This window comes from Necator americanus, chromosome III (genome assembly GCF_031761385.1).
Source record: "Necator americanus strain Aroian chromosome III, whole genome shotgun sequence".
Classification (NCBI taxonomy): domain Eukaryota; kingdom Metazoa; phylum Nematoda; class Chromadorea; order Rhabditida; family Ancylostomatidae; genus Necator; species Necator americanus.
The window spans coordinates 37,719,100-37,842,014 of NC_087373.1; the positions used below are offsets into that span (position 1 = coordinate 37,719,100).

At 36.0% G+C, this 122,915-nt stretch overlaps 5 protein-coding genes across 8 annotated transcripts; 3 read left to right on the forward strand and 2 right to left on the reverse strand.

Annotated features, from left to right (window-relative positions):
- Nucleotides 1-5,768: 5,768 nt before the first annotated feature.
- Nucleotides 5,769-12,077, forward strand: RB195_012223 (uncharacterized protein; the record flags this gene model as incomplete). Its single annotated transcript, XM_064193984.1, has 9 exons — nucleotides 5,769-5,855; nucleotides 6,807-6,907; nucleotides 7,147-7,268; nucleotides 7,928-8,073; nucleotides 8,141-8,280; nucleotides 8,352-8,590; nucleotides 11,542-11,660; nucleotides 11,742-11,942; nucleotides 12,033-12,077. 9 exons carry the CDS (start codon nucleotides 5,769-5,771, stop codon nucleotides 12,075-12,077), a joined length of 1,200 nt encoding a protein of 399 aa, XP_064051567.1.
- A 1,147-nt stretch (nucleotides 12,078-13,224) lies between these two features.
- Nucleotides 13,225-31,199, reverse strand: RB195_012224 (uncharacterized protein; the record flags this gene model as incomplete). Of its 3 annotated transcripts, XM_064193987.1 has the most annotated exons (18): nucleotides 13,225-13,283; nucleotides 14,540-14,804; nucleotides 14,905-15,015; nucleotides 18,016-18,063; nucleotides 18,125-18,187; nucleotides 18,299-19,111; nucleotides 19,174-19,261; nucleotides 19,312-19,362; nucleotides 20,113-20,116; nucleotides 20,165-20,169; nucleotides 22,846-22,960; nucleotides 26,106-26,193; nucleotides 28,519-28,652; nucleotides 28,759-28,830; nucleotides 28,949-29,052; nucleotides 29,115-29,235; nucleotides 29,298-29,388; nucleotides 31,017-31,199. In XM_064193987.1, the coding sequence occupies 18 exons, from the start codon at nucleotides 31,197-31,199 to the stop codon at nucleotides 13,225-13,227; spliced, it is 2,415 nt and encodes an 804-aa protein (XP_064051568.1). The 3 variants fall into 3 exon arrangements, with proteins under 3 accessions (XP_064051568.1, XP_064051569.1, XP_064051570.1); XM_064193985.1 differs by lacking the exons at nucleotides 19,312-19,362; nucleotides 20,113-20,116; nucleotides 20,165-20,169; ... (6 more) ...; nucleotides 29,298-29,388; nucleotides 31,017-31,199 and having other exon boundaries at nucleotides 19,174-19,209; XM_064193986.1 differs by lacking the exons at nucleotides 13,225-13,283; nucleotides 14,540-14,804; nucleotides 14,905-15,015; ... (6 more) ...; nucleotides 20,165-20,169; nucleotides 22,846-22,960 and having other exon boundaries at nucleotides 26,083-26,193.
- A 16,447-nt stretch (nucleotides 31,200-47,646) lies between these two features.
- Nucleotides 47,647-49,254, forward strand: RB195_012225 (uncharacterized protein; the record flags this gene model as incomplete). Its single annotated transcript, XM_013451908.1, has 3 exons — nucleotides 47,647-47,800; nucleotides 47,982-48,047; nucleotides 49,064-49,254. 3 exons carry the CDS (start codon nucleotides 47,647-47,649, stop codon nucleotides 49,252-49,254), a joined length of 411 nt encoding a protein of 136 aa, XP_013307362.1.
- A 2,930-nt stretch (nucleotides 49,255-52,184) lies between these two features.
- RB195_012226 (uncharacterized protein) lies at nucleotides 52,185-97,131 on the reverse strand (the record flags this gene model as incomplete). 2 transcript variants are annotated; one of them, XM_064193989.1, is made up of 13 exons in its annotated part: nucleotides 52,185-52,238; nucleotides 53,146-53,287; nucleotides 53,367-53,485; nucleotides 53,956-54,110; nucleotides 54,180-54,303; nucleotides 55,433-55,568; nucleotides 56,102-56,192; nucleotides 56,287-56,456; nucleotides 56,587-56,652; nucleotides 56,815-56,942; nucleotides 62,321-62,396; nucleotides 67,897-67,994; nucleotides 97,099-97,131. In XM_064193989.1, 13 exons carry the CDS (start codon nucleotides 97,129-97,131, stop codon nucleotides 52,185-52,187), a joined length of 1,392 nt encoding a protein of 463 aa, XP_064051571.1. The 2 variants fall into 2 exon arrangements, with proteins under 2 accessions (XP_064051571.1, XP_064051572.1); XM_064193988.1 differs by having other exon boundaries at nucleotides 56,587-56,676.
- A 15,649-nt stretch (nucleotides 97,132-112,780) lies between these two features.
- On the forward strand, nucleotides 112,781-113,120 carry RB195_012227 (uncharacterized protein; the record flags this gene model as incomplete). The annotated part of the gene is made up of 2 exons (XM_064193990.1): nucleotides 112,781-112,889; nucleotides 112,969-113,120. The coding sequence occupies 2 exons, from the start codon at nucleotides 112,781-112,783 to the stop codon at nucleotides 113,118-113,120; spliced, it is 261 nt and encodes an 86-aa protein (XP_064051573.1).
- Between the last annotated feature and the right edge of the window lie 9,795 nt (nucleotides 113,121-122,915).

Sequence of the window (122,915 nt, forward strand, 5' to 3'; positions counted from 1 at the left end):
GCGTAACGTTGCGCAACTGAAATCTCGCGTGAAAAACGGAACACCCTCTTTCACGCCATTTTTTTGCTACGATTAGGGAGAAAGGAGCAGAACCACCCCTAATCCCGGAATCCACGACCCCGTCTAGAGTTTGTCGATCGGAAATCCATACCACCTTGGATTCGTGAGGTGATCCTTTAATGCCTTTAATGGCAATATGGCAGTGTTATCGTTTCTCCTCCAGTGCACATCCATTTTGCATGAGAAAATGACGTAAGGAAATTTATAGTTCATGTGAATTTTTTTTTTCAAAATCGCATTTATGGCTGCGATGGCTTTTCTTTTTCGCGACATGCTCGGATTACATTTGTGGAAGATACAATTTTCGCCTTCATGGCTTTTTTTCTCTCGAAAACTAATTGATTGGCTAATTTTTTTTATGGAAATCCACCTTTCGTCGATGGTTTCTCGTTGATTAAAAGCGATTAGAGCCGAGCGTTGAGGTTTTCGGGCTAATTTCAGTCGATCAACTGCCGTGGTTGGTCAAAAGCGGGATTTCTCCAATAAATCCTTGCCCTGCGTGCGGCGTTATCAGTTCTTCCGAGCATCCGGAGACGTCTGGATTTTTTTTTGTTCACACAAACTTCATTCAAGGTCTGTGCGCGTTTTTTCCGCGTACGTGTAAATCAAATTTGACGGCGTCTTAACTGCGAAGCTTGCTGCTGGTGCGGAGGAATATTAGTCGAATTCCAACGAGGTCCTCTCGAAACGCTTGAGCTGTACGAGTTTTCCTTTTTGCTGTGCAGTTTTAAGGTTATTTTGTACTTCTTGTCATGTATTGTATAAAACATTTGTATTCTTAAGTATAAATACTTCTTAAGCAAACAAAGTCAGCCTCTGGAATCCACAGTAGTATTGTAGCTTACAGCATCCGCTTAATTTTAGCGGTTTTTCCGCACTTTATGGACTAAGGCCACTTCATGGAAATTCCATTAATTTTACAATCTATTTTCAAATTAGATGGTTCCATTAATTTTTTTTTCAAAAATGTGAATTAAACAAGTTGTTAATTAAGTTAAATAATTGTGTGCTATTACGTAACTATTGCAATTTAAATAATTTAAATAATTACGATTATTTTAAACAAGAAAGAGGGAAAAGAAAGAAAAGTTTTTCAGGTAACAAACAGAATAAACAGACTGAAATTTTTAATTAGAACCAAATAAAAGAGTGCATAACTTTTGTTCACGTTCAAATTTTACATTTTGATTAATTTGATAAGTTAATATTTAAATTTAACTTCTAATAATTGAAGCAATATAAGAAAATACAAAGATTGGCCTCGTATTTCATGGAAGTCTTTATTGAATCTCGAAATTTCACAAGAATATTTTAATTTAGAATTTAGGAAGAAGTATTTTTTTTAGTAATGAACAGTTTCAGGAGAATGTTTTATTTGAGAATTTAAAGAAGATGCATTTTAATATTTATTTAATATTATTTTTATTCCCTATTTTTCGTTATCTATTCTATGCTATTTATTTTATTTTCTATTACATATCACTCGGAAATGAAGTAATTAATTGCATGAATCGATTTTTTTTTTCAAGCCATACATAAATTATTCCAACAATTCTTATTTCATTTCAGTTTGATTTGGTTTTTGTGCACTGCTTCTCAACATGCTGAAATCTGTTTACGATTCCCATGAAAAACATATTCTCCTGGTTTTTGATGGCTTTAATTGACGAATGTATCATTTATGCGTCGTGCATTATTTTCAAAAAAAAAAATCAATAAAAATGGCAAGAAATTCAATTTTTTTCTAGTCTATAGGGGGAATTTTTTGAGCAGCATTATTATTTGTTTCTTTTTTCTGAATGAACCACAGTTTCTAAAATCTTACCTCTCTCTTTCCGTTCTTTTTTTCTCTGCAATTTATTAGCGATGCCCCCAAAATTTGTTCAAATTTCATTTTTTCACGATCATGGATTGGATCTTCATTGGATTCGACTGTGGAATTTTGAGTCGTGTTCCTCAGCGCATATGGTTACGTTTTCGGTGTTGAATTTTTAAATTCTTTTAAGGAACAAAAGAAAAAAAGGAAAAAAAAACATGCTCTTAAATATGTTTTTATTGGATGAATTCTCATTTTTTTCTTTTTTTCGGAAAATTTTAAGATCTAAATTTTGTTAATATGTTTCATAGTTAAAGTAGTGCAATCAATAAATAAATAGTTAAAATAAAATGAAAAATAATCAGCTAAATAATTAGAATAAAAATATTAAACAATAACGCGCATCTTTGCATACCACCAATCACCACGTGTCCGCGGTGTCCGTAAATGTTGTGGGCGGAGCAATTCAGTGCAGTCACGCACATTACTTCTACTTCTAAAGGGTTGTAAGCGGAAATTGGACCTGAATTCCTTTCCCTTAAAACTTTTTTATTTTTTTCTTCTTTTTTTTTAATATTCTCTACGAAATATTTCCGTACACTGTAAAAATCTTGTCTTTTTTTCGTCAATTTTTCACAAAAAAAAATTCAATTGCATAAAACTTTTATTACATGGTAGGGATCAGAGCCGTGGAAGGTAGTGCGAGCACCAAGTAAAGAAAAACTGTGATCTACAGAGTCAGAGTCATTTTTTAAAAGTAAGGAAAAATCTAATTTTATTTTTCTATGTAAGCCTTATCCGTATTCTGAAAATGTTGTTGACATCGTTTCTGTTCCATTTACGACCACCACCTCCTCTCCGGTGGACTCCGGTGCCTCAGATGTTTTCCTTCGTGATGTTTATGCGCGTCCGCACGCAGTCTCACAACTCACATTTCCTCGAATCCTCAAAATCCACCACCACCTCCTCCTCTAAATCTCGGTCGCATCGATTCACGCGAGTTCAACAACTTCCGGTGTTTGTGCTGTTCTTGACGGTTTCAGCGGTGATGGTGGCGATGATCCGCCGCCGGTGGTTCCACCACTGAATCATGCCATCCATCCGCGGTTATGTGCTTAGTAACGTTCGTAGACGGCGACGCTACCCGGTCCGCACGAGCGGAACACTTCAAGATTTTCGCCTCGGGTCGAGAACGGCGAATCCTCACATCTCACATGTTTGTGGTAACTGGGGCAGAGTTGCCGTTCATCCTCATAGCGGAGGTGTTTTTCTTGTGCTGAATGGCACACTCAGTTTTTTCTTTATTCTTCCTTTCTCCCTTCTCCCCTCATCTTCCTTTCCCTTCCTTTCCTCTTCCCTTTCATCCTCCCTTACTTTCTTCGTTTTTTTTCCATCTTCCACCGACGAAATAAGGGCAGAGGTGGAAATTTGCTGAAACAGATAGATAAAATCGCCGAAAACTTTCTGATTAATTTACAACTGGAAATTTTTGTGAAAATTTCACATTGGTAATCTTGAAGAATTTCTGCGCATCTTATTTTTTCCACTTTAACAAATTTTACCCTTCTTTGATTTATTTTTGTGCTCTAAAGTCTAGAAAGCATACTTTTTGTTGAATTTTTGCATATCCGATCGCCACAGACTTTTGAAAGTTTTAAAGCTTGCCTCATACCTAGAAGTGTACTCTACGAATATTTAGGAATAAGAAACATTTTTTTCTTCCGAAAAAAAAAACTGTAGAATTCACACTTATGAATAAAAGGGTTTTCAAATTTGATGGGAAAAAAGGAAAAGGTATTTTTCCTCCGTAATTTTATTTTATTTTTTATTTTATTTTTATTTTTATAGATAATTTTATTTCAATATTCTTATAGTTTAGACACGTAAAATGAAGATGGTTGGCAAATTTTAGGATACAAAATAAAGAAGAAAAATAAGTAGGAGGATCATTTTTCGATATTGATTTTTGACCATACTTTGCAAATTTCCAGTAAAATCCGTGTATCGTGGTTATTATTTTTTACTAGTTATTATTTATAACATTGATTCATATTACTATTATTATAGATGTCATCACTATTATTTTATTTATTATTGGTTTATATTTCTAATTTATGCAGAATTCTTCTGGTAAACGAAATGCTCCGCCAGCTTCACTTCATCGTTTTTTTCTATCCTGTTTCATTTTTCTTCTGGAGTGAGAGAATCGCTTTCTAATGCTATTTCTGGATGGATTCCTGCCACTTACTGAATTCCTTGCTGAGTTTCTTGTTTTGTTTCCGCTCATATTTCAATGAGGTTGTTTTCTACTATGTTTGTTTAGTGTGTAATGTCAATACTCAATGTTATGGATCCTTTTTTGAGACGAAAATAGGGAAAGGAAAGAAAATCCACAATGCTATTCCGTAAGGATTAAAATTTTCCTATTTAAGGTACTACAACTATCAGATGCTTGCGTTTATTTAGGCTAATCCAGACTTTTCGACAGATAATCTCTTTGACGAGTTACGGTAGTCCATATAACACCCCCCCCCCCAACTTCCGCTCCTCCTCCTTTAGCTTTTCCGGTCAAACTGACCTCCATAAAATACTTTTCATCCCTTCTCTTGCTGCCCGGAAAATTCAGGCAACTTCTTTTATAAAAATTTCGCGAAGAAAACCTAAAAATTATCCAAAGAGAAAAAATCAGTTAGCCCAAAGGAAAAGAAATTATTCAGAATTCTACGAATCCATTAAGCTTCAAAGTCCATCAAAATTTCACTGTAATTTGCTTTACTTTACTTTAATTTAATCTAATTTTTTAACATTTACCGTCGCATAAGTGTAGAAACATGCCCTGTGGTTCTGGAAAATCCTTCAACCCACTTTTTTTCGACTGTCAAACTCTTTCGCGTGTTGTTAGCAAAATTCCAATTTCCGTTTCGTTTTCCTTTTTCCTTCTGATAGATACATCAATCTTTTCTTTTCTCAACTATTTTTTATTAAGCCCTTTAATATTTTTCTTTTTCTGCACATGTGGTTCTTAGGTAATTTTCTCCTCCAATCTCCTCCGTCATCCATGAAAGAAGTAGAAGAAGAAGTAGTAAATCTGGAATAGAGACGACACTTCCGTCACACTCTTCTCCTGTTTCACTTTTTCTTCGGGAACGCGAGTGAAGCGCGAAAGAGATTCTCTAAGGTTCTTCTGGAGCGCTTTTTTCCGGAACTTTCCACTTCATTAATGGATCATTTAGCATCGTTTCTGTAGAGTGTTTTATATAAGGGTTTAAGTGTTCCAAGCCCGGGTGTGACGGGAAATGATCACTTATCCTTTGTCGGCGGCGGCGGCAGCAGCACATAGGGGTCGACGTGTTTGCCGACACATTAGAGTAGCGGCGGCGGCGGTGGCGGAGGCGGTGGCGGTCCCCGTTTGGCTGAACTCATCTAATACTCGGCGGCGGAAACGGTAATCTCGTGCCCGCCGTTAATGATACCCCCATTATATGTGTCGTTTTTTTCCGCCGCCTCACCGGGTTCTACTTTGACGAGGTGCTTAAGTTGTATTATCTGTATGTATGTATGTATGTATGTATGAACCAGTTTTATTGCCAAACAATGATGAAGTCATTCGTCATACCTACCTCTATCCGCCTCTCATTTGTGTCATTCGTTCGTTCACTTTTCCCATCGTGTCGTGTCGTTGATGGGGTCCAGTTCCCCCCGAAGTTCGCAAGCGATTTTTTTCCCCAGAACCACGAACAAAAATAGCCTACTTTCAGGACACTGAATTATTCGCCATACGTAAATTCCGCGTCATCATCGTTGCCTGAAATGATCGCGTTGATGCGACGTGAGTGAGACGACGTCGTTGCGTTGCGTTCCGTCACGTTTCGCTGCGTTGCGAAGTTTGCGGATGCGGCCGACGAACTCGAAGTTGAACATCGACGGCGTCGATGTTCACCTCGATCTTAATCGACTACCGAATGAACTATTGCTTAGGGTTTGTTTCCGTTCGAATTATTCCTGTTTTCTTTTTCTTTTCTTGCTCTGGAAATTTCCTCGGAGATTAATTTCCGTCTAGAAAGGTTAGGATTTCTTCGAACATCTGAAGTTCGTCAACTAGATCAGTTTCACTTTTCTTTTCCAATGGTGAGCTGCTTAACGAAAACGAACAGGTCCTGCGAAGACAAGTTCCTAGCGATTAGGGAATTTTCTTCTAAGCTAATTCTTTTTTCTGTTGCTACCAGGGAACGTTTCCACAAATAAATACACTTAATATGACGTAAAACATCTACTAATATGGTCATACAGTACCAGTAAACACGTATTAGACCAATTACGATCCAGATGTATGATTATCCTGAAGTTTCCTAGTTTCCTGTAGGTGAACAGGTTTTAGTCGGCTCCAATTTATTACAGTGCATACAAGGAAAACCTGGGGAAAATTCTAGGATTTTTTTTTCTGATTTCGAGAGTTTAGATTCTAAGATTCTAGGATTTCCCTGGATTCAGAGATTCCATGATTCTTAGATTTTCCTCGTGATTTTTTTTTTCGGAAAAGCTTCTTTCTAACTGTGTTCAACCACCCAATACTTTTATTTAACCTTCTTTTTCTGATTTTTTCTTTCTCTCTCACTCTACTTTTTTCCCCTTGGCTCTTTTTTTTCCTCGTTAGGATCTCTGATAAACTTATTCCATGGATAAAAAATGCCTTTTTCGAATAGAAGGGAAATAAAGGAATTCTACATGAAAATAGAAAAACTCTCGTCAATTTTTTTCTCTGCTGAGGCGTCGTTGAATCAGTGCTTTTCCAGAATTTTCTCTCCAGATTTCCTCTCAGATTTCACGTTTCTTACCATCCTCTTCAGATGATTTAATAATAAAAGAAAATTGAAGAAGAGGAAATAAAAAATTGACTGAGAAAAATAAAAGAATAATGGATAATTTTCAGATAATCCAATTTTTACCACCGCGAGATGTTGCGCTTGGCGCTGCACAAGTCTCGACGAGGTGGCGATCTCTTATTAAGCACAATCTTGCCAGAGTACCTAGGTAAGTGACGGTTAATTAGAGATTATCCATTAATTCCATTTAGGTCCGTATTCCGTATGTGCATTTTCTGTCTAGAACCGCACTATTTAATTATCTTCTCTTAATTAATCACTCAATTAACTGATTAACTAATCAGCCGCTATTGATTAATTAAAAAGTTCTTCCTGAAAATCTGCACTTTTCACTTCGGAACTACACGAATCGTAGACCTTGAAGACTACTCGCACAGATTCTTCCAGAATCCCAGCTCACTGTCATGTATATGTGATGGATATCGATCTACAACCGGGCGATGATCGAACGGATGGCCGAAGTCCAATTATGCAATATCATTTCACCACTTTCAACACGTCACAGCCAGGTACTTAATTTCTCAAAAAAAAACTTTAAAGGAAGTGATTTTTTAGCACCAAATATTAAATAATAGCAATAAATTCTTTGACGGGGTAATCATAATCGGGAGAGCGCACTCGGATAGAACATAGAAATTGTTAAAATGTGGTCTAAAACTAAGAGAAAATCTTTTTTTTTTGAAGAAATTAATGTAGAATCGAAATTTTCGATTGTAATGTCTGTTATGGATATATTTAAATTTTCGGATTGTTAAAAACCCATCTGTTCCATTGCTTTTTTTTAATCAAAATCACTTCATTTTTGAGCATTCAAGCAGACAAGAGTTTAGAGTAGAAATATGTCTGAAAAATTGAGTTTTTTTGTCTAAATTTTGTCGCCTTTGAGCGTAATAAATAAATAAATAAATAAATAAATTTGGAAGAAAACTTGCGATTGATTGACCCAAATTTGTCTGTAGCGATTGATTTACTCAAATTCCTTTCAGAAATTCCTGCTGATAGAAAAATTTCGTTAGAGTGTATAAAGTAGCATTGAATTAGCTTATTCCTTCAGGTTTCAGTCATAACTAGGAAGGGTTCGGTAGCAGAAACGATTCTACTCTCGTGCGCTTTCAGTTTGTTAAACTCCCTTGTTTGTGGACTTTTCCACTCAGGACCCGTAATTCAGATTATCGTGCTAAACGTCGTGCATGTCTTCGTGGGAATGATTCCGAACTTCGAGCGATCTACGTCCAACACAAACGATGCGGGATGATGGCCGAATGGGATTCACGTGGTGGTGTTCAGAAACTTGACTCGTGCACCGCTAATTCGGTATTTTTCTAGGACAATTAGCACAAATTCAAAATTCGCTGGAAAAGAGGCAACTTCGTTTTTCCAGCTGCTCTCCTTCCTCGACATTGTTGCGCTCAGGATTGATGTGTTGAAACGTGGGCGTCGTTTAATGGCGCGAAGAGTTGACGAGAGGTTTGCGCATGCGGTTGCGTTCTGTGAGGATATTTGTGGGACCTTAGATCCGAAGTGAGAGATCCTTACTCCCCAGGGTTTACTAGGCGATTTTTTTTTCTGATTTTTCTGAGCTCCTCATTCAGATCCTTACTACTCTGCTCTCAAAACCCCTATTTCTCATGGTGTTTGGGAGAAGAATCGCTGCGACGATTATCCTCATTTCGAAATTTGGACTCATTAATTCTGGAAAATATGACTGGTGCCGAAGTTTTTGGAGGAATCAAAGCATCGTTGTATCTGGGGAAACTCAAAGAGATTCGAATGCGATTGGATGCTAAACATCAAAATGAAGTCGAAAATATTCTCTGGGTAGATGTTCAAGGTTTGTTAACGTTTTCTGGGGCCGGGATTCCATAGGATTCAAATCTGATGAAGTTGTGAATTCTCTCCAAAGTCATTTACCGGAGAAAAACCTTGGTTTAAAAAGTTTACCAGAAAATTTCCGTTCCATTAAAGTTATATAAGAAGGAGGGCCCCACCTGACATTGATAGATTCGCAAGGCTTTTCCAGGGAAATGAAAGCGGGGTTTTTCAATAAATAATAGTAGTAATTCTCCAAAGCCATTTAACAAAAAAAACTACTTGTATTTAATCCGATTCTCTTGCCGACATCCATAATTTTCGACTAGAAATCTATCACGAGTTTAAAGAAAACCCCTTATAGTTGCTTTCCCTAGAAAAATCAAATCCTGAAAATCTACTTTCAAATTTGGCCTCATAATTTCCTCAAATATTTGATCTAAGGTAATTTCCTTTTACTAAATAACATTTAAAACGCTTCCTTGTTCATAGCAGGGGTAAATTTCTTAGCATTTCCCGGATACCGAGCAAAAATAGACCACATGGCCATACGCATCTTTTCTCAAAACTTCTTTTGATTTTTTTTAGAAAATTCTCTTTTAAATTTCAAAATCTCGCCTCAATTTATCCTATCCTGAAGATCCTCTGTATCCAATCCAGAAAAACCCTTGCGAACCTATCAACAACGGTTGGGAATTTCCTTTTGTATTTTATATAAATTGAATGAAACGGAGATTTTATCCTAATTTCCACAATCCGTACAGATTGTCAGAATAAAAACATTTACGAAGATTTGTTTTTACATTATAAATGATATATTATAATTATTTACTTACAATATTTTCTCTAATATATATATATATATTATTATATCGATCTACTTAAGTATGTATAATAAGTCAAAATTAATGCAAGTGTGTGTAAGATGAGTGAAAATTTGACTGCATGCACTCGAATTTCCCTTTTAGGGGTATTTTCTCGGGGAAAGAAGAAAAATAAAGAAAAAAAGAACGATGGAATTATTTTTGATTATGACTATTCTCGATCCCAGATCTGTTTTTTTTTTTCATTGCACTGACCTAGTTTCTTCACGTTTTTTTTTCGGACAAACTTTTCTCATTTCTCTCTCAACTTTATCTCATTCCAAACTCTAACTAGATATATACAATCACAACCATTTTTACTATTTTCTTATTGAATATTTTTGAAATGTCCTTCAGAAAAAAAAGAGAAAAGGTTCACATATAAAAATTCAGTTGACAGGGACACTGCTTCGAATGTTATGAGACATTAAAATTCTAAAATTTCTATTATTTTTTCTATTATTTCTATAAATTTCTATTTTCTTTACTAAGGACGCGCTTAACGTGGAAACATCTCTGCTGAACATAGAAAAAGGAATAATCCCCTTTAATACAGAATATATTGAAATAGTCTTGAAATCTCTGTCAACTACAGTATACCCGGTGAAGTCTATATAAGCTTCAACGGTGCTACTGTAGTGGATAGTAGAATTCAACTTAGTCGTAGACGTATTAGCGTCATAGTAAGACAGAATAAATGCACTACAAAATAGTCTAGAAATCACTGTCAACTACAGTATACCCGGTGAAGTCTCCAGAAGCTTCAACGGTGTTACTGTAGCGAACAGTCGAAGTCAACTTGTTCTTGACACATTAGAATCGACGGAAATATGAATACTACAGAATAATCCCCATCCAGATAGAAATCCCTGTCTACTACAGTATTCCCGGTGAAGTCTCTTAAAGCTTCACCCGGGGTACTGTAGCGGATAGCAAAAATCAGCCTGGTAGGAAGAGTATTAGAATCGGAATGGATTAAAATGATAGAGAATGGTCTAGAAATCCCTGTCCACTACAGTATACCCGGTGAAGTCTCTAAAAGCTTCAGCGGTGCTACTGTAGCGGATAGCAGAAATCCACTCATTCGCAAAAAAAAATCTCCGTCTACTACAGTACACCCATGTTACTGTGCGCAGAAGAACTCAGGATATTCGTAGAATTATCAGAATTATCAGCTCAAGGAATATAAGCAGTAAAGTCCAGAAATAACTGTCTACTACAGTACACCCGGTGAAGTCGCTAGCGGCCTCAACGGCGATACTGTAGCGGATAGTCGAAGTCTGTGAATCAAAATCAGGGATCGGGTGGAATATAAATAGAACAAAATAAATTAATACGATAGCTGAGAAATCAATATCTGCCACAGTATACCCGGTGAAGTCCCGAGAAGCTTCAACGGCGATACTGTAGCAGATAATAGAAGTTCACTTTTTCTTATACATATCAGGATCGTCGGAAGGAACACAAATGATCTGTACACATCAGGTTAGCTCATATATAGGGACTACATAAAGCTACAGGCAATATCACACTCCACCGCCGGCCCTTCCTACCCTCAGGCGGTTCTCCGGCTGATAACTTATGTGGTGAGAACTGCGATGCGATTTGTTTGTGGGTCACATTGATTGTGATCCTCGTCACATGACCCGTCAGTTCATAATTGAGGTCAGGATATTGCTCCGGGAAATGTAGGCGATCACAAATTATTACGAGTAGTTTTCTAACATTTTCCAGAATTTGATCTGCAGTAATCTTTAGTGAAGGTTTCTGAAAGTTCCTGAAAGGTTCCTGAAACGTGTTTTCATTCTTATCTTACCTTTTATAACGGTTAATTCACTTTTTCGTTTTTACTTATTAATTATTCTACTTTTTTTCGTTCAGAAAAATGCAAACGATACAACTTTTCTGATTTTTAGTCTCTGCATTTGTTTTTATTTATTTATTTTATTTAACCTTTATGATAGTGTTCCTGAGAAGGTTTTTGGTCATTTTCCACGGATCATTATTTCCAATCCGATATTTTCATTGTGAATTAATTTTACTATAGCAAACGTCAAATTAAAAACAATGTCATGGGAAAATTTCCCCACTTCCAACATTTTCCGTTCAGGATCCTTGCTAAAATCACTAGCAGAGGCGCACGTACGCTGTTTGGACTTCTCCGCGTTCTCCGAGTCTCCGGCCGCTATTACTGCCATCACAGCGGCGGATATGTGCCAATTCATCAGCGTTAGTTCTTCCCGTTCCACGGGATTTTGTCCGTGTTTTCCGGTGTCTGTCCGGACGAGTTTCACCGCCTTACTCGTCTAGGCTTGGCGTGCTTTGACATGTCCGTGGATGATAAAATCGATAATGTTCAATTCGACGGTGACAATCAGCGAATTTCGAACGGTTGCCGCTCGTGCTGGACTTTTCGCCAGTGCGCTAACCGATATACCGTATTGCCGATTCCGTACCTACCATCCGTCGGATCCGAACGCGAAATTGGAGCTGTCCTGTTACGGTAATGGGGTGAGTGTTGTGAATTCTGGGCACTACTTGGTGTCCAGAAACTATGTAACTGTACACATGCATACGTACAGTACATCCAATACGTTGCAGATCGCTACACAATGGTGTATTCGTTCGGGATATTTGACTTCGTAATCCGGAACCGGATCTCATCTCATCGTAGTCGTTTTAACTCGTAGTTTTTCGCTAGTTAACTGCTAGTTTTAGTTCTTATTGCTAGTTTGTTTGTTATTGCTTTTGATAGTTCTTTCGCTATGTTGGCATTTTTTCCCCTACAGAGTCAGAGTTGATCATTCTATTTTTTTTCTCTTCTTTTCTTTTAATCGCTGATCTTTTTACCAAATGGATTCGAGAGATTCTATATTCGATGTTGTACATATTTTTCCATGATTTTGTACAATACAGAGGGTATTATTCGAGTTTTTGAATTTATGATTTGTGAAAAAAAAAATGGAAATAAAAATATATACTGTTTCGGATGAGGATCTGTTAGTGCTGTAGTCTGTAAACTCAGAATATCGTGAACTACCATAAAGCAGAAAAATGTTTCATTAGATAGCGGCCCCAGGTGAATTCTGTGCGAAAAGGGGCGGGGTTCAGCTGGTTAGCATCCAATCACAGCACGTGCTGGGTGTGGGGCTCCGATCAATATTTACACTCACCCTATTTTTACGTGTTTCTTCTTGAGGAAACTATGTAAATCAGGCATCTGAGAAGAAATCCATGCAGGACCACGCAGAACAGTCAACGCTACCGTTTAGTATCCCATTGTTAGTTCAGGAATTTTTCTACATTTTGCAAATCCATGTTGGTTATACGGTGTCTTCGCCGTATCATTCGTTTTATGTAAGAATAAGATCTTAATGGGACCTATGATCAAGACGGGACCTAAGCTCCTCTAAAGGGTTTATGCGATATAGAAATGGTCCACACTTCCGAATATCAATCTGTATTCGACATCTTCGAATTCAAAAGCTTGAAATTCTCGGATTATTGATTTTTTTGACGGGACTGATCTGAACTTTCGGGTAATTTTCCGTTTTTGCGACCATCGCGCAACCTCTGCTGTGCTCCAAACTCAGCGAATAGAGGAATTTTCACATTCGGGATGGGTGCAACTGGATAAGGTGAAGAAATTCGTCTTAGAATTGTTTCTGCACCTTATCCCCTTATTGATTGTTGCATTTTTTTACACTTAAAAATTGTTGAAATATGTAGAATATGAGATACCACATATATGTCCATAAAAAAAGACATCATAAATTTCATTCCTGAGATAAAATCATTGTTTAACCTTCTCCACACTTGCCGATTTTCCTCTGGTCTTCTTTCTATTCTTATCTGTAATATGTATACTACAAATGATATATAGTAGAATGTTTTTGATTTACTATGCAACAGTGATTATTTTTTCTGGAGTGGCTGTAGCGCAGCCGGCAAGAGGTTTTGCGGTGATTACTGATTTGAAGTGATCGATAGATGGGTTCGGAACCATCGAGCTAGGGCCAGCTGAGGCGTTCTTCCCTTCGGGGTCACATCAGATTTTTCGCAGGAGGATAAAAGCAGTGGCTTGATAGATCGACTAGACTCCGCAATGGCATTGTGTAGGCGAAAACTCGTCCCAAAAACCCCAGCGATTACGAAACCCGTTAACGCATCCCAAGTGGATTGATACTCCAAAGATTTTATTCTAAGAGCAGTTAAAGCATGCCAGTGTGGTGCCTGAACGTTGGTTCGAAATCGCCCTAGCGCCAACCAAGCCCTTCATCCCTCAGGAGTCAATAAACCGGTGTCAGACTTGGACTACGGAGTTTCTTAAAGGCACCACCCCACGAATCTGGGGTGGTACGGATTTCAGGTGGAGTATTCATGTTCGGGATAGTAGATTATGGAGAGGGGTGATTCCGTTCATTTCTTCCTAATTGCCGTAAAAAACGAAGATGCGGCGCAGCACAGGGCTGGTGCGCTCCAATCGAACTCGTTGTAGAAAATAGCGCTCCCGGATCGCTCGAAGCCGTATCGTCCACCTCAGATTCGTGGAGTGATGCCTTTAAGATTTGCAATATACGCGCTATTGTGCATAATTTTACCACTTAATACTGTTTTCTTTGTACTGTACGAGTGATGGTTCGAAACCGTGCTAGCGCCAACCAAGCCTTTCATCCCTTCAAGATTTATAAATTGGTCCCGGATTCTTCTGGAAGGATACCAAAACACCGGGACGCATACATAAACCTCAAATGATTCTAAATTGAACTATTTCCTTTCTTCTACTTCCTATTTCCTATTTTTCGATCAATAAATAAGAAGAGAAGCCAAAATCTCCTCACTATTCACCTTATTTGTAAGCTCTATCTCAAAACTACGGTAGGTTTAGGAAATAATTTACCCAATATTGATTGTTTATCATTAACTACGCATAAATAAATCTGTCCCGAAACTTAATGCATAGCGTTCCAATGTGGAGCGATTGGGACACAAAAAACCGACAAGGGTCCCGCCCTGATTGCAATCGCTACACCCACCGCTTCGCAGTACTTCAACTTTTTGAGGTCATTTTGACTCGGGGATAATACGGGAAAGAACTCGTGACTCACCATGCGATGAACCATGAAAAAGCGATGCCAACACCTTTGTCGTATTCTTTTTTGGCTTCTTTTTCTCCTTCTCTTTCCTGTTGGTGTCATGCAATTTGGCGATTTTGTCTGCTTTTCGACCTGATACTTGTGAAACCTGTGGTGATTTAGTGGCAGATGACACATTGGCGGGTGATTTTTTTGGTGTATCGTTCTGTTTTTTTGGCGTTATAGAGAAGAAATCTTCCAGTTTCTTCATATCCATTCGTGATTTCTCTTGTAACGTCTGGAAATTTGAAGATTTCGGTGTATACAACAACATATGTGGCATAATCCTTTGAATCCGGAAGCAAACGCATCTACTTTGTGTGAATATAAACACTTACAAATAGGTCAGAATCTACGCAACCAGTCATCACAGAATCTTCGCATCGTGCTTGATTTGTAGCTGCTGCAGTCTTTTTCTTCCTAGTTAGGAAGGAATATTTGGCCGCTTCCTGAAATCTACATGATTAGGCAACGAGGATTATTATATTTGTACGTGTAGCTGAGAACCAGCGACTGGCTTCATTTATTTACTTCACTGTTACTTATATTTTTGATATCAAGAGGAGAGACGTGTAGTCCACGTAAACACACGTTGTTCGAAAAAAAAGGCGAAGGAGAGTGGAATTTTGCTCAAGATTTCACTTAAAAAAAATACTCAAAAGATGGGAAAGGATAAAAATACAAAACGAGAATCAAAGACAGCGCATCACAAAACTGATGATGTTCGGATCTCTGTGGGCGAATATCAAGTAAGAGGCGTGGGACCCGGTCAATTCCCCCATATCGTAAAGAAAAACGGCGTGGGAACCGCTTTAGTTCCTACGAGACATAGTAGAACGCACAACTCTTATACACGCTCCGGTTTCCTCAGCGGCCTATTGATTGGTTTATTTGAATGGGCAAATGAGGAGACCTCATTGATTTTTGACCGCTCGCTTGCGCATGCAGCGCGTGCGTAAGGATGGAGTGTCTACGTTCGTACCTTGTGGAAAAAAAATCGCCGTTTTTCGCGTCATTTTCTAGGACAATCTGGAAGAATTGAGCAAGACCACGCTCACGCTCATAGTCGTAGTCCACTCTCCGAAATCTATATTTGCCCACAGAGACTCCGACATCATCAATATCGATCTGTTACGCTGCTTTCAAGAGTTCGCTATTCTCGATTAGCTTAGTTAGCTCGATTAGTCTCAAAAAGTAAGTCCTAAGTTGTTTATCTTGTCGGACGACTCAATATCTTACAGAAAACATCCAAACAATTTGCATACTATACCAACAGCATATCGATTGGAACTTACTTTATGCGAAAAAATGGTAAATGGCAGACCTCCTCGTAAGACAACCCTTAATCCCAAAGGTTTTTATAGAGACCATAACGGCCCCTATAGAACGCGGAATAGCCAGCATCGAGTAATCAAAAAAAACAGTTCCTATTAGAAACTGTGCTCTTTTTGAAATGCACGAATCCCCTTTCGAAGACACAACCTCGAAGACGGCTCAGAAGTGACTGTGTTCTGTCTACCTTACATTTCCAATGATGAGAGCGCAGCTATACAAAGCTGTCTACGGAAAGCGGATCTACAAAATGACGTGAAGTGACTTAATTGGCTCGATTGGTAGGCTTTATCATCTGAAGCGAATCGAATTCGCCGAGATGTGTCGTTCTGGAGCACACCTCTGCCCTACTTACCAATCCACAAGTCACTATTCCTAGCGAAACTTACGTCTCGTCTGAACTACTTTTCTACGCCAAGCGTCTTCAAGTCTTCTTTCACCACATCAGTCCAGTATTTTCGGTTCCGCCCATGAGACTTTGTTCAACTCAAATGCGGGAAAATCCTCAGAGTACGTTGAACAAGCCGATCTCCTCGTCTCCTTGTAATGTGAACAAACGAAGACGATTTTCTGTAGCCACTTTCGACGGCTGCGTCAGATCTTGATACTGTGCACGTGTCATCACACATCAAAATACGTACACAACATCGACTTCTGCATAAGGATCTTTATTAAGGTACACCGTAAGCCAAAACTAGCCAAGCAGCCGTCTAACCAGTCTCCTACCCACGCAATCGATTTTCGCCTTCCGAGTTCGATCGGCTTCCCCTCTACCTTGATGTCATTTGAAGGTCCCGAAGAGGTCCACACCTGCCTATCTGCCTTATCAGGGCGCAGGCGTAATCCATAGGCTAAAGATGACTTTAATAGTCGTTAAAGCACTTGAGATCGGTCAAGGGACGTCTTGATGGTGATAGGACGACATTAGCAGGACAGTGATCGCCGATCGCATGTGAGTGATGTCGCCGATTGTGAAATTGATCAGAAAGGGTCCTGCCACTGCCCCTTGTTTTACTCCAGTTACCCTTTCAAACGATGTTGTACATCCGGGGGTGTTCGAACTGCAGCAGGTGTTGCCTAATTCTATCATTTCTATTCTATTATCAAGTAAGAGAATAAACGTTCTTGGTAGTTCATTGGTCCGAAGCGCGTTAAGAATACGGCTTCGATAAGGAGAGCCGAAAGCGGTTTCAAAGTTCAGAAAGCCCAATTTCATTGGCCTTGAATACCGCTGCCAGATTTCAATCATCCTCCTGACGATGAACACCTGATCAGTCGTAGATTGACCAGGACGAAAGTCGCTTTGCTCTTGTCGCGTTGTTTCTTCGCGATGAACCCGGTTGGGAGAAGTTTATACATGACCCGCAGCAATAAGATTTGGGTCCGTGACGGATAACTACCTGTCGAGGGGAATTATGATTGTTTGTCTCCACGACTCAGGTAGCCTTCCGTCTATCCATATCAAGCGGATGATCTTTGTTACCCCACGAATCCGAAACGGAGGAAGATATTTCGTCCTGAATGCACTACGATAAAGAATCTACATCGCAAAGCTTCTTCCTGGTCCGTACTACAACATACTCTTTCGCGGAATTTCTTGCTGCTTTCTTCGTCTTTCAGGCCTGCTGCGCCTTCGATCTTCTACTGTGGAACTGTATTCCACGATTGAGAAGAGGTAGACGGTGGTCAGAGTCGAATACGACGTCCCGAACAGATGTTCAACTCTAGATTTTTGGATTCCTGACTTATGAACGTTCCTCTGCAGAACGTAGTTGAGCTCTACTTGAGTTCTCATCTTTTGCTTGCGCAGCTCTTCAAACGTCGAAAGGGTTGATCCTTTTTACGTAAACTGATGACGACAATCCTAAATGTGGAAGGCATGATGACGCCCGTACGTTCACATAAGTCAACCAGACGGTTAACGTTATCCGACGTGCGCAACGCTGGGTAATAACGCATTTTTAACATGACAGCATTTTTGTAACACATAGTATTGTTGTAATTAATTTACTGGTGCTTTCTTCACATCAATCTAGCAATATTTGCTTTGTTGCTAATATGTGTGATATTTTTGTGAACGTAAATGAATTTGATAGTATTTCTGCACATCTCGGTACCTTTGGATCTATAGTTGATATGTCCATTGCGGTTTCTGTACTGCCTGACTGAAACAAACGAAAAAATATCATTTTACAAGGATTGCTTTAGATGTGATATTGAACTAACATTTGAAGACCCTTCGTTTAGCTCCACCGATACTTCTTTTTCGATAATATATTTCGATTTGGACTAAAGTACATAATAATAGAGAGTTCATATTTTACGAAAGTATCAAAAAAAAGTAAGAAAAGAAAATGTCGTTTAGGCAGCAATGCACGGAATAAAAAAGTGAAAACTCACCTTTCTGTTCGTATGTGTGACGTGTTTAGGTTTCTTTTTATTTGTGTCTTTTACTTCCGGAGTGGGTTTTACAGGAATGACAGCAGTGTTCACCGTATCTCCCACTTCCGAAGTGGATTTTACAGGAAATACAGCAGTGTTCACCGTGTCTCCTACTTCCGAAGTAGATTTTGAAGTAACAGTACCAGCGCTCGCCGTGTCTCTTAGTTTCGGAGAGGGTTTCGAAGGAAGGATAGCAGTGTTCGTTTTGGTTTTCATTTTTGTAGTAGGTTTTGAGGGTGTGGATCCAGTTTTTACTACAGTGTTTTTCCTCGGAGTTTTAGGTTTTGAAGGAGTACAGGGAGCGCTCACTGTTGCGTTAATTTTTGAAGTGTTTTTCGAAGGTGTGACGACATTTTTTTGAAGTACGAGGGATTTTGGACGAGGACTACACGGCGATGATTTAGGTGTAGCCGTTTTTAGAAAAGAATATCTACTTTTAAAAGCTGATAAGGCCCATTCGAATAAACCTCTGGTTTGTGTTGGTTGTTCTTCCGAGGTTTTTGCTTCTTCTTTTAATAATACAGGCTTTGAAGTTGCCAAACTCTCTTGTGAGATACTCTTTGCGGTGCAAGTATTAGTCGCTTTTGACGGAGTGATCTGTGAGGTGTCCGTTGATTGTGGCTTTAGTGCTCCGCTCGTAGTGGCAGTTGATATTGATGTACTCGTTGTACACTCTTTCGGATGCTTACAAGGTAATTGGGCTTTGTTCTCACTTCCAACGGGTAACACGTTAGCTTCTTTTTTCTTTTCATTTACGATGTCTTTTTTAATCTAGAAATAACTTAAAATAGAAAAGAACCAGGGATTCCAGAAAGTTAATTAGTTTCTCTTACAGTTTTTGTTTTGATGTTTTCTTTGGCATCTGTCATATTGTTTCCTGTTATTGCAAAACTTTTAAGTTCCTTTCTTCTTGGAAATATACTAAATAAACATTAGCAGTTACCATGGGACTAAAAAAACGATTACAGTACCTTTGTACAACTTCTTGGGATAGTCGATTAAAAAAAAACTGAAGTTGCTTTCTGAAAGAGAAACTTTTTATCTGTTACTCTAGTGATTCTCTTTCACTCCCTTACTCTATCTGCATATCTATCTGTCTATCTATATTTCTATCTCTCCCTATCTCTTATCTCAATCTCTACATTGCTATCTCTCTATCTCTATCCATGTCTCTATCCCCATCTCTACCCCTATCTCTCTATCTCTATATTCGTCTCCTCTGTGTCTATCCCTATCTCTATCCCCTTCTCTGTCCCTATCTCTATCCCTCCTATCTCTATCTTTATCTCTATCTCTACCCCTATCATCTCTATTTCTAACTCTACCCCTATCTCTATGTCTATATACATCGCTATTTCTATCTCTATCGCCATATTCGTTTCCTCTGTGTCTATCCGTACTCTGTCTCTATCTCTAACTCTGTCTATATCTCCATCTCTACCCCAATCTCTTTCTATCTATATCTCTATCTCTACCTCTTCCTCTATCTCTAGTTCTATGTCCATTTCCTCTGGGTCTATCTTTATCTCTACCTCTATCTCTAGACCTACCTCTCTCTATCTCTATCTCTTACCTTATCTTTATCTATAGCTCTCCCTCTTTGTCTATCTCTATCTCTAGCTTCTATCATCCTCAGCTTCTATCTCTATCTCCATATCCATCTCCTCTTACTATGTCTATCTCCTCTATCTCTCTTCCTATATCTCTCTACCTGTGTCCACTTCTGTCTCCCTCTGGGTATTTTCCCTTGAAGCAATTCTTCAAATACTTACTTTTCTAGCTTTCAGTGGTGGTTCCGATATATCATTAAATAACACTTCAAACGCTTCCTTAAAAACCATTAATTATTATAAACTCAAGCCGCTTGAAGTATGAATGCGGAAAGTTTGTAGTTTGAGTTCACAGAGTGCAAAGCATTATTATCGAAACCTGTGCTCTGTTCCAATGCGGTGCGCTAAAGTAGATTCTGAACAACACTTAGATTGTCATTTTTCTATATTACACTTCAGATTCTAGGAGAATACGTCTACTCCTCACCACTGTTCCACCGCAGGTTGATAAGCTTCCAGCTCCGACTTAAAGGCAGCAGGAATCTGGGGTGGTACGGATTTCAGGTGGAGTATCCGTATACATGGTCGCAGATTATGGAGACCGGGGTCGCACCGCTCATCTCTCCCTGAATCACTGCAAGCAGCCTGCCCCTGAATGCTGTTTTGTACGATGCCTTCTATTGCAGCGCGCCACACTTGCACACGTATCGCCCCTTACTGCCTATCGGGGCAGTCCGAATTGATTTTCGACGAATCACAGGGCGGAGGCGGCGCAAGGGGTGGAGCGTTACAATAGATGGCGTCGTACAAAGCAGTATTCTGGAGGCGGCTGTTTGCAGTGATGCAGGGAGAGATGAGCGGAACTACTCCCGTCTCCATAATCTACGACCCCGTATGCGGATACTCCACCTGAAATCCGCACCACCTCAGATTCAGGCAGTGGTATGCTGCCTTTAAGAGAAAGGTTCCGTCTTCCGAATATATGCCGAAAGCCAAGTATATTAGGTAAATGCATAAGTTCTCCGCCACCACTCTTGTGCAAATATTTTAGAAGGGAGCCCGTTTGAGTATTAAAGGGATGCAGAGGGACTCGACGCCAACTCTCCGGCGTCATATCGATTCCCTCCTTTAATAAGGAACATTTGAAGTAGTGTGGGCACATGCAGAGGTAAACTACTGCATCAAACTTATAGATAGGATGGTCACATTGTGAGAAGAATCGACAATAGATAGGCGGTACTTTTGACCGTACGCCAAGAGATGCAAAACGCTTTTGCAGGACATTGCCGATGGCCGATGCGTTTACAGCACAGATGGATCAGAGCACAACTGGATGTGGCTCAACTGCAGCACGGCTGGAGCTCGTCAACGTCACCCACAAAACCTCCGAACATCTTTCATGAGGACTGCGATATAAAATGATGGATAGAAACAATGCAAAGCAACACGGAGCGATCAAATAGCACAGATCAATCAATTAAGTGAATGTTGTCGTTGTCAGAACTAACGTAAGATACGTCGAGAAAAGGAAAGTCCTGATGCCAAGAGTATGAGTAGAACTAAGTGCTCGTTTTCGAACATCATACGTGGAATGGTGGAGTGTGGCCAAATTGGGAACGTCTCGACTTCGGGCTAATGTATCCGAGGTCATATGTTAGGAACTCAACGTTGTCACAGTTACATGCGCACACTTCGAGTTGCACCAGTTTCGAATTAGTACGGTACGTAGGAAGATTTCATCCTTTCGTCCAGCAAGTTGTCTTTTTTTTCAAAGATGAAGTATTAGGTTGTTTGGGAAGCAACTGCTGTTCGTTGAAGGATTCGGTATCACAGGACGTCATGTTACCAACCTAAGGCAAATGTGCAGGGAAACACAGACGCGAAGAAGTCATAGAGGTGAAAAAGGTGAGCAGGCACGGCTATGAAACGGTTGCAATACCCCACTTACCTTTTGCGACATGAACACGAAGTTACTGCGCGATGCTAGTGCAGTTTGGGGCAGCAATTCCACGCCAGTGGACCGGTCGCACCCGTTTTAAGAATTCCGTTTCACAAACACACACAAACACACGTGCATGACAGACATAGCCCATTATTATATAGCATGACATTGATAAGTGTTCGCTGAACCACCGAACCAACGAGCATCAACTCAAAATAATGCCATTTATAGCCGCTGATGATTTGAGGGTCTTGAACTCATATCAAACTAGTTAATCGCGTTATCTGCCAATATTCGAAGTTAATTGTTGGAGAGATGGAGGAGTGGACCGGCAACACTACTATGTTTGCTACAAGTTGTAGATTACAGGATGAAAAGCGAAAAATGAATCGATGGAGACAGTAGAACTTGTGGACGAACAGCGTCTGGCAAAGTCATATGGCCTAAGCGTAGGCGGAACTGACACAGGAAGGAATTACGGCGGTATTTTGGTGTCTGTTATCCAGGTAACATCCCCAATGGACACATTCAGAAGGGTGAAAGGGATTACATATCACCATGGGCATCGCGATGGGACCTAGACGATGCAGGTCGAAAGAGCGAGAGGCGTTCACCTCTACAACTGCTATAACAAAGGTTTCCGTATTCGCAATTTACACTGCAGTACTCCACCGTCTTCATAGCAACCGCATAGGCCTGCTACGTTTGCATTGCGACAATGAAACGTAGGAGAAAGTGTTGTAAATCTACTAGTTAAAGTGGTCCCTGAAGAAAATTTGCACGGAGAAGCAAAACCTCCCACACATATGAAGACTTGTAGTCATGCTCTTGAATGTGCCGACAGTAAAAGACAGCTAAAGTTGGTTTGACGACAAGGATCAATTCCACCCTTTCTAAGAGGGAAACGCTGTAAGACGACAACACGACAAAAACAACCTGTGAAATTATTTAGAACTCCCTTCTTTGTTTTGTCAATTCTTCTAAAAGAAAGTCTTAACTGACACAACACTAACCTGATGGACAGGGGAAGGATATAACTGTCCGACTTGTGTGAGTGGTCAAAAGTGAGCGAATGAACAATACTCGCTCTTCGCGCGAATGATATAACAGCAGATTTCTTTGATTTCACTTAATTTACGACTATCGCGACGGGGTGGAAGGTTTAAATGGTTAGACAGACGGATAGATGCAAGAGTAGTGGGGAGTCTAAAGAGCTGCCTTTACGTATAAACGTGTCGTATAGTGCATGTACTCCTCCTACTCTTGAGGCCGCGTACACGTTTTGGATTAGTATCTGACCCTGCTTACACCAAACGCAATCAGGCATTTGAGGGTACGTTCTGAACACGTACCAGCTGTATACCTTGCAAAGCTATTTGGCCAAGGTTACCCAGATGTTGCAAAAAGATGTTGTTGTTTAGCCAAAGTCTAACACAAAAAGGTCAAGTACCTAGAGGAAGCGTGGAACGTTTGCTGACAACTCTCTGTTTCGTTACGCTGAACTTCTGGACATTGTCGAGCTGAGGTATTCGGGTAACTAAAAGTCGATAGGCAGTTCACGCGAGAATAAATGGATTCAGTGCGGAGCAACTGATCGAGAAGGTTGAGCAGAGCTATTCCCAACGGACGAAACGCCTCGGCGAAGATGTGGGCAACTGCGTTAGGCGATAATACCAGTGCGCCGATTAATTAAGTTCAGCCTTAGAAACACAGACTTTCCTTTGGCAGATAATTTAGAAGTTGCAGTTTCATAACGAATGCAACTCTACGTTGCCAATTCTTAACTGATAAATAAATTTTTGGCTAAATTTTTGAAGCCATTTGGCTGACTTGACTGGTCAAAATCAAGCAACTAAGGCTAATTGGCAATATATCCGAATCGATCACTCGTGCAGTCACGTAGTGGTTCAAATGTCCTCATACCCTGGAACTGCGGTATTTTTCTACCTACGTTTCTCTTAGTGTGCCCACGATGTTTTTAGGAATAACCTTTATCACCCTCACGTTTCGGCTTCTTTTACCTTCTTCAGAGATCTAGATAGAGGTTGAATGGATCAGTCCTATGTTTATTCCATAAAGCCCCACACTATCCTGAGTCAGTTTTTCGATATTTGTTCAAGGTAATGAAAGCAGAAGCCATATACATTGAAAATACTGCTAGTTATTGCTCCACCCAATGATGTGCGACTGGTAGCACGCACCTGTCACTACTTAGTGCACCACCGAATGAGTATTGCTGTGTGTGGATCACCAGGGACGGCAAGGACGAGGGTAGACGATTTGATCTACACATTCAATATCAGGCAGTCATAGGTCACACAGCTGTGTAAGTGGCAAAGGTTCATTCGTTACTAACAAGCATTCATTTCTACTATTTATTGAGGGATATCTTTTAGGATCGAAAACGCCTCTAACGTCTTCCTTACCGATATTTCTGTTTTGTGACACAGTATAATGCATTTCCAATCTTTATGGTTTCCGCTGTAGGCCTCGTGCCTATGCCATCCAAGGCAAACACAGACGACTGGGCACAAATAGGGATAATATATGGGATTAAGTCCTTGATGTGCACTGCAACTTAGATTCGAGAAACCGGTAGGAATCTTGCGGTTAGGATTATTGAACATGTGTCAGAAAACGGCTTGAAAGTTTGACAACACCACTTGGAAGGCATAGAAATGAGGCTGCCAACGGAAACCATCATATTTCATTGATTTGCTTGAGGTATGGCCAAGATTGGTATTGATATTTATTGACCGCTAACGTTTCGGCGTTTTTGCATTTGTCAGAGCTTGAAAAAATCAAAGCCATTAGTGATTTATTCTCTCAAGCGCCTTATCACCTGCAGAAAGCATCCAAACGGTAAACTATTTTGACGTAAAATGCTTCATAGTGACTCACGAAGCAAAAATCAGAAAGGAAGATGTTGAGGGCGTTCTAGATTCTTAAAAGCAACCCCTCAAAAATAATGGGGATGAATGTTTGTTGATAACGAATGAGCTCTTGTCACTTTTAGCACTCTGTGATCTATCTAATACTATCTACTACCTAGTACTGTGTGTGTAGATCAAGTTAGCTATATTGTCACTGGTGGTCCCTAACGACAATGAGTATTCGTTGGTACTCTGAGCAGCCTCCTGCAGCCGCAGATCCGGTGCTAGCCAGTTGAGCACTACGTACGATTACTTTTAATGGGCATGGGGTTTCCACTACTTTGAACGATTATCGAAACATTGATCTAGGTTAGTGTGCCACTTTCTGGAATAAACATAAGGAGTTTTCAACCTAGTGTGGGCCTCTGAACATCGAAAAAGGCGAAACGTCAGGCTAAAGAAAAAAGTCCCATCTAAAAACCTCGTACTCACACTAATAGAAAATTAATGCAATCACTTGGGATTTAGGAGTACCTTGGAAATATGAGAAACTTTGTGGTTGCTCCCATTTTTTACATTTTGACTGAATTTCGATTACGTTTTCCGCTTTGATATTTCAAGGTTAAGATTGAAAAAATGGAGATCAATAATGATTTGAAGGCTGTTATTTATGATAACTGTAGCAGTTGAATATTTTCCTTTTCACAGCGGTTTTTTTCCCATTGAATAAGATTTACATAGATGAAATTTTGCACAAGTATTAGACACCTTAAAGGCATCACCCCATGAATCTGAGCTGATGCAGATTTCAGGTGGAGTGTTCTTATAAGGGATAGTAGATTATGGAGAGGGGGGTGATTCCGTGCATTTCTTCCTAATTGCCGTAAAAAACGGCCCGAAGATGCGGCGTACGCACAAGGCTGGCGCGCTCCAATCGAACTCTTTATAGAAAATAGTGCGCCAGAATGCCCGAAGCCGTGTCTTCCGGTCCGTTTTTTACGGCAATTAGGAAGAAATGGACGGAATCACTCTCCTCCCCAGAATCTACTATGCCGTATACGCATACTCCCCCTGAAATCCGTACCACCTCAGATTCGTGGAGTGATTTAATGACCTTAATGACATGCACAACAAAATATATACAAACAAAACTCAATACCATTTAGGTTATCAGCAAATCAAGCAGAACGAGAGAACACCGAGGCATATTGCTCCAACCGGTATCAACAACGACTAGGAAGCGACGAGGATCAGGTGAATCAATAAGATTTCGAATCATTATTAAACATATACTCAAGTCAGATCCATGCCTAACTTGCGTTATCATGGCGGTTTTGTGGGATGTTGTCCGAGAAAAATCCAGAATGATCGATGAGATCAGCCGTTGCGATTCATGTAACCCCAGCACGAATAGGCTCGATTCACCCGTTTAAGATCCGACATTGAGAAATCGGTGCTTTTTCCCATTAGAGGTGTGAATCGAGCATCCTAAATGATGCAAAGATTATGTGATGGAATAGTGAAGAAAACTTGAATGGCTTTGATTTTTTTTCAGGCTCTGATGAAGGCGAAAACGCCGAAACGTTAGCTGTTAATAAATATCAATAATAATCTCGGCCATAGCTCAAGCAAATCAATAAAAAGTGAAGAAAATTTTTTAAAAGCAATAAATAAATGGCAAACAATAAACAAAAAAAATGTAGAACAACAGAACCCCAGGGTCCGCGTCCAGTGTTATTTATCCAACCTCGTAAACTCGTTCTTGCAAGCAAATAATTCTGGGTTAGTTATATTGTTATCCAATAAAAATTCCAGTCCATGAATAAACGCGTCTCATGGCGGATAAATATATCCAGCCGTGTTAACACTAGAAATGTTCATTTGAGAAGCAGTTGCCTCCCAAATTGATCTACCGTGGCGCTGAGATTGCGCCAAAATAAAAAGAATTATATTGCATTGTATGTCACGGTTGGAAAAAGGAGGTTTGATGGTTATATTTGTCCTTTAAAGGATAAATCTGCTGGATAACGAGACTGAGAATGGTTAGATTTGTCCTCTCAAGGATAAATATACTGGAGAAATTTACACAGCAAATACATCTCCCCCTACTATGTATCTTTAGGTATTGTGATTTCCTAGATTGCTGCTGTTCATTTATGCTTATATGTTTATATTGTTTATTTGTTTATATGTGTTTTATGTTTATATATTTATTTTTTTATGTCTTTCATGGGATTTCATGAATTTTTCTCATGCTTAATGTTCTATGTTCGTCTTCTATAACTATCCTCGAAAGAAAAAAAAACACTGAAATAATTAGAAGAATACGAATAAATAGAAAATAAATAGAATCATTGTGCCATAAAAATTTTACCTTTTTCGGTTGGAATACCCTATTTTTTGAAGAATTTGATTTTATTGTATAGAAACTGAATATTTATTTTATTTCTTCATAAAAAGTCAGAGCATCTCTGAAATTATTGGGCGAAATTATGGGCTAACTACAATTTTTTCCTTCAAATCCGACTTAGGTTCGACTAGCAGGGAATCACGAATCAAATTACTCATTATGATTCATTCGATAAATAAATCAGCGTCATTCTCGAGAGAAATCGCATCTCGTAAATATTTGTTCGTTCTTGGATCTTCCCAACAACTGGATAGATTGAAATTATAGTTTACATGTAATAAAATCGTTGATGTCTAGTTGACTAAGACGAAAAAAATTGCTTAAAAAAAGAAGATTAGGAGGCTGAGGTTTTTCCCACATGAAACGTTCACCAGTATTCGAGTACCTACTGATCTTCCTGATTTTTGCGCGTTATTTTTATTATTTAAGATGGACGTTTTAAAAATTAACAAAAGAAGTGAATAAAAATGGTACATAGAATAGCCTCAAGATATTCTTTTCATTTTTTATCCAATATTTTTTGTCTCTGGAAGCACTGGATCTAACCACTCCCGTGTCCCTTTCGTCCGAATATTTACGTTATTAAATAAAATTATAACGCTGTTAAATGAAAATAAAAATAGTAATTAAAAGAAGTTAAATAAATTAAATAGAATAGTGAGTAACACATTATATTATTATTAAATAAAATGAATATTTCTGTAACTAACTGGCACCTATGTATGTATATGCTTAATTTGAAATCATAAAGGGAAAAAGGTTCTAACTGACAGTTTCGTTTAGTTTATATTTTTACAAGTATTATTTACACAATAAGTCAGTGAGTGAATGTTTCGCATCATCCTTCTGGAGATTTTTCCCGAAATTTCCATCCTTTAATCTTTTAAGCGATGCTGAATTAAGGAGGATTACCAGGCTAAATCCTATATTTGATCTAGGATTCCTTATTAGGGCAGAGAAGTAATATGTGATGTTTTTTTAAAGCAGCAGTTATTCTGATGTGGTACCAAATATTTATTTACTTTTTTTGTACACGAATGTGAATAAGTTTGAAACTACATTACATCCATAAATCCCTTAAAATTTGGATTTTTTAGTGCTTTTTCAACGTTCCCCCAAAAAATGTGCACCCGTTCTGTTTTGCAACTAATGTTTGGATGTCCGGAAAGTTTCAGTAAACAAATACATTCAGCACTAGACCGGCGTATTTTTTTTTCTCGAGAGTGTGAAGTCACTAAGACGACAATTGAACGCATATTTACCTCTTTTACTCATCCAAGAACAAAGTTCATAAGCCGGATGATTCAGAGGTTTATCACATAGTTAAATAAAATCCGAAATAATTTTTCTTTTTTTTTCTTGTAAAATCATAGTTTAGAATGAGTAACTCTCTTGTACTGTACCTTTGCTTCGATTGTATTTCTTCCATTTTTGCTGCCCTCGTTGCTTTCGTAGTGCATTATGGAAAGATAATCGTATCCTTCACCGTAATACGAAAGATCCAGTTGCGATAATTTGTCAAAATCTGAGTTAGCGCCTGAAAAAATTAAATTAAAATTAAATTATTAAATTAAAGATTTAAACGGGTTAAAATTATAGTAGCAAGAGGTTTTAAATTCCGCTCAGGAACAACATGACCGTACCTGGAATAATATTCTGGTAGAGGATATTCACATAACTGTCACGATCCTCTCGTTGATGTTCATGAATGAATCCTTTAATAACGAAATGATATAGTATTTTTCAGATTTTTTGACAACAACTATTTACGATTTTTCAATTATTTATTATTTTATTATTTTTTCCCACAGTATTTTGTAGCAACAAACAAACCGATAACATGCATAAATTCATGTATAATTGTCGCGTAGTCGATACATTCATCCGCTAACGAAACCTGTTGTCGACCGCCTACCCGTGAAAAATCCGCATAACACCTGAAAAAATCCGAAGAAAATTTCACGAGTCACCTATTTTTCTGGAATTTTAATCAGCTAACCCGTCAAGTTTAGAAATTACGATGTAATCACGGTCGAGTGGTGTTTTCGGCACAAATCGGATGCAGGTTTTTGCCTGATAACCCGCAATCGCTCTAGCGATCACCGCACGCTGATTTTCATCTGAAATCGATGTGATTTTTCGACGGAATTTTTTTTTTCGCTCAGAATCGGAAATGTCATACTGTAAGCGGCTGAGAGAACGTAGGGAACTCGTCCGTTAGGCCATTTATCGTCTTGTGATGCTACGCCAACTCCACCACCGCGTTTAGCTCTCTGAAACGGGAAAATCAGGAAAAATTCTGGTTTTTGTAATTCATTGGCAGCTTCTTACTTTCTTTCTTACGAAGAAAATTCAAAAATGTTCTACTTAATGGTTCGTTAATGCAGTTTTCCACTACCCAACGTATATTAGCAAGCTGAACCGTGGATGAAAACAGATGAATGCCTCAACACCTCTGTTACCCTCATTTTGTCTAGCATCACCTATTTATATAGAATTTATATTTATTTATATTTATTTACACTAACATTACTTTTATTTATATTCATTATATTTGTTTTTTTTTATTTATATCAAAAATTTGCATTTATTTATACTAAATTATATTTATTTATATTAAAACATATTATACTTTGCAAACGTAAGAAAATTTCCCAGGCAAAGGTGGTGTGTTATAAAATTGACGACACTAGATTCTATCCAAGAAGATAGGGGGTGTAGTTTACTAGTATAAGTGTAAATACGCTCAATTCTCTTTGTTAATCCTGAAAAAAACATGAAACAGCTTTGTGTGATCCAGTCTACCCAACAATGCAACTTCTTACGAATCGAACTGTCGTCGATGCGTAGCGGACTGCTCTTGATCCATTACCCGTAAGAAGTTGCGTTGTTAGGGAGATGGGATCACACAGGCTTGTTTCAAGCGTGGTTGTTCTGGCTTTTCAAGTAAGTAAGTTAAGAAACGAGAAGAACGGTACGTGAAACAGTCTTCTGTGATCCCGTCTACCCAACGATGCAACTTTTTGCGGATAACGGAATGAGAGGGATCCGCTACGCATCGACGATAGTTTGGGCGATGTGGTGCTTCTAGTGTTGAGTTACATACATGCCATTGCGGGATTACGGACGTTAAACGTCGACAAAGCTGCTTGCATTCTATCGCGTAACAAGTAGTATCGTTGGAGAGACCAGATCACACAAGGCAGTTTCACACGCTATATTTTCTTTACATAATTCGGGGAACCTGAGCATTATAACTCTCACATCCGTGCACTACACCTCTACCCTTATCTATCCTTGAAAAGTTCCCATCATCGTAATTTTCTTGATATCCTGCCTTCAATGGTGAGCAAAAAAAGTAAGAAAAAGTCAAGAATCTCTATAGAATTTAGCAGTTTTGAACATGAAAACCTATGGAAAATTTGAAAAAAAGATGAGTGGTGGATTTCTTACAATTTTGTAGATTTCTGTGAGTCGAGAATCAGTTTTCAGGAAATGTAGAAGGCATGGATGTGATCGTGATGGTCACAAGTAAAGGAATAAGAATGATTTAAACAAATTCATGTGATCGGAAACACTTTTTTGCCCACAAAAGCATTTTTTTGAACTGAAGTTCACTTATTACACTAAACTCTAAATTTACAAATATTTCTACTTTTTTCACGGTTAGAAGCTTCCTATAACATAAGAGAACTTTTACGAGGAAAAATTACCTCAATGGTTTCACTGCTGATTTAAACTCGAAGAATTTAAGCAGCCCAAATTCAAACTACTTTAGCTGAATTAAGGTTTATAGGTAAAAATTATGTAAAAATGCAAATTATGGATCTAACGTTCGCGAGGCTGAGGCAATCCCTTAACCAAAATCTGCAAAATCCATGAAAATCACACAAACACTAACCCTGATCGGAAAGTGAACATCATTGTAGAGCGGTTTCATTCGTTGACCGGTAGACGGTAATTTTGCGGCATTAATGAAATCCTGTTCGGTGAGGTAGTTCGGCTGAGCCCATGTGAACGAGACGACGACGACGACGGCGACGACAACGACGGTCAGCAAGCGGCACCAAATCGCCGACGTCATACGGCCTAAGTGGGGGTTTTTTTCGCCCTAAGAATCACCGTACGCTTCAAAATACACCAGGAGCGATACAGAACAGGTACCGAACGGATCAGTTAAGATGAGATGAACTGATCCTTTCGGAAAATACTTCCGTACTTACCGTTAGGCCTAGGACTCCAGTTTTTAACTGTAGAAATACCAAAAATTCCCTTATTTCCTATTTAACCAAAACTATACATTTGCTGAAAAAAGTGGTGGTTACTTTTCCAGAAATTTCCCTTGTGTTACTAAATTATTAAGTTAAATAAACAGATCAACGACAAACATAACGTTACATAGGACTCCAGTTTTGAATGTAAAAATACGAAAAATTCCCTTATTTCCTATGTAACCAAAACTATATATCTATTCAAAAAATAGTGGTGATCAATTTTCCAGAAATTTCCCTCATTTCACTAAATTATCAAGTTAAATTAACAGATCAACGACAAACACAACGTTACAAAATATAACATATACAGGCTAACAAGGCGCAAATTGTAATTTTTCCCTATAACTATTCGAGTGATAGCGGAACAGGTTTTAAGAATTCAGTATGATGAAAATTTTTTCATTATCAAGCAATAGTTCCCGTTGAACTATAGGTTTTTATATGCGATTAGTGTGGAACCGAATATTGAACGGCAAAGTTGCTGTGCAACATTTCGCAAACTCTTTACATATAACAAAATTTAAACTAAATTAAATTATTTAAACTAGAAATTATTCAAATTTTTCTGTGCACAAAACTACAAACGTGTTCCATTCACGACTTTTGGTTATATTTTGTAAAATAATTTAAATTTTAGCGGTTTCTGGACGTATTTTTTGTTTGTTTCAAAAATGACAGGGTAATTTTTTTGAACGATAAATTTCAGTGCTCACATTTACATATCGAGCAGTTCTTATGTGAATTCTCAGCCTTTTTCTTTTGGAAATTGCTTCATAAATTATTGTACTTATTTATTTATGTTTACACTTTTTTTAAAACTATAACTTTAACTAGGAGTACTTTAATCTACATCTACATATTTTTTAAAACTTAAGCATACATATTTTTCTGATTTTTTCTGAGAAAAACATGTTTCACTTAACTAAAAACAAGTTCCTAAAATTTTATTTTCGGGCAGTTTTTGAAATTTAAATTTTTTAAATCTTATCTTTTAATCCCTTCAATTTTTATATTTGTGATGCACGTTATTTCTGAACGTTGTAAGTACGTAAGTGGAAACACATAAATCGTCTATATATAGAAACTTCAAGTATGAAGTTAATTTAATAAAACAACGTGAAAAAAGCGAGTAGACATTGATGTTTGCGTAAAATTTCCCGTTTTCAGGATAATTTTCCGAGAAATCTAGTGTAGCGAAGACGCTCACTTTTTAAAACCGTCAAATCTATCTTTTTCAAGGGTTAGTAGTTTAATTGTAGGATCACAGCTCTGTTGTCTTCAAAGACGAAAAGGGAATATACGGGACCGCAAATAAACTCTTAAAACTCCACAGTTAGGTTTTTATAAATTTAAATCTAATTCCAAATTAATTCTGAAGTATTGGGGTTACATAAGCAATTCTGATTGTTACCCACTAGTTCTGGCCCTGCTTTTACTAAACGCATAGGAGTATACGCATTGGGAACGTACGAGCTACATAACCCGCACGTTCAAAAGGCATCATCGATGCTATCAGCTTACGTAACAAGGATCAATCGTTTTGACGCCTGAAGAGTAGCGCAAGCGGAAGATGAGAACTTCAGCTCGACTACGTTCTGACGAGGAACATTCCGCAGTCGGATATCCGGAAATCTAGAGCTGTTTTGGGATTCACATTCGTGATTCACACTTCACATTGATTCTGATTACCGTCCAATTCTTCTTAGCTTCACGATGCGGTCTCATAAGAGAAACCAAAGAGTTCTTCTTCTACCGAAATCGGCATGCCAAGTCTGAAAAACCCAGAACGGAACTCCGCTAACGTGCGTCTATTTATGTTGGAGTACAGAACAGGAAGAAGTTTTGCGATGCGGATTCCTTCAGTTCGCTCAGGACGGTGCAAGGGAAACGCTCTCGGTTCTAATGCCGCGGAAGAAGTTCGTCTTTTCATCTCCGGAAACAAAACGCGCATTTAACTCTGTATGTACCGTCCGCAGCACTTGCAATTTTAGCCAAGAAAAAGCGTCTGAAAGGAAATTCGTTTTCACGATGTTCTTGCGTCGCTAACTGCAAAAACATCGCGAAAACGAATTGACGTCAAGAGTGCAGGAGTTTGAGAAGGCGTGGGAGGACATAACCCGCTAAAAGCATATACTTTTCCAAAACAGGGAAAATAAAAAGATGTTCTCCAAACTGGCAACGGAGTGGCTGTAGGTGAAGCAGCTGTGCCAATTTGGCAGAATCACTCCAAAACCTTACTGGATCGGCTCCTGAACTCGAGCTATGTTTATAGACCGACATATGCAATTAAACCAACCTATTCAGTTCTGTTCTCTATCCAAAAGGACAAAAGTGGAAAATCTGGTGGAGTCGACGGAATTTGCCCAGAAATGCTGTGTTTTCATCCTGCGTTTGGGATTCGAGAGATGACAAAGATCATCCGCTCAATATCAATGGACAAAAGGATATCTGGCTCGTGCATACACGCCATTATAATTCCCCTCCACAAGAAGTTATACGTCACGGACCCTAGGAATTATCAAGGAATTATTTGCTGCGTGTTATGTACAAGGTATTGGAGCACTTTATACTAGACCGACTCATTAAACATCGCGAAGAAACAACGCGCGACGAGCAAGTTGGATTTTTCCCTGGCCGATCTGCGATTGAACAGGTCTTCATCGTCAGAAAAGTGATCGAAATCTGGCAACGGTATTCGAAGCCAATGCAATTAGCGTTTCTGGACTTTGAAGCCGCTTTCTACTCTCCTTCAACATCGAGGCCGTCTTCTTAACGAGCTCCGCGCCTATGGAGTACCAGAAAAGTTCGTTCTCCTACTTGATAACATGAATCAACGAACAACGGCTGCAGTTCAAATGTTGTACACCGGTCGGTTGTACAACATCGTTTAAAGTGGTAACTGGAGTAAGACAAGGGCAGTGGCAGGATCCTTCCTGTTCAACGTCGCTATCGATAGCATCAGTCGAAGAACAGTCTGTCAGTGTCCCATCGACATAGTCTCAGCACCATCAGGGTGCCCCTTGACTGATCTCGAGTACGCGGACGATGTTGTTATATTCGCGGGAAGCAGCGCAAGAACTTCAGCATGTTGTCAACCTTGCATCGAAGCTTGCAGCAGCCTAAGGACTTTGTCTGTGCTCTGATAAGTCCAAACAGATGTGGTCTCTTCGAGACCTCAAACGAGAACCAGTGCAAATAGAAACCTATTGAACTCGACGATGAGTCATGTTACCTGAGCGGTACCCTGAAGAAGGATGGCAGCTACGGGAAAAATATTTTAGCATAGATGCGCTACGGTCAATTCTGCATTTTAGTCCTTAACGAAGTGCCAGTGGTCGACCCCCGCCCGTCACCAACGAAGTCAAGCTGTGAGTCTACCTATCCAGTTTCTGTGTAGTTTGCCCCATCATAATGCACGGCTTGAAGACTTGAACAACACTGCCTACGATGACGGAGAATCTTGACTGCACAGAAAAGAAGTTACTTAGACGGCTGCCTGACTACTTTTGGTCTAGGGTTTATTATAACAAGGATCTTCACACGATGTCGATGTGGTGTACCGGCGGATGACGGAAGATATCAGCATCTTGCACCGCCATCGAAAGTGGCTGCAGAAAATCGTTTTCGCTTCTTTGGTCATATGATAAGGAGGACAGCAGATTGCCTTTTTCAACGGGTTTTGAGGAGTTTGTCGGGTTCAAGCTGGAAGAGGCCACCTGGTTGAAAACGGAAGTTCCGGATCTTGAGGTGGTGAGAGAGGACCTGAGGGCGCTTAGCGTGAATAGGTAGTTCAGACGACACGCTCGCAGAAGATCGAGAAGGCTGTGCAGAGATACACTCAAGGTGGACACACCTCAGCGACTTAGGCACCCCGCCAATTAAGTCAAGTAAGTGATTTGGTCGAACAACAACTATAGGGAAAAATTCCATTACTGTGATCTATGACTTGCATACATTCCAAAATCATGATTTGAATTTCACTAAATAGTAATAATAATATAATGTTAGTAATATTTTCCAGTAATAATTGGCTCCCACGGATCAGTCACTATTTTCCATCCTCTACGCACTCTACAACTCTACTCTATGAAGCCAAAAGACAAATTTTCTAAAATGATGGACTGTTTTTGTTTTTCGTTAAACTCTTTTCGGCAGCATACTTCCATCCTAGCCTATTTTGAGCAATAAAATATTACACAGTCACATATTTCCGAATTATAATTCTTCGCCAGGAAACAAAAATTAAGAGAGAACAATTAATTTTTCTTGCAAATGTCTTAACATCACATTTTAAAGCGATGACCGGGCAAATTTTCTCCAGAATTGTTTCGATTGGGCTGCGAAAATGTAGTGACTTGCTTGATTACTCACATTTTTATGTCAGAGTAAAATTGAAGAATAAAACATTGGAATAAAACATTGTGAATTGCCAAGAAATTAAATGTGAGAACAAAAAATCGATTTGAAAATGATGACGTCGAGATTTGATCTCTTTCTTGATGATCACGTTGATTTTTTTCTTTTCCTTTTTGCATTCGGAATAATTTTCGCGGAAATTCCCGAAGCAAATTCAAATGAAAAATTGGAACCTTATATGTTTCTACAATCATACAACTGGTTTTTGAATTTTTGCATGGCAATTTTTTTTACTAGGACGATATTTTGAGTGAATTTTAAATCTATTTTTTTTTCCAAAAGTTGGTACTAAAGGAATAGAATTGGTGGTATCATGTTCAAGTCCAAATCCATGTCAATCGATCTCTCAAGATCTCATGGCACCGTTCCATTAGATTCAGGATTTTTGGAATGTGGGTCTTACCACATAATTACGATTTTCAGTCAAATTTTTAAATTTAAATTAAATAAAAAGTTGAAAAAAGTTAAATGTTTAGATCAATATATAAATAGATATATAATATAGATAAATATAGATAGATATATAATATAGATTAATATATTAATTAGAAATTAGAGAGAGGTGTACAGACATACAAACAAACAAACAAACAGAAATCAATATGCTCCGAGCATATTTTTCCTTTTTAGAAATTTAAATTATTGCATGAACATACAGACAGATATAACTAAATATACGGAGACAGACAAGCACACAAGCGTATAAATAGACAGATAAACAGACAGACGTGCACACATTCACAGCTACATACATGGGTGCATTTAAACGTATACATAAAGGAACATTCACCTATTCATCCATGCATACATATATACATACATACATGCACACATACATACGTATATATACATATACATGCATATATGGATACACACATATGGACATATGGACATGCATACATGAATACAAACATGTGTACATGCATAGAGACAGGTAGACAGACAGGTGGACAGACAGGCAGACACATACGTACATATACAGATACATCCACACATCCATTCATCCTTACATACATACATACATACATACATACATACATACATACATACATACATACATACATACATACATACATACATACATACATACATACATACATACATACATACATACATACATACATACATACATACATACATACATACATACATACATACATACATACATACATACATACATACATACATACATACATACATACATACATACATACATACATACATACATACATACATACATACATACATACATACATACATACATACATACATACATACATACATACATACATACATACATACATACATACATACATACATACATACATACATACATACATACATACATACATACATACATACATACATACATACATACATACATACATACATACATACATACATACATACATACATACATACATACATACATACATACATACATACATACATACATACATACATACATACATACATACATACATACATACATACATACATACATACATACATACATACATACATACATACATACATACATACATACATACATACATACATACATACATACATACATACATACATACATACATACATACATACATACATACATACATACATACATACATACATACATACATACATACATACATACATACATACATACATACATACATACATACATACATACATACATACATACATACATACATACATACATACATACATACATACATACATACATACATACATACATACATACATACATACATACATACATACATACATACATACATACATACATACATACATACATACATACATACATACATACATACATACATACATACATACATACATACATACATACATACATACATACATACATACATACATACATACATACATACATACATACATACATACATACATACATACATACATACATACATACATACATACATACATACATACATACATACATACATACATACATACATACATACATACATACATACATACATACATACATACATACATACATACATACATACATACATACATACATACATACATACATACATACATACATACATACATACATACATACATACATACATACATACATACATCCTTACATAGATACATTCATACATCCTTACATGGATACATTCATACATCCTTACATGGATACATACGCTCATGCATGCTCACATGTGTACATGGATGGAGACAGACAGACAGGTGGACAGGCATACATACACATATCCATACCCACATGCACACACACACACACACACACACACAAACATGCACATACATACACACATTCAACATGACATATATACATACACACAGATAGATAGACAGACAAATGGACAGACAGAGAGGCAGACAGACAGACAAACAAACTAAGATACAAATATATCAAGAAAAATGAATGTATGAACAGACAGACAAAGAGACAGATATGCATGCAAAATGAATGTATACACACACCCAAAGTAAGTAAATTTATATATACATGCTCCCGTACGCACATCTGTGTATACTTATCTAACGTATACGTAAAAGTTTGATCACCTTCGCTTAAATCTCTCCGAGTCTGTTTTCCAAGCTACTGAAACTTGCTAATCCTTAGAAAAATGTTATCTTACTGTAATGGATTTGTTCGGGATTTAAAGAAGAGTTTTCTGAAGAGTTTGCAAAGAATTGCTGCTCATTTACTCTGAAAACTTTTTTCTAAGGGGAAAATTCTCACTAATACTAATACTCGGATTGTCGGAAAGGATTAAGTAGTAAGAGTTTGTGCAGGAAATGGTTTTTTTTTTCTTCCCCTTGCTCAGAACTAACTAAGTATAAGTTTTTCTATTTGCCTGGGGTTGCAGGATGAATGAAGGTCGAATGCTGATTGTCAGGAAATTTTCAGCTTTTATGAAGCGAGTGATATTATTTCTGATTTATTAATTATTCAAGAGGAATTTCTTCATCATAAGGGGGCGCTTATTACTGTAATTAGCTACTGTAACAGGATACGATTTATTTTTTATTTTATTTATTAATATTTATTTTATTTTATTTTAATATTTTATTTTTTATTAATATTTTCAATTTTTAATATTTTCATTTGAGGTTAAAAAAATGCTCTGCTTAAGGTAAAGAGGTAAAGATTGAGGTAAAGGGAATTCTGCTAAAAATATGCCAAGCTGAAGGATGAATTCGGAACACTTTGATTTTCCAGAAAATACTTTGGTTTTTCAGGATACTTGATATTTTATGAAAATTCCCGATATGTATTCGTTTATTGTTTGATATTTCTCTTGGATATTGTTTATTTGACATTCCGAAACAGAAAATGGCAAAAAATCCACTAAGGATCAGATGAATAGATGTTTGTGTACATTCATACGTATATTTGCGTACATACTACATCTGTTCTTATACGACCGAGTATATTTTGATATTTGAGGACGGGAATAAACAATTTTCACCGAGATAAATAATATTCATAAAATATATGACATGAAATTGGGTGGGAACCACTATGAAACGTTTTTAAATCCACTTCAAAGAAGAAGAAAAAAGGGATCTTGTTCCAGAAATTTCATAATCTTAATAATGAAATTCCATTACTAATAATGTAAATAATAATAATGTATTTACTAATGTTGGGGTTTGTAATGGAATTTTAACAATTTTATAATCTAATTCAACCTAATGTGATTTAATTTAATTTTAATATTTAACTTAATTTGATTTAATTTTAGTTTTAGTAATCGAGCCTATCTCCTGTAGAGTTGATGTGTAGGTCCCATTGGAAGCAGTCAAGTAACTCTTTCTTCTATGTAAAGGTCTTAGGTTTCTGAGGACGAAAAAAATCAATTATATAATTGATTGATTTCAAAATCCTCTTCTAACATATCTATAATATGTAGGTTTTTAGCAGTCAAATACAAATCAGACGAGAGACAGCACACATTATCGATTTAGGCGAAAGCTGAAACGTGATGTCGCATATTTTTTGATAGATCAAAAATTTAAAAAGTGTTTTTCAAGTCATAAAACACAAATATGAATTCCCCAAATATAATACTGAATTCGACTATGAATTTTATGAATTAATATGAGGAAAAAACATTTCGTGGTAGATCAAAAAATTAAAAAGCGTCCCAAGCACTGCGACACAAAATTACCCTCCCCTTCTCATAACTAAGACCTTTACATGTAAGAAAAATACCTTAGTCCCCTTCAAAGAAAAAAGAACAAGGATTTCTTATAGATTCTAGGACAAGACGGGAATAGATTACAAATAATCACGAATAAATTTGTACTACGGGGTCATTTGAAAAAAAAAAATTGCTCGGAGGAAATCAACAGCGCACTTGGCCGACAGGCAAAAATGATTCAGATCTGTTTCAGTGCGTATGGCACCTGAAAGAACTCGTACAAACAAACTGTTGCTCGTCGACGCGCAGTCGATGTCGCATTATTTACGTAACGGATTCAAAACGTGAGCTGATGCCCCGTCCGGAACTGATTCGAGTATGGTGAAACTCGTACGAAAAGGAGTAGGATTTAGTACTTGGAGCGAATCTCAAAGCCACATGGTCGACCGAGACTCAAGCATGAGGAAATAAAATTACTCTATACCTGGGCACTACGCAATAAAATTTTGATGGCGAATATTTGTACGCCGTCAAAAAAAAACCGCAACGATAAAACTATGGAAACGAGAAAACTCGTCCCAGACAGAAAAAAAGCCAGGAAAAGAGGACCCTGAAGCCATAGTGAACTCGGAAAAAAAAAGAAATGGATTTAGAACAGAGAGTAAATCTGGATGTAATCCTCCAGTCAACGCCATAGGAGGAGGTGGTGTTCAAGGATACAGAACTAAGATTAATTTACCTATCATAAATAAGATTAAAAAATTAGAATAAAATAAGACAAAATAATTTAATTGCTAGGAATAATAGCAATACACTTTCAATACTAAATATTTATTTAAAAATATTTTTATTTGAGAAAATAAAACAATTTATTAAAAATATTTTTGTTAAAAAAATCGTTGAATATTTAAATTTCATTTAAAATAAAATTTAAAACTTAAAATACTTAAACAAAACCGTTCATCTCGTTAAAAAAAATTGCCAATAACACTTCAAAAACGGGAAAACTCGTCCTGGAACGAAAAGAGAGAAAACTCGTCCTGGAACGAAAAAAAAGAGAAAACTATGCGAGAAGAGCTTGTTAATGTGTGTCGGTGTGTGTCGGTTGGTGGCTTCACGTCGAGGTGACGGTAACTGTTTGTGTGTGTGTGGATATAGGCGCCTAGCGTCAACGGCACAGCAGACAGGCCCGGAAACGACGACGACGGTGACGACGAGACCGGAACCGGTCTCGTCTCGTCGTCATGGCCAGGCAACGACAGTAGATCATACCAGCTCCGATCATTTCATCGAATATGATTTGGCGGACGAGGAAAAAGAAGGAAAAAAAAGCAATACGCAAATATTTCATTTTTAAACATATCCGTCTATGTTCCTGTTATTGATTGAGCACACTTTTAAATCCCAGAAAAATACTAAAATAAAATACAAGTACTTAAAGTAATAAAAAGAAGTTATATCATAGAAAAAATACAATATGAATTGAATGTTAAATTATATTAAAATTTTAATGAAATTCCACATAGAAAACAAAAATATACCCGGATGAAAAATCTTGTCACATGCATTTTTACAATACTTAAGTACGTCTAAAAAACAAAAAGAATTTTTTAGCAAGACTATCAATGATATTAATACAATCAATAAATATGACAATGAATTGATTAACGATTTTTTTTAAATGTTTAAAATGTGCTCACTTGAAAGAAAAGTGTTGCATAAACGTTTTGTTTCTTTTTCCTTTTTTTTTCTGGAGGGGGGGGGGGGGGGGAGAAGAAAAGGTGAGTAAGACCAAAAAACAAGGGTGCTTTTACTTTTTCTTTTTTTTTTTGACGCTTTATTGATATGCACATTTAATTGGATAAATGATAAATAACCAACTAAATAAATGAATAAATAAATAAATACTGAATATATTGATTTCCCCTTCCTTCTGAGTGTACTTTTACTGTTTTTTAAAAATTAGTACCTCTGTACTAACCTTTTGATTTTGCACGAATGTTCCTTTTTTTCTTCTTTTTTTGGGATGGGGAGTGAGTTCAAAAGATGTGTTAAAACAAAAAAAAAAAGAGTTTCTCAGCGCGGTATACGAGCATCCAAAAAAAATCCACATTGAACCTCATTGAACCTCACGGACGCCTACGAAAAAAAAAAACTTGTTAAATGATTATTAGTGACGTAAGTTAGCGTTCATAGTAACTTTACTAAAATATCAACTAATTAGGGGTGTCACATGGATGTTATGTACATACGTGATCAAATTGCTATTTTAGGGGTGTGTGGGCGTAAAGAAGGACACATGGAGAAAAATAGAATTTTTCTTTTTGAACTCTTGAAAATAAAATTCCTACAAAGAATTAAGTTAAACGAAATAGATTTCAAAATCGAAGATAAGAACTGTATAGTATGAGGATGATGTGATTGAGTGGAAACATCCAGAAAAACGTCCCATTTACATCACTGAGTCACACTGTAAACCTCTGTGATTCAGGATAAAAGATCGAGATAACTGGAGATCAGCAAGGAGATCCTACGACGAATTGTTCATCCTCATTCATCCTCATTTACCGCTTCCTACATTCTTCTAATAAACTTTTTTTTTCAAAGTCGAAATGCAAACCTTCACTTGTAAAAAAAAAATCACCTGAGGTTCAAGATAAATTCTCAAAAAAATTGCGGAGGTTTCTCCGGAGAAGAAACCTTTAGGTCTGCGGTTTGCCCGCCCCTAGGTCAGTTAACTGAAACATATCTCATCAATTCTATTATAATCAAACATGATCTGTCGATAAAATCACGGCTAGCTGGCGAATTTTCACCGACCAATTTCTCAACCCAATTTCTCATTAAGGTCCCATTTTTATGACGGAACAGGTGACCGGTAACAATTATTTCCAGAAAAATCAATAACAGAAATTTTAGTGTATTTTTTTTCGTGTTGATCTGCTAGATAGGTACATAGTTTCTAGCGTTAGAATGATTTTTTTTCTATTTTTATGCAAATATTTCTTTTTTTGAAGAAAAGCAATTTTTTCGGCCATGAATTCTATATTTCTAATTTATTATTATTTTGCCATTGATTTTGAGATATTCCCTTTATTTAATTCTTTATTTTCTTCTTTTTTTTTGATGTCTAGGAAGAGAACAAACCAACAGGTCTCCAAACACAAGAGATCAGACAAAAAAGAACTCAAATAAATAATAAAATCGTGGTAGAATTAGAAGAAATAAATTTTCTTTACAACATTTCAATTTACACATTACATGCACAGCCTAAACTGTTTTAGTTGTAAAAATAAAGTGTCGCAATTTTTTAAAGCATTTGTTGTGAGCCATAACAAAGCCAGGGACTGGTGTTTACGAAATGAACGTGAAAAAAAATGCACGTGAATGAATTTCTCTCAAAATATTAGTAGTAATATAATAATATAATATAATATAATAATATTATTATAATAATTCATTCATTAATTTATTTTCAACAACTAATAATCATCATTTATAATAGTAATTATAATTCACAAATAGAAATTTATTCTTTGTGCGGTGTAGCGCAATCGGTATGAGGTTCGACAGTGAACGCACGATGGTCGATGGTTCGAAGCCGCCTCAATGACAACCACGTTTTTCATCCATGCGGGATCAGGTCGAATTATGCCGACGAGGCTTTTCTCGACCAGACTTGTCCGAAAGGATAAAATTCGACCAACTTGACACATTGGTAGTTCGCCCCCTTAGGTTATTATATGGGCTAGATACCAATGATCGTAAGCCCCGTAAACCCAAAACGAATTCAAGTGAACGCCTATGCGGCGCATCCGGAGGAGGAAATTGATTAGCGCCGTCCATTTTATCCATTTCTCCCATTTCTTATGTTTGTTTGCGATAGTTTATGTTTCGTAAAAATCAATAAACATCTCTGAGGGGGAATAATTTGTCTTCATCTCATTCATTTTTGCTTTTAACGGCCAAAACTTTTAGTTTATTGCTCGGAGCTTAGTTCATCCTCAACTACGGATTTTTTTCAAATGATTCTAGCCTTTTCGTGCTGTTATTTATTTATTTATTTAGTAATTTATTCATTTGGAAATATCCAAAGGTGCGTCATAAAATGGAAATAAAAGAAGGTGCAAAACTTGCTTGAATTTTTCAAAATTCACGTTCTTTTTTTTCAAATGATTCTAGCGTTTTCGTGCTGTTATGTATTTATTTATTTATTTACTTGCAAATATCAATAGTTGCGTCATAAAACAGAAATAAAAGAAGGTGCAACGCTCGCTAGAATTTCGCTAAAGTTGCATATAGCTTCGGTTCAAGTTTATCTACTTTTATTTTTATTTTTAATTTTATTTTAATATTATTTTATATTATATTTATATATTTATTTAACATTATTTTTCTATTATGTAATATTATCGTCATATTATTATTATTATCATCATTATTATGTAATATTATTATCATATTTTTATTAGTTGTTTTCTTTAATTGAGCCGGACACTTGAATATATTTTTATTCATATTTTTCTTTAAAATTTTGTTCCGGAGCAATTTCGGATCACGACGAGGAACATTCATGGTTTTCTATTCGTTGACCTGTGTCAGTTGTCCTATTGAGCAGCACAAATCTGCTCCCGAAGAGCACATTAAACTGGTTATGAAAACGTTTTTCCGCATCAGAATTGTGGATTTTCGTTGTTTGTTGTGCTGTGTGTGTGTGTTGTGTGCATATTTACGTGGTACGTGTGTATGTGTACGTAATGAACAGGCTCAATGATTGTGCAGATATATATATGTGTGTGTGCGCACTCTTTCGCAATCCTCAGCCGCCGGCGATCGCCGGGAACCGGAAGCGCGAGCGCGCGCGCGATTGCGCAATCGACGCTCGCTCGCACGTACGTGCAAACACGCGCGACGTCGGTCAAAAAAACTCGTCCGTTGTGTGCCGCGCGCTGGCTGGTGAATAGTGAAAGCGAAGTGCTTGACAATTATAACTTGAGAACGAAGAAAGAAAAAAAAAGTGAAATTCGTTCTATGACCTTCTAGAACTTTCCAGACTAGTCGACGAAAGAAAACATGTTCTTCACAGTCCCTCAATGCGAAAATTTCATTTATCGGAGGAATTTTTTTCGATGAGAAAAAGACGTAGAATCTAAAATCTAAAAAATAGAATACTTCAAAACGAAGAAAAAAAATTTTATCAAGATACTTTTAGATTTCCAAATAGACGAAGAAAGGTGTTTTTGATATTTGTTACAGGGGAAAATTTTCATTTAACAACGAATTATTTTTTTTTTTGCACTGGAAAAAATAGTGGTAAGGGAAGTGAAGAAGATTTAATTTGGAGGTAACGATTATTCTTGCAATTTAGAGATAGAAACATGCCATTTCACTACGTATTTACCGTATTTATTTTTGCGTTTATCCTTCCCACATTTTTTTTTGGAAATGACATTGAGCGTTTAATTAGTAGTTAATTGACATTTGATAAAGAAATAAATAATATAAATTCCAAAAGAAATGGGTTTTTCCAGGAGAAAAGAGGAACCCTTGGAGAAAAGTGGAACGTTGGGAAAAATTCTATCCCTCAAAAATTCCTTTCACCTGATAGCGTTATTTTCACATGCTTATTGATATTCTTTTAAATTTATTTTTGATTTCTGGATCCCAGCAAAAAAAAGTTTGCTACAACGGCTGATTTTCAGCACGCGATAAGTGACCTGAAGGCACTAGATTATCGATTTCTTGTTCTCAGAATCAATAATTTCTTGTGAAGTATTACGGACAGATATTTTTTGTTATGTTGTTGAAGAATTCAGTAAAACGTAATTTCTTTGCAGCTTATAACAATCATTTTATTATTTATTAATTAAATTATATTATTTTTAGATTATTTATATTTTTGGCAGAACTATTTTAGACCCGATAAGATATGGTTGGGATAATTTGGTACTTAAGAGTTTCTCTAAGAACGTCTCTAAAGGAGCATGGCATAAGTCGCTTGAAAGATCGAATTTTTGAAACTCGTCCACAAATCCTGATTTTTTAAATTTTTATCTTTATTATATTAATTATTACTATTATTATTACTAGTTACCTTACTGAAAATAATGATATTATTGTACATTTACATTACTGAATAACCCTTTGGCACGTTTTTCTTTCTACGGAGATGAGCTCGACTAAAAAAAAGAAACAATAACAACAAAAATGATATCCTTAGGAAAAACTAAGTATGTATGTAGTATGTGGTCCTGAACAGAACGCAGGCAGGTCTTAATACAAATTTAATAGAGAGCAACCGGTCGACATAAATGAGTGAATGTAGACTGAAATACATACATATTTCAGAGTGAATTATGCATGTTTAGAACTCTAATAACTCCGAAAATGATGCCAGTGGAAAATTTGAGCCGGTTCCACAGGTCAAATTTCCTGAAACCCTCAAAGAATCGCCGTGAAAAACGTCAACAAACAGGTGATCATCCGCGTTGAAAATAACGATGTGAAGTTTTGAGGTTTCGAAGAGTCAAATTTAACTCGAATTGAGTTAATGACGAAAGTTTCACTCTCGGTTTACATTACACATATCTCAATATTCATTACTTGATATTTTTTTACACTGTTTCCTAGCTTAGAAAGGTTTCAAAGTTCGAATATCGTGCAGTTTTCACATTTTCAATGTTCAAAATCTAGAACTAGGATGTCACGTGACGAAATTTCCAGAAACTTCCTGAAAAAAGCGACATTAATTCCTGAAACAATACCCATTTCATCGATTTGACGAGACATTCAATTATATCCGAGCGGGAATTCTGGATGTTAAGCACGGAAGAATTTTCTTTTCAACAATTTATTTCACTGTTTTTTCAAACTTTTCCGCAAATTCCGCTGCGTGACCTCTTTCTTCTTCCAGATTTTGAACAATGGAAATAAAAACTCTACAACATTTCAGAGTTTCAAGCATTTTTGAGCTAAGAAAAGCAAAAAAAAAATAAAGTAAGCACCTTGCAAAGAATATCAAAATATGATATAAAGCATATCGATGAAGGATTTGTCATTTTCAGAAGAGATTTCTTTTTCGAGGAAATTCAAAATTTTCGAGGATTTCCTGTCAAATTTCACTGGTTCACGCTCTTCTTCATCATGTTAAGAGCATTTTTCAGTGCTCTATTACTCTTTCGATTCCTTAAAATTTTAGGACCCGCCACATTTACCAAAAAAATAATAATGGGAAATTTGCTCTAAAAAAAATGTTCGAATACTTATAATACAAGAACTAAAAATAAATCACTATTGTTAGTTTTTTGATTCATTTTTAATTATTGTTGTCACTATTATTATTTAAATTATAACTAGTTTATTTCAAAAGAAAAAAAGTATCTAATAAAAAAAAAGAAATCTAATAGTAAATCTAGTAAATCTAAGCAAATTAGATAATATTAGTAAATATAATCTCTACAAAAAAATCATCCTATAGAGGAGTTTTTTGCAGACCATATTTACCCCTTATTGATCTCCGGAACCTCATAAAAATCCACTGAACTTAAATTATGCATTGATCACCTAGAATTTGACCTAACTACGGTAGTGTGACGTCACCTCGCCGCGTCTGCGCAAACACGAGCTTGACCTCTCCAGGGACGGAAGCGGGCCCCGGCTCGACGGCTTGCGCTAAATGACTCCTCCTCTGCTGCTCGGAGTTCTCCTCCTGAACCTCCTGTCGACCGCTGAAGCACGTACCGAATGTTTTCTGGTGACCGGACGGCTGCGATGTCCCACGGAGCCGAGGAAGGCCGTCGGCGCTCAAATCGATCTCCTGGACGAGGATCGTGAGTTCGTTTCAGGACCATTAAATGCCTATTTTTGAAATTTTCCATATTTATTTTATTTTTTCATTTTTCTTTTTTCCTTCTCCATAGTTAGCTGCCTATTCTGTAAATTTTACAATAGTTTATAATTAATTTACTTGTGAAGGGAACGCAGGATAATATTTTTATTCAGAAATTTCAGCTCTTCCACTGGAATCGGATGATTTAATGGGAAGAACATGGTCGATTTATAATGGCTCATTTGCAGGTATCTCGTTGGAGTAATTTTTACATCAAGAAAATTTTTAAAAACTTTTTACAGCAACGAAAGCATGTTCTTAAAATTTAAGTGATTCATTTTCGATCTCCAGAACATATTTCTTTATGGAATTCTAGGATTTTCTATCGATTTGTAGTGAAATCTTCCGCAGATTAAGTATATTTCTCAGTTTTTTTTATTATTATTCTAGCTCCCGTACATTCTTTGATATTTGCAGAATGCAGAATGCAGAATTTGCAGAATTTTCGAAGATTTTCTATTCATTTTTTCCTTTTTTTCTCTATTTTTTAAAATGTAAACAAAAACAAAGTTAAAGAGGTGTTCTTCTTTGCAACGCGTGAATAAAATAATTTGTTTGGAGGAAAATAATTAGCTTTACCTTATAGTTCTTTCCATTTAGCTAGTACCTATTCCCTCAATGTTTGCCCTCCCAAATTCTTATATTTTTAGTCAAATATTACTTGAAGGTACACAGGTACAACAGTCAAAAATAAAGTGCCTCAAATTTACGCGTTTTCTTCTCTTCGTCCAATTGTTTTGTAGCGGTTTTTAAAATTTTTTATGCGCGACTATAGTGCAGTGGTAAGAGGTTAGCATTACGTGGGCGTGGTCGATGGTTCGGCACCGCCCAGTGGCGATAAATCATCTTTCGTCTCTCCAGCTTCGATCCGCTGGCGCTGAGTTTCCCTGGGGGAGTATCGATATTGGTGTGATGAAGTTTTGGATCACTTATGTCAGTGTATAAAACTTTTAGAAATTTTTCATCCTTCATGCCTTCTGTTTTTTTTTTTTACTTTTTCCCTTTAGTCCTTTTTTAGTTTTTAGGTATACCTTCACCGATACCAACTGAAAATTGTACACATTTTTGTGAGATATGAGATTTTTATGGGGATAAACTTTAAATAATTAGGGCCAACATAGGTTCGAAAGTACTGTAGCGTATTGATTGCCTATTTCTGTTGACTGGGAAAAAAATTAAATGTAAAAATTATTTGATTTTACAGTTTCTGGTTGCGGATCCGACTTCGGCCCATTCAACACACCGGATGCATATATTCGAATCGAACATTCATGTCCACATCGACACGGCGGCGAATTCAAAACGATCGAATTGGATGTGTTGCCGATCTTTCTGCCCAGGGTGATCAGTCTTGGATCGATCTATCTGGATCGATATTTGGACGATCCTATCTGAGCTCTAAGTGCTCATATGCGGAACTGATTCCTGCCTTCCGGGTGGTTGTGAAAAATTCCAAGAATTTCTCCGAATTATTTATTTATTTATTCCTTGAGGTGTAGTCAAAATTTTGGCTTGCTAATATCTTGATCTAATATTCCATGCTAATCCATTCATATTGTTGCCTTCTGATACTTATTTGTTTGTTTATTCACATAAACAATGAAGAAGTCGAACAAATAAAGAGAAACTACATTTACAAAATTTACATCACATTGTAAGAAGAAAAAAAAAAGAGAAGGAGGGAAAAACAACGAAGAAATAGGAGAAAACTTGCGCTGTCCTTCTCGCGGAAGGTTATCAGGTCGTTCTCTTCCTGCAGAAGGCAAAAGTTCTTCTTACGGGAAGTGTTCCTAAAAACCAGAACACTTCCGGCTAGGGTTTTGGATAATAAATTTATCCCAAAATGATAGGAGCTGTAATAACCGCGCAGTAGATGTTATTTTTGTTGCTGATTTTTTTTTTGAAATTTAATCCAAGAACATGAAAGTGTTCCCAGAATATTCTAATGAAAATTCTGTAACAAAAACCCTGTATATGTATAATTCTGTATATTCGAAGTATTGGAGGAGAAGAAGGAAGAAAGAGATAGATAAGGTCTAAAAAGAGCATAAAAATCAGCTAACGCCACAGTGCTCTCTTCTTTTTCTTTGAGAATTTTTTTTATTATCAGCGAATAATCAAAGGATTCATGTTTTAAAGGTCGATTTCTCAGTCTGAGCTCCTTTATTGGGTGAAAAATAGTGGGATCTAGTCATTGGACATCGTGTCGTGATCTATGATACAGTAACTTTTCTCAAGTATTCATTTTTTAAGAAATTTTCATATGGATACAATATTTGAGGAGAAATCACTCTTTTTCTTACAGTTGAAGTGCGACCAAGTTGCTGTTTCCAAGAAATTGCCTTTCAATCTTTTTTTCTTCAAAAATTCCCTAACCTTTTTGTTCATTAAAGCTTAGATAAATGATAAACAAAGTGTCTGCGGTTAATCGATCCGCTTGGGATGCGCTTGGTGAGCACTAGGGCAGATTCGAACCTCCGATCGATCGTGCAAGCAGGGGAGCCTCTAACCGCTAAACTACACTACACCTAAATACAAACAAATAAATAAATAATTCTAAATACAAACAGTTTTTAGAACAAATAGTAATTGTTTCTCAGCCGTTATGAAGAAAAAAAATACTTCCAGAAATGTGAGTTTTAGAGGTTCTTCACACCTTTAGCTAGCTACATACAACTGTAATATACTTTCGAGTTAGGAAAAGGATTTTTTTTTGTCATCGCTTTTTCTTTCTTCTCTTCAACCAATGGGTGATTGTATCCTGGAGGCTCTGTTGCCGTCTCGGTGGGATATGTGCTCCGTTTTATATTCGTGTTCTAGGTCTAGCGGTTTCCTTATCGCCTTTATATCTTAAAATCCGTAAAATTCACAACTTTAAATGATCAGACAAAACGACCGAATCTTTACGTTCAAAGTGTAAAAATGTTGCCTCCCCGGAGAACCAAATAGTAAACAAAAACAACAAAACAAAACAGGAGAAGCAGAGGACGCAGACACGGACTACAGGATGGGACAAATAAAAGTGGCACGGGGGAAAGATTTCCAGGTTACAAAGTAGGACATCAAAGAAAATGAGATACTCCGCTAATCTGCTTGTAGGAACCGTTGAAAACGACCACCATTCATCTCTTGGCTCCTTTAAGCCTTGGTCAGCAAGTTGCGGAAGGCGCATTGAAGCTGGACTGCTTAAATGGGTCCAGTCTCATCTCAAAAATGTTCTGCTGCAGTTGTTGAAGACTATGAGGGTTGTTTCGATGAACCTTACTCCTGTGACAGAAATTTGTAGAGCATTACTTAATTGAAAATGCCGAAATTTTGTAGTGCTCTGATTGGTTGGCAACTCGTGAAGAGTACACGATTGGCCGATTTTAGCAGAGACCCCGCCCACTTCCCACATTGTTCACTAACTTTCGGGAAGAGGAGATGATCATCAATCTACTTGCAAGTTATTTTGGCTAGGAAAAGTATTTTTTTATAAGCTATAGGAAATGATGGGGGGAAAATTCTACCATTACTCTTATAGCGCTCTTTTTGAGAGGAAGAAGAACGAACAATTATTGGACTAGGGATTTTTTTTTCTGACCAGAGTTTCAAGAAAACAAATTCTTTTGGCTAAAAAAAACGATTTTTTTTTTCATAAGCTATATAAGCTGACTGCAAAAACTCCCAGAATTCACATTCCCACTTCACTATTGAATGAAGAAGAGGTCGTCGAGTTCTGATATATTAATATATTCATTCATGGATACAAGTTTATTATCCAGAGTAGAGGTTGTTGTTCGAAGGAAATCGATAAATCGATCCAAACTCTTTTGGAAATCCTCAAGAAAAAAAAAACTTCATTCATTAAGTAGCATTCTTCTCTTAAAAGTTCTTTAATCCCAAAGAAAAACATGAAACACATAGAAAAATTCACATTCAGTGTTTTTTGTTTACGATTAAAAGAATATTACATATTTACAAGTATTTGTTCAAGAAAAAGAAAAAACATAGTGAAACTGCTCTGAGGAAAACAAAACAAGAGGACATGATCACTACCACGCATAAAAATAAACACAATAAAAATAAAACACGTGTTGACTTCACATGAAAAAAGGAAAAATTAAAGAAAAAATACAGTACATCAGCAGGCTAAAATGACATGAATCTACACTTAAGTATCTAATGGGGACATCACAACGACCTTAAGGAAGACTTTTCTAGTTGGGTGCGTAGCGATGATTGTATGAGAACGAGACCCGCACGTATCGTTGTCGTCTGAATTGACTGGTGGTGTTCCTGCTTCTCACCGTTGGAGAAGCCCGTTCTTTTCTTTCTTTTCATTTTCATTCGCTTGGACTTCGTGGTGAGGACGACACACCACTGCTCGACGTCTCGTTCTGGAATTGACACTTCCATTGGAAAAAGACAATTCAAATTTCCAGAAAAAAAGAGCTCTGGAGGTGCCTCAGATATTCGAAGAACAACGACAGAGATTTGATATGCACTACTCAATTGAAAAAGCTGAAATTTCGCCGACATTTCTTTTAGGGTGTTCTGATTGGTTGACAACTCGCAGGAAGTACATGATTGGCCGGTTTCAGCAAAGGCCACGCCCACTCTCGGAATTGTTCACTAACTTTCGGAAAAAGGTTTTTGTAGGTGATTAAATGCATGCAACACCAAAATTAGAAAATTTTCTCAACGACGCAATTCTGCTACCTTTTCACAATATGGTAAGTCCGCAGAAAATTCAAAATTCCTATTTTTGATGGCACTGCACACAACTTGAACTATTCTCATTTTCAAGAAGATTATTGGATCGGTGATAAGGATAGCGGAAGCGAAAAAAAGCTTAAAATCAAGAATTTGGAATGATTCAACAGTTTTCATTGAAATGTTGCGTGTGACTGCAGGTTTACAAAAATAAGCAATTTTCGCAAACCCGTGTAGAAGCTCTAGTGAGCCGTGTAGAAATTTTTTGAGCAGAGGACCAGGATTCCCAAGGGTTGTTAATTATCAAAAGGAGGCTAGGACTCCAAAATAAAGAAGATCTAAAGTAAAGGACAAAATAAAGAAACTTCTTTCTCTTTTTTCCGGCTTGAAAAATCCAAGGATACAGAATGATTCAATAATTTCAATGAATAGCTACGTCCCATTGCAGCTGGATGTTTTTTTTTCTGTTTTTTGGACTCACAAAAACCACCATTGTGTCAATTCTACGGCTCCAAAGTTTAAAGGAACTGGACCTTATCAATAAAAACCTATTGTATTACTAGGTGATATTGAAATATGCTGAGAACTCACAGAACTGTCATCCGCTCGATCCTGAATCTTCATACGAAGCACGACGAAACGAATCGGCGCCCCGTTCGAATCGCTAATCAATTTTGTCAACATCAACGCAGATTTGAACTGTTCGCCGGGACAATCATTAATTTCCAGAAGACTAAATAAATCCAGAGAATAAATATTGAGGATACGATAGATGATCGAGTCCGCAGTGCACACACAAAAGACCGACGAACCAGTCATTCTCCCTTAACGGCAGATTCACGCCGTTCACTTTTGTGATCTGTAGGCAACCGAGACGTCCATGGGTGACAATGATATCGCGGGTGGTTAATGGTGTTTCCACGGCTAGCACCTGAAATTCAGGGGAATAAATGTATTTCGGGGATTCGCACAAGACCAAAGGGGGGGGGGGGGGTTGTCCCACTTCAGTCCCACTTATAATGTTTATTAAGCTGAAAATCACGTTATGATAAGGTTTCCTAATCCTAGGGCTATTATTTATTAAAAAAAAAAGCAAACGAAACTTCTACCTCGTTCCTCAATTCGTTTTTCTCCTCTTATTTGACAGCCCTGCCGCACTACGGACTTATGAAATTACCGTAGCCAGGATCGTAGTGTCATGGAATTTTGTTTTAATTATTTTAAACTCTAGCTTTTAGCGCTATTAATTTTTTGATTCTTTTCTAAGTCAATTTAGAAAACAATTATACGGTACCAACATGTTATAAAGGCGAATTTAGTTTTTCCTGTCACGGTAATTTCCCAAATGTGCAATTGCGGAATACGATTATGTAGACTGTCACCGTTACAGTAAACTCGTACCTGATCATAACTACTTTGCTTAACAATATCAAACAGTGCTCGATGACTGTTTTTCTTCTCCGACTCCTTCGGTTCTTCCGGTCCTCGTTCTCGTATGGCCGCTAACTCGTCCAAAATCTTACTCCGAACGGAAGCGCTTGTTACTCCAAGTTGTGCTGGAGCGAACGCGAAATGTTGCTCAACGTGAAAACTCGTCCAAAAAAAACTAGAAGTACTTTTCTTACTTAGACAATTGTGGTCCCATGTTAGTAGATCGGTCCCTCGGAGGTCGTAGCCGATAAGGAGTGAGGCGACTTCATCTAAGCTACACGCTTGCAACCAGAGTAGAACGTCATCCAGGGCCCAATCCTGGAAGAGAGGAAAATAATCGGATGCAGAAATTGGCGGAAAAAGGTAATTTAGAAAAAGGCGAAAAAAGGTAATTCAAAAAGGACTTCTTCAGATTTAGGATTTGAATTTCGCCGGAAAAAATAACTGAAAACATTAACCTAGCTAATTTTATCTGATTATCGATTTTTTTTTTCTAAAAGAACCCTATACTGTATGTCTATGTGTGGGTATCTATATAGGACCATCATTATGCCGTCCAATAAAAATTCCACATCTTATAGGTCTATCTTTTTTCAGAATCGAGATAAGCAAAACTTTTTTGCACAGTCCTACTTCTACCTTTCAGTAAAATTTCAATGCTTCTCTAGGAAAAACAATTCTACCTCATCCTATAATTTATATAACCGAAAAATGCGCCTTGTTTACGGAATGACTTAAAAGATCGAGGGAATTCTACCCATTGTACCTATGCCATTAAATCTTTGTGAACGCTTACATAATCGGAATACAACTGCTGCTATCAACTCTAAGCTCCACCCATTTGTTTTTCAAAATATAGCGTTCCCATATGTAAATGACGATTACACGTTTTATAAAAGATCCCAATAGTTCCCCTCTATTCCGACCATTTGCGGCGGCCGCTAACCCATCCTCATCGTCACAAAAGTGTTGTGTTTGCCCGGACGATTTGAAGATTCCAATACAGAGACATAAAAGCTGTTTGCTTTGCGTACATACGCGGGTGGCGGGGTGCAATTCGCGTTTCGCACCGTCATTGCAAAGTTGAGAGCATCACGATGATGATCAAACGATGAAAAAATCACATAATAGTACTGTAGTGGTACGGTAACGTATTTTATTCAACGTTAATAAATGAATAATAAGTGGAAGTTATCTACATCTAATCAGTTTCTGGACGCCGAGAAAAGATTTAGAGGATTCCCGTTGGCCATATCCTACTAAAAATATTCTTAGTCAAAGTAGCAAGCACTTAATAAAGGAATTTTCGGTAAGCTTAGATAAAAAAAATCCTAGAAAAGACTGTAAATCCCAGGAGATCCCGATTTAATCAAGTTGTGAAGAGATTATATGTACAAATTCAATTTCAATTCAATTTTCAAAATTTTTTCAATTTTTTTTCGCTTACCTCAACAGGCTTCCTCCTCCAACAAGCATCCCTCATCTTCTCCTTCGCTCGTCGATTTCTTCGCCGAGGTCCACGCTCTTCCGCCGGAGTTGATGTTGCCGTTTCAAGATCGGGGCAACTTTTCCGTAGTTGATTGCTGGAAATCGTTCCCGCTGGGGATTTTAAGAGAAATGTTTTTTGTTAATTAATTAAATTAATTTTAAGAGAAATGTTCTGTTTTATGAAATGCTCTGTTTTTTTTATGTTTTAAGAGAAATGTTAAAACTAATTTTAAGAGAAATGTTAGAAAAATCGAATTCTAAGACTGTTTATTGACAATGTCATTGAAAAAAAAACAGAGAAAGGAATTTAGAAAAATATTCAAGTTCAACATCGCTACCGGAAGATGTCAAAAAATGTTTTCTTTTCAAATTTTTATTGTTCAACACACTATGGATTTTTATTTCTATCATATTATTTTATTTTTATTTTTTATTCATATCACTATATTTTCATTTTTGACATATTAAAGAAAAAAGGATATTATATACTTTTATATTTTAATAACCAGTCAGATAACCACATAATGTTTGAGGAAAGGAACGAATAAAAACACATTTCAACCCCGCGACCACTCAAAGTCAAATAGTAGAAAAAAAAAGAAAAAAGGATGAAATAATGACTACTAACCTTGATGTATAGTTATAGCGGTTGTTATTCGTTTCGACTGAATCCTTTTTCGGACGTAATACCGCTGCCGCATCATCCACAGTAATGTTTGCTGAAGTTCTCAGAAAATCCGTTAAAAAAATTCTCCTAATTTTCTAGGAAAAAAATTCAACATGGATTTTTTTCGCAAAACCACAAGGACTCACTTTTATACAATGCGGATGTCTCCGAATTCTGCCTGGTCCGCCTCACCTCATCGTCCGCAGATCGCTGGATTTTCATTGGAATTCGTACCTCAACCTGTCTGGCCGAATTCTCACTTTTACTACGTGCTGAACGTTGCTCGGATAGATTCATGCTCACTGGTCGATCGTCCCTGAATCAGGGGAGATTGTAGAACGAAGAAGAAAATCTATCATATGTGCTATTCGAAGGAAAGAAAACGGATTTAAAGAGAAACCATCTGCCATAGATACACATAATCTACAGTAAACCAAGTTCCATACCTACGCATTCCATCTGGGACCACACCGGGACGTGATTGCTTTCGATCGCGAAATGTCCAATTTCCACTGAAGAACGATGGCTTTTTTGAACTGTAAATAGAACGTACCTAGGTGTCCTCAACCTACTTCTAATGAGTTCTCTGTAAATTACGGTAGAAGTACTTTTACTGAAGTGTTTGTAACCACTTAAAGCGAGAAAGAGAGGAGAAACGAATGAAGCGAATGAACCTCTTCGAGAAAGCGGCTGTGGGCGGCGGAGCGGCCGCTACTAGCGCCGGCGCATCCATCATTCCGTGATTATAGCGTGTGAATCGTCTCAGCGCCGGCTGCTCTTCGCATCCGTAAATACCAGCGATCTGAAAGCCACCATGCTACCGTAACCATCATAGAAATGAATAGAAAATCCTAAAATCAGCGTAAATTAACTGAATGAATGGCAACAAACAATAAATAAATAAATTGCAGAAACCTCTCTTAATTTCCTTGTTGGAAAATTCTCCACAAAATCTCTTTTTCTTGTTTAGAAAATGTTTTCCAGAACCCAGGAATTTTAAATTTACAATATTTGGTACTAAAAAATTCTCTCATCTCTCTCCACAAACAACGAAAGATAATTTCTAACAATATTTACCATTTTTTAGGAACATTTTTCTGAGGTCATTAGGTTTTATCTGAAAGATTTTCCTCTTCTCATCTAATCTAGTAAATCATCATTGAGGCAAAGTTGTTAGGTAGCAGTTGTTCCAGAAATAATTTTCCTTAATTACTAAGAAATTGCTCCAGAAACTCTTCTACTCCTACTCTCGTTATTTTCCATACAAGCCCTTTTTCAGAGGAATTTCTTAGAATTACACAGCCGGAGGATTTCACAATATCACCTATTTTATTGAATTTTATATTATTAGTTTTATATTGCTGTTTTATTACTTTAATAAATTTTATATTATTAGAATATTTTATTGATTCATTTCATTGAATAACTCTGCGAATTAAAACATAATTAACTGTTCTATTTGCCTCATAATTGGATTGGATCAGAATTGGATAATTTTGTGAAGTTCAGTAACTCTAACTAAAGCAAAAAGTAAAAAAAGTAAAAGTAAACAAGTAACTGGAAAAATTCCTTGGTATTTAAGAGTAACAGTAAAGATTTTCCAGATTGTATACTGGCAACTGTAACAGACGTCTCATACCAGAGTATGTCCAAAAAAAAAATGATGCAAACATATTAATCTAATCCATGTTTTATAAAAAAAAAATCAACAAAAATGAATATATGAAGTCGCTACTAACTAAGGGAACTGGAAATAATCTAAAAGACACATATAATAAGAATAATGAAGCCATAACACGGAGAATAAGATTTTTCTCCAAGAAAAAAAAAACTCGCTCAAAATATATTTGTGGATTTTGGTTCTCTGCTCTAAAGCAAAATAATTAGTTTGTATATTTTTGGTTAGGATTGATTTTTAAGAAAAAAAATCGCAATTGTAAAGTCCGCAGCGGAAAAAAAAACGAAAAGGAAAAAATAGAGAAAAAGAAAACAGAAAAAAACGCATATACCAAGAAGAAGATTTATGAAAACTATGCAGTACGAATAATTTTATAATTATTGATTGACTTGGTATTCACTGTAATTTCAAGTTTGATATACTACCAGCATATATTTATAATAAAATTATAATTACAGTATGAAAAGGAGAAGATGAAAAATGAATTCGAACATACAGGAGGTTTAGTGAGGAATTATGATGAGAAGCAATGCATGGAAGCAGGAGAAAAATGACTGGATCCATCTACGCCCGTACATTTCCTAATGTGAGCAGACAATGAGGGACGATGAGGGCTGGAATTCCTATCGCACATAGTTTTTCGCTATTAGTTTCGGCAACCAGTTTTAAAACTAAGCATAAAAACCAAATTGCAGTCTACAATGTTCCTGAATACTTGAATAATTGGTGGTTGGTTTTATTATTCGAAATATAATTTGAAATGAATGAAACCGAATGAAGTGCGGAGAAAAATGCTGTAAAACTGGAATATTAGAGACTAAAATGCGAGTGATAGCAAGAAAAGACAGGAAGAAAAATGAGGAGAAAAATGAGGAGAAACTCCTGAAAATAAATTTTCCTACTTCTTTTTCATTCCTGAAAATAATTCCGAAGCTTGGCAAAAACAAAGAGCAAGAATATCTCTAACGGAAAGCAAATGATGAGGAATAGAGAAAGTTTTATTAGATTATGAGGAAGTAACCGACAGGAAATTATATGAAAACAGAGAAATTTCCTTGGGAAAGCTCTGGGAACTCCGATCTATAGACAGTTTATACTTCGAAACGAAGCCGCAGCAACAGGCGATCGCGTGAAAATTGTCCAGTTTCCTTTCGCTAAAGTGAAATTTATTCGTACAATAGTAGAGTGAACCGCCGAGCGCCGAGCCGAGCCCAGTGACTGATTTCGAAGAGGTCATCGGTGAAACCGGTTCCGTAACTATACGCCGAAGTAGCTACATAATCCATCCTACCATCCGCGCCGACCGTACACTGCGTCTGCTTAGCAACATCGTGGCGGCGCTAATTGCTGGGAAACACGAAGACGTCGAGGATGAATGGAGCCGTCGTGTGCGCGAGGAAGCAGCAACCGACAAGAAAAAAAAAACGGCGGCTAGGACGAGTTTTTGCAGCTGATCCGGGCACATTCGGAGGTGGACGGCCGTGGTGGTGGTGGTGGTGGCAAATGATCCGTGCAGAATTGGATGGACGGACCATGGTTATTGGAATTTGGGGTCGAAGAGGAGAGGAAATAAGGGAAGAGAAAGGAGGAGAAGAGGAGGGTGAGGGAGGTTCGTGAACTTACTCCAAGAAAAAATAGGAAGAATAAAAAAATTCCATGCAGAGTCGGACGGACGGACCATGGTTGTTGGAATTTGGGGTCAAAGAGGGGTGGAAATAAAGGAAGAGAAAGGAGAAGGAGAAGAGGGTGAGAGAGGCTCGTAAACTAATTCCAAGGAAAAATTTAAAAAAAAAATAAAGAAAATTCTATGCAGAGTCTGATGGACGGACCATGGAGGTTAGAATTTGGGGCCGAAGAGGAGAGAAAAGAAAAGAAGAAAAGACAGAGCGAAGAGGAGAGAAAAAGAGAGTAAGAGAGAGTTGTGAACTTATTCCAGAAAAAAGAATGAAGGCGGATTTAACAGAATTAGCATATTATTTATAAAAATATAATAAAAATATGATTACAATTATTACATTATTTATATCCTAAATTTATGCGTATTATATTATATATATATAAATTTATATTTGAATGGTTAAGAAGAAAATGGAAAGAAGAAAAAAGAGAGATAAAGAAGGAAAATAAGAAAAGGTGGAGAGAAAATTAGAAAGAACACGCCGAGGGGAAATGAAGAAGATTTTCCACACCACACAAACTCGTCCAATGTCATCGAATGCGAGCAGTAAATAGAGTAAAACACTACAAAACAAACTCAACTGTTGGATAGGCGCACACTTGAACGAATCCAAGGTGAACGATAGGACAAGTGTGAAGGAACAATGTGAGGAAAATTCTCTTCAAGTGAACTTTTCACAAACTGGGTCATCAAAGAACGGGGAGAGGAGAAAAATCGAGACGAACGAACAACGAAACGCTGGAGAACTCTTCAAACATTGATGAGGAAAACTACTGGAGGAAAACGGTGTGATTGGCTGAAATTTCTTCCCGAGTTGTTGTGAACGAAGGTTTTCAACAGAGCAACAAGTATTTCCCTTTTTTCCCCCCTCAGCGCTCAATTCCCCTCTAAAAATTCCTCTTCAGGTTTTTTTGCTCAATTATTTGATCTTCGAAATTTTCCTCCAATAAAAAAAGTACTCGGAATTAGCTCGTATTACTGTTATTTTATGTTATTTTGTAAATTTTTAGATCCTATGGAGAGTAATTCAACTAATGAGTTGAAAAAACTCCAAGTTTTTTTCTTAGCAAAGGAAAACTCGAGAGTAAAGTGGAATTTCCGAGAAATTTCTCGCTGTTTAGTAAATAAATACATAATTAAACGGATAAAAATGAATGGAAAGGGTAGAAGAAGGAAAGAATAGAAGAAGAAAAAGAAAAAAGAAGTGAAATGAGTGACAAACATGCGTAGATCAAGAACTGACGGGTCATCGAAGGTGAGGACATCTTTGGGGAAATAGAAAATATTCCACTGAAAGCACGTAGGAAATTTTAAATTCTTTCAAATTTACTTTTTATGATTTCATAATACCGTAAGAAATCGTATGCATACTTGAAAATGAGAACATTATACGGAAAGAAGAAAAAGAGTTAAAATCTGTCCTAATTATCCCGATAGTAACAATCGAATTATTTTAATAAATAGTGAAAAATAAATATAAAATAGCGCAGTACTGCTATTAATTACCTTCCATTTCTAATTTCGTACTAATTATTTTTATTACTTATTCTTACTAATTACTTTTACTGCAGTGGCTTTTACTTTAATGATTTATGATCTAGAAAGAGTTTTGAATTTGTTTTTGTACGTTTATTGTTTGTTTTTGGTTTTATTGTGCTCGATGTTCACATTCAAAGGATGTGATTTTGCTCAATATTTCTTTAAAAAAACCTGAATACAGTAAACTGGAGAAAAACAAGAAAAAAAATTAAATCTACACATTAATTTCGCATTCTATGAATTGAAGACAGAAAAAAATAGTTTAAAATTAACTTAATATATTATTTGACTAAGCGGCAAACTCGAATGGATCGAGGGTTCCGACTCCGCCGGAGTCTCAGCACAAAAACACTTGACGCGATATCGACACTCCTAGTCCCAGTCAGTATTCGAGTGTTTTTCAGGTTTAGTAAGATTCCATAATTTTTTTCCCATTTTTCTTCGTGAAACTGTCCCTGAATCTGAAACTGTCCCTTGAAATCTTTGAAAAAATCTGTTCGTATTATAACCCATTAAAATTTGCGGGAAAAAAATTCTTAACTTTTGTATGAAATTTGTTGGCACAAAAAATTAGCAGCCAGTAATTTCAGTAGAGATAAAAGGGTGAACCGTTGTGAATCTAAAGTTCTGGATATCGGGCGCGAAATTCTCGTCCGAATGCATCCTGAGGGAGTGGAAATTTAAAGAGAATAGAGATTTACCGTTTAAGTTAAGGTCCCATTCCTGTATTGACACAAAAATATTTGTGAGGTAGCCATGAATATTGCATAAAAAATTAAAATATGCTCGGAATTGTGTGCGCTAATGACTAGACGAATGAACTGATTATTGATCGGATGGATATTTCGATGATATTTTTTGCTTTTGATTTTTTTTATTTTGATGTTATGACCGATCATTCTTGAATTCGTTTCACTTTGGTGACAAAATTAAAAGTCATAATTGATCTGGAAGCTGATCTGGAAGGTACTAAAGAAAACGGGGGGAAAACGGGTCTGTCACCATTTATTTTCTGGGAAAATCCCCAGAAAATAAATGGTGACAGACGATTGATGGATTGATCAAATGATTGATTGATCGAATGAATAGACCTGTGAATTATTATATATCCCCTCTCCCCCCAGTTTTTCAAATCGATGACGTTCGCTATCGTTCATTCACAATCGTTTAGATGAATTCGTTTCAATTTTCACAATAAAACCAAATAATAATTGATTTGATTGAAAATAAACGGAAAAAAAGGAAAAAAACAAACAAACAAAACCACAACGAATGATCAGTTCACCTCTGGAAATTGCCTTGTTCTCAGCATCATATGAGGTGAGTGTTGGCAAAGTGGATGGCCTGGCGGCAAGCGGTACCTGGAAAAATGAAATGGTAAAATTGAACGGTAATAAAATGGAACAGAACTTAAATGACACCATACAAAAGGGAAATTTTCAGAAAATTTAAGAAAAAAATTATATTTATCATAGGCTCATCTGAAACTTATAGAAATTGCGCAGAAAACGCAAATAAAACTTCGTTTGAACACCTTTGATAAATCCCTCCAAAAACCTATTAAATTATTGATTTATTGAGGGGTGAGCTTATGAAAGAATCACGTGAATAAATTCCTGGATTCAGCAGAAGGAAAAAGGGAAGAAATTAAAAAAAGAAACGCGAACATAAATCCCCGAATGAAAGATTTTTTTTAGATTTAGAAGATAAGATTTAAGATCTTTAGATTTTTTTAGAATTGCCCACAACTCTACTAACTTGAGATCAAGTGGTAAGCTTGTAAAAGAATTAGTCGACATCTAAAGAAAATCCAGAAAATTCTGGACCCAGCAAGAAGAAAAGATGGAAAAGAAACGGAAGAAAAAGTCGTTTCAACCCCAAAAAAGGCCTCTGGAACCTAGTAACTTATTGAGAATTGAATGTATAAAAGAATCAGTCGACATTTAAAGAAAATCCTGGATGAAAAAAGGAAAAAAAACTAAGGGGAAACAGAAACAGGAAACAGAAGATGTTGAAACGGGAAGAAATACCCCCGAAATCGTAAAAACTAATTGAGAAGTGGGCTTATAAAAGAATCACTCAAAATCTAGCGGAAAATTGCTTTGGGAAAGATATCAAAATCTACTAGGACCTAGGAGGAAAAATTCTAAGGTTTTCTAAGATGAACAAAGCCTCAGAGTCGAAGACTAAGACTCGTCACCTCGTCGTCACAACACATGTAAGCCAATAGAAAGTGTCAACAAAACGGACGGGACCGGTGTTTCCGCGGGGGGACGCGGCGCGCCGTCAGTCGTGAGGCAGCCTGAAGAATATCAGGAAAACGTCAGCAAACGTCAACGTGCGAACGACAAAACCTCGTCTCCCTCTTTTTCCTCACGCCCCTAATTTTCCTCGACTTTTCTTTCACTTTCACATGTAGATCGTGTTGCATCACTGGTTCTCTAACTGAACACTGTAGAAAACCTCAGGAACCTTTGCGTTTCAGAAATTTCAGGAAAATCGAAAGAAGAGATATTCAGCGTGTAGCGAAAAAAAAGTGTTACGTATGGCGCAAACAAACAGAAATTGAGGGAAATTAGCTAGAAATTTCAAAAAAAAACACAAAAGAGACATTTGAGTTCTTTTTTTTTTGAAGGAAAGTATTACGTATTTGTATACGCGAAAAAAAAGGAATCCAGAAGAAAATTTATAGGAAAAAATTCTAATTAAATTCTAAAATAACATAAAATAACAGTAACACTAGCTAACTTTGAGCACTTTTTTTTGGGAAGTTTTTGGGAAGGTGGGAAGTTTTCAGAGGTATAAAATTTCCTGAAAAAAAACGCTGCAACGGAGACAAGAATACCGTTTCCTGCACAACGTATCTAAACGAATAATCCTGCAAACGCTGCAAAATCCGCCCCCGTACAATGCAAATATAAATGGTAAGTGCAGTATTTTTGCCCTTTGACATGAAATGAATACATTTCATTGCAGTTACGTTTACACAAAATGATGTTTCGTCAAATATTTGAAGGAATTTTATTTGGAAAATATTTAGGAAGAGTGAGGTAAATAGTGTAGAAAAATAGAGATATTTTATACAAAATCTTTCACAGCAAGACGAACCCAGCCGTGCGTTGCGATCGATTCTTTTTTTTTTCGAATTTTTTCTACAAATAGCAAACAAAAAATGTGCAGCAACATGATAGAAATCGTCGCTTTCCTGTAATCCGAATTGAATTATTTCAGTTTAAATTATTTTTACATTTTTATTCCAAGGAAGGTTTAAAAAATCCCCCCCCCCTCACGGAATTGTCACACAACCAATTACACAGCTGTTCCAGTTTTAAGGAGGGATCACCAAAAAAGGCTGTAGTGTTTATTTGTTGTTGTTTTTTGTTTTTTTTTCTCGAATTTTTTATCCAGGGAGGACTGAGGCCAGAATATGTGAATATAACAGATTTCAGGTACACAGCGGTGTCCGAAACATCCACAAAATTCACCGTAAAAAATCAATAATTCCATGACAGAATCGAATAATTAATATTAATGATCGCTTTCGCTCATTCCCTTCTCCTTCCTGCGATGAGTTTTCCTGGGGAATTCTAATTAGTTCTTTTTTTTCATTTCGCTGAACGTTCAATAAAAATTCAATGAGTACCTGAATCCGAATCCGTAGATATCCTTAGAATGTTTACAAATAAACAAGAGAAACCCCTAATTCCTTGGCGAAAAATCATATTTTTGCGTGCACTTTCTCACCCGTCTATTCTATCGTTGGAATTCAGGGTTTCGCTAAATATTTCCATTAATATTCATATTGATCAATTATTGATTGCAATAAGGTTATAAAGACAATGAATTCATATTATATTATTTGTTATTTGTAAGAATATACTATTTACAGTCACTTTAGTTATATTTTGTACAACATTACAAAAATTATATTAAGATAAGCCGAATATAGCTGGTAACCGGAAAAATGAACGTTTTAGCAGCTTTCAGTGGTTGTTAAGAAGAGATGAACTGGGATGAGTCATCACAAAAATGGATTTTTTTTTTTTGCCCCGCAGCACCGCGTCACAGAATTAATCGAGGGAAATTTCAAAAGAAAACCGAGCAAAAAAAAAGAGAAAACAAACAAAAAATAAAATAAAGAATAATAATCTATAATAATATATGAAAAATTAATAAATATATAATAAAAAATAGAAATGAAATGGAATAAATCGAAAGAACACGACTCTTCGAAATACCGTGTTAGCTTCCAGTATTCTAACAGCTACTTTTTCTCCTGAAACTGAAAGAAATTCCTGAAACGCTCTTCAGAACACAAAAAAGGTATCGAAACTTTAAAATCTAACGAATGAAGCTTGCTCCAAAATTCTGTACGTGATGTGATCTTTTCTCTAGACAACGAAAACGGTGACGTAAAATAAAAATCGAAAATTTCCACAGAAATGTTCCTCAGTATAGTAATCTGTGATGAGTTTATGAGACATTCCGACATTCCATGGCTAGATAACAATGTTTACGGCTGTTTCAGGCACAATTCTGCACCTACACGTAGCCACAACAACAGAATGTGATGATAGTTTAGCAGATAGAATTATTTCGGGGAAAATTTCCTACTATAGTGAACGGAATAAAATATAGAACCTAGACATACATCCAGAAACGAATCAAATTCATATCTTGGCACTAATTTTTAGCTCCAAAAAGTTGAAAATTTTTGAGAAAAAAACATGGCTACTTCAACTGTACAATGAATTTATGGATGTTTTACAATCGTTTCGAAATGTTTCGGTAAAATTTTGTTTTTGCCCTTAGATGCTTAAGGTCCCTGACCTGTGCACATTATTAAAAATCATTTTAAAAAAGATCTATCATTAAAAATCTTTGATATTTCTCCGATTTAAGCTGCAACAGTATTTCTTCTTAAACGAGTTATAATAATTATCAAAAATTAAGAAATTAAAAATTCTTCTAAATATTTGAGGTAATTTAAAACTATGCAATACATATTGTTACACCCTATGTACACTATAACGGATCATCAAAAAATCATCAAGTATCACTTTAATGATGAGAAATTGCTATGGGAAAATTCTTCGAGAAAATCATTTGTTTATGAATAGATTTGTTAAAATTTTTGTTGATACATGGACTTCGTTTGTTTAAAGGAAAAAAAAATTTCAAATATTTAACCCTTTCAATCGGCTCTTTTTTTTCTTTTTTTCTCTTTTCTTTACGTTTCAAAAGTCAATCGTCGAAAAATCTTTCAAAAGAATTTCGTATTCCGCACTCCAATTCATTTAATTCATTCCGGGATGATATGATGAATTGATTGGTTGCGTCAAATGTTTGTTTTCATCATCTCTGATTCGATGCTGGAGTTTCACAGTAAGATTTTGCTTCCAAACTTCATACCTCGATATTCCAGACATTACAACCCTGGATAGGAAACGAGAACCATAACGAAAAGAAAGACTATTGAGGATAAACTATTCATATTTATTATTAATATGATCCCGTACAGCAATAAAGATAATACTAAATATGTATAAATAAGATAAAATATGATATAACTACTACTCTCTACACTACAACTAATATACTAAAAAATTTCCTATTCAATTTTTATTTTCAATTTTCCAATTATGCAACTCCCAATAACAATTTCCTATAGAAAAATTTATAAAGCGCTCTTAGTAGAAGCCTAGGAAACCTTTTACAAGGACAGAGGAAATTGAGAGAGATTTTGAGTGACAACCGTTCTTGGATGGAGATCTCAAGTTACAACAAACATACACATAGCTAGTATTTACGGATGCGGTAGAATATGCGGGAAAAATCAAAAAAAGGAATGAAAAAAGAAAAGAAAGAAGAAGAACCCAGGGAAAGAAGCATTGAAATCTACAATGTGCTGTGTGAGGTAAAACGTGAGCAGATAAGCCGAAACCTGATCCTTGGAAGATCCTCGCAATTTGATAATTGCTTGCTTCGTTTCATGCAACTTTTTCAATGGAATCTCATTAACAATCGGCAGTAACAATCACAGATGTTCAGCCCTCGTTAGAATCACTAACTCGTTAAAATTCTATGCTAATTATTCCGAAAATTTTTCTTCAATTTTATAATTTTCCTACATTACACTTCAATTAACATTTAGAACGAGGAAAAAAATTGATGGAGAAGAAGAAAAAATTGAAGGGACTCTTCTAGAAGAGATAAAGGACCCTTTCAAAAGAGGTGAACATAAGAGCGCTGTTACGTACCTTAAAAGGGAAATATTCTTCTAAGTAGATGTGAAAAGCAATAAAAAATCACTGAATAAAAAATCCCGGAATAAAAAAAATGTGCCCAAGGAATAGAAATTTGCGACAATTTTCATGACCTAAGGGATTATTCCTTAATTTTCGAAGGGTAGATGATTGTTAAATCGTCTAAAAGGAGATAAAATTCTCATAAAAATTCTCTAAAGGAACTAGTAGCGATACTTATCTTACAGTTGAAAGTGAGGTCCTCAGTTCCGTACGATTTCAGTGTAAAAAGCGAGTTACTGTCGAAATTTATCGGAATATTGTATCAGTGCACAGAAAACTTTACTATTTGTTCTATACTTGTACTTAATTTCCTTTAATATTTTTCTTTCTTTCAATACGTCAATAATTAAAGATAAAATTTTAAAAAATTGGATTAAAAAATTAAATTTAAATTAAAAATTAAATTTAGTGGATCAATAATCCAAAATTTTCTATTATATTTATTCCAGACTATTTTCCCGAAAAGTCATATAAAATAACCTTTTCTTACAGGAGGAAAACCGACCGAAAAAAAATGAAAAAAGTGAAGTATTCTTATATATAAGGATCTTACCTGTAAAGATGCGGATCAGTAGTATACGGTGAATTCTGCGGATAGGCGTAACGATCGTAACCAGCTTCGTTAGAACGCCATCGGCCTTCTACCATAGGCTGAAAATCGGGGAAAATAAGGATAAATAAAGGATAAAATTCAAAAAAGTGAAGGATTAGGATAAATCACATGGATAAATTATGGTAGATGGTGAAAATCCCACGAATTCCAGTGAAAAGTCATCACTAAATCATCCCAGTGAAGCAAGAATGGAAAAGAAAATAGGACCTAATAGAAATGAATTCTGGTTCTAATAGAAATGAATTAGAAATCCCAAAAATTCTATGAGAATTTATAAATGAAGTTGTTTTTTTATGAAATAAGATCGGGAACGGAAATGAAATCTAATAGAAATTGTCAACCTATATCAAAACTTCTAGTTAAAAATTGTCAAAATTCCGTAAAAATTCGTCAGTGAAGTATCACAACGAAGCAGGAATGGAAAAGGAAATGAAACCTAGTAGAAATTTTTCCAGAATTCTAATCAATAGAAACTGCCAAAAATTCTAGTAGAAAATCCCGAAAATTCCCGGAAAATTCGTCAGTAAAGTACTCCAATAAAGCAACAGTGGAAACGGAAATGAAACCTATTAGAAATTTGTCAAAATTCTAGTCAATAGAAACTGTCGAAAATTCTAGTCCGAAATCCAGAAAATTCCCGAAAAATTCCCTCAGTAAAGTACACTAGTGAAGCAGGAATGGAAGCGAAAAGAAACTTAATAAAAAATTTTCTAGAATTCTAATTAATAGAAATTATCAAAAATTCTAGTCAAAATTCCGGAAAATTCCCGGAAAATTCCTCAATAAAGTACTCCAATGAAGAATAGAAACGGAAATGAAATCTGACAAATAGAAATTGTCAAAAACTTTGTTGGTAGCCATTGAGACATGAATCTGGGTCAACAACATGTATCTTACATGAGATGAGGTTACACATATACGTTCGATGTGACCTCAATATGATCGCGCTTCGAAAAAAAAAAAGTACACGGTATACAAATACGCTGCGACAAACACAACAACGTAAGGTAAATATATCGAAATCGAGTACGTGTGCGTATAGGTAGCGATCGGTGGGACCACATCGGTGCTGTGTGTGTGTGTGGTTTGAATGACCTGACCGTAACGAGGTTAGGCGCTGTCGCTGTCGGTGTCGGTGTTGGCGGTGGTGGAAGGGGTTGATGACTCTGTTGAGCACCGAGCAGATGTACAAACACACTACTACTACACACTGCCGTTCATCATTACTCTGCCGTGCGATGCTGTGGATTTTGTGGATTCACAGCGAACTGTGAGGTAAGAGAAAAGGATCGAATGGAAATTTCATGACAAAAAATAAAAAAAAAACTAAAATAACTTGATCAATTCAATCAATTTTTGTGTATCTTCGAACTTATAACGAAAATAATATTATTAGACGACGAATTTCTACAACATATACTCGTTTATTGCTCAAAAAATATTTAAAAATAATAGAAGTTGTTTCAAAAAAATTACTAAATTAAAAATTAATATTAAAAATTAAATAGAAATAAAGAGATGAGGAATTATGGGAAAAGAATAAAATTCAGAAAAGTTACTCCAGATTTTTGAACCCAACTTTCAACATAACAAGCAAGAAGAAGAAATAAACAATTATTTAATTAATAATAAGTGCAGAGAAAACTCAGCCCGTAAAAATCTGGTGCAAATCTGCAAAAATCCGACGTAACCCTGTTTGAAAAACGCTAACACCGAAAAGAAAAAAACAAAAAACGACGAACACACATTTTTGCTCACTTTACGTTTTCGTTCAATCGTTTCTTTTTTTCTTCCTTTTTTTTTGGAAAAAATCTATGCAATGTTTCTCTGAAATTCTGGATAGGGAAACGATAATGTATGCTGTAGATAAATACATTATGACGAGAAACTTTTCACTGATAATATGTATCGAATTTATTTTGGAAATTTCGCAGAAATTGCTTTCGAAAACCATACTTTGTCTCAATTTATTCTCGTTTTCTCGCTCATAGAGATTTAAATAATTTAAAGTTAGTATTCTTAATTTATTCGTCTTTTGCGAGTTGCAATAACCACTGATGGGAATTGTTCGGGAAAAAAAAGTTAGAAGTAAATCAACTCTACCACTATAGCGCTGTAATCATGTAAATAATTTTTTTTAGAAATTTAAGAGGTTCTAAACTGGATGAAAGGTGTTTTTGGGAGCATCAAGAGTTCATTCTGAAAACTAAGAGACAATGGATGGATAAATAAACGATTTCTGGAGTAAATCAGGACCTTATCCTTCAAAATTCATTTTAAAAAAAAACTAAAGTCAACTGTACGAAGATTTTTTAAATGTCAGGGGAAAAATCAGACTCTTCGCAAAATTATCTCCATAAGAATAAATGTTATAGGTCCCGAAAAGAAATAAGCCATTAGCACAATAACAAAAACATGTCCTACATCTGGATCGTGTCCATCGAGATGCTCAAAAAAAGTCTGTAATTACGTACATACGTACGCACGCAATCGTTTTCATAGTTATACGAGAAAAATGAGGGAAGTCCCTACGAGAAAAATGACAGGGATAATCTACGAAAAAAACGAGAAGAACAGAGTTAATGTGAAAATACTGTCATCTGGGGAGACAATACGGCGTACGGCGCACCGACGAGCCGAAACAATACGTCTGACCGTACCGTACGCATGAGATCAAAAATCCCACGATGATGATCGCATTTCGTCCGAAAATTAAAAACGCACGCACATCTACATATCGTCAATATGTTAAAGAAAGAAGATCATTGCCCTCGTTCGAATGTTCGGGAAAAAACGAACCGTCGAAACGACTTTTCGATATTGATAAAAGTTATCCGAACGCTCTAATCGCTCTATAAATTGTAGATGATGCGACGGGCGGGGATTAATACAGACGCAGCGTTCAGCGTGTGTTTAAAACACCAGAAGGAAATTTCCAGAAGATCATAGCGGATGCCCGAGAAGTAACAGGAGAGCTAATGTCTTATATACAAATTTAGTAAATAAATTGGTAAGGACGGTCGAATAAACAAATTCGTAAACATGGCAAAATTTATGACTTATTTATGCTTTAGTTATTTATTTACATTTGAGTGTAATTTATTTGTGGATTTTTTTTGAAGTGAATAAATAAACTACTCAAGTAAAATGAATAAATTAATAATAAATAAAAATAATAAAATGAATAACTTCTAAATCGTACCTCAAAAGACCAAGATAAAAGATGACTTTGACAATACACGCAATTCTACGCGAAAGAGCACCGAGCAAAAAAAATACAGTAATACACGGAAAAGCAAGGAATTTAGGTTAAAAAAGAATAAAGGAAAATTAAAAGATAAAAATTCTACGAGAAATGTGTCTTTTTGTTCTCGAAAAATTGAGTAAAGTAATTAAGTAAAAAATAAACTAATAAAAATAAAATTAATAATAAACGTAACAATAAAAAACGAAAAGAAACATTAATATGAATAAAGAGGGGCAAATTGGGGAAAAAAGTCGTTCCTCCAGAAACAAAAACACATAATTTGTTTTAGAAAAAAAGATGCCCCCTAAAATATGTTTTTTTTTTCTCGGAAAGATCGCCTTTTTTTCGGGGCGATCTGGCGAAAGTTCAGCCGATAAGGGCAAATAATAATGTTAAACAAGAAAAAAAGACAAATAATGATAAGACAACTAGGGCCAAGATGACGAAAACAGCGGTTTTTCCAAAAAAAAACCATTTTAGAAGAAAATTTAGAAGAATTTAGAAAATTTAGAAGGAAAATATTATCGAAGGTAAGATTTCTGCAGAATGTATGGTTTTTTTTTTTTTGGGGGGGGGGTGAGCTTTTAAAAAGGAAAATAATAATAGGCAAATAACAAAAATAGAAAAAAGAAACAATAATATGAGAACTGGGAAGACCTGGCTATGGCTAACCACACATTCTACGAATATTTTTCCCCCTCAACAGAAACAGAATGTCGATGCCGATTGTCGATTTTTCCCTGCGAGACCAGTTAGTAACATCATAAAATTTGCATCAAGACTACCAGCGTAGCGTCGTGCATCCCATCATCATCATCATCATCGTACATCGATATGTTGCTGCCTGACGTATGTACATACACATCGATGACGTACAGGACGCGCAACGCACGTACAGACACGTGTAGACGCTGTATAGACGTTACGGCTACAGTAACTTATATGCATGAAATGAATTCTAATCAGCTGTCAGCGTTCAGCGTTTCTCTAATCGTTGACTGACTTTGTCCTAAGAAAATAAAATAAATATATTACGCGAAAATATATTACGGAATGAATCCTGGATCCATAAAGCGCACATTTTGAAGCCTTATTCGAGTGAGAACATATGCGGACGAGAATCCAAGAAAGCAAGAGAAATTTTATTTACTATTTACAATTTTTATTTTTCGCTTTTTGAATTTATGTTCGTACATATGTGCATTTCTATTCTTTTTATTTAGACCCACGCATTTTTTAGTTCCACTGGAGTATGTATACGTCGTTAGTTTTTTTGAAAAGTTTACATCATACCTCGACTGATGTTTTTCTGAAACATTTTATCCAGAATATCCTAAGTTTTCTAAATGAAATTTCTAAATAGAAAATTTCAGAAGAATATCAGTCGATGACTGATGTAATGTGTCATTGAAATATATATATATATATATATATATATATATATATGTAATTTTAAAAAAGTCCTTGAAAGGAAAATTCTGCATAAAATGCTTCGTAAAAACATCAATCGACGTACAATGTAAACTTATTCAAAAATATATCATCTTAAGAAAAAAGTCCTTGGAAAAAAAACCCTGGATAAAATGTTTCAGAAGGATAACAATCGAGGAACGATGTAAACTTATTAAAATATACGCCTTCTTGTAAAAAAGGGTCTTAGCAAAGAGAATTCCAAATAAGATGCTTCAGAAAAGGTATCCGTTGGCGTGAAATGTAAACTTATTAAGGTTAGTGTCACTTTAAAAAAAAAGTCTTTTCAAAAAATTCTGGATAAAATGTTTCAGAAGGATGTCAGTCGAGGTATGATGCGAACATTTTAAAAAAATATGTGTCATCTCTAGAAAAAAAAAGTTTTCAAAAAATTCTTGATAAAGTGTTTCAGAAGGAGATCTGCCGAGGTATGATGTAAAATCGTTGAAACATATGTCATATTTTTTTTCAAAAATAAAGCTCTAGAAAAGAAAATTCCGGATGAAATGTTGCAGGACGTCAGTTGACTTACGTGTGAGGTGTCTTTAAATTGTCAGGTCAGCTGCGCAGAAGTTGATATTTAAGCACCTGACATATTTTTTGCTGTGAATCACCTCGTGATACATAGCAGATCCAGAAAAACGTATACAGAATCACATAATCAACTACAAAGACACGTAGCTCACGGAAAATGACCTCAACATAACTTCAAAAAAAAAAGCAGAAACATACAAAATAACCACAGTACATGAACCGTGAAGGTAATCCCAAGGTTCACTCCTATCCATAAATGAACAATAGAAACTGGAAGAAAACTAGCTGTACACCGTGAGCTCTTGGACGATGATTCCGGTCTCGTTTCGTCTCGTCTCGTCTCGACGACGACGACCGGAATCATCGTGATTTCCTAATCCCTAATCAATTTATCTGGAAAAATAACATTGAGAGAGAGGAGACGCGGAGAGGTCACTCAACGGAAAAAAAATCCTTCGAAGAAATTTATTGTTTCGATTTGCAGAAAATAAACTCACTCGAAAGACGCTTGCACGCTTCTCTTTACGTCCAAAGAATTTTTCATTTTCTATTCACTGTTTCTCGAAAAATTTTGGAGTTTTCTGGAGTCAATTTTCTATTTATTTTTTCTTCAGAAAATTTTGAAGAGTGTGGTCCTCTTATTACAGATTAATATGGTGTATTTCAAGGCAATCATGTCTTTATATGAGGTGTCGAGAAAATTTTCTTTCTTTCTCAACAAGAAAGAGGAGAAACACTAAAAAAACTGTTAGTTTTTTTTTTATTTTTTTTAAATCCTTACAAGATGATGTTCAAAGGCAGTTTATTCCCTCATTAAGGAGGAAATCTTTCCCTAAAAAAAAAAGTTAGCAGAATCTCAGGGGCACCACATTTCCGAGTTATCTATTGCCCAAAACTAGAATCGAGCGAAATATATTCGGATAGAAATTAGTTAAGAAATATAAATAATAAAATATAGATAATAATAATAAATAATAATATAATAACAATAAATAAATAAATAAATAATAAGAATAAGGAAATTAGAAATTAATTTATTCAGGTCAAAAAAATACTAGGACAATTTTTTTCTATTCTTCTCAAAATAAACTTTTCGAAAGAAAAGCGGACTACTTTACTCGTTTCATTCGGCAACGTAGATGATCAGGGACGATCTACGGGACCAGATGATCGGATGAAAAAATAGGACTTCGAAGAAAAAATACAGTAATGTAATCGAATGTAATCATTTGCTCTTTCTCATCAAAATCAACATGAAGAATTATATGTAGAATGTTGTCACAGCCGCCCGAAATCACACCACCCACGCATCATACCATTCGGAATTCATTTCCGTAGACACACACACACACATACATACACATACAAAATCACGAGAGAGCTCTTATGAAATAATTTCATTCCATGTGTTGAATGAATATTGAATGAAATATTGAGTGAACAAATATGGACACGTGGATATTACACGGAACGAAATTCTGTGGCGATAACTGGTCGGCTTCGGACAAAAAAGATCGGGAATCGAACGATGTTCATGGTTTGGGGAAGTGCCTCTCCGGGACGCTCTGACGCTTACAAATTACGGTAATTACTTAATAATTTTAATTTAATTTTAGTAATTTTGATTTACTTAATAATTAATTTTAATAATTTTAATTTACTTAATAACTAATTTTAATAATTTTAATTTACTTAATAACTAATTTTAATAATTTTGACTTACTTAATGATTTTAATTTTATTTTAATTGTATCCAAATTTATATTTATCGCTTGCAAATTACTATCTTCTTATCATTTTATAATATATTTGGATTTATTGTTATCATTTATCATTATCTTACTAACACATTGTTACTTTATTATTTTTACTTTGAAGAGCGAAAACCTCAATTTGGACTTTTTGGAGGCTGAGCGTTATGGTAGAGAAAGAAAATAAAGGTATATTACATAAAAATTCCTGACGGTTTCGTGTTTTCTGTGAAAATGTGAGGCAAAGGAAAAAAAAAACTAAGAGAGTAGGGAAAGCTCTTGTTATTACTACTTTGGGACTTATCTACAATTTTTATTATTTAATATTTGAGAAGAGAAAAACGACTCTATTCCCGTACCACTAGTTAGATGAGGGAATTTTATGATAAAACTACTTCTCAGGAATTCAAGAAAAACTGGAAATAAAGAAATTGTGGACATTTTTTAGTTACGCCCAGCCAAAGGGAAACTATGGAGTAAAATCTAGCAATGGCGTATTATTTTTGAATAGAAAAAAATGCGTTACGCTCGCTGCGCATCGCAACAGATTTTGTTGTGTTCGAAGCGGATCGGAACGAATGAATCCAGCGACAGCATCCAGCATTCCTTCTTAAATCATTTCTGTCTTTGGTTCAGGAATGCCAAGCAGACGAGCTTTTGAGGAATTCTTTGGTTGATTGGAATGTTCTCCAGCAGGATAGCAAGGATTAGATGAACGCTATAATTATTTAAGAGACTTTTAAGGGATTCTCGAGTAGTTCTGCCGGGGGAAACTAAGCAAAAATGTAAAACGACTAGTTCGCAATATTTTTGATGCAATTTTTTCAAAAAATCTTAAACACTCTTGAGTTAAATTATCATAAACTCCACAATTTTATTTTAATTTAATGATTTCAAATAAATTTTCCACGGCAAAAACTATGGGAAACTGTGTGCGCTTCCCTTCAAAAACTATTTTTACCCAATTTATTACTAGAAATTTACTTTTATTTCTATTATCCAAAAACAATTTTTATCCAATTTATTACTAAACCTAAAACTTACTATCACTAAAGATCCTAGATAAAGTTCTAGAAATTTTCGGTGGAACACATGGAGGGAGACTTTCGGAATACAATGTAATCCTCAAACACTAACACAACTATTTTAAGGGGGTCCAACTCCAGAAAGGGAACCTACCATGAACATCCTGACTTGAATTTGAATGGTGTGATGTGTATGGGGTGACCTGGTCGTTCACTTTGTGAACACCGCCCTCGCCCTTCTATTACATATTTCTCCCTTTTTATTACAACATTTAGTTTTATGTTGTAATAACTACTAACGACAACTCCTCATACTTACGTACGTTTTAATGTAAATTTATTGAGTTTTTACAAAAAAACGCGTTCCACACGGCTACAAAGAATAAATATGACAAGTTTTGCAAATTCTCCGATCCGGTCATACCTCTTTTATTACAGGTAATCTTAACTCGATGAACCTAAAAATAGACATTCTGCAAAATTTTCCCGTTCCAGATTTCCCCCTACTAATGTGATCTTAAGCATAAATGGAATACAGATGATGTACAGTAGAAAATTTCTCGTTTCACAGATAGGTGTCCTGTAAGGAAAAATGAATCCTAAAAATTCTTTCTATTTTTTGTTACAAAAAAAAAACCTCCTGTACCGTCTAGTAATTTTCTCTTGACAGCAACAGGAATGAGGGAATTTTTCCCACCACGAATTTCGAGCATTTCAATCGTTGAATGAGAAGCCGTTATTCAACGGAAAAAAAGAAATTGCTGGACTTTACAGTATCACACAACATGACATATCAAATCATATGATTGTCATTATAGCAGAAATGTGATGGATGCGAGAGGTGCGAGGGATCCTACAGGTGAGCCATAAAATGAATCCAAGAATAATAGAGCTGTAGACTGGACTTCTGTTTAAAAATCACTCAGGAAATTTTTTTTCGCTTCAAAATTTGCTCCCTGAGTTGTCAAATCATTTTCCTTCAACGGAATGCAAGAAATCCCCATTACAAGACCTTTTCCAAAATCCAGAACGCGGCAATAGAACGACAATTTTTCCTTTTCGACGAGTAACTCAATCCAGAACGAACAATGTAAGGTTCCGGACAGCCGAGCGAACGGTTTTGTGCAGAAATAAGTTTTTAGAGACTCTGACTAAATAAATAAATATAAATAAACAAAAATAAAATCCTCGTCAGCATAAAACTAATTAAATGCAGACAAAAAATCCTTCACGAATAAAACGGAAACTCTGGAAAAGATGTTAATATAAGTGTCAAATTCAAAGACTTTGAATAAGTATGTAAACGTAAATAAACAAAAATAGAACATAAAATAAAAAAATAGAGTGATAATAATTAAATGTAAACAAAAATTTCCCTACGGATAAAACGGGAACTCGGAAAAAGGTGTTAATGTGAGCACCAAGTTTAGAAACCTTAACCTGAATAAGAAAACAAACACGAAAAACAAAAATAGAATACAATAATAAAATGAAAATAAAAATTGATGAATAAAACTGAATGCAGACCGAAATCCCTCTACGAATAAAACAAATGGAAGTTTGGAAGAAAAGGTGTTAATATAAGCGCAAAGTTTAGAAACGTTGAATAAGTAAACAAACATGAATAATCGAAAATAGAATATAATAAAATATAAATAAAATAAAAAAATGAAATACAAATAAAATGATGTAAAAATAAAATAAAATATAAATAAAACAAAATATAAATAAAAATATAAACATAAATAAATTGAAACTAAAAATTAATGAATAAAATTAACCAAAATGAAACCAAATGCAGAAAAAAAATCCCTCTACGAATAAAACAAACGGAAATTCGGAAAAAGTGGTGAATATAAACGGGGAGCGGAGAAGGGAGGTAAACGTTTATGGAAAACTGAACACGTCCGAAACGTTTCACGTTCACAAACCGTGAAATCGTCTCCATGCACGTCCTAATTTCGGTGCTCTGTTCTCGTTTTGTTTTCGTTGATTGGAATGAAACTTTTTTCTAGTAATTGTACGAAGAAAAGAAGGTCAGATTAGAATTAGACGAGATGACCGAGACACCATCGACAGAGGGACGGACGGAACGAACCGCCGCTACGAGCCCCCCGACGAGGCACCCGCACACACACACACGCACACAACGTGAAATCACAACGTTGTGTCGCTGTCCTGGCGTTGACGAATATATTAGCTCCATCTTTTAAAGGAAAACTAATTCGGGATGCTCCGGTCATTCTCCGATGTTGCAAGTTCGCAGACGAACAAATCCAGGCCGATTGTAGACGAAAATCCACGGAATGGTACGTGGTTACATCATTAGAAATCATTCATATCCAACTGGTAAGGCGAGAAGCGTTTGATTTCCTCACATAAAGTTTTACAGATAAAGTTCTAAGATAATCTATAATAAATAATATGATAATAATAACAAATAATAATAATAACAATAATCATATAATTTCAAGACAACTTTCTTAGTGACTTTTGCGTTAAGATCCACGAAAAAAAGGCTCACGACACCTGGAATTCCCAAAAATACTTGAACTTGAATAAGTAAATAGACGTAAATAAACAAAAATAGAACATAAAATAGGAAATAGAGTAAAAATAATTAAATATGAACAAAAATTTCCCCACGGATAAAACGGAAACTCGGAAAAAGGTGTGAATGTTAACCAAGGAAGTATATTTAAGCATTTATGGTCTCTGCATATGATCCACGGAAGAAAACAACCCTACGGCACCTGGAATTCCTTAAAATGTCAAACGAATTGAGGATATTTAAGCACATATGATCTACCCCGTACTCGGTATTCACAACCAACACTCTCAAATATCTTCGCAGCGAAATTTTGCTTTAAAAAAATAATAACAACAAAAATCATAGATTCTAAGTGGTAAATTTGCATCGGAAATACAAAAAGGATGATAAAAATGATATTTCCCAGAGGAACACCTCGTGAAAGCCACACTGGTTACATTTTCTGGAAGGCACTTTAGTTGCAAGTAGAAAAATTGCTGGGAAAAAAAAGAAAAAAGAACTCATTTTTGACTCACTGAATGAAATGAGCATCCAGAACCTATCCAATATCAAATTTTGACAAAAATAGCATTTTACACGATTATTTCATACTTGCTTATTCAAGCGGATGGACCGTGCGCTTTTTATGGTCTAATTTCTATTTTCCTATTTATTTATTTTCTGTTATTTAGCCCAAGCTGGGTACTGACCTTCATAATTCGGGCCCTAAAATAAATAATAATGATAATAAATAATAAAAAGATAATAATAATAATAAAAATGATAATAAAATCCGCTTTTTTTGGATTCGTATTTTTATTTTCGGATTTTTGGACTTTTACACGATTATTTTATACTTATTCATATTTATTTGTTTATTCAAGAAATTGGCAGCAGCGGGGCTGCGATGATCTCCACACCATCCTCGACCCTACATAGGGCACGTCAATAGGAAACGAAAAAAAAAATTCGAAGTATGAACGCAGCGGTTACGGTTACCGATGTCGAAGATAGAACAAAAATCTTCACATTTAGTGCCGAAAAGGGCAGTAGGACATTTTTCCCCCGGGAAAAAAGGCACTAAGGATTTATCGGCAGAAATGTGTATGGGTTTCGTACTAAGACATCAGAGAACCGCTCAGAAAATCATCACTGATTCAGAATGCGAAGGAGAGAGAGAATTTTTGCAAGAATATATTTGTGTCGAGGCAAAAAAAGAAAAAAACACCTTCGTTACATTTGAAATATAGATTTGATATAATATCTAACAGGTGTGTATAATATAATTGAAATATTTATTTGGGATATATATATATATATATAATTTTCATAAAATAGCATTTTTTTCAACGTTCATGCCTAACGGATGCAAAGACCAGACAGGTATCCTTGGGAAAAAACCCGGTGTACTCCCAAGAATTGTTCGAGGAAATATCAATTCCTCTAGCAAAGGGTAATTTGAGCAATTTTTAAAACTGCAGCCCATTTTTCAAAAATAAAACATGATAAACGAAAGAATTCCCAAAAGAAAAAGAAAATTGAGAGATATAAAAAAAGAAAGAACAAAACAGAGAAGCCCAATTCGTAGGAGTGGGAGAATGGAAATTTCTGTTCGATACCAAAAAAGGAGAAACAAAAAGGGAGCAATCTATTAGTCACACGACTGATAAGGCCCTAAGAACCCTAATAATATCCTTAGCGTGATAAGGATGACAGCGATTATGAGCGTGTGACTCATAGATTCCACAGTTCGGTCGAAAACAAAACGTTGATATGTACAACAAACGATTTAACTCAAACGTATTCTATTTTATCTCGTTAAAGATTGATTTAATCGATTCCAAAGACTTATGTTCTGATCCAGAGGGCTTGACGCTGCCCTGAATCCATGGGTCCCATGAATCGATTAAATCACCGATAGAAGAGTATTGGTCCATGAAAACGGGGATTGATTAGATTAGAGAACGGAACTGCGTGAATATTTCTGTTAATTTGAGAAAATATCGGCAAAATATACAAAAAAATGTCAAAGAAAAGTCGAAAATATCATCGATAAAAATAGGTAGCTGATTACGGTAATCGATCCATATTGAATTAGAGGATTAATTGAAAAATTGGATCGATTACAGTTTATCCAAATCAACACGATCCACACGATGGTTTAGAGGCCAAGACTATATGAATATTTTTGTTCAACTGGGAAAAAATAGGCAAAAATTGCCAAAAAAAAAAGGTGAAAAAGTGCAATCTACGCCTAAAAAATGAATCTGAAAACGTAGGGCTCGGCAGTCATCTAAGCATGAACGTACAGATGCCTCAAATGTTGAGGAATCATCAGAAGAACGGGCCGCCGATGCGCTGGCATGACTCAATGCCAGCATGCGCACCGCCAGCCTGAATCCTGCCGCTTTCTTCTCTTTTTATTTTTTTTTTATTTTTTGCAAAACAACAAAAAATCACAACAATAAGAAAACATGTTATTGACGTAAAACTCCAATTTACAGGGGAAAAACCGTCTAATTCCGAGAAGTCACGAAAGATAGTTGAGTTCGAAAGAGACTGGTCAAGAGCAAAAGAAATCTTTCTTTTCAATAGTGATCGAAAATGATTAAAAATTGTTGAGATGCTCAAAAATAAACAAAAAACCAAGAAAATCATGGAAATGGTAATCTCTGGAAAAGTCCTCAAATCTCAAAAAAAAAATGTGTAGAGATAACCTATTACTTCAAACTTCTATTCATAACTCAGTTTCTTTATTCTTTCACTTAAAATATTTAATAATTATTATTAATAAGTATTATTTCATAAGCAAATAAATGTAGTTAACTAAGAAATCTATCTGGGTCCCATTGTAGTGGTTGCCCTTGCAAAAAGTCTACATACTTCTACTCGACTTTTCATCTCATTCCAACGAATTTCTAAACATATTGGTTTTTCCTGCAATTTTCTTCAGGGAATTTCATCAACGTTTAATTAGCATCCGGTTGCAGTTTGTACTTGCCTGTTTTTGTTCAATGCAGTACATAAATTGAAATAAAATAAGCCTTGATTTCCAGGGAAAAATCTCCACGTGAATAGATAGCAGCAAATGAAAGAGAAAAACTGTGGAATTTCGGTTCGCATACGAAGATTTGCGCGATTTGTGCTTTCATGCTAAATTTATTATTTATTTGTAATTTTGTAGAAGTTATTTCAACAACAACAAATTAAAAATGGGATGTGCGCACTGACCGAGGATCATTTTTCACCTGTTTCTTTTCCTTTTTTCTTCATCCAAAATCGAAAAAAACCGAAAGTGAACGAGATTACGTTAGATAACGATAGCTAAAATGATGTGAAAAGTGAACAAAATCAGAAGTTATAGTAATGGGATCCTACAACCGTAAGCTACTCAGAATTTGATAACGTCTCCTTGAAAAAAAATCGTAGCAAGGAATAATAAGTATGAAAACGGAAAGATTCATACACGTTAATATTCAGCCGCCTTTTTTTTTCCAAATTTTAACTTTTCACAACTAAATAAAAATTATTTGTCACCTTATTTCTGGATCAAAAATGCTTATCTTTGAGGTATGGCAATAATTATAACAAATAGAATTATATATTATAATTATTATTAATTAAATTACTTACTACCAAGCAGTTCTCCAGTTTCTCTTCAAAAACATAAATAAAACGAAAATATGTATACAATATCATAAATAATATTCAGAAAAGTAAATATTATATATTACATTAAAAAATCAACAAATAATACAAATACAAATACAAAGTGTCAAGTACTAAATAAGGATTTGCCAATACAAGTAATATTTATCTCTATTTCCTAAATTCATCCCGATATTAGTTTTCATTTATTTCTAAAGAAAATAATTATTATATATTAATAATATAAAAGTATAATATATTAATAGTACATATTAATAATAAAATAATAATAATATATTTCTTCATTTTCATTTTTTTTCAGATTTTATCCATGTAATTGTCGAGTATTCTCGATTCAGGATATATTGATTTTTTAGAGTACTTGTACTTTAAATCTATCATCGTTCAAACGTCGTACTTCTATGTATTTGGTCTCACTCGGACGTTTTTTCCTCCACCTCCAGCTCACTCCCGAAGTCGTTCACATGTCAATCAATGTCGTTTTTCTGTACCGGGGCAACGTACACTCCCCGCCAACGAACGAAAAGCGAATGTCAACGGTTTTTTTCGGTGGACTTTTAGCATTTTTCACTTTCACGAGATCCACAAATAGAAGTGCGAACTCTGAGAAATCGATGTGGTAAAAAAATCGCCAGCCGTGAAGCGCAGCGAGCGGAAATATTCATGGTTTTTTTTTTCAAAAAATATCACATACGCATACATTTTTGTAGAACATTTTAAATAATGTACATTTTTTAAATAATTTTTATATACATTTTTTATTTAGAAAAAAAGTTTATAATTTCTGATATACATTCTTTTCTCTTGAGGGAGCTGCCCCAATCGTAACGAGTCTACAGAGAAACTTTGGGGTCAACGAACTTTTACTATCCCATGTGTAAGTAAATTTTATAAAAATTTCCCAGGAACTGCTCAGAAATTGATATAGGTTAATGCTGCACAAATATGATATATTCTGACACAGAACCGTGCCTACGCAGCAAAACACTCAGCCCCGTAGGGGACTCGAACCCCTGACCGTTAGATTAAAAGTCTAACGCTCTACCAACTGAGCTAACGAGGCCTCGAACACTCATTGTCTCCGGAGTTCCTATCAATGTTTGATTGCTCTGTTGGCACCTTTAGGGTCACCTGGTGGTCGGAAACTGATGCATTTCCCAGCAACAGCACGGCTAATTCCAGTAGAATTCTCCCGTATCCGGGACAGGAGCCTGGATGGATTGGCATCGATACTATTCCCGAACGTCTTAGAAGTGTAAAAATTCAAAGAAACTATGACGATGATGTGATAACAAGAAAGAACAAGAAAAGAGAAAAAGAAAAAAAGAGAAAAAAGAAAGTGAGAAAGTGTGAGAAAAAAGCTTGAGGCCAGAAGAAAATAATATCATTAAGATTCTCGTGACAATCTTCGATTTCGAGAGCCATGATAGAAAAATACTGAAATAAACATGGAATATATAAAATCCAATAGAAAATATGAAAATATAAATATAAGGTAATATCAATAAATGACAAATCTCGTAAATAAAACACGTAGAAATCTTTGCTTTCAAGAACTAGAGGTGTAAAAAAATACTAAAATAATTTACTAAAATAAAATCTAATAAAAATGTAAATATAAATATAAATAAATTATTAATAAATAGTAGATAAAAATATGATCGAACACAACGCGAAACCTCCATAGAATTAAGTAGCTTTTCCAGACTAAAATTAGAAAAAAATCGGTTTAAAATCGTGAGAGCTTCAGCCTTCGGCCTAGGTATATTAGATCATGTCCTTAATCCGGACTGAATTAGAACTTCAGAAAAAAAAACTCCGTCCAATGTTTCTGAATCCCCTACAAATACAAGTCAGAGGAAGAAACTTTAATTGTTACGTTATGCGATGGTGTAAAAATCGTTTGGAATAAAAAAAAACCATTAAACTCCAAGATATTGACAAATTTCAGAGGAAAAATCCCAAAAGAAAACAATACAGGAATGTATTTTTCTCAAAAGCTTCGTTTTTTATTTTCCTGTTATTATCATTTCGTCCATCTTAAGAGGCAAGGTTTTATTGTCAATCTATTCTCGTCCCGATAATGTAATGATCACAAATAAAGCTGTAAAAACACTTCACAAATGTTTACGTACACTGTACAACGTCTCCGCCGATCGTTGATGAATGTCACCCCCCCCTCACCCTACCGATCTCATCAGTGCAAAATCTGACAGAAGAGACTTTTTGACGGAAAGCAAATGAAAGAAAAAGTGCACTGGATCGAAAAAAAAAACTGTCAGAAGAAGAAAGAGAAGGAACCAGAAGAAAAAGTCTCCAGAAATTTGAACTTTAATTTTCAATGTAGCTATGTAGCTGTCATCCATCTCCTCCCCTTTATTTATCATCTGTTTTATTTTCTGATTTTAGAAAAAGTGATTTTTTACTTTCTTGTGAATTTTATGTTGTTTTTATCTTTTATCCTTCCTTTTCTTTTTTTATTCTATTCCAAACAAACAAAAGAAAGAAAAAACACAATCAAACGGGTACTCGTCAAATTTAGAATAATTCTTTTATGAGAGAAGAAAAAACCCGAGTAGCAGGTCATTCACTAAGGATGTTAAAAATCAAAAAAAATCATTCTCATTTTATTTAAAAAAAAAACAATTTTTTTTTTAAATTTAAATTTTTTTTACGGCGAAAAGTTCGTAAAAATGAAAATATCAGCAGGAGCATTTTGTACAATACATAATGAGAAGATTGGGAAAAAATGACTTTTTTTTTTTTGAAAATCTATTAAAGAAAGGAATCAAAGAAAACGAAGAGCGGTACAGGAACCTTAAAAAACCCCTAAAAACCTAAAACCTAATTCTTCAAATCCAACTTTTTTCCAGAAAAAAAAACAACATATGCGCAGTGTGTTGATTGAAAAAAAAATCACAACGTTCGTTAATGCATCAATGTGACCTCCAAAAAATACTTGATAGAGACGTCAAGAGGTGTTCTCTGGTAAAAACTTCAACAACAATGCTTTTTTCTCCAAAGTTTTTCCAAAGTTTCTTCGACAGATTTTTTTTTCGAGTCGATCGATTCCATTAAATGTACTCGAAAGGACGTCGGGAAAGAAAAAATTCTACAAAGTGAAGGATCTAGAAAGTTGTTTTTCAAATAAAACACGGTGATTTTTTTTTCACCATTTGTTATTTTTCACTTCACTTTTTTCTTCAGATCAGCTGACTTCATTAGATTGATGGTGACCATATTTCTGAAGGAAAGAAGAGCATTCTCTTAACAAACTGCTACCGAAGGAATCAGGAAGAACAGGAATCACTTCAACGATGGATGATGACTCGTACGTTTTGAAACGCAATCAAGTGCGTAGTGCAGCGCTAGAGAGAAAAAAAAAACACGTCCTTAAGTGCCATCGTTAGAGCTTTAAACCGTAAAAACCACCATACGAACAAGAGCCACTTTGATGACCACTAAAAGCTAAGTTAAGCACGGCAGCATATCCAGAATATTCTAGGTTATTCTGATAGCAGTTTTCAGGAATGTTTTCCTCGGCAACCGCACCCGGTAATAGGACGGAGGAAGACGAAGAAGAGAAAAAATTCGTGTCATCGCGCCATCTTACGATGATTACAACTCTACGGCTCTACTATGACTATGACACAAGAACAACGCGTCAATTACAGTGTAACACCCGCAATCGCACACACATACCAACACAAACACACAAAAAAGCCGGTCTCGTATCTCGTCTCGTTCGAATATGCTACGGAACATTATCGCAACGTGTCCGCATTGCGTGATTTGATCGTGACGATCACGATCTGATTGTGTGCGTGAGAAGAGCTATTATGATGTAATTAATGCGCGCAATTAGTGGCACTATGTATGATCGCTGGGTCCCGCACCGAAACTCTGAGATGCAAATGTGGGTAAAATAAAGTTATGCTCACAGCAAAATCAGCAGCAGAATCACGCAACATATCTTCTCGTACGCGTTGATCTAGCGAATTTTGCATCTAGATCCATATGTAAACGTGAGGCAGGCTGACGAGAACTCCGGAAAACTCGTCCAGACGAATCAAAAAAGTTTCTTGAACAGTTCTAATCCAGGTAAGACATGAGAAAATTCACGACAAATGGAGCGAAGCAATTTAATTTCTAGTAGACGTTCACAGTGGAAAAATTATGGAAAAATGCTACGAAGAATTCTGAATCAGATACTAGGATCTCGTATGTTTACAAAACCAGATGGCTGTAGGAATTTTTCTCCAGAAAAATACTGAAAATATTACAAAAAGTGGGCAGTTTCTGAGAAAAAAAACTGGATAAGATCAACGAATCCAGGAAATTTCAAGCAGCAAAGGATTTCAAAATTTCAAGGATTTCATAGGTGAGGCAGTATGTGGAACAGTAGGATTTTTGAAAATCGAGCAAGTAGTTTACACCTGACAATACCGACATTTTTCGGGAAAAAGTTAGGGAATTTCTGGCACAATTGACATTCTTTCATTAAAATCTATTGAATACAGTTAAACCATGAGATTTGAGGATTTAAAAAAATTAAAGTCTTAAGAACGAAAGAAAAAAGGCAAGTTTCAAGGGATGTTATATGAAAAAGAAATAGACTCCACTAATCTGACTATTTTGTGGATATTTTGCTTTTTCTTTGACCTCTGGTTTTTTTTGCTGAGAAGACAAAAAACTTTAAAAAACGATAAATTAAGTTTTAAGGAAATTAAAGTTAGAATTAAATCAATAAAATAAAAAATTATTCTTGGACTGTATCACCGTGGAAAATTCACAACTAAAATCGAAGTGAAGCCGACAAAATCGAACGAGCGAACACAAAACGATGAAGTTCGTGCGGGATTAAAGCCGGTTTGTATGAATTCAACGTAATCCAGCAGAAAAAAAAATCCGGAAAATCTTTTTCCATGACCTTCAATCGAGGTATGTATGGACGTGAGTTTTGTGAACATCCAATCATTGTTCTTTTCACCTTAAATGGAGCATACGGGGCGAGAACCACACACACGCGTACACGCATTGAGGTAATTAGGAGTAAGTAGGTGCGATAGAACTGAGAATTGCTGCTACCACCACCACCACCACCACGAAGAACAGGAGGAACCAGTTATTTTTCTCCTCCTCCTCCTCCCTCCTCGTTGTCGTCGTCGTCGTGGTCGGGGGCTGTGAAGGTGGACGGCGGTCGGTCAGCCAAAAAAATACTTGTCCATCACATTCGACATACCCGCGGCTGTATATGTATGTATGTGTTTACCACCACCACGGAGCGGGCTGCGGGTAAATAACGAGCCGATGATCGAATCGAGTTCTTCGTGGGGCGATCCGCCCGACGATGACGACGATGGGAACGTGGGATGAGGTGGAAGACGAAAATAAGCTTGGGATAGCCATCGAAAAACTTCCGAGAAACAGGTAAATTGTCCTACCTAGCCAGCTTCTACGGGGAGATAAACGTCGTCGGCAACAAATCGTCGACAGACAGACACACGGTCGTCGTCGTCAGAAATGCGCTCACCTCAATCGCTCCTGCTTACATTTGAGGCGACGATTGGCTAAGTGCCTCCACCATAACCAGACCTACATCAAACACCACCACAAATGCTGCTGTCTCCGCCCTCCACGCACTTATCCCTCATTCGAATCGAATAGTCACAAACGTGTGGACGATGTAGTGATGGTCGCATCGTGTTGAGGGCAAGAAACTCAGGCGCTTCAACGAAAAAAAAAACTGATGGATTTTATGGATTTGGGAAAAATCCCACGGATTCACGGCTAATAAATCCTGATCTGCCTGAGGTGGGCGGGAAAAGTGATCAGCTGATCAACGGATTTGCAACAGATCCAGAAATAACTACGGGCCGGTGGTGCAGAGCTACGGTGGAACGATGATGCAATCAAGCTGATCCGGATTTTTTTCCTTCGCGTCTCTTCCTGGGCTGATATTAATCAAGCGTTTACTAGTAGCAACCGTAAATAATAAACATCATCCATATATAGAAATTATCCATGAAATTTCCACGAAAATGTGGCTCAGCGAGAAAAGTATAAGGTTTTTTCAACTGTAGGAGGGAAAAAACGTCCGAAAGTCTCGGCGAAAAGCAAGAACAACGGGAAAAACTCTGCATGTGGCCTCTTTCTTCAGAAAATTTTCCGCGAATATAGACAAAGCTATTTACGAATTTGTACAGTAAGGTATTAAAGAATGGTCTACGAGAGAAAAATGCCCATAAAATATTAAAGAATGTCAAAGAATTCAAAAATAGAAGAAAATTTTAAAAAAAAATCCAAATAAATCTAGGATTTAAGATTTAAATAAACGTTTTCTTTCCATCAAAGTTGAAATGAACGAAATCTGAGCGCCGAAAACGAAAACCGAAGCACTAGTTGAATAGCCGTGAACGCTCGTAACCTTGTCAATCATCGTTGCATCAACGAAAACACAAGAAAATTCGACGCGTAGCGATGATGTTCGCTAAGCGAAAAAAAAAGTGTAATTGAACGTATTGTAATGAGAAGTGTACATAGTTTTCCGAAGATTCGAGAAAAAAGACGAAAATCTATGAAATCACCTTGACCTTACCTATTCGAAAATGTTCAACTTCAAGAAAATAAAGGAGTACAAGAAATTCAGATATGAATTCAAAAATTAAAAAAAAAATCAAAAAAATCTAAATAAATCTAGAATTTAAAATGGACCCAACGCAACTTGACATGGTTGAACCTCAGCTTCATGTTAATTGAATCTGGAGAGCTTTGACAGATGGAAAGAGCGAAAAAAAAAGAAAAGAGAAAAAAATAGAGACAGCTCTGTGAAAACTGATTAGGAATTGACTGTATTATGTACTACGTGAGAGAGAGGAAGAGAGAAAGAGAAAGAAGCACCACTATGGAAATTTATCTGGAAAGTTCACCACATCTTTTGTTTTTTAAAAGCTGAAAAACTCACTTAAAAGACTTAAACTCACTTCTAATTAATTTCAGTGAACATTTCTATTCCTACTCTGATAGGGAACGTAGTCCGGAATTTAAGGGATATTTTAGTTCAGGACTCTCAAAAAGTCAAATAATCCTAGCCCACCAGGAAAACTCTACAAGAAAATTCCGGAAAAATAAGAAAAGAGTGTAATTTCTGCTTCACTTCACATTGGATTTTCCCATCGAAACTAGAATTTGTAATTTCAGATTTTTGTCGTTTCAAAAAGCGACCAAAGATTCCGGAATTCTTCCAATTATAAACTGAATAAGATGTTAAAGATCAAAAATAATCTGAAAAATCTCAACCAACGCGGAAAGTTCAATACAAAATAAATGACTGAGTGAGAACAGCGATTAGAACTCAAGAAATTCAAAGTTTAGGAAATACTTTGGAAAATTAGAGAAAATATGACAGAGACGCTTTGGGAAAAAAAATAAACTAGTAAGGACTTATTCCAAATAAATCTTTCAAATAGACCAATCCTAGAGAAAAAACTCTGAGTTCGAAAAATTTACTTGAAACTTAATTGAAAACTTGCTTTTAAAAAATTCATTTCTACCAGGAAAAGAAGGAAAAGAAAGAGTTTTTTTTTCAGGAGTAAGTGAATGGAGATGTCGCGAAAATCCACAAACAGAAACTGGAAAGTTTGCATTCGAAGTGGAAAGAATTATAAGGTTGTTTAGTAGGTTTCTCATAACGATGCGCTAGTTTTCGTCAAAGTATGTACTGACACTCAATCGTATGTACATATGTACACAGGTTGTTGTTCTCTAATTGATCGTTTAGTTATTTGGCCGACAAACAAGAATCTAATTCACGAAAGAGGAGAAAGAAAGGATCAGTAAGGATTGTGCAGAGAAGAGTCAATTGAACCTATACAGTGCAATCAAAGTAGGAAAAAATAGTATTTAAAAAGCAAATTAAAAAATTTAAAAAATTTAAATAGCGAAATAATATAAATACATAGCATATGAAGTAAGTAGACAAATAAATAAAACTAGGAGAGGATCTTAAATATACATAAATAATAAAAATATATTTAATAGTATATTCATTGAAATATTCTCTTAAATATATTTTTAGAGATAGCTATTGATAGGCATCCTTAGTAAATCACTAGTGTGGCCTTTAAAAAAATTTTTTTCCTTAGTAGTTCTAACAAAAAAAAAACGGTGAAGATTTTAAAAAATCGTGCTGATGAGCTAAAACACTCGAAAAAAATAGAGAACGAAGAAAACCATAAAAAGAAGACAGAAAAAAAGGAAAGGAGGAAGGCAAAGGAAATTTCTATTAGGAAAATGTATTTTCCTGGGTTAAGTTCGAGAAAATACGAAGAAATTGATAGGAAATACAATCGATAGAGAGAATGGAAAAAGAAAAAGGGAAATAGTAGGAAAATAAGAAAGAAACAGATGTTAGGAAGAAACTGTCGCATTTCACATGATTATTAATAAAAGAATAAAAAAAATAGAGCACTAATTCTTTTGATACGGTGATGATCAACTGAGAAGAACTCTGTTTGTTTATCGTAGTTTATTTATTGATAAACAACGCGTCATTTTCCCGGAACTTATGAACAAACAAACAAAGAGACTGGTTACTTGATGCTGACCTTGTTGACGTTGATGTTGTATCTATGGTATGTTGCGCTCAACCGTGCTTCTTCTCTTTTTTTTCTGAATCCTTTCGAAAAAATTAGAAATACATTTGATTTTTTTACGTTTTGGAGCAGCTATAAGCATCGTCCAGAAAAAAAAATCAAAAATTTATCAGCAGTTGTTCAATCGCGCTCTATGCCTAAACATTGACCTACTTGTGTCTAACCCTATTTTTTTCATGAAATTTTACTCTCTAGAGGTAAATAAAAAAAGTATCGAGGAATGCAAAAAATATGAGTACGGGCACTGTTTCGAACAGCTACGGGGATCATCATCCAGAAGAAAAAACAACCCAGAAATTTATTAGCAGCTGTTCAATCGCGCTCTACGGCAAAAAAAAGACCTACTTATGTCTGACGCCATACTTTTCTTCAAATATTTTATTCTCTAAAAGTCGATGAAAAAACTGTCGAAAATAAAAGAATTAAGAGAAATAAGAGTATAAGCACATTTTTAAATAGTTGTAATGGGCATCATCCAGAAAAAAAAAACTCAGAAATTTAATGGTGGCTGTTCAATCGCGTTCTATGTTCACACATCGACCTATTTATTTCTGATGCCATTTTTTCTGTGAAAATTTTATTCTCTAAAGTCATTAGAACTGTCGAGGAAATTAGAATACAAGAAATATAAGAATGGGCACATTTTCAAACAGCTACGGGCATCATCCAGAAAAAAAATCAGAAATTTATTAGTGGCTGTTTCGTGGTGATCTATTTCAAAAAATTGACCCAATTTATGATTGAGGTCTTATTTTTTTCAAAGATTAGGTATCATTTGAGGGTTAATAAAAAAAAACTGTCGAGAAATGAAAGACTGAAGCCGGGCGGAGGAGGCGGCAAGGAAGAGTTATTCTATCACGAGCAGATGCATCCCGATAGAGAAGAATGCACCTGAGAAGTGAAGATGTTGATGTATGACTACTGTAAACTACAGTAACTAGCCGGATTAGTTCACTAGCCGGATAAGGATTAAGCTTTAAGCGCGTTACGATCGTGATTCAAACGGTTAACTGTCAAGTTTTTATCGTAAAACTATCGTGTATATGATGTCACAGCATATAACCGAACAGGTTCTTCTAATTGCGCCCGCGCACACCGAACACACACTTTGCATGTCTATAGTTGTATTGCTGGATTGAGGATTGGCTAGCCTCAAGCAATTAGAAATTCAGAAAAAAAAAACCTAGCTAATTACAAGGATTACCGATTTCTTGAATGGACTGTGCTTAACGTATAAAACTAAACTCAAGGTGCAGTTTTTTTTTAGCAAATTTTTATAACTCTCTCATTTTTAAACCCTATTCAGTGTTATTCCTGCTCAAACCGCTCATTATAATGGTTTAGAAGGAGTTTGGCCATGCTAAGCCCTTCCATTAAAAAACAATTAATAAAAACAACTTCATCAGTATATAAAAACAGAGTAAAACAAGAAAACAAATAATAAATCATTAAAACAATAAATAAGGACAGTTAAAATAACATAAGAATAAATAAATAAGAAAAGATTAAAAAATATCTTGTAAAAAATGCAATAAACTGTGATATAATTAAAATTATAATATACACAACCGGTCAGAAAATGAAAGGATCGAAAATATCAGAAGTTCGATTGAAACGATCAACGGCTACGATTATATTCCACGGAAAAATGGAGCTAGACCTCCTCTACGAAGATATTAACAAAAAGAGGTTATCCAGCACAACAGGAGCATATGCTTCTCTTTTTTCATTAAGAAAAAAGAATTTTTCCCTATACGAAAGGAATAGCATCATTCGACAGCATAATAGCATAATCTTATAAGGTTTTGTTCGGTCAGTGAGTCAGTGATTAGATCAATCGATAAGCATAATTCACGTAGGTCCGCTTTCAAAGTATTAGAAGCAATATATTATTATTAGTAATGAGTATTATATTGAAAAAAAATCACTCGAACAGGTTTTAAGATGACAAGGGTCTTGTGAAGTAGCAGCAATTGCTGCTATTATAGCGCCGAAAAAAAACCGTAGCAACACTGGAACTGGATTATCATATTTCTTTAAAAAAACAGTTTACTTCACTTTCTCTACCGAGAATCTCTTTAAAAAATCACAAATCTCAATTGAAGTTCCTTTTCGCCCTCAAATGAATTCTTTCTGCCTTTATGATGGTGACAACAGAAAAATAATGTTGAATATTCTCTTCTCAAATACACACGTATCAGCGGATGTACCGCAGCAAAACGAAGGTAACATAAAATGTAATAAAATCCTCGAAAATAAGGTACCTACATCCTTTTTCTTATAATTTTCATTATATTAATTTCGCTTCCGAGACTTTTGAGATGAGTTCAGTAAACAACGCAAAGCCACTATAGTTTACGGAAAGATTGAAGCCATATGGTGAAATTCGCGGCCGCAGACGGTCTTTTCATAAATATTTATAATTTCGTCTATGAAAACGTCCGGAGAAGAGGATAAATTGGAAGATATTCCCTGAAAAACTGAAAAAAACGACTTTATGACGTAAACGTGAACAAAGAAGACGTATGTGATGTCTCAGCCCGGCGTCCTAATGGCGGCGATTGGACACGCCTGGAAGCTCGTCGTCGGCAAATGTATGTCTCACGTCTCACGGACCCATATTACATTCGTGGATTCGAAAAAACACGTCCTTCCCAGCCTCATCATACAATTCTATAGGCTATTCTTAGCTTTTTTTTCTCCATCTCGCAACCAGAGACGGATGAGAAAAATTGTGGTGGATGAGAAAATGTTCGCTGAATTCAAATAGTCGTAAGAATTTTCAGGATCAAATTATTCTCGATTGAGAACAGTCTGGCGAGGAAATGAAGTGCAGTAAAGCTACTTATGTGTGCACTTAATCGCCAACGTAAATGGACTGCTACGGAAATAGGAGTGCGCGACGTCCTTGAGACTTACGCTTCTACTATTTCACGCCGAATTAATTAAGTCTCGTTGAGTTCGCTGGAGGAACGCACTGGCACCTCAATCACTTAAGGAATAGTTAGGGTAAGGACAAAGGAATTTTGTCGCCTTAAGGATTCGAGGAATAGCTAGGATAAGGTATCAGAATTTTGTAATGGTAGTGAAGTAGGATTCAGCATTCACCAACGGCTACGTCGGATTCTGTTCGGATTCCTACTGTAACTGCACGGAATTCCGGACGAACCCATTAACTACTAGGACAATGTCGTCGTCGTCATCGTCATCGATAAAATGTGCTCGCCCGTACGTCGTCGTACGTAAATTCACGTACACGTATGAGCTTGAGAAAAATTATATAGAAATGACCTCGATTAACAACCAGTTCACGTGACAAAAATGAGATCGTCAAGCATACGAATTTAAGTGCGTCTGGCGCCTTCGAAACAACTAGGAAATGGTAATGGCCGAGGATTACAGAGGGCTGAGGAAATTGAGACTTCCCGAATTCCATGCGAAATCGCGTATTCCGGATAATCTGGAATTTCTTCCTTCTCACAAGACGAAATTAGGTTCGTCCTCTTGCGATTAATTTTAAGAGATCTAACACTACGGCAACGTTATGCGAAGCGGCACAAAAAGTCCACAAATTCCTTCCGATCATTTGGTGACGTTGTTCCAGAAGATTTCCTCAAAACTGTGGCTCAAACCAGATTGACATAATAATTATGTACCTTGTAGCTTAGAATTACATGCGATCCTCGCCCAAGCGTCACCCAATCCTCAAACGAAAACTGGTCCTTCGCCACTTTGATCAATAAGGAATGAATGAGGATTATTAATTCAAGGTTCAAATGATTCAAAGAGTTGAAAAGAAAGGAAGAGTTTTATTCACAAAAAACAAGAGAACATTCAGACTTAAGAGTTATTTTGAATATATATTTGCATACACGTACATTTATAAATAAATAAATATTTGATCACAATAAATCCCGATTCTTTTTTGAGACACAATAAGAAGTGATCTTTTTTAAATCTGGAACTACATACTCCTATCTCTAGAGAATTTAATCTTTTTATTTTTGGAGAAATCACAGCTGGAGCGGAGTGCATGAAATCCGGATAAAAATTTAAAATTTAAAATAAAAAACATCAGACTTAGGGAGAATGCAGGAATTTTAAAAAGGACTGTTTTTCAATAAATCTGTCTGTATCACTCTGTTTCACTAAAATCTCTGGGTTTTAGGATCTGCTTGAAGATTTTTGAGTCTAACGTTTTCAAAAATTCAAGATAATGTAGTAAAACTAGCCATTATCTTCACATTTAAAAACTAAAAGATGAAAAAAATCAATTTAATTCTTATTTCCGACTATTTCAAGGGATGATCACAATCTATAGGATGAAGAACAATTCAAATTTATCGGACTTTGAACAACAAAGAAAAACTCTATCTATACACATCCTTGAAAGTTTTACTGTGTTATTCGACGCTTATTGAGATAAATTGCCCGAAAAAAAAAACGCTAATAAAACGTGAATGTCAGGGTTAAAGACGTATTGTTGTTTGATCATTAAAATCGGGGAAGAACTATACTAACAAAGGCGCAACGAGAAAACTCTCCACAGGAATAAAGTAATCCAGAACATAGTCAGAATCACATACCTTTGATATTTATAATTTTATTTATTTATCTATTTATTACATGATTATCCATTTGTGTGTTTACGGAAAGCACAAATATAAACTATGTGTAAAAAAATAAGTAGTAGAATATATGTATATTATCCAATACAAGAAAATATCTAGATCATTTATTGTTTTTTAAGGCTTCAACAAATTTATTGGCTGTATGATTAGCTCGCCTAAACACCAAAATTCTAGGATGTGATTAGTTTTCTAAGTCTACTTGAACCTTTGTTCAGCTTACACGATCGCTTGTATAGTAAAAAAAATTCGAGAATTCCCGTGAAAATGAAAAAAATGAATGAAAAAATGAATGAATGAAAAAAAATTAGAGAAACCGAATTAGTCAAAAATACAAAGAAAAAAAAGAAAAAGAAAAGAAAAGTGCATGGATTTTTTTTTCAAAACTCTAATCATCGAGTTATTGAAAGGTCAAGTCCTTTTGAAATTACTGAACACCAACCAGAGTGAGATTGTCGAAAAGTAAAATTTGTGGACGCATTAAAGATGCTCGACTTAGTATAATCCGAGTAAAGTCTGGATTCATTTGTACATATAACAGAAATCTAATGTATAACAGAACGCAAATTAACTTGAAAACACAATCTGCGATCACAATTATCCATATTTTGTAACAAAATCTAAACAGATTAAATTTGAAATCAAGTTATAATCACAATTATCCATAATTTCCAGGAAAAGACCGCAATTTTTCAACCAAGTCTCCTATCTTGAAAATTTCTAGAAAGACGTGGTTTTTTCATTTATATTTCAGAATGATTAAAATAGCAAGTGAGCATACTATATTATATTAAAAATATTTGTATTTTACTTATATCTACTTACATTTTACCATTTTACTTATAATTACCTATTATTTTTTCTTATATTTACTTATACTTCTTTAACTTATAACTAGGCTGATTAACTTTTTAAGTGGCGCACACCTGAACTGAAAAATGCATTCCATGAGGTATACATACGTCATGGGCGCTAAATGAGTGAATAAATGAGGCGCTAAATAACAAATAACAGGAGTAGATTAAAGTATAATGACCTCGGAGGATGCATGAATAAAAACAAAATTGAGCGAGAATTGGTCCTCAGTAGTGCTTACCACGACTACACTTTCATCGATGTGGATTGACGGTGGCAAAAAAAAAATCCCAGTGACTTATTACCGACAGTGTAAAGAAAAGAAATACCATTTTATTTTGCTAAGAAGCGAACAGGAAATGTTAGGAACCAGTTTTCTTTATAATAATGTTGCACTTTCTCATCACTTGAGAAGCAAAGATGAGTTGAGACTTTTTCACGCAATTTTCTTACTTATGTCAACATTAGAAGTAGTTCTCGTTAAAAAAAAATCCGATACATCAACTGGTTGGGTGAAGTTTTTTTTAGATCTAGGGAAAAAAAAGAAGACGAGAAATTGAACGAATTCGATCGATGCTCACTACACCAATCCTTTTAAAAGGCTTACTTTTTAGGTAAGAAAAAAAAACGAGGAAAGTATTCCTCGTAAAGATGACTATTTTGAGTCCTGTCCTAGAAGCGATCCTATTAGAAGCGGAAGATTTCGGTAAACGAAACGATGAGAACTCGTAGATCAAGAAAAAAAATATGGAAATTCGAAAAATGAAAAGAAAACTCACATAATCGGGTGGTGGCTCGTATGGCACTGACATGATTGGGTAATCTGCAAAAAAAAACATAGTCAATGTAAGAATTTCGAGTTGAAAATGGGAAGTGAGGACGAAAAAGTCAATCCCTTAAAAAAGGAGAGAAAAACAAAAACGAAAAGAAACGTCGCGTTCAAAGCCGAAGAGAAAAAATATCAACGAAGTTTTTTTTCTGGAAAAAATCGAAGAGGTACCACAGGGAATGACACTTGTAGAAGAGGTAGGTTGCGAAGAAAATAGCAAAAAAAAAACGAAAAAAAAAACAATATACCTTGGAAAAATTGGGGAAAGAAATAATGAAAGAAGAAAAATGGAACAATTTAGAGGTCGAGTAGCAAGCATACGGAATGGTACAGCAAGAAAAGAATAATCTCAAAAAAAAAGGGAATTTGAGAAAAAAGAAACCAAAATTAAGAACGATAGATGGCTGACTGAGGTAAAGATGAGAAAAGTACAATTTTGCGTCAATCGCAGGGAAGTAGTTTATCCCAGCCGAGAACTGAAAACGAAAATTTCAGGAGTGTCACTAGAAAATACACTTCGACGTTGATTTCATAGCGTTTCATAGCACGCTTACACATCATACGCTGACATCGAATCCGTAGTTCAAACAGCATCGTCTGGTCGAGGTGAAAAGTATGGATTAGCAGAAACACAAGCAACAGGTGATAAACTAGAACCCCGTGTAAAAACGTGATACAAAACCAATAGAAAGACTGAAGGAAAACCACTGCTAATCTGTAAACCGTAATCAATTGGTCTGTTTACCACTTTTATGGAAATAAGCAGTAATTTCCCAACATAGGATGTTGCAAGTAACTTTTTTTTCCACTTCTAGCAAACCGTTAAAAAACCTCTGTTTCGGACCTTTGTTTTCTTTTTTAACGCATCTTTAATGTATGAATATATATATATATATTCATATATTCATAAATATAATTCATATGAATAAATAAACAAATAGTTAAATAGTATTTACTGAATCTCGTGCGTTTTTTAGAAGAAGTAAAAGAGTACGATTCTACGCTCCAAATCCAAAACCGAAATCCAAAAAATGCTTACTTCCAAGGGAAATGTTTTTTTTTTCAGGAAAAGAAAAACCCTACGGAAGTGTAAGATTTTCCACAAATAGTGGAAAAAACAGCAGCATCGTTTTAGGAAATTTAATTGCGACTCGAATGAACCACCTTTTTCGAAACGTTCTACGTTAGTAAATAAAAATATCTTGGATAAAATGTCAAAAAAAAAGTTTTTATACAAAATAAGAAATTTGGACTGGATAATTTCCATTTCCAATTTGATCAGCAAATTCACTGCACTCTTTCAATTTTATTTCTCAAACAATAGAAATTTTCCTGTTTCAGCGGTCCTTTAAAATATTTCTGTTGGCCGAGTACTTCCCTTTTCTTTTTTTTTCATTTCAATCCATTTTTTTTTTCAAAGCATTTCTTTTTTCCGTGGTGCCGTAGATCAAGAAAGCAGGATCGTGGCACGTAAATCGGTGCGTTCTCTGACGTGCACGTTACGGCTTCTCTGGGTCCCAAACGTACTTTCTTTGCGAGACCTTCCGCGCCTCAATTCTCATTTTCAGCTGTAAGCCATCATCCTGCACATGTTTAGATTTCGTTCTCAGATTAAAGATGTTGCCTGGATTCCATCCGTACTCTCCCCCTTGCAAGTTTATTCTAAAAGGAGAAAAATTAAAATCGTGCTAATTTCCGAAGAAAATACTTCACTCTGGAAAAAGGAAATCTTGGAGAAGTACCAAAATCTTCGAGGATAAAAAAGCAGACTCATTTAATGAAATTGCGATTGAAATCTAATGGCTCTTTCATGTGTTCACCATGGAAGGTAAAAAAAAAACTATTTTAAAATTTCATTAGAAAATTCCATAAGAGTTAGAAAAATTAGGCAGAATAATTCCCATTGGCAATTTGATGCGAAAATCCATTAAATGTTTTCAATTTCTAAACTACGGAAATTTTCCTGTTTCAGCGCTCCTCCAAATATTTTTCCGTCGTGGTTGCCATAGTATGCATTTCTAGAACTGATAGATGCCCTTTGCGGGATCCTCAGGAGCAAAGTGACCCTCGCTTTATATGTGGACTCATGTGCTGTGGTACTCCTCCTTTAGGTCCCAAATGTACTGCAGTAGTACATATTTTTTTATTGATTTTCCGTACGAAAGTCGTGATGATTACAAGTGGTGTAGAAGCATACGGAATGCAAGGAAAAAAATCCCCCGCAGCAAAAATTCTACCTCAGAATTTCACCAGCACGGCTTAACTGGACACACTACGGCACTTAAACTTTTTCCCAGAAAGTTCCAACCTCGTTGAAAAAAGGAGTCTCGATAGTGCGTTTACGCAGCAAATCTTTAGTGACGTCATCCTGTATAAAAATGAATAAAGTGTTGGTAATAATAATACGAAAAAAGGCAAAAATTGCAAACCTTCGCGAAAAAAAACCTAAGCGAGCGCGCCAACAACGAAAAAGAAACGAAAGGACGTGGAGTTGCTGAATTACGTTCCTGAAGAGGTAAGAACGTGTTTTAAAAAAGTGAACACAACCTAGAGGAGAAAAAAAGTGGATGAGCTTTGTCCAATATCTTAAACCAAACTCTACAAATAAAGTTAGAATATAAAAAAAAAGATAAAAAAATGGATAAAGTGTCTATACAATGGCCTACGGGGAGCTGTAGCCGATGGGTCAAGTCAGTGTTTTTATGCTCCCAGACAAGTCTGGTACCAATTTATCGACCCCGGAGGGATGAAAGGCTTAGTGAGCCCTAGGGAGGATTCGAACCTCCGATCGGTCGTGCAGGAAGCAGAAGCTCTAACCGCAACACTACACCCGCCCTAGAAATAGGGAAGATCCTCAAAAATAGTAAATAAACAATATAAATAGAAGCGAGAAAAGTGGAGATGTCCCCCAACAGAAATTTCCAGTGATTTTCCTAAATCTTAAGAGATTCAATGCTTAGAAAGAGCTGAACACTTAGGTATTTCGTCGTAGATACCGTAACAGCGCTAATCGTGAAGTGGGCCGGTACAAATCCTAACCGTGAGCAAAATGTTCGCAATTTGTTGTAGTATTGTGATTAGAGCGCGCTTTGCCTCTCCTTGTTTTTCTTTAATATCGCGAAAAATCCAGGATTTCGCTAAAGTTTCCACATAATGTGGGACGTTGGACTCTTTAAAACACATCAAAAATTGACTAGGTATTTTTGTTTTTTCTTCTATACACTTTAACAATAAAAATAAATAATAGAATATATTTTCACTAGAATGCAATTTTATCCTTTTCAGCGTAGGTCCATGCTTCATTTTGCCAAAAAAAAAGAAAAAAAGAGAAAAAAAACTAGAAAATACTCTCCCAGGACTTTCTCCCATTACAGAATCAAGAGACTGAAGTACACGAAACGAGATCATAATACGAGCGCCTCATGTTATACTGATTCCTGACCTTTAAGGCAACTTGGATTAATCCGCAAACCATCAGCAAACACCAAAATCTAGCCCTTTCTTAAGTACTGTCCCCATTTTCAATTCTAACCATATAATACTGTAATAATAATAAATACAACTAAAAACATATATTCCAAACCTCAGCTCTTCAAAAAAGAAAGAATTTTTTTTTTTCTAGAGAAACCGCGCTTGATCACATCCACTAAACCTCTGAAGAAGGCAAAAGTTCACCAGGAAAAAAAGTGTAGAGGTCTGAAAAGAAAAAGCAAAACTAGAAACTGGAAACAACTAGAAATTCCCCGTACTGTAGTCACAAAATCAAGGAGTGAATGAGAAATCCAATGCGGAGAAATTTTTCTTACTGCTCAAAAATTTGGCAAGATTCCGACAACCGATCCTGAATTGAAGTCGGAGTGTATAATTATAATGAGGTTGCTTCATAAAGACATGAATGTCAGGGGATGTCGAGGCTGAATCTCTAGAGCTCCTTTTAGAAAAAAACATTCTGGTAAATGTAGTCGGTTCAAAATGACCTAAAGCCTAGTGTAATTGCGTAAGCGGACTGCAGAGATAAATGAGGCAAGTGAAGGTCCCATCTTGATCGCAATAGCTAGCCTCACCGCATCGTATTAAGCGAAGATGCTTACACAATTGCATTAACTTTTAGGTCGTTTTGACCCGACTACGCCTGTGTAGGTCCCACAGTTCATCCAGATATTACCGTTCGGAGGTCCCAAATTCTACATAGGTTCAATGTGTTTCTAACTATGCAAGGGTAAGCAAGGGTCCCAGCGCGCAAATACGAGCGCAGCCGTTCGAGTAATTGCTTCACGTCACGAGGTTTATTCACCTATCACTTTTCCTGGAGTTCCCAACTTCTGCACGGGTTCAACGTGTTTCTAGCTGTGTAAAGGTGAGGAAGGGTCCCACCGCACAAAAACGAGTGCAACCATTTGCGCAATTGCACTAAACTTCATGTCACGAAGTAAATCCAGAAATGGTCAGACGACCCTAGTGTAGTTGGGAAGTTTAACCGTTTTTTCACGACTTGCACCCAGGCTGACAATTCATTCGCAGGTCGTCACTGAAACAGCTGTAATTCAAAAAATTCGAAAAATAGCTAATTACCTGTGGTCCCCAGGATTTTGTAACCTGCAAGTAACTACCGGAATTCAATTCTCTACGCAAGCAACATATAAACTTAGCAAGAATAAAGGATAAAGAGGCAAGGAAAAAAAGGGCCAGCTGAGAAAAAAAACAATAACTGCAGGCAAAGCAGCGTCCGGTTGAAGCCACTGAAAAATCCCTTGAGCAGCGAATTATTGGCAGAATTCTGGAAACTACTAATTCCAGAAAGTTTAGAAACGTAAGCACTGATTCATTTCATTCTGTAAAAAGAAGAAACGCATAGATTCCTGTATAGTTCTTTCAATAATCACCACAAAATTTGCTACTACTTCGTAAAACTAAAAAATAAAAATTAAGGAAAGTTATAAAATAAATAAATTTAAAAAGTAGTGCTGAAAAGTACTCGATTTGCATTAAATTCGCTGCGATATATCCACATTTCAATCAGTTTCAAAATCACACAGTCTTTAACAAAATTTGCGAAATTCTGTAGTATCACCTGTCCAAGTAATATTATTTTTTTCATTAATTTATTTATTTTGTATTTTTACCATGAATTTTTGATCACATGTTCTATATAATACTGAAAAAAATGAGAATTCCGGATGAAAATAGCTAATTGAATGTGAACCAGTAAGAGTTCACCTATTTGTAGATCGAATTTAAAGAAGAAAATAAAAAGTAAGCATAAGTTTGAGACACTTTGTAGCACGCAATTCCCCTTTTTAAACAAACTACAAAACTGATCAATAACAAAAAATTAACGAACATAAAAAAAATCCTAGACCTTACAATCTTAGAATCTGTTGCTAAATCTTAGATTTCTGAGAAATCTGCCTCAATCCAAGCCGAATATACGCTGAAAACCGCTATATGAGGAATCTCGTAGGAAGTGTAACGAGCACACAATGTCTACAATATTTAACCTCATTGAAAAACTACGTTCATGAGGTGAAGGCGGCTCAGCTTTGTTCCAAGAGAGAGAGAGAACTGAAAGGGGAAAAAAAAGCGGAGACGCTTGTTATCCAGCCGTTGTTTTGTTTGTTTTAGGGTGAAAGACAAAAAAAATAGCAGCAAAGTGATCTGGCCCACGATCGACAAACAAAAATGACACGACGGCCTGCTTCAGATCGGTCCACTAAGAATAGCCGTCAGTTTCTGTGCAGCTGACCACCGCATCATGTATGTAGCCAGACTGACTCCCAGCCGAATTTGAACGCTTTCTTTGAGCGATAGCGCTCATCTCAAAAACCACTGCTACGATAAATTTATGCAATGGGAAATTCGGCGGTTGGTTTAGGAGGAATAACGAGACGAGCAGGCGAGAAAAAAAAACCTCATATTCTCATGAGAGTCTCTTTATGTGAGCGATAGCGTTCGGGAAAGCGCGATCGTAGGCTATAAAAGGGTCAATTACAAGCGAGCGGCAGCGGAAGACGCGATCCACACAATGGCAACCACCAACGAAAACGAGAATGAAACCGCCGAACATGGTATGATGATGGGTTACGGTAGCGGAGCAAGTGAGAATTCTCAATCCTTATCCGAATAATCCGAAAAATATATTTAGACATAATGGTCATGACGACGTTAAGAAAGAAAAGGAAAGATAACGCTCGATTACATTTTTCGTATTTTCCAGTTAGGTCTCTGGAAAAAGCGAAAACTCAAAACTAAAGAGAAAAATGTATGATGTGGAAAGAAAAAGCCTTACATGAGCGGAATATTTCATTAAAAATTTCAACAAAAAAAAAAACTAGAAGTTCCTCATATTGTAGTCACAGCGTCAATAAATAAATGATACCTTCACTGTTAGCAATTTTTCTTATTCGCCGTAAAAACATAGTGAGGTTCCAATTTCGATCCTGAATTGAAGTCGGAATGTAAAATATAAAGTTAAGATAACCCCTAGTAATGTAAAATAACAGAAACACGTCAATATTGAGAAGATCTTGAGGATGTTTTTGTTTATTTATTATTTGTATTTTTATTATTTATTTTGATATTTGATCTGCAGAAATCTTTTTTGATGGAACTACGAATATAGTTGAAGATATTTGACAGTATTGACTATTTGACAATTATATATTTATTATTTTTATACATTATATTATATATTTTATATTGTATATTGTATTTGTATTATATTGTATTATATATTTATATTATATAGCATATTATATTATTTTGTTTTTTTTTTTGGATATTGTATTATACTTGACTACTTGACTATATGGTTCGTCCGAAAAACGATTTTTTTTTGTACCTGATCCAAAACAAGGAGAAACATCTTTCACATAAAACAAATAATTATTCTAAAATGTAATTAAGTAGATCACAAAGCCGATCAAAACGAAGACTTAGCCTCAAAAGTTCCGGAAATTAGCTGAAGAAGAACGAGGATCAGTTGTCGTAGATTGCATGGAAGATACAGTAGCAATAAGATAAGATCGAACAAGGGAAACCAGTTATGACATCTGAGATAAATAGATCTTGATTTACGCGTTACATAATCCAGAACGAGACCAGCACGAGGTTTTTCAGACGTACATAGCTCTAGGCGTCACGGTCCCAAAAGGGACCCATTGAAATGAAGAGGGGCGAATTTTTCGGTAACAAACCTGAATAAGATGTGCACCTAGGCTCGCCGGCGTAACGCATACAACAATTTCCACTCAGGAGCGGTCCTCCTCTATGAAAAGGAAAATATCGAAGGAAAATATATTCTAAAAAACATATAAAAATTAAAATCAAAGAATCAGTGGTGATCTGAGGACTCAACGGGGACCCAATTCCACGATCCAGGAACCGAGCTACCCGGCCACGAATACTTAATTGTCGAAAATTTATACGACAACGCAATAAAATCGTCAATCGACTGTTTTCGCCCACCGACAGATCGTATTCTGGAGCGTGTAAATTGGCGCCTTCATGGATTTTAGGTCGCAGCAACTTCCGGTTTTTATAATCCAATTTTTCCTCATCGAAGAATAACTTCTAGTGGTGTTCTCACAAAAGGAATCCACTAAAAAATCATTCATAGTAGATTAAAAGCACTTTAATAAAATTGGAAGGAAAATAAAAAGAATTCTCGGATTTTACCCATGTATCTGAATATTTGAGCCCATTCAGCTATTCTTCTCTTAAATTTGGTCAAAAACAATCTATTTATCGTTTGTTAGTTCGTGTTTTAAAGTAAAATTTTCAAAAAAACAAAATAAACAAAATAAATAAATAAATAAAATGAAAAATAAGCTAAGAATTTCGGTGTTTGGAAACCCGTACAGAAACGGACCTTTTTCATTTCATAAACAAAGAAATTGTAGAGATTCTTTTTTTTTTAAATGTACCCGTGTACAGACGTTATCGAGGTGAAATTTATAAGAAACTGAACTATTGAAAAAAAAACATTCGAAAAAAATGATTATAAATTAGCAAATAAATAAAACAAGAAATTAATAGATATAGCGTAATTCAATTACAACAGCAGTATGAAGTTATGTAAATGGCAGAACACATAGCGAGAGCAATAAAGTAACTAGTAACTGTGGAAATAGTAATGTGAAGGTGACTGTAAGAATCGGAGAACGCGATTTCACTCCAAAAAGGAAAGCGAAACGGTTCCCTATGAAAATAGAATAGGAATAAATAGTAAACTAATTGATAAACAAAGAAAAACGTCTACCACATAGGACTGAAAAGGGAATTTATTTATTTATTTATTTATTTATGATTTATTTATTTGTTTATTTAGTTATTGAATGCGACAAAAGAAATAGCGGACATGGTGGAACTAAATAAAATGTCGGGATCATAAATTTCCAATATCCATGAGAAAATAAAGTTTCGACTTGGAAAGTCTGGAACTTGGAAATCAATGCAAGCGATCTGTAAGAAATTTTCTTGATTGGACTAGAAAGTGAAAGAGAAAATGAACTACAAGAGATCTAAGAATAAAAGTGTCCTTCTATAAATAAGAATAAAAGACTAAGAATAAGAATAGAATAAAATCCGCAGGAATGTGCAAAATGGATTTGAACGCGTTTCATGGAGAGTGAGACCTTCCCCAAGACAATGTTTACATAGAAAGATCGCATCGATATTCTGCAATATTTCACTGGAAATTGCGGATAGTTTTCACGATTAAATGACCGTGACCTCAACGTTCAGCACAGTCTATGTTCTATAGAAGCACGAATTTGGGAAAAAATAAAATTTAGTAAAAAAAAAAATAAAATTACTGCTGAAAGTTTCGAAAAATTCTAATAAAAATTAGAAATAACTAGTCAGAAATAACTAATAATAGTTTGGGAAACGATAGAAAACTTATAAATGTTGGGAATAACAGCACAACGAATTTAGTTAAAAAGAACGGAATCTCAAAATTAAAATGTTCCAGAGAAAAATTTTAAAACTCCGCTAGAAACACTTACAAGCTGGAAACGATTGGAAACTCATGGATATCGAGAATAGCCGGACTATGAATTTTTTCAAAAAGAATCTTATCTGAAAAATACCCACGGAAGCTTAGAAAGTCGCCGAAAAAAAGGAACTCCGGAAAGACGTATGGATTGGTTCGAACTCCGAGCGTTCATAAGCAAGCCGGGACTCACTCATCACAGAAAACTGGGACATCGTACGTAGCACATCGTCGAACGTACCAAACACACTGTTTTATTACTTCACACCACGAACGAATCGCGATGGTTGTGGTGAGAAGCGTTTTTTTTTCTTTCTCTCTCTCTCTTTCACATCGTCATCCGTTCACACGTTCTCCCCTATGCAGCCTCAATTTGTGGTGGTGGTGCAAGGCGCTGAGTTGCGCCACATCGGAGCGGGAGCCAACTGCTGGCGGGCTGCGGGCTGGGAACGAACGCGTATTGCGCGCGCGAGCGCGCACGCACGCGCACGTAAAGCATCACGACTAGTAAATATGTATATGGCGTGAGATAAACGGCGTTCCTCGTGGACTACGGTGGTGTTAAGGACGTGTGGTGGTGATTCATTATCACTGAGAAACAACCACAGAAAAATCTCTGAAACGGAAATCCCGGAATTTTACCAGGGAATTTATTTATAGGATTGAGAAAATATGATACCACAAGCAATTCTTATGTCTGGAGCAATAAATAATAACACAACAATGATCACAATAAATAATAAACAATAATAATCAAACATCCGCAAATCTCTCCCCTGAAATGTCTCTCAATATTTAATTCAATTTATAATTTAATCTAATTCATTATTTCATATTTACAATCCATTTTAATTTCTAATTTATTTAATATTAATTAACTATTTAATATTAAACACTGCCAATCGCAAATCGCAAGAAAAAATTCCATAAAACTTGTGGTGGAACCAAAAAATGTCGCGAAAAGACCACCGCAGCACTTTCGAAATGAGAGTGTCATGATTCGAGAGCGACTAAGTATATACGTCCAAGCTGGCGACAAACAGATAATCCAGAAATACTTGCAGTTTTTTTTTTAATGGAGCATCCTAGTCATATGTGACTGAGCAATGTTTACTAGTAGTTTTTCCCGTTTAAGAAGTGCACGGTTGAATTTATTAGCATCATATGCGTACACAGTCACACTAAACGACGTTCTTATGAATTTCTAATCAGTGACTGCTGCGGCTGAAACTCGCTTCAATGACTTACAGGAAATTGACTCTGGCTTTGATTCCCTTTTTTTTCCTGGACTAATTTAATTCGTTGTCGGAAGAAAACAGAACGAAGCTATAGATTCTTCTTCTTACTTCCTGTAGAGATTGACGTTACCCTCCTGAAGAACATGGAAAACATTTAAAGAAAAAAATGAAAAATTTGTACTCATTTATTTCGTACTGGAAAAATTCTAAACCTTCGTACTGGAAAATTCTTAAAAAAAATGTATTTGGAAGGAACAAAAGTGGATTGCAAGATGTGTAGAAATGCAACTCCCTGCAAATTTCTGAAATTCCCGGAATGGCCAATGAATTTCTCCTAGAACATCCCGCAAAAAAAATGATCTTGAATGGTTCGCGTAGCCAAAATGAGATGTAGAAGAAAATCAGAAAGAAAAATAAATAGAAAAAAAGACAAGCAGATATGTAGCTAAAGGCACTCATTTAAAGAAAAAAAAAGAAAATTTTAGTCAATCCAAGAACTGAAGTAGAAATTGGGCAATTAGGGACTAATGGGTTCTTAGCAGCCACCTAGAGATGGAATAAAGAAACCATGAAGAAAGTTCGCGGATATGTACCTAAAAATACTTGATTCAGGAGAGAAAGAAACCGAAAAAAAACCAAAAAAAATTGATTGATCCATGAACTACCGTAAAAATTAGGAAATTAGAACATAGCAATTTATCAGCCTTGTAAATTAAATCACGGCGATCTCAACATGGTGCTAATGACCTCGAAACGACGCGCCGCATTGGCTCAACGGCAAAAATCGGTGTCAAACGTGACCGTGGATTGACTCATAATGACGGAAAACAAGGCCAACGATAGTCTTACCGTTCCATAAGACGAGCGACCGAAGAAGAAAAAAAACCACCTGTGAACGAGGCGACACTTCCGAAATCGCTTTCTGGGAAGCGTCGATCCAGCCAGAAGCCGTTAATGGATCTGGATTCGGCAGCACTTCTACCTTCCCCCACAACATCACTGACTGCGACTGGAATTTTCACATTCACAATTTTGTTCCAGATGCGGGGGGAGAAAAAAATTAGGGCAAAAATTATAGGAAGGAAAATGGAATTTCTAAATGGATCATCTCCATCTATCCACGCTGGGGACGTGTTCATTTAAGAGATGGTGGTGGACGATGGCTAGAACTGTAACAACTGTGTCTCTGTCAGATCTCCACCCGCTCCGTAACCAGAAAAGGAGAACAAGTTTTCCTAGCGATGCTCGCACATAATTTTATGCACATTCTAGTAAATGTATATTATTGTAGTGAGATACATTACCATTTTGATGGGAAGTCTGAAACCTAATCACTTCCGAAAAAATCCCATGAATAGAAAAAAGAGATGAACAAAGACGGTTGATACTGTAACTTCCAGCAAGAAAACTAGTAATTCTCCCGTAATTTCCAAAAACATCCAGTAATGTTCCAAAAACAGCAACAGAAAGCAGCAATTATTTTGGGAAATTTAGTGCGGAGAAAAATTTGCTAATTTCACCTTCAGAACCCAGATCCAATAAAATTTCTCCACCTGGATAAACGCGATCCAGCGGGCAGAAGTGCTCTGATTGAATATATTTCTATGCAGCAAAAAAATTCTCAGCGGAAAAACGCATCCGGCGCAGTGAAATATTCCAGTTTCCATTCGTCTAAGCATTCGAAATTCGCCCGCAACAAGCGGTTAGATGGTCCCGCAGCGAAGTGTCCTTGCACCGAGTTTGCGTTCGAGGAAAATAACAGGTAATACTGGATGTCAGGATTGGAAAAAGAAGTCATCGATATTTTCGTTCCCACCACATTTATTCTGTCAATGGAAAATATATTTGAAGAGCTATGAAATGAATCCTGAAAAGATTTTTTCACAGATTTTTTCACACTAATCTAAGACTTCTAGATCACACAAACAGTTCAGACATACCTAGTGCTTAGCTAAATGGAAAAAATAAAGGAACAAGAAAAATAAAATAATAAAAGAACTCTCCGGGAATTCTATTGGAAAAAGAAGACTGAATATGACAGAATGTTACTTCCTTCCTTCGCCTCTGTACAGTACCATGCAGTCACCATTCATCAATATTCCCGCTACTTTTTGTCGCTTGTGCTCGCCGGACACCGACATCCATGACGAATTCCGTGACCGGACTGCTCCATGGTGAAGCTTTTCAGACTCCAACTCCACATTCATCAACTCCCTGCAGCTGGCGATTCATCTCTTTTTTTGTTTTCTATTTCCTGAAAAACTCTTCCCTGAGGTTACTGAAATCAAATCGGAAAAAGAAAATCCGAATCAGGAACGTGAAATGGTTTGGAAAATTTTTGGACGCAACTATGAGATTTTCAGGAACGATCAATAAGGTAGGAGGAGATTAGAAACTATAGATGAATGGATAAGTTTTCTAGCAGTAGAAATTTCTAGTAAAAGGAAATTTGTTAAAAAGGAATTTCTTAGAAAATAAAATATCTTTGAAAATTTCAACACATCTCACTTGGGAAACGTTTTATGAAGCGCATATAGGCGACGAGCACGAACCGCATCCGCGATTAGGGAAACATCCCCACATCCGGAACTATGAACCCCTACAAACCATAAAAAAAATCGATAGTAGTAACAAATATGAGGACCAAACATCACATGTATAAAATTGTTGAAATCGAACTTTTTTAGCTCACACATTGTTATTTTATTGTTCACTTATTGATTTTTCTATTTGTTTTATTTTTATCGATTTTTCATAGTTTAAGGATGTTTATAATTCCAAAAAATGTTGTGTAAACAAATAGAAAAAATATCAGATAATGTTTCAGTGTAAGAGTGATCACTGAACATCAATAGGAATAGAGGTAAAGGAGAATGTAAGGAACGTAAGTTCAACATTATTAGATTCTAAGATTCTATATTATTTAAAATTTCATATTATTATTACTACTTTTAGATTCTATATAATATTCAACCTTCTTCATTTAAAAATGACGTCTATAGACCCACAAAAGGGAGCCATTCAAGTTTTGTGAAATTTAGGAGAAGAAAATCTGGAAGAAAAGGTATTCATAATGGAACGATTCGCCGAATTTCAGGCTAAAAACCATCCAGAACTCTCTTCGAAATCATTAAAAGTTGCTGAACCATGTTCCATATGTACTTTCTTACAAATCGTCGCGATCAAACTATGTGTAGTTGAGGACAATGCAGGAATTGGAGCGGACGAGATGTAAGATCTTCAAATCCATTCATCCGAGCCGTAGCGGCTATGAATAAACGAAATCAAATACACAAAGTGAACACGTGTTCAAAGCTTTTGAGCTGGTTCGCCCACAAGAGTGAATCCTGGAGAGGATCCATCATCCGAAGAGCAGACGTAGCGACAAGATCACTGCCGCCTCAGCCGCCGCCGCCACCGCCACCACCGGATGAACTAGTAATTTGAAGAGGAGCGAGAGGAGCGGGAGACAAAGGAGTGCGACGAGAAATATGAGCACATGTGAAGGACAACTGTCGTATTTCTTGTGTATCCGGTATGTTCAGTAGGATCTTCTTGGATAAATCCAGAGCCACAGACAAGTGAGTGAGTGAGTGAGTGAGTGAGTGAGTGAGTGGCGAATATTCGAAAAGGATCCGGACAACTCGGCAAAAGAAGTGGATGATTTCAATTCAAAACTACCGTAACCCGATCCGGGCGCTTCTCTGCTGCAACACTTTTCCTACGGATTTTGTATGAATGTCACGAGCCAAAGAAACGCATAATTACGACGACACTGCCGCCGTAAGCCATAAGAAGAGCGCAGAATTCAAAATTGCCCAAATAAACTGCGCAACAAAATACGGCAGCGAAAAAAACCTTAAAGTAGATGAGTGAATGTTGTGATTGAGGTTGAAAAGTGTCTTAGTGGAGCCAATAGCATGAGAACTAGGATAAAACCATGAAAAGTGACATGATAACCTCAAAACATGTCCTCTTCGGCGCACTTCAACGACGAGGAGCCGCTATCCGGCGGCAATTAACACCTCTTCAGAACGTTTATTGACTAGATCGGTCGACAATTTCTGGAACAGTTATTACAAGTCCACGAAAAACATCGGAGAAGATTTTTTCGCAAAAAAAAGAGCAGCTGTAGAGAAGCAGCGGAAATATAAATATGCATGTCGATGGCGAGTATGCTGTAAATATCCAAGAAATTTCCCGAAGATTTTTCGAACTTCGTCTGTATGTATTCTATTTTACAGCCGAAAAAGTAGAATAAAATGTGAATTTTACAACCGTTGCTACGTCTTCCTGCCATGGAACAACATTAGAAAAATAGTGGATGCAGAATAAGGATTCAAAATCATCAAGCAGCCAGAATCCTATTGAACTTGGCTGAAAATGCCTTAAAAAGTTGGTAAAGAAAAAAAAACGAAAAAAAGTTGAGATACGAAATTTTGAATTACGTCAAATTAACATTTGCAGTCTTTTTTTATTCTTTTCCAAGTTTTTTTTTTTTTACTTTCTTTCCAAGCCCTGATATGCAAAGCTTATCGCTATTTTTTTCCATTATTTTCTTTTCGAAAATTTTTTTTTTTTTTGCTGCCACTCTTCGAAATTAATAGGTCGTCATTTTGCAAACAACTCTACTTTTCTTTTTCTCAATATGACGTCCTCCATGAAGTTGGAGTTGACTTAGAGTTCAGAAAATTCTCAAACACTCAGACTCAAAAACTTCTATATTTAGCTATTCTTGAGAGAAAAATACTCAAAACAGGTAATTCCAAGGAAAGAAATTGTACACAGAAACTCACTCGAACGCATACCTTGCAATAAAAATTAATAAAACAGGCTTCCATCACAGAAAAATCTATAAAACTATAAAAAGTGAACTTGTTTCCAAGAGCAGAAGCATCCATAAACACTTACAATCACCCTTCACCCTTATTTCACAATGACTTACTGCTGTCGAAAACAAGGAAACTTGTTTGAAAGGTGATGACTTGATGAAGAAGAAAAAGCCTAAGGAGGTACATGAGCGTACTCGTTACTCGAAAATGCTCAAACTTACCTTTAAAAGTTATGGTGATCTTGCCGCTTTTACGTTGGCGGCGGTTGAACCGCGGGAAACAAGAGGAGTAACGATAGAGGCTTCGTTGGTTGGTTATCCGAAATAAGTTGCACGAAGCGACGACAATGATAGATTTAAATCGAGTCGAACAACCGGAAAACTTCCACGATATGTCCATCCATCGACAAGTGCAAACTTGCCGTACGTGCTCGAGGATGTCGACACGACGTCTCACTAGCAACCGGAATATCTTCGGATACGAGAGAGAGATGGAGATGGAGAAAAAAAAAGAAGAAAGAACGAGCTGTAGGATCTAATCAAGAAGCTTGTTCTAGAGCAATTTATCCTCATGAAGAATAACAAACTGAAACTGTTAGCGGATATGGGGGAAGAGCGTCGGGAAGAACACAATGAATGTTTTTTTTTCTGGAAGCATCCACAATCCCAGCTTACAACCGGTACGTAACGATCAAAAAACGGATTACACGAAAACGATGAGTGGTTATGGAATTGGGATTTGGTTATATGTAGTTCCAGCTCGAATTCTCATTGTTAACGGGAAAGCTGGGGATGAGAACGACGATGATCTTCTCACACACAGCCAACGTCGTTCCCAACATCCTACAACTTCCCTCCAGAAAAAACCACCCGACGACGACGATGATTTCGCCGAAAACGACGGAGCTTAACAGCAGACGCCACATTAAGCGAGTAAATGGTAGGCGTTAACACACATTTCTCACCACCACAGGATTTCGTCGTCGCCTCTGCATTATCCGAGAAACCGTGAATACAATGATTAGGTGCTTACCGCAAGGAATCTAGCTAATATCGCTGCTGTGAAGGAAAAATGTCCCGATAATTTCGCAAAAAAAATTGCCAGGCCTTTAAACGAAAAATAGAGAGAAAAAAGTAACAAAGGAAGAAAGGAAGAGGAGAATAAATAAGAAAAATAAGAGCTAGCAAAATTTAACGTCGATAAAAATTTTATTCCCGAAAAATGGGCAATAAAACCTGCTCTAGAACATTTTCTTATGCCTAATTATACTCCTAAGTCCTCCAATTGAAAAAAAAAACCTTAAGCTACGGAAAGTATAACACCAGATTCTGGTACAATTCACTGTGCATTCCAATTATAACAATTGCTGTCGAGCAAGCTCGAAAAAAAAAACCGCAAGAGGACCAGTTCTCGCATGAAAGAGAGAAATAAACTCTCTAAAACTAGCACTAGGACACATAAAACTCGATAATAAGTGAAAACTTCAGCCATATAAGGATGTGTAGGGGTAATTTTCTGTACACTGAACCTTTTAATACTACCTGCACTTAATCGATTACCATAAAAACAACAATAATCGGACAACAACGAAGAAAAGAGCAAATGCGAATTTTGGACGAGTTCACCGTAGCATTTTTGTGACATTTTTAATATAATTAGATAGACTACTCCGCCACTAATCGTGTTCACCGAAGGAGAGGCACAAAGACGAAGAACTCGTCCGGATTCGAACGAATTAAATATTCGATGACAATTTAGTGTAGCTAAGGCGTAATCACGTCAATTTTTTTCTGTTCAGGAGAAAGTTCTGGGATAAAGTTGTTTTTGGGGGGAAAAGAAAAGAAATACAAGAAAATAGCGGGACTGTGACAGAATTCGGTCTCTCTCCCATTCACCCGAACATTTTCTCTCTTTTTTTTTTGCAAGAAAAAAAAACCAAGTCGAAATTTCTCGATCGGGCTCAATAGCAAAACGTCTCTTTAGAAAAACTACAATAAATTCCAGAAATCCCAAAGTTTCAAGATTTACTATCACATTGATCACGTAAAATTGCACAAAATCAAAGCTGGAAAGTTTTCGGCGAAAAAAAAAACTAAGAACTCTTCTAACGATCACATTAAATGAGCTGGTGGACGGTAATTGAGGTTGATTTGCTTTATATGAGAAAAATGCGCCTATGCTAATGATGGGTCCCATTAATTCGGCCATAATTAGGAAGCGCCATTAGGAAGTTCTGGGAAAATGCGCTGGGCGACTCGTCGCCTCGCCTCGCCTCGCCTCGTCTTGTGCGTGTAGGTAATTAGGTAATTAAAGCATCCGGAAATAGCAGCGAATAGCCTGCAGGAACAGTGTCTCTGGAAACTGGACGAAAACACCGGGGGGTGGGTGTGGAAGGGGGAAGCAACTTGTGTTCTACTTCAAGGAACTAACTACGCTAGAACAGTGGTGGGGGAAAATAACTACGAAACACAATAAACTGGTCTCTCCTCATCTGACGGCGTCTGCGGTCGTCTGCGTCTGCGTTCGGTTGCTTACGCGCTACTTTCACATCAATCACAATAACATCAAAACGTAAACGGGTAGCAATGGCAGCCTATAAGGAAAGAATCCGAATAATGCACTACTACACTGTTCACTTCACCGTGAGTAATATGGATGGAAATGAATGAAACAAATTCCTTGTTTTCTACGAGATTACGGTAATTTTTCAGTAGAAATTACCCGTTTTCAAGCGCGAAACGCCGGCCACAAAATGAACAATCGAATTAGGCGGACGGCACGAATTCATCGACGCCACTTTGCATATGTATGTAATCGTTGACCGATTACATAATCGATTTAGAGATCTGCCCGTACCGTAAGTTACGGTCGGTACGTAATTGCACATGTTTGCGAATGTCAGCGAAAAAAAAACCTAGACACCACCTGAAGGGAATCCAAGGAGAATGTAAGGAAGTACAGACTTCACAAAGGTAACTGCCGTTCCCGTTTATTGTTCATGATGTTTATTATTATTCATTTATATTTAAGTTGTTTATTTATTATTGTTTTTTGTTTATTATTAATTTTACATTTATTTTATTATTCTTTTCGATTTTTTTTCGAAACCACATGAAAAACTTGAATGAAAAGGTCCGAATATTCTAAGAGAATGAAAGAAAAAAGACAAAGTATGAAGGAATTCAGGAAGAGGATAAGAAGCACAAGTCACAAGATGCTTTAGAAGTTTCATGATAATGTGCAAATTCCAGTCAAATAAATTTTCGTTTTTTTTTCATTTTTTATTTTTCCGGCAGTCACCATTTATCTTTGAGATTTGAAAAAGAGAAGGCCTGTCAATCCACGAAAAAGTGCGCTATAAAGGGCTAATTTTGCCGCATAAATTAAGGCGAAATTCTAGTGATGAGCTCTGTTCCTTTTTGGTTTTTTTTATGGCACACCAATGGTGTTTCCAAACAAAATAAGAAAATAAATAAACGATAACAATCCAAAAAATAAGCTCATAACAGACCCATAACAATCAGCCAATTTCGCATCCAAAAATAATCCGGAATTATTGAACGAATACCATATATACGGTCGGTGAAAAAAGTCCCATTCAGACAAGAGCAACGCAAATCCCCCATAACAGCTGAGTCTACATGACATAAACGACGAGGTCGCTCGCTAGCAAAAAGCAAACATTTTCAGTCATGGAATGATGTGTGGATTGATTTGATCACAAAAATAAGAAAATATATATTTCTATGTTGAAATATCCAACAAAATGTGTGGGGAATACGAGGTGAGCACAGCACGAAACGTTAAAAGATACGGGATAGAGGTGGCACACCAAGAAAAAAGACTGAAGATGAAGAAAAAATTTACATCAAGGGATAATCAACATAATTAAAAAAAAAAATCCATTTCCTTCAAAATATCTTCAAATTTCACTAAATAGAAATATTATCTTACAGAAATATATTGACATTTAGAAGAAATAAAAACGGAAAAGAATCCATAAACGCAAATTTTCAATGGGAATCTACAAAAGTTCTCATCTTTTCGACTTTTTAGTACGATGAGAAAAATGTTAAAATGAAGAAAATAAATGAGAAAAAGTAAGGAATAAGGAAAGAAGACGAAAAAAGGAAAAAACAAATATGAATACAAAATGCAAAAAAATGAGAACATACAAAAAGAGAAAATATTATTGTACGTATTGTATGTATTTTGTATTTATTTTCATATACTCTATTATTTTTTTATTTTTTTTATATTTATTTTTTTACATTTTATATTTTGCTATTTTTTTATTGTATTATTGTATTTATTTTCAAAATTTTATGTCAAAAAAGAAACTTTCTGTAAAACCTGTCACTCCCGACCTCATTTTTAGAAACAATTCTAACCGGTACAGGACATAATTCCATAAATTTAATCGGCTACAGTTTCTTTTTTTTCTGCAGAAATTTTGCACAATTCGATTTTAATATGCACAATATTACAGGGATAGGCGTAGTTCTCGGGCTCAAAAAATTCCCGACATCGGTCATGATTAACAACCAAGGACAACAAATGTGACAACAATGTAAACTTGTTTTCCGTGAACAGAGTCCGGTGAAAAAGTGAATTAATAATGCGACAACGTCGTTTGACTCTGCTGTGCATCGTTTTTTTTTCCCAGAAACTTCCAAATATGTCGGGAAGATAGCAGCAAGTTTCCGTATCGGCTATCAGCGCAGCGTATAGCAGCAGCAGCAGCAGCAGCAGGGTGACGTAAAACCCATCAAAAGACCGGATACGGTTGCGTATGTATGTGTACGTTGTGTCAGAAAGTGTATATGTTTCGGTTCACTGAGTTCTCACATCGGGTACCAGCAGATCTATGAACCGATAATAGATGGCTGGACGACGATAACACGATGTGAAGCGTAACGAGGACAAATCGTCGTGGCATGGCTTAGTGCCCTCACCCCCCACCCCCAGCGATATGCCCGCAGGGTTCGGCTATTCCACATTACACTTAACTGTAGTCAGCATGGTACGGGGATGAATTCAGGATAATATTTATTAATTACTTATTAATTTTATAATAATATGACTTAACAACATAATATTTCATAACTTTTTTTATAATAATTTTTTATTTATTAATTTATTCTTTATATGGTTATCCATGAGTATATGAACGGAGTATACAAAGAACAAATAACACAAATAAACATCACCAGAAAGTGCAGTGAAGAGTATATTCATACGTTACAGAAAAGAATAATAAATAAATAAAAATACAAACAAATAAACCTCCAATTATTTGTTTACTTAAGCAGTCCATTGATAGCTTTCATAAATACTTGAGGTTTAGGTAGGTATGTAGTTTTCAGCAAATAATGATAATACGAGAGTTTGACAATGAAACTTACATTTTATTAATCAATTATATTATATTCCACTATTACTAAACTATTATATTTTATTTTTAATTATACTATATTATATTATTACTTCATTAACGTATTTTATTTTATTATCTACATCTATTATTATACTTTATTTTATTGATTTTAATCTCATAACGATACGAGAGTTTAACAATGAAACGCACATTTTATTTATTAATTATATTATAATATTACCACATTATTTTTAATTTATTTTATTATCTATATTTGTTATTATAATTTATTGATTCTCGATTTCATAAAAATATGAGAGTTTGACGTAATGAAACGTACGTTTTATTCATTAACCATTTTAAATTATATTATAACTATATTATTACACTTTTTATTACCTACAATAATCATTACCCTTTATTTTATTGATTTGATTTCATAATAATAAGAGAGTTTGACAATGAAACGTACATTTTGTTAATTTATTAAATTATATTATTACTACATTATCATATTTTATTTTTAATTACATTATATCATGTTATTAATATACGATTATATTTTATTTTATTATCTATATTTATTACTGTACTTTATTTTACTGATTTCGATTTCACAGCGAAACAAGCGAAACAACATTCACGAAACGTGCGTTCGTTCCTTCGTTAAGAGATCAGAAGAAATGATAGACATTCCTTAATTACATATTATGCAATGAACTGCGATAGATCATTTGATTCAACGAAAAAAAAAGTGTGCGGGAGAAAAGTACGAGTTTCGGTTGATTGTCGGAGCAGATATGTACGTTAGATGGCATAGAAGGGCGATGCGATTAGGCAGATTAGGAAAGACGACGGGTGGAACGACGAGGACGGGAAATATGAAATCGGTTACCCAAAACATTGTACTCGCTGATGCGGAAAAAAAAATGTTCGAAAAAGTGCATTGAAAAAAAGTACGTTGCGCTCGAAAAATTAGGAGTGCATTTAACCACAAGAAAAAAAAAAACAAATGAGCCTAGTGGAAACTAAAACACAATTTACCGCTGACCGCCGGCTAGTACGGATCCATAGGACCACCGTATCACTCCCATTTTCCTATTGATTCAATCCTTTAAATATGAGAAATTTCATGAAAATCACGAAAAGAAACATTTGTAACAGTTTTAAACTGAAAAAAGAAGAAAGAACAAAGTGCATGGATTTATCATTCCTTTTAGGACCATCCTATGCGTTCCACTTCAACTAAGAATCATTTGAGGTTCCTGGAAGGATCTGTCGAGTTCATCCTTTTGTATCAAATCAATGCTTTCACCCTCACAAACAAGTCTGGCACCAATTTATGGACTTCGGAGGGATGAAAGTTTTAGTTGGCTTCAAGGCGGATTCGTACCTCCGATCGATCGTTCCGACAGAGCGGAACCCTTTACCAACTGCGCTACACCCGACCCAGCCAATATCATAAATATTATACTTTTGAATGCATTTGAATGGAAAATAACGTGATCGAGCCGTTCCCCTGCCTAAAAATCACCGAAAACTTCGAGAATAATCCAATAAAATCCAATTCCAAAGCAAATTCTTCCGGGTAGTAGGGCGAAAACGATTTGAAGCTCGGTACAAATGAGTAAGCGTGCACTGCCGCCGAGATGGGACCCTCAGACATTTCTGCACTTCAATTTTAGCACGATAAGGTACCAATTCATTTCTAACTGCTGGTTCAATCGCACTACCATCGTTTATGCAACTGCATCCAGTCTCCAAGTCGTTTTGACCTGACTATATCCCCATCCGAAGTATTCCAGTTGTAGTTTAATTGATCCAATTATCCCTAACTCTAATCAGATTCCTTAATCACATCGTGTATGCCGACGTACAACGAGATTTCTGTCGTACAGTTCCCTTACAGATAGAACTGATCATGTGATCCTCTTGCAGCGAACCCCTCCCTCCTCTCACAACAAACGACCTCATAAACACTTCATTCAGTGCTGTCACCATGTCACTAAACGCATATAAAGCGTTAATTCATTCCAATTAGGTAATAAAATAGAATTGTGATCTTAAAAAAAACAGTCGAGACAAGAAATACAGGGAAACAGTCAAAAATCTTTGCAACAACAAAACAAAACCATTATTTGCAAAAATTCCATATGAATATTCTTCTTTTTTTGTTTTTGCGTACCTCCAGAAAAAAAATGGAAGATAACAGATAAAATGGCAAAAAAAAAATCCTAAAACAAGAGAATGGTAATGGAATAAAAAGGACGAAAAATTAGGAATAAAGTCAAAAAAGAACTACAAGAGATGTAAAGATATGACAGACTGCGAATGTATTCGAAATTCGAGAGAAATTCTCCAGGAAAAAATACTCCGAAAAAATTTAGTCAATCCTCGAAAAAGAGCATCTGAGCATCTGTGGAAGGAGAAGTTTGATTAGTGTGAAATATAAAGAAATCCATTCCACTCATCCAATCCAGTTCCAGAAAAAAAAATTCACACATTTATAATCAAACCCGGAAAAATTTTGCTAATTTTCATGAAAAAAGTGCTGCAACTAATCACCAATATTCACTAGGATTCATCCATGAGGAGTAAGTTCCATTTAAAAAAAGAAAAGGCTTTTCCTCTTGCTTTAAAATTTTATAGACATAAATAAATTATTCATGAGTTTAGAAATTTAAAATGAAATTTCAAAGAAAATTCCGGCTGAAAGAAGACTGTTATACCTCGATAGAGGCACAATATCGACAATATTCCACCTCAGAACTCGTTTAGTTCACGAAAAAAACCGATCAGGCCATTTAGGAAAGTGCATAACGACAGAAAACACCCTCTACAGCAGGAAACAATTTCCCCAACTGACAAAAATCATACAAATCTAAACATTTTAGCGGCCAAAGTGGTCTGACAATCCGAAGTTAACTGGACCAACATGTGTTCCTGAACCGGACATGCTGAAATCCGCTGAGGCGTCCGGATTAGGATGGTTGTTTCGGACGAGAGGCGAGTGGGAAAAACCGCTTCGATCACCGGTTTGAAGGTTTGAATTTTGAGAATAAATGTGCACGTTTAGGGGATTCATTATGAAAAGGAACTCCGGGAAACGAGTCGATGACTAATTTCCTAGAAATTTCCTTTCTTCCTGTCTTGAGACCATCTCCAAATCCGTACAGAACTTACGGTAACTTTTATTGAGACGAATCAAGACCACCGACGCAGTGATAGCGTCCAGAAACGTTTTCTTTGCCACAAACTTCACAACAACCACTCGGAAGCTGTGACGTAACCGTGGAGAAAAAAAAACCACTGCAATCCTTGCGCTACCACCACCGGCTGTGAAGGACTGGAAACGAGATCTCAAGTGTGCGTCGAAGCAATCATGAGACTATTGTGTGGAGGGATAGAGGCGAAGACTGCTGGATATGAGGATAGATCGAGAGGATGAAAGAATTCCGAGAAACTAACACACTACTGTATATGTTGCTAATCCAAGAAAATGAGGGAAAACCACCGAATTCCCCTAGAAATTTCGAGAAAATTACCCGAGATCTCTAACTTTCTGGAACAAAAACCTCTCCAGTACTCGACAACGTTCGCCCACTTACCGTAGAAGATCGCTTCGTGTAATTACGACCTGTCGACGTCCACAACTGCTAACCACAACAACTTCTTTTACGATTTGACCTATGCTGAGCGACCTTGAAAGTCAAAAGACGAGAAAAACGAAAGAAACGCGCTCTTAAAACTTAAAGTAGAAGTTTTGAGGTTGTTGGAGAGGTGAGTTGCCTTTTTTATGCGATGTCTTGACAAAGTTCGACTAGAAGGAAACGAAGGGAAAGCCAGAAATCGCTTTAATCCGAAATTTCGGATTTCCCCTACAGCAACCAGACATTTAATCGCATCCAAAAAACGAAGAGAAATCTCTTTTTTTTACTCAGATTGAGGAAAGAATACAAGGAAAGGGAAAAACGTTTGAACACAAGCACAACCCAGCCTTATATATGAAGAATTTGTTATTTATTTCCATCCATCTTTCACTGTACCTTTATTTCACTACCTATTATTTATTACTTATTTTTTACCTATTACTCCCTTACCTACTTTTCTACTTTAATTTTTGCTTGTGGACGAAATTATAGGAGAATTTAGAGAAGTCCGAAAACTTCTGAAGTGAGTTGTACAACAAAGAAAACACAAAAAAAACACGAAAACAAGTCTAGCTGGAAATCCTCCTAGTTGACCAAGTTTCCTGGCAAATCCAGTTAAGAATAAAGGAAAAATCTATTCTTCGCACTTTTACATACAGTAACTGCGGAAAATTTCAATCCCCAAAATTCCAGGAGATGTCCTCTAGTGTGACCTTTAATTGTAGTAGTATTTGCGTTCCAGGTGAAAGTCGGAAAGTGCGAGGTTCTCAGCAAAATCAGCTGACCGAATTTTAGAGACAGAGGAAGAAAAAAATAAAGAATATGATAATGAATCTATGGTAAAAATATGCAACATAACCGAGGGGAAATATCATATTTTCCCGTTGAGAAATATTCTGAGAAATCAGCACAAAATTCCTATTGTGAGACAAAGCAACAACAGAGCACCTCGGAATCGTCACGGGACCAACAACACAGTAACTGCCGTCACGTTATCGACAGTGACAAATTAGACGGAATCATCACCCCCATCTCAGACGTTGACTTACTGAACCATAAGTACGTTATACGTTCAGAGACGAGTGACGGCAATTAGCTAGCCGAAGTCACTGTACATGTCCGACACTGGGACCGGATTTCTCAGCACCGTACAGCTAACGCAAGAAGATTTATGTGAAAAATAAGTTCATTAACTTCGCTCCACTCGCTCGCTATGACTTCTGGTGCTGCTGGGTTTAGGATTCCACGACGTGATAGATTATGGTGGAAGTGTGGATGGATGGGGTGACATGACAAGGATGTGGGCTGGAAACGCGCTTCTGCTTCTTGCGTCCACAATTACTTCATGTAGACGATTTCAATGGCATAGAATAAAATAGAAGGATTTTAGGCGATTTCTTCCGAAATTCTTTTATGTCGTTGAAATCGTTGAGAAAAAATATTATATTGTGTTATTATATTATATTAATTACGGGAAATTGAAAACAAAGTGAAAGAATAAAAATTTAAAAAAAAAACAAATTTGAAAATAAAATCAAACAATTGAAATTATATCATTAAAAACAGAAACTATTGCAAAAAAAAAGATTCCTCTATACGATAATTCCTCTATACAATATTTTTGCAATCTTAGGACACTGCACCTTGTTCGTCGTATATAAGTACATAGTCCTCGTAC